This window comes from Spea bombifrons, chromosome 9, assembly GCF_027358695.1.
Source record: "Spea bombifrons isolate aSpeBom1 chromosome 9, aSpeBom1.2.pri, whole genome shotgun sequence".
NCBI lineage: Eukaryota > Metazoa > Chordata > Amphibia > Anura > Pelobatidae > Spea > Spea bombifrons.
The window spans coordinates 27,773,650-27,911,725 of record NC_071095.1 but is presented as its reverse complement, the minus strand read 5'-3'; the positions used below and the strand labels follow the sequence as shown (position 1 = coordinate 27,911,725).

The window sequence follows — 138,076 nt, the reverse complement described above, 5'->3', positions numbered from 1 at the left end:
CAGAACACGCAACCAAATTCTCTACACAGCTATATCAGCTGAAGCAGGCTGAACATTGGCTCAATCAGATCCATTGCATATCGACCAATTCCTTATTCATTTGAATCACCGGAGTTGTGGTTCTTTCTAACAGCTCGGTTTGGGACAAAATCTTTATTCAGATGTATCTCTGCCTAACTACACAGGGTAATCTTCACAGAGATGTAAGTAAAACATTACAGTTTGATGATGATTTACTTAAAATATAGACACCGAATACAAATTCCCAGCTGTGACACAATGACAAGGTGAAAACAAAACCAAAACGGCCTCTTACACAGTTACCAAAGCAACATTCTGTGCTGGGACTGCAGTCCAGTGTCGTGAACACATGAAACACACGGGCTACCAGACCTGGCCTAAGTCACGCTACTCCTTACCTGTTAGTTTAAGCTGCTCCTTGGTCAGTGAGCACAAAAACATTTAAAAGGGCTCTTTATAATTAGTGGGTTTTTTTGTAATCTGCATCCACGCACCAAGTTAATTGTCTGTGTGTAAACAGACACTCCTGGTGTGTGCTGATTTAAATTGAGCAGTTTGTGACCAACGAGAAGATATAATACATGTGGGAGGACAAAAAGTGCTGGCAGCTACAGGCAGGAGGGACGGGGTCTGTGACCTAGAGATCATTTAGCATAATAATGATCTGAAATGCCAGCTGTGCTTTCCGTCCAACGAGTTGGATGGAAATTAAAAGCAAAGGCTGAATAAACTCGTTGCCAATGGAATGTAACATTGTACAGTAACACGGGAATCCATTGTCTGCATTTACTGATCCAGGGCCAGCTTCTCTGCCCTCAGATCATAAAAATGTATTCTATTCCAAACACCGCTACGCCCATTGAATTACTAGGTTTGTCCTGAAATATTTGCTTGCAGAAGTTGAGTGTGGCTTCAAGAGAGGTGCGTCTATTCCAAAACCCACAGTATCTGTTTATTCATCATAGAGCTCTAAATGACTCTAGGAGGAATAACTTATCCGGGTACCCAATCTTTGGACTAAGTAAGAGCCAGGTATTCTTGAGATGTTCCCACCGTTCCTCAACAGTATCTTGCTTGTTATTGACGTCCCCCGGAAACGAGCAAAGTCATAGCCACAATCTAGAAAACCATTTGGAATCCAAAATCAAAGGAAAACAATTTACACAAAGTGAATGCTAAAACACTTATCACTATGGGCCACTCAACTCAACATCCCTTCAAGACTGATTTAGGGGGAAATGATGTACTATTACTAATTTATGAAAAGGTTGTCTTGAATATAAGCTGTCACAGAGCAATTCACTTCTTAATTTATATCGTGTTTCCAGCTTGATACAAAACATTAAACCTTATTTGATCCCTCATGTTAATTAATATTCAGGAGAGTTTGATCATGTTCTCATGCATTTTTAATTCCCTTTCTTCTTGTAAATTAGTTGGACAATGGCCTCATTATACCAGCATGTGGCAAGCTAAGATGCCCATTCTGGTTGAGGTACAGATTTCAAGCCAGACCCCCCTCCTGTTGGCCATACAAAGCATGCTTGGAGGACACCAGGAGATTAATGTCTTTTACATCACGTTTCATCTGATGAAAATATGATCCGAAATGCCACTTTTCTGACTCCTCTGACACTTTCCTCTCTGTAGACAATAATAAGCAGCATCCAACAACACAAAATACATGTAACTAGCAGAATGCACCTCTGACATTAAAAAGCCCATCGTTTGACATGTAATTGGAGCGCAAAGGCACTAGAAACCTGGCTGACTTTTGGGTGCCCAGTCTGTGTGTCCGAGTGTGGCTGAAATGTGGGAAGAATACGCTGTGCGAAAGGGCAGCGTCCTCTCTTAGGGCAGAATAGGTTCTTCGTCTTGTAGGACCGCACATTGTGTAATCTTGACTATGCATTATGAAGGACACCACAGTCTGTTAAGGCTTCATGTCTATGGGGACAGCTTTGTTTAGCAAATAGGGCTATTTATTATTATTATTATTATTATTGTGAGCAATGTATGTTCTCTAGGCTATGTGGACACAACCAACCTCCCCCCACAGCTCAAACCTGATGATGATTAAGAGTAAAGCCTATTCCTTTTTTTTATTGTTACTTAACAAATCCAGTGAGAATTGTAAAATTGGTGTCTACTTATAATCAGGACAAGTTGTCTTATAAAACAAGGTTTTCTGTGATGACGTTTGGGGCCTCATTCCAATTACTGTCCTGAATTAATGTTATTGTAGACTTACAGCATGCACACTTTCTTCCCATATACAGAAAGCCTGCAGAAATGACCCGTCACAAGAACTCTACTTCGTCCTGAATTATAAAGGAGGTCAGATCATCATACAATCAGCAGTGCTGCAAGTTGACTGGTAAGCCCCACATTTATATCTATATGAATAACTGCAAAGAGCAGGTCCCTCTTCACCACAGAGCAAAGGGGGCAAACATATCTGCCCATGGCCCAGACATCCTCAGCAGCCCATAAGCAGTTCCCTCTTTCCCCACTTATTGTCTTTAAATCCCCTGGCTGCTCCCTGCGTGTCAAATCGAGACTCCTGGCAGAGAAACTGCAGAGACTGTCTGCTGGATGCCCCCTTTGTGTTTAATTGTCTGTGGTGGTTGTGTATTTCTTAGCTAGGATTGTCGCAATAAAGAGAAATAATTTGTACCTAAACAGCCATACGTGTGTATATATATATGTATTTCTGCATGCATATTGAACATTAAAACCGACAATAACACACATTGGAAAAGTGCAGAAACTGGTTACAAAATGAAGAAGGGGAATGGAACACGTTAGTTGTTGAATTTTCTTGCATGTCTCAGACGTGATATGATATCATTACACAAACGTATATCAGGATGATACCAGATGCTTTCTGACGAAATCCATTCATAGACACTTTAGGCCAAGAAAAGAGTTCTTTACAGTAAGAGCAATATATGAAATTCGCTACCCACAGACTTTATACTATTACATTTAATAAATGCCTTTAATTACTAGGTTATTAGCACATGATTACTTGGTACTCATTGATCCGCTAAGGAATCAGAGGCCAATTTTGATGCAGGAGTGAGGTTCTCCCCTTTTTGAGGCACAATTAGAAGTCGAGCCAATGTGAGTTTTTTTGCCTTCTTCCTGACCAAACACTGAGGCTAAACCTACATTATTACATTACTGAGAGAAGAGGGTCCTGCTCTTGCAACTTTACAATCTATGGGTGTGATGTCAAATTAATTTATTTTTACGAAATGAGATCTGCCTGTAAACGAAAACAAAAATGTACTTGGGTACTCCAACATGCTTGAAAAACAGAATGCAGAGGGTTGCCCTCACTGGATCGTTTTCCAGTTGCACCAAAGTTTTCTGTGGAGTACTCCAAGGGTCTGTTTTTATTTATAAATGATCTGGAACAGGTAAATGACATCTTAAAAACAAAATGTATGCTGTGACTCGTCAGGGGATCCTTTGAAAACAACGCCAGGACCTGCTCAAGGTACGTGGAAACACTTTATGCACAATAATGTTTTTACAGTTAATATGTGGAATACACACTTTATGCACAATAATGTTTTTACAGTTAATATGTGGAATACACACTTTATGCACAATAATGTTTTTACAGTTAATATGTGGAATACACACTTTATGCACAATAATGTTTTTACGGTTACTATGTGGAATCCACTGCCAAATGAAGGGTTCCTTTTTGGAGGAATTGGTTAATAATTTCAAAACTGATTGTATTCCTTTCTTGCAAACACATAGATCCAGGGAAAATCTAATCTCTTTTGAGGTCTAGAAGTATGGTTGTACTCCTTTGGGTGGCTATATGTAACATGCGGCGCTGTACTAAGCTGGGGACGTGCCAAAGTAGTCTTGTATACTTTCAAACATTTCGAAGTCTTGCAATATATATTCACTGATCAGCCATGACATCATGACCACTGACAGGTGAAAAACACTGATAATGTTGTTATTGTGGCACCTGTCAGCAGGTGGGATTTATTAGGTTTTGGTTGCTGTACCTCTCTTTGAGTTCTATACCCAAACTGACATTCCTCTCCCACCAGTTGAATGTTGCTAACTTCTATTAATGAGAGCCGGTGAACACGCTCTCTGTAATTCTGTACGTGCGTTGTAACTGCTGCAAATACACAGGCGATTATTGCTGGAATTAATTACATGTGCCATGGATGTGTGTGTGGATATGTGTACATATTTAATATATCTTTCATGGGAAAGACTGGGTAATTTTGAAGCTGGTGACATCCAACATAATGATCCTACTGTAACCTGTAACGCTAACTACAAAGCAAAGCATAGAAAACCCAAAGCAGAAGACACAGAAAGAACCAAATTACCCAGATGCCATCTGTGTGTTTACGAGTAAAGAAAAAAGCCCAAACCTCATTCTTTTTCCCAAATTGTTACATTCAGGGCATTTCCCTCCTGTCATACCTGCTCTGCATTCCAGCCTCAAGCCGCACATGCAGGGGAGTAATTTGGAGGTGGCAGCTCAATACGCCGGCAGTCAGACCCCAGCCCTGTGTGGGTGCAGCAGTGAGGCAGGACAGTGGTGCATTCCCTGCCAGCCCTTGCTTATCTTACCTGTTGATGGAGAACTTAGGTATTCCCATGCCCTTCTTGCAGCCTTTTTAATAACCAGCTGCAGTCTTCTCTCAGAGTCCCTTGTTTCAGATGTAGAACTGGAGATGTTGCCCCTCCATCTGTCAGTATCGTGCTCCGACTAGACGTCTCCCCACCTGCATTTTTTCTTTTGGGCTGCTCTTGGTGTTTTGGTTGCCCCTAGCAACGGGTACCTATAGTAACCCAATGGTTATACATCTGCAGTTAATTTAAGGGAACCAGTGAATGCTGACACCCGAAAGAGGTTCTTATGCCTCCCACTCCTCCTCCTCCTCTTAGACCTGCTTGTTTAATCCCTTCAGCTGAGATTGGCTGCACAAAATATTAATGCTTTACAACAGAGATGTGTAAATGAATGGAGTGCCTGGTCACGTACAGAGCTACTACAGAATAATTGCCTTTTATTGATATACATCATGGTGAGAATCAATTTAATAGGAAGGGGTGTATTAAGAAGGAGGTTAGTCAAGCCTCAGGGGGCCAAAATGAATTAAACAGACGGCAACTTGCTGAACAAGGGTAAATTTTCCCGAGGACTTGGTGGTGCAGCTAAGCAGAGGGGCATAAACCTGTTGTTGGTCACTGCAGCTTGGTGCAGTTTTTACAAATTATAGCTGGGGTATTTATGCAGCAATGTGAGAAGGTAGAGAAATGTGTCCTGTTGGTATGAAAAACAGAATTAACCCTTATATTGCAACGTTAGGGATTTATATAAAATTGAAAATGTATGTATGTAATATATATTGTCTTAGGCTCTATAACAGTGTTGGGAGGAAGCTTGTTGGTAAACAAGGTAGCACCTACTTTTTAACCCCTTCGTGACAAAGGCTGATTTTACTTTTTGTACCCTTCGTGACAATGGCCGTTTTAACATTTCTGCGCTGCTCGTGTTTAGCTGTAATTTTCTTCTTTCCCGTTTACTGAACCCACACACATTATATATTGTTTTTTTTCAGGACAAGAAGGGCTTTCTTTAGATGACATTGTTTAGATTGTATCATATAATTTACTATTAAAAAAAGTATAAAATATGGTGAAAAATTTTGAAAAAAATGACTGTTTCTAACTTTTAGTTGAAAAATCTTTTACTCATCTATAAAAGGTAATGAAAAAACCTGCTAAATAGATTCTACTATTTGTCCTGAGTTTAGAAATACCCAATGTTTTTATGTTTTTTTTGCTTTTTTCTACACATTATATGGCAATAAGTACAGGTAGCGTTTTACTATTTCAAAGCCATTTTTTCCAAATCTGGTAATTCTTCCGCCCATGTGCCATTTCGGGTATCTTTGAAGCCGGCCAATGCAATTTACCCCATCAAGTCATATATTGTTGAAAGCTAGACAGCCCAGGGGAGCGGTCACAGTCCATCCAAAGGTAAGTGTTTGGTGTCGCTGGATGCCTCCTGATTGAGGCATTCCAGCGACACCATTTACAATGTATGGCGGTTGTTGACGCCCCGGGGAGGGGCCAGACATTTAAAGACGTGCCGGTTCTGGCACATCATTTGTTGTAAACGACTTGTTTTTCCGTGCCGTGCCAGAACCAGCAATTGTCATTAAGGGGTTAATTCTGTCCAGCTTCTTACTCAGAGGCTTGGAAGCCTCTACTTTTTTCCGTTTTGTTTTTAAACTAGGATCTCATGTTGATTTTCTGGGACACCCATCTTATCAACACATTCAGTGTATATGTCGATGTATTGATCTTATTTTAGAACTCTATTCGAGAATACGCATACCAGAAGTGTCAAAGCATTATATTATCCCATTTTATTTAAAAACATATACACTCACTGGCCACTTTATTAGGTACACCTGTTCAATTGCTTGTTAACACAAATAGATAAACAGCCAATCACATGGCAGCAACCCATTGCACTGCAATTTGACATGTAGATGTGGTCAAGACAAATTGCTGAACTTCAAGTGACTTTGAACGTGGCATGGTTGGAGTAGACCGGGTGCCACTCCTGTCAGCTAAGAACAGGGAACGGAGGCTACAATTCAAACAGACCAAAATTGAACAATGGAAGACTGGAAGAACGCTGCCTGGTCTGATGAATCTTGATTCCAGTTTTTCGCTTCATTCAGCATCTATGAATAGAGGAGTGCGCTCCCGCAGTAGTCAGGACGTCGTTGGCGCTGTAACGTCACGGCAGCCATCTGTGCATGGACGCAGGACTATCTCATGGATATTAAGGAGGCATACTAAAGGGACATTTTATAATTTTTTACCTGCCCACTAATTTGCCTAGAGGGATATTTAAACTTTAAAAAAGGTGTGATGTCTATCATTGCCTGTGGTAGTGCCTTTGTACTATCATAGGCTTTCAAATATGGATCCCGCAGATTTGGCAAGAAAGTCCTCAAGACAGGATAGACAAGCTCAGGCCCTGGCTACACATGCATCACAACTTCAATCCTTGGAATGGAAGGTAGATGATGTTGCTGACTTCTAAGAACTGTGTCCACCAGCAAGTCACCAGCAGTCTCTCAAGGAACTTTGCTTGATTTATCTTCATCCAGTATTGTATTAAATATCTTAGCTAAAGCACTCAAAATCCCTTTTGCCAGGCAAATGTGTAAATGATCCACAAGAGTGTAGAGGCTTTCTGAATGAATGCGCCTTATGTTTATTATTCATTTATTAAAAGGAGAAGCTTTAGCTTGGGCCTCACCACTTGACACAGGCACATTTATTGCATTAATCTGCAAAATCCAATTTAATGGAAATTCAACAAGGGATGGGAACTGTGGCCCAGTATCCCATTGAATGCCACACATTGGCCTACAAAACGTATTGGAATGCCAGTGCTTTGGGAGCCATCTTTCGTAGGGATTTTAAAGAATCACTGAAAATGCCCTTACCTATTGTGACCTACCTCATGATCTAGAGAATTTGATTGCCATTTGTCTACGTTTGTAGCTAGAGGTCAGGAAAGAAGGTTAGAACGGGACAGAGAACAAGACAGAAGGTCACGTCCGCTTCAGCCTCCTGTACATCCATCTACTGTTACACCTAACCCAAACTGGTTACTTAAACAGGATGTAAGGATCAGAAGATCAGTCTGATTGGTCAACAGTTTTGCGCTTAGAAGAATGGTCATGCAACGGCTTATATTATGCGTCTTCACAGATATCTCAGTTTAAGGAAGTTCGTGAATATGAAGCTTCCTTATGGCCTCAGCAGTCGGTTACCACGGAGGATCTAGGTTCTGGAGCCCAATTTCAAGTATTGCAAAAACAATTAAGAAATACCAAAACAAAAGAAAGGGGCAAATAAATAAAGAGGACTTTTACTAGTCCCGGGAGATTGTCTGGCTTTGCACATTCAACAAAGTGCTAGAAGTTTTGGACCAAAATATAGTGGTCTCTTCAACAGTAAAGCAAGAATCAACAAGGTCCCCTATTCTCTAATTTGGAAATTATTGCGCATCAATAATGCATTTCATATACCTATGGTTTTGAACTGATACTCCACCACTATACGAGCGCCTAATCCTATAATGTTTGAAGGTGAAGAAGAGTATGAAGTGAAGACTAGAAAGAAGCAGTGTAGACTACACTATTTTATTTGATTGCCATTTGTCTACGTTTGTAGCTAGAGGTCAGGAAAGAAGGTTAGAACGGGACAGAGAACAAGACAGAAGGTCACGTCCGCTTCAGCCTCCTGTACATCCATCTACTGTTACACCTACCTAAACTACCCTATCTGTTGCTGGACAAACTGGTTACTTAAACAGGATGTAAGGATCAGAAGATCAGTCTGATTGATCAACAGTTTTGCGCTTAGAAGGATGGTCATGCAACGGCTTATATTTTGAATCTTTACAGATGTCTCAGTTTAAGGAAGTTCATGAATATGAAGCTTCCTTATGGCCTCAGCAGTCGGTTACCACGGAGGATCTAGGTTCTGGAGCCCAATTTCAAGTATTACAAGATCATTGGACATCTGTTGCGAAAACAATTAAGAAATACCAAAACAAAAGAAAGGGGCAAATAAATAAAGAGGGCTTTTACTAGTCCCAGGAGATTATGTCTGGCTTTGCACATTCAACAAACTGCTAGAAGTTTTGGACCAAAATATAGTGGTCTCTTCAACAGTAAAGCAAGAATCAACAAGGTCCCCTATTCTCTTCTTTGGAAATCATTGCGCATCAATAATGCATTTCATATACCTATGGTTTTGAACTGATACTCCACCACTATACGAGCGCCTAATCCTATAATGTTTGAAGGTGAAGAAGAGTATGAAGTGAATTTTATTTGTCGGAAAGGATATGGTCCGGAGAAGATTTTGTGGGTTGTCATGGATGTTCATGAACCTGCCAAGATTCACCCCTTCCATCAGTGATTTTCCACAGAAACCAGCTCCAGGATGGCTCTTGTAAACTTGAGAGTACTGTTATTGTAGCGGGGTCCAAATGGCTGAGCGAGCAGGGGAGGTACAGTCCTCACTCTCGGTCCCCTACTCGTCTCGATTACAGGCGCCCTGTCAGACATCCTCGTATCAGCTTCGTTCAACCTTTCCCATTTTAGATTCTCTGCCAATCGCGGAAGCGCCATGGTGTCATAATCTCATGCATATTAAAGGGACTAAACGCCTAACCCTTGCGAATTTGGTGTCTTCTTGGTTCTTGACTTTGGCCTGCCTCCTGACCACCGGTTATTTCTGTCTCTTCTGATCTTTGCTAGTGTGCCCCATCTGCGCTTTCTGTACGTGGATGTTCTGTGTTTGGCCTCTAGAGGGCGTCCATTGTCATTTACTGCATTGAGGATCCACACCTGTGTCAGCCAGTGGGCTACGGTGTTTTTGAAAATGTGTTTTTGATCTGATACCAGTAATAACAAAAGTTGTTTTTTCATGTATACAAAAGTCAAAGGGCGCAGGACCCCTGGTGGCTTATTATCAACAAATATATTCAACAAATCTTATATTTAACCTATGAAGGTGAAATACTGGGAACACCCGTAACAGAGAGGCTTACTATTATGCACCCCAAATATTATTCCCAATTGCTCATAGCTTTTTTTAATTTAGCTATGCACCTAAAGCTGATGGTTCACCTCTACGTGCAACATCATCACACAAAAAAACTTGATTGCCTGCATTGGTCACAAAACCTTTAAAATGTTGTCTTAAATTACTTCATAATTCCCTCAATATTTTAGTCCTCCTCTCGATTTGACAGTAAAGTGGACCCCTGAAAATTGTACGTCCTGGGTGTCTGTCCAGTTAACCCTGTGAATTAAAGAGACATACAGCAATGCTACAGACATATCCCCAGTGGGTCTGTAGGGTTCTTTAGAGCAACCATAAAAAGGACATCCTAGGGGCAACTTTGATGATTTGGTGAGGGGGTGGTTTTCAAGACCAGACATATTGATTTAACAATCCATTGTAAGCAATAATTTCTGAGCTCCTTCATCAGAGAACTTTGGAAATTAGCCTGCTGTTCATTCATCGTCCAGCAGATGTCCTCCCAGGATTACACATGGAAAAAGAAGATGCTAAAATGAGCCCATACCGAAGAAGGAGATCGAACGCCTTCGCAGCAGAGAGGCAAGATTGTCTTAGTCCTTTTGGAAAAGGTCCACAGTAATAAGATTGGTCAGGTTCTCCCGTTACAGAAATGCTCTCCACATTCAGCAATCAGTTAAATATACTTTATCTGCAGTCAACGCGCACAAGGTTATTTAAAGATCGCAGCCCGATTCACTACAAAAAGCAGCTCGGAGCTACTACATTGATTTGAAAATACTGAGAGCCAAATTTATCAAGTGCTCTCAATCAGTGCAGAGTTTAGATACAGGCTGGCAGTAGAGCCGTTTCAGGTTTTTCCTGGCAACGCTATGGAAATGCTTACATCTTTTTTTAAGTTCAACTACAAATTCCACCTTTTTTAAATTTTGTTCCCAAGAGGATTGGAATTAAAAATGTTGCTGAAATATGTCACTCACAATATCCTCGAGAGTACTCTCTCGGTTGCGTTCCTTTGCAGAAATGGGATTGGTATCGAATAGTTCATGAGCTTTGAAAACACTGGGAACAAACGATTGCGACGGCAAATAAGAACCAGTCGGCTCCTTCAGGCTGTCTGTTCCTGTCTAAAAGGCATAAATGTTCATCCAATTTTTCATTCTATTCTCATTTTTTTTTATCTCCGCGGTGTCCATATGCGGCTGAATTAAAATGCCTGCGATAATTATATCTGCTAATTATATCAGATTTTATGGACCAACAGCAGAAATAAATTCTGAGATCTAATCTAATTTTTGTCAAGGAAATCCTGCGTTGTGTTTGGCATTTGCACAAAACCCCCAAGCCTCTGTAATAATTGTATAGATTTGATCTCTTGGTTCTGCTTCATGATCTGTCATTCAATCTAGGTGCCATTTTATTATCACATCATTACGCTATCCATCAAGCCTTTCAGCTCATGAATCGCTTATCATCCACTTCATGTTCACGCTTCTCTCCATTACTTATTTACATAACCATTGGTGAAGTATTTTTTAGTGAAAATTACAAAATGTTAAGTTATATCTTTAAAAAGAAATAAAAAAAATAACGGATGTGTGTATATGTATACATACACATACACGCATAGATATATTACATTTCCTGTTTTACTCTTGCTTGGAAGCATGTTTTTGGAGCTCTGTCCAGCCCGAAGCCCCATAGTGAAATGGTAGTTTCCGGCAAGGCCCATTATTGTAATTGGAAGGTCTTCATTGTGAAGAGTGAATTGTTGGGAGCCCCTTTCAGTGTCAGAACCACTTGAGTTCCCCGTAGAAGGAATTGTAACCATTGTATAGGTGAAACAAAGAAGAATGCTAGCCAACGGGCTCAAAATCCTCCAAAATTGTCGACTTTACTTACTAGGTCAAGAGAGCCCAGCTCTGCTTACATGCAGAGGTCTGTCTTGGCTCATGCCATGTAACTGGCCTCCTTGGCCACCTAAATGCCATTGTTACATTAATGAGTTCTTTTGTGTCACCGCTGGGCAGGTTGGACCCGTAAGTCCGACTGCTGGTTATCCATGGCTGTACCAGTCGTCATCTGGTTGTGTATTTCGTAAAACATCCCGCAAATAAACAAGAAGCGCACACTCTTTAATCAAAGACATTTTCCAAATGGCTCTTATTATGGATGGGTCTGTTTCATGCAAATGATACAAGCTGTTCTAAGCATGCAGGAAATTGGACAGCAGCATTAGGAATAATAAATGATGTATGGAAAGTGCTTAGCAGTCATGCCTGTAAATCAGGCAGGTCCGTAAAGAGGTATTTAATATTTATTAATCCCCGTAGATAAATCATGCTGAGCCGGCAGCTTGTTATGCCTCCTATAATTTGCACCCTGATCAATGTGCGGCTTCTGAAATTCATTTTTTTTCTTCTTGCATGCGCTTATTTAGAACAGATGCAGAATAAATGAGTTTATCTTATTCTGTCCAACAAACTCCGGACATTTGGCAACCAGAAATGTTAGACTTCAGATAATGTCACAGAGTTTAAAGCAGATGCAATGCATGTGACTGTGCTAAAAAAAAATGAGGTTTATTCAATAAACTGACTTTATTCAAGTCTGATGAAAACATTCCCTAACTCTGCATTGTGCATGCTCTCCTCGTAACGTAAATGTAAAGCTCATCTTCAACTAAATAAAATGATTAACCTCATAACAGATAAATATTAGCCACAGTAAAATAATCCAGAGAAATATAAATTATTTTAAATAATTCTACAAAAACAAGCTAAAACAAGTAAAAGAGGTTTACCATTTTATAGTAATAACATTATTATTAAAGTCTAATTGCAACAAATATATAATAACTGCCTTCATTATACAAATTGTTTATTGTATGTAAATAAAAATGGAAATATAGATAAGAAATAATATGCAAATAAAGTGGACCGAGGGGTCACCTGTGCCTTGTGTTATCGTGGCAATTTCTAATAATAAGGCTTTCCCACATAATCATAGTAGGAGAATTAAATCCCTTGTCTTCAGCTTCTTTCCATTTTCTATTTTAGCTGGTGGTACAAATATGATTAATACTTTTAATTACCTAGAGGATACTCATGCATTTAGTGTGATCTGTGCAGGCTGGATCATTAGTTTCTGTTCTGACCACATGAAAGTGGCGGATGAATTTCAAGGAAATCGTATCTGATAATGGAATTTAAAAATGCATGGACAACTGGCTCAGGGGAAACTGTGACATTAAGAGGAGAACAAAGAGATGTGAAAAAAAATACCGATTGACAGGGTGGTATGTTGTGCGCCGCACATACAGTTTGTGTAATGTCAATGCTCCTCTGTTTGCTTATGGAACCCAGCAACACGTGGCTGCTCCACAGCTTCCTTGTCCCACTGTGCTCCTTGACCTTTAGATATCTTTTCAAGGTCAGTTCACAATGGCACAAATAATGTGGATTAATAAATGTATGAACATAAAAAACCCATCAGGTGGGTTTCTTATTGACACTTTAGGTATATACACTGTTACATAGGTCTATACAGTCTATAGAAATATAATAGCGAGGATTTAGGAAAGTGACAGGTTTCCTTCAGGGAGAATGTGAGGCTTTTTATGCTGTAAATTGTCACTGGGTTTACATGTGCAGTGAAGGATTTTGGCTGTAATAGCAAGTTGCAGTTGATAGGCCTGTCACAGAGGTACTCGGCCCGATTTATTGTCGGGCTTTGTTGATATATCATTATTCTTCTGCCTGTAGAGTTTTCAGTTATCCTAGTGGAACTGATTTGGCTGCAAGATAAAAATTTGAGTAAGCGATCCCAGCATTCAGAACGAATTACATCAGCGCAACACATGTTAGCGAGATTAGACCTTTTCACCAGCACTGTATGTGTTACTGTTGTTTATGTCCGTGTTCGGCTACCCACACCTGTTCACTACTAACGTGTGTCACAGTCCACAGCGGTGGCAGGTGGAACCAGATAATGCCAACCAGTGTCATTTTACTAAGCAAAGTTGTTCTATAAATGCCACAATATTATTTCAACTTTCCGGCCTCTAATCCTGAGCCTCCAGGAGGGTAACACAAGCTTATACCAGCCAGCCGTACAAATGCAAGATATGAGATACAGAGTCTGCCCACCTCGATGAGGTATAACAAAAATAATGTAACGCAAGCGGGTTCTTAATTCACCGCTGGCTTTTATGGAAGAAGAAAAACATGCAATTTGGAAGCAGCACTAAAATTATCAGAACAAAGATATATTTTATAGTGTGGAACAGCGAAAACACAGCTCTTGGCCATTTCAGTACGTTTTAAAATTAAATTGAACTCTAAAAACAAAGCTTTCATTATTCAATGCATTATAAATAATCGCTTTCAGCGACCTAAGAACGTGTAACTTTTTTTCTTTTTATCTACAAAATCTTTGACGCTTTAAAAAAAAAAACCTACATTTTTCCCTAAATGCACAGAAAGATCTATATGCCCATACAATACCAGGAACGAATAGGGACAAGTCGGCGTCTGTAGTGAATACATCCCTGTGTCTTACTCTCAAAGAATAATCTTTAGCCAGTTTATGGGGGGAGAGAGAGAGGCAATCTGCGCTTTGTTGGACAGTTCTAGCTTCCTTGTCCAAATATTAAGGCTTTTATACAACGTTGGGTCATTTCCACCTGGATTTCCCTGCAATCCAGCTCTAAACTAGTGGTGTTTTCCTATTAACCATCCGGCGCCTTCTCATCTTATATACCCTTATCTTTGGAGACCAATCTAATGTTTTTATTGCACCAGCTAAATGATGTTTACATAACCGTGTACTTGAAATTGAAGGGGTCCAATTTGCATTTTTATGACTTACTCAATTTGATCTGCTCGAGTGTGTATGTATGCAAGCATATGTAAGTATGTCGTACGTTCTATTAAACTGTAGCATTTCCCTCATGAAATCATCTGGATCATCTTATCGTCCCGACTGCAAAATCAATTGTGGCCCTTGGTCGAGACCATATGGAAGTAAAGAGGCACTAGGCATTCTCTTGATCTTTGTCCAAGTGGGACATCTTTAAGTTGCCCAATTGTGTTAATTTCATGAATATGTTCACAAAACAACTGTTCCTCGTTAATATCGCTTGGGCTGCTGGAGAAGAGACGATGCGGGAAAATGCGATAATTGAGTTATGGGTGAATGTGAGAACAATGCATTTGGTTAAAAAGCAGTTGGAGTTATTTGTGTTTTTGATGTAATGGGACCTGTTCATCCAGGAGTATTTGGCACAGGCTTACAGTTACAGGAGACATCCTGTCTGAAAATGGCTACATTTTTGAGCTTTTGGCAGATTCTGGAAGATAATAACCATGGATCATCTGCGTCAAGGGCCAGATTCCGAAAGGTGAATGGGCACATTTTGGGTGTGGATGGCCAGATTCTTAGGGTTAGAATGTGGAATATTCTCAGGTTGAAGGGCCAGATTCTCAAGGTGATTGGACCAGTTCTAGAAGTAATGTGAACTTAAGGCTAATTGATGATGTGGCATTCTGTGTTCCAAATGTGCTGAAGTTATCAACTTGTGAGCTTCAATCGTCTGCCAAATTTGTCTTTGATCCTTCCCAATCATTCTTGATCCAAGTGCATTGTGTAATTTTGAGGTTGGAAAAAAATAGAAACTAATGTTATAAAAGCAGGCCTCCAACCGGCTTGATTTTCGAAAAAAATAAAATCTAAACTTAACAAATGAAGGTTGTCAAACCTCACAAAGTGTATGGAGCCATTAAGGAGTCCCCCTACTTTTGGACTTAGAAATTAAAGAACACCACATATGTATCGCTTACAGTTCCACATTTTTCCAGGAATATAAAGTTGATCTGATGAGCGGTGTTTCTGTGAGACCCACATTAAAACACTGGAAACATGGAAAAAATAACAACTAATAATGAATGTTATGTGCCTTATATAAAGTTTTTTTTTTTTAATTAAAAAGGGTTTTTCATGTTTTCAGTACCTCTCATTAGAAGTTTAGGCATTACAGTCAAAGCTGTTACGTTTGTGCCTTTTCTGTTGTGTTTCTTTTTACTCTGGTATAAAAAAAAGCAAATACAAACATTATTTATTTAATATATTTTTATTTTTTTTTAAATGTTTTACAAATTTTACATTCAGGGTCATTTTAATTATTATTTTCTTACAAAAAAGCTACCACTGGCTAACCTCTCAAAGGCAATTAACCAAGAACTTGTGACGTCCCACAAAATATGCGCACGGTCCAAGCGAATGCAATGGGTCATACGAGATGGGATGACTTGACCTCATGGTACATTGAACAGTTGGGAAGCCGTATTGAATACAAGAATTCTTTAAAACACATTATTAGAGACGCCTTCATACGTTTTGTACTTCATGGAACTAATACTTCACACAATATTTTGTCTGGCTAGAACTCAACCATTCCACAGCCCTGGCATACTAGGCTTAAGTACAATGTCCAAAAGCATTCTTCAGTGTGATTTATAGCTGCATGTAACACACAAGACAGTTTTGGGAAACAGTAGCACTTGGTGTCAGTTTAATCAACGTGTCTGTGAAATTCACATCCTGCGCTGTTGGTGGACCCAGGCCGAGAAAGGACAGACGAGTTGTTATTATTTAGGAAATGTATGCGTACAAAACTGTAGCCCCTTCTAGTTACCCAAAGATATGTCTAAAGTGAGATGTGGATGGTGGGTAGAAACCATCCCACATATATATATATATATAGAGAGAGAGAGAGAGAGAGAGAGAGAGAAATAACACTGTTTTGTCATTTATATGCTAAGAACATCAATGGTGTAGTTAAATGTTGGTACATGGACACCCCTCCCTCTATATATTTACCAATTTTAATAAGATTTGTAGATTTTTTTTTTATTTCGAAGGTTTTACAAGTCTATTCACTAGCTCATCAGAGTGCAGTGAAAGTGTTGAGTGCCTGTTGATTTTAATTAGGTCTCTGTTCTGGAACTCACTTTGGGGGAACTCACTGAACAAAGTACCCAAGTTAGACAGACGGATAAAAGTTTTTCCTTGGGATACCTTTACCATTGTTGAATATACCTCTTGCAAATCAGTTTATATTCATTTGAAGCCATGATGTAAATTCCGCTATCATTTATTAGTATGATCTTTACCCCTGGGCACAGATCCTGGATATACTGATTTTTTTATAGGTCCGTAGCTGCTCTTTCTAAGCTCTTTTCTTTTTTTTAAAAACCAAGGAGCCAACGTGAGTACAGCAATACAGTGTATCATTTCCACCTGTGAAAACACATCAACCTCATACTGGAAAATAAAATAAAAAAATCACACATCACCCAGAATTTTATATATGTCTGTAACAGACACATAGAAGGCAATCTCCAGCAGGTGTATACAAGTTCCGTACAGTCCTCCAGACAAAAGCACCCTTGAAGAAACACCCAATGAAAAAGATGAACACACATTTGTGTTTAAACAATGACACTGTTCGTAAGACTAGACTGAATTAAGGCACACATGTACACAGACTATCCACTGGGCTAACTGCTTTCAGTTGGGGTACAGCTGTTAGATGAGCTCCTTGAAGAAGATGCATCTCTTGGGTCAGTCCTCTCGCGCCATGCTATATCCACCTGGTTAAGCACACAGTGCTCATAGTCTGGCAGTTTTTTACGCAAAATTTTGGAGTAATTCACAGTCAATGACCCAATGCAAAGAATAGCCTTAATGAAACAGGACACTGGGATACAGTGAGATACATCAAGGTGATGGATGTTATGGTGGTCACGGTCTAGTCTTCCAATTATTTTGTTTTTTTTTAAATCTATACAATTTTAGTAATATTAATAGCAGTAAGTGTCTTGCCCCTACACAGTAGGGTTACATCATCCTCCTTTTATATGGAGTTATATCGTGAAATATATATATCTATATATATACAAGTATGTATATATAAAATAATTTACACTTATCTATTCCGCTTGAGATATCCTTTCATGTTTTTCAACCGCACAATGAAATGGTTTACTTCGGCTCAGGGATACAGATAATTCAAGTCCATCAGCACCATCCCTTTTAGTCCAAAGCTCCCTTATCCTCGCCCAGTGTCCACCTATCAATGGAAGGGGGTTTGCGTAAACCTCTTGGCACATGAAAATACTACATTTCATTGGATATCAGTGAGAGCATGTCATATACATTCAGAAGAGGTTTAAACGTGATAAGGAAAAAGGACCTTGCCAGTGGTGTCATCCAATCTCTAAATGTCACTGGTTGCCATGTGTCAGCATCATGGCAGTTCATAGGGTTTTTTTTTTAGTGGTATACTTCTTCATGCAGATCCTCTCTCTACCTCAGTCCTTGGACAATCATAGTGCACGGCTTGATTGTTGGATACTGTGGTCTAGGTGAGAGCATTTCAAAACAAAAAGGCAAAACATTGCTTCACATTGCTTCACTTCATCTGAAATAGTCTAGTGTGCTCAAGTTGGTGGAGCAGTTTTAATACTTAAACTGATTTCCATCCTTCACAGGTGAGGATGGCAAAAATACTGCATTGGATGCCATATCGGGCCTAAGGGATAGAGTCCTTTTCACCATGTTTCTCTGCATAGGTGTTTGTTCAGTGTAGCTGTGCTGTCGAGAAAGGTATACGCTGTGGCCTTCCATCGTTACTGGAGTACCAGTAGAATGCATCCTTGTTAGAAGTGGAGGTGGTGGTTGCCTATTACCTTGTCCCAAGCTGTGTTGTCTGGAAAGCATTGGTCCACCTGGGCCTAGGTTCATGAGTTTATGTCCAGAAGACAAAGAGTGCCTCTGAGATCTCGACTGTTTCTCCATGCAGGACTGGGGTGACACGTCAGGAGGGATGTCCAGTCTCCGTGGTAGACTGTCCCTTGGAAGTGTGGAGGAGCTGTAATAAGGTGCACTTTCTGTGTCAGGGATTTTTGGTTGAACTCTGTTAACGAATGACATGGGTGAATGAGGGCTGACCGCATGTTGGCTAAGGGCCATCATGCTGGATATTTTCCTTGGTGACCCACTAGGTTCTGGTAGATGTTTAAGTAGTTCGTCTAGGGTTGTCATCTCACCCACTTTTGGAAGATAGCATTGAGAATGCCGAATGAGAGCCCTTTCAGAGTTAGGTATCTTCTTTTCATCTCCGTATGGAGAAAGAGGTTGGTCATACCCATGAATACTGCTTGGGAGCACCACAGTGCTAGGGAACTGGAAAACCTGTGAATTTGATACAGGGAAATGAAAGACAGGACTCTTCCCTTGGATTTCTTTTGCATTGTTACAGTTCTGATTCCGTTCCCATTGGTTCTTAAAAGCTTTCAGATTCTTCAAAGGTAGCTCCGGTGTAGATTCAGGCGTGGGAAGCCCAGATAGTTCTGGATGTTCCTTCCCTCCTGTTTTGCTTGTTTCTGCTTTTTGCTCCTTTTCTCCATGCAACAGTGTTGTGTAAAGCTTTGGAGATGTAGCTTCCATCATTCCCTCCTTTGACTGATTGTCTAAGAGTCCATTCATCTTTGCCAGGCTTCTCAAAGAGAGGGGGCGTTGTAGACTAGATTCAGGATCTTTACTGATGTGTTTGTTCTTCTGAAACATGTGATTGCAATAGCAAGAGACAAAGAGCCCAGAGAATATAGCCCCAACCACAAAGGCCACGAAGACACAGCCAATGAGAAATGTGAAGTGGACACTCTTGGTAGCCTCCTTCCTGTCGGCTTCCTGACGGACACCTGGACAATAGAATACACAAACAGAACTTACTAAGAACGTTGCATTTAAACAGATCCTCTTTAAAAAAAAAACAAAAAAAGATTTTTTTATTTTTTTTATCTCAATCTAAAACATAAACTCTTCAATACAAACCTATAATGTATAATATAATATCTGGCGTATAACTGCATTCCGTTCTGTGATTGTATAACTGTACTTAAACAAGAAATCTCCAATGAAGGATATCATAATATGACAATTTTATTAATGTCACCATATAAGGAAAGAAGCTGCAGAACTGCTTAAGATTCAGTCAACAATAAACACGCAAACAAACGAATGCATGTGTATAGATATAGTGCCAAACAAACTAGAGCTGAAACAACGAATCGATAAAATCGATAATAATCGATAACGGAAATCATCGATAACGATTTCCGTTATCGATTAATCGAGTGATCAATTCGTTGTTGGAGCACTCGGCTCCTTTTACTTACCTCCGCGAGCGTTCCCCGCTTCTGCTACACGCTCTGCAGTCTCCGCCTTCTTTTAGCTACGTGACGGATGTGACGCGTTCCGGAGGTAAGTATTCTTCATGTCTATGTGCACGGATCGCACAGAGCCACTCGCACAGAGCGATTCGCTCTGTGCGAGTGGCTCCACTCGCACAGAGCGGTTCGCTCTGTGCGAGTGGCTCCATTCGCACAGAGCGGTTCGCTCTGTGCGAGTGGCTCCATTCGCACAGAGCGGTTCGCTCTGTGCGAGTGGCTCCATTCGCACAGAGCGGTTCGCTCTGTGCGAGTGGCTCCATTCGCACAGAGCGGTTCGTGAGTGTGGGTGCAGGGCAGAGTGGGGGTGGGGGTGCAGGGCAGAGTGGGGGTGGGGGTGCAGGGCAGAGTGGGGGTGGGGGGTGCAGGGCAGGAGACTGGGTGCAGGGCAGAGTGGGGGTGGGGATGCAGGGTGTGAGTGTGGGTGCAGAGCAGAGTGGGAGACTGGGTGCAGGGCAGAGTGGGGGTGGGGATGCAGGGCAGGGTGTGAGTGTGGGTGCAGGGCAGAGTGGGTGCAGGGCAGAGTGTGAGTGTGGGGGCAGGGCAGAATGTGGGGGCAGGGCTGGGTGCAGGGCAGAGTTAGAGACTGGGTGCAGGGGCACAGTGCAAAGTGCTGGGTGCAAAGTGCCAGTGCTGGGTGCAAAGTGCCAGGGCTGGGTGCAAAGTGCTGGGTGCAAAGTGCCAGGGCTGGGTGCAAAGTGCAAAGTGCTGGTGCAAAGTGCTGAATGCTGGGTGCAAAGTGCTGGATGCAAAGTGCCAGGGCTGGGGCAAAGTGCTGGGTGCAAAGTGCTGGGTGCAAAGTGCCAGGGCTGGGTGCAAAGTGCTGGGTGCAAAGTGCTGGGTGCAAAGTGCAAAGTGCTGGGGCAAAGTTTCTTGAACAGTAATAGTCCACCTCTTTTCAGAATGTTTGGGGTTATTTTGTTTCATAAATATTGTGTTTGGGTTCTTGTACTTTGAAAATATTGTTTTTTATTACATCATAACAAAATAAGAATGTTAATGTAAATTTTAAGTTGTTTTTTAACATCCAGTTCATTAAATTCTTTTAAATAAACGAAAAATTTGCATATTGTTTTTTTTTATCCGATTAATCGATTAATCGAAAAAATAATCGGCCGATTAATCGATTATTAAAATAATCGTTAGTTGCAGCCCTAAAACAAACCATATATTATATATCTAATTCCACATAAAAACTTTTCAACCCCAAAGAGGTGTCTCACTTAAGAAACAACCATAAAAAATAGATATATATTTTAAGTCCCTATTTTAATGACCCTTGAAATCTTAACCCTTGAAGACGGAAATTCAGACGCTGATTTCTGCTGCTAATATATATATAAAAACATGTAAGAAAATCCTTTGATTACACTGTGAGGCTCTCAAAACCCTGGAATTTTTTGGGTTAACAATTGTGTTAAAAATCAGGCTAAATCTGTTTTACGGTGTCTGCTAAGGCTTGTTTGCTAAATCTATATTATAAAGCTTTGAAAGCATGCATGTTATTTGTGTGTGTAGGCGATATAATATTTTTCGCCCCGAGGCACTAAGTCTTTAATTCAGTTGTAATCACAGAGCGGCGATGGTCTATTTACCAATTTGTATGCATATATCCAACTCCAGCCCATTATTAGAATGAGTCATTTGACTTGTACGTTCTGTAGTATCCGGTGCGGTAGTGAAAGGCAGACCTGTCATGTAACCTGCGTGATATGCTATTAATACCTCCGCTTAATAACCACAAATGTAGGTAGTCGTTAATTAAACAAAAAGCTCTGCCATTAGACAATTAGAAGGTCATCTAGTAGAAATGCGCAAAACCCTTACTGTAAGCGCTTGTCTCCCTTAACACACGGAGCCGAGGATGGAAATTGCCATTTACCTTGGCATACTAGATCTGAAAAGGCTTTATTGTTGCATGTAGCTCGCTGAGCGGACATTGCAGAATGGCGTCTACGGGTTAGAGCCCTTACACAAGCTATGTATATATATATATGCTAATATTCTTGAAAGACATTCAGTTGCCTCTCTGTGTTTCTGTAGACTTACTTGTTTTGGAAGCTTTGATGTCATTTTGTGTTCTTGTTTTATATTAGGCACGGTGATCTCTTTTTTTCCGTCAACTGTTGGGTCGCCTGATTTTGCCATAGCACAGAGGGATATTTAAAAAGCCCTGCCGTCACTATGTGTATAAAGAATCTGCCACTCAGCCTGACGAGTAGTTCTCCAGGCATTGTGATTTAAGCTAATACAACTTTTCTGTATCCCAAAAGGCTGCCTACCGCGTGCCGGGCCCCAGGCCCCGAGACAGCTTAATTCAAACCGGCAAACATTCATTTGAGAGCCGTGCGCTGTTAATGCCATGAAAAGCATAAGCCAATCAAATATGAGTGTGCGCAGCTGCGGTACGGTAATGAGCTGCCTGCTTCAAAGACGGGCCAGCAGGTACAGTAATCACACACACTGATATAAGGCTATTACAATTACACACGCGCACTACAACCAGCACTCACGGGGTACGTCTAATCTTTGCACGCCTGGCTTTAGAAAAGCTTCTGAAATCCTTCCCTGCACTTTCAACAATTTCCTCTCTGGGAGCTGTAAGGAAATTGGTTTTCTTTTCATCTCTCCCTCTCTTTTCCCAGTTTTAACCCTATGAGTGCCTCTGTGAGAAGACCCTTCCAGGCAATGTACTTTAGCCGTGACCTTAAACACCTAAAGCTTGCCATTTTCCTACATCCACCTAGAGATAGATCAGGGTCACCATGAACTGGACCCCCACCCTGCCTCTGGCTATTATTGCTCTGCACTTAACCACCATTCACAGTGGAAACTTTTGCAATTAATAATAATGCTCACTTTTGAGTGCGGCCTTGATAGTCATGGACCCTTAACTGCTGTTGTGTCATTTTGCAGCTTCCAGCATGCTAATCCAACTTCTAGTGACTTGCTGACCAGTCCTGTTTGTAGGTATCTAATCGTCTGGGTTCTCTTGTAAACAATGAGACAGACATCCAGTGACTTTTTTATGTCTCTTATTAATCCTATATTATACGTCAGAACTGTAAATTTACAAATAGCACATGCTTGATTTCCAAGGATCCAAGAGCATGAGATCCTAAACTCCTCCAGTCTAGGTCAATCACCTGTGCATTTTAAGGTAGATGCCTGTTAGGTGTATCTTCTTTCCTGAAGCCAGGAGACTGAAGTAAGGTCTTTTTTTTCTGTTGCAGATTATTATTCTAGACATTAATAATCTGTTACAGATTATTAATGCCTAGAAAGTGTCAGGGTGGATAAATTGCGGCGCTGTTTTCTGCTACCAAGAGATACTCTTGAGCACATAGTCACCGGGTGAAGAATGTCCATCTTTAGAAATTACTAGTGGCTTTAACAACGTCCCACTCTAGAAACAGGAACCTGATGACTGTGCTGTGCTCAAATCTACCTTGTCATGCTTCTTAACATTAATGGCCTCATTAAGGTGTTCAGATTCTACTGGCGTTTACCTAAAGTCATCTGATAGAAACGACTTTCGAATTCTCACTTGCATCAGGAAAGAACTTTGAAGTTAGAAACATTTCAGGGGTTGCTAGTTATATAACAGTGACCTAAAAAGTTGTCTGTTTGTGATATATATATATATATATATATATATATATATATATATATATGTAGCTGTGTTATTTATAACCAATTTATGTAGTCATCCACAAACAGCCTACAAAGAAGACAAACAGGTTGCAAAACAAACAAAATTATCACATGTAATGAGTGCAATGGAATACTACGCACACTCCATGCTGTCTCCCCACCAGCACGGGAATACTTCACTAGTTTAGAGTGAAGGGAGCAGATGTTATGCCGAGGATCAGTGGAGCAGAGGCTAGATTAACCATAGCTGCACAGCCGGCTCTAGACATAGCAAGCTAAATGGGAGTTAATTTAAATCAAGAGTCTTGGACTTTCAACCAATGAATGGCCTCTCTTACCCTGGGTTTTAAGAGTATACCAGGCAGAAAGTTGGTAGTAACCGTCTGATGTCACACCTGGTGGGGTATAGCCAAGCCCCACTGAAGTCACTTCCCCGAGGGAGGCAACACTTTCAATGATGATGTCACTGCTGGGCGGGGCTTTCCCTGAATTACCAGCGACAAATAAAACATCATGAAACAGAGAGACAGGCAACAGAATCAACAGTGTCAAGGTACAGTTCATTGGGGGGAGTGGGTTAGGTGGGTACAAATCTGTCTTCATCGTAGGTATCGCTAGAGCTTAGGTATCTCCCCAGAGTGTATAACCCATTGTTACTAAAGACCTTTTTAGATTATTATTATATGTATCATATACATTTTGTATTTAGTTTGATATGTTTGAGGACCCCTCCATTTCCACAATATCCGTGGCCATTGTAGCTTTTAGCTAGCTAAATTTGTTTAACAAAACTGCCAGTAGCTTGTAGTTTTTGTTTGTTAATTTGTGTACATGTATTGGAGATATTTAATGTAAAGTTTGAACTCCTGGAAGTTTGACGGAACTAGCATTATCTTTCCACCAATCAACAACTTATTAACACGGGAGCGATAACTTCATGGGGAAAAATCCCAATGTGACATGAGGTATTAAAAGCTGATGGCAACCAATAGAAAGCTCCTTTGTCACCACAACACAACATAGGGTATTGACATATCATGTCTGTTGTATTTGGAGTGAAAAACAGCTGCTATTTAGTACTCTGGGAACATGACAATGTTCTATTTCAATAATGTTCTGAGCCGCAAGTAAAATTATAACTTCTATTGATCTGTGGAAGTGAGCCTTGAAAAGCCGATATTATAAATATTCCTCAATAGGCTGGACGTGGAACAGTAAATACCAACAGCTCACAATTGCACTTCTCAGTGCCATCATTATATATAACAACGAGGCAAAACATTATTGATTTTGTTCTTTAGTTTTGTGAATAATTTTTTTTGGGTTAAATAAATTATATTCTTCAAGTCTTTTTGTAAGAGTAATTGGGTGGATGGATATACACTTTAGAGTCCGTTTAGCTGAATTTCAATGGCAATATAATTTTACTCTCCTTGATGGCGCCGTGTTGTGTGTGTTTGTATATATATATATATATATATATATATATATATATATATATATATATATATATATATATATTCATTCCTGTAGAATTGAGTCGTTCATAACTCAGACGGATACAATGCTTCTAATAATACCTGCCAATCATGGAAAGAAGGCAGAACTACAACCCTCAGGGAAAAGTTGGCATGACCTGGGAGGCACATTGGGTCTTCACATATAGCCACGAGGGGTAACAACAGCTGTCTCGTTCAACACAAATGTGAATTGTAGGACAACGTCTGACTACACCTTGTGTACAATGATAGACCGGCCGGTGTTATCAAGGATAATCCTCATCCATACATACATACATATTCTGTGAGGCTATTGGAAGTGGTTGGAGCAAGAAGTGCTTGCATTCGGAGATATGCAGATATCCCTTGAATTATTACTCATTCTGCTATCTGCATAGATATCAGGTGTGCAAAGCACAATCCCCTTGTCTCTTTCGCCATGGTCATAACACACAGGGATTATGCTCAAGCGTGTACTACCGGGATGGTAAGATTGAGACTCCACAGCTGGTCTTTGGAACACAACCTCCATCATGCGCCTACAGAACTGTCAGCCATGGACCAATCATCCAAACTCTAGCGAAGGACAAGAACTAGTATAATATATAATCTAATCCTACATGAAAAAGAAAGCCATGCCTTCACGTCTTCACTTAGATGACTGGTGAATCGACCAAGCTCTCACCACTGAATCAGAACCAGAGATGGATCAGAAATGCGTAGTTGGACCTCGGATAGGTGAACCATAGACATTTTATCAATGGGAAAAGGCTCTGGAAACCCCAATTATGTGTCTTTTTTCTTACTACCATCAGACACTTTCATATCTCTCCTACTCTTCCTAAGTACTAATTTCCACAGACGGGCATTAACAGATAATGTGAAAATGTTAGTGTTGAGAGGGAATTAAGATGAGAGGGAATGTCACAAAGTTAGCTTTCTGAAAGTTTCGGCACCTCATTAAGTTATTTCAGAATAAATATTGGAACACAAAGTCGGCGAGAAGATATCTGGAGCTCACGGCAGAAAAGCGGTCCTAAACTAGTACATCCCTGTGATTATACCCTCTGCTAAAGTTATAATAATTGTAGGCAGAATCATACCGAATCACTTCCACTGCTTGTAAGTAAGCATTAGCTAATGAATTTATTTTTCAGATATATGAGAGACCCTTTATTGGATTCCTCAAAATAAGGTGGTTCAGCGTTTCGGTGTCAACCAAACAAACCTTTCCATTAACTAGGCTGTTTTAAGTCATCCTCCAAATATCACTGTATCCGATATTATTTTAAGAGAAACATTTGTTTTGAATTTATTTTAAAGAAAATACATTAGAGCAATAGCTGAACTGTAGTGCCACCACTGATATGCAAGCGCTAGTCCTTTCGCTGTGTGGTTAATAAGCATTAACCACAAAATGCAATATTGATAATAATTTGCTATGTTGCCCTGTAAGCCTGGCCGGTTACCTATCCCCGCAAATAAAGTAGTGTGAGTGAAGGAGTAGTTAATACCTTTTTCAAAGAAGAAGCTGGGAACCTTTTGATCGGAAAAGAAATAAGAAGGAAGAGGTGGGGAAGGAGCAAAACTTACCGTAAGCAGAGTCACTTTCACCTCCTGTGCTTCCCGAAGCTGTTACAACATCTATAAAATATGAAAAGAAGCGGGCAGTCGTCAGGGCATTATACTGAAATTCTTTTATAACATTTCTAACACAAAGGAGATATGGCAGGTAACTCCATCATTTTGGGACAATGGGCTCCTTTCTTCTAGTTACTCATCTGGTGAGAAAACTCACGGCAAAAGAGCTTTGAGGTACCCAAACCTGCAATAACTAGATTATTAAATCTCTCATTTTGGCCGCCGCATTATGGCTTATTGCTATGAATTAGTGATGGTAAACATTTAGAAAGGGGAGAATGGTTTAATGAGTAAATGTAAATTTAGAAGAGGATAAGACTCATAAGAGAAACGAACTGTTTTCAGTTCTCATGTTGCATGGGTTGTTCATTGAACGTAGTAATAATAAGCGTGATTGTGGTTCCAATAGTGGAGTATGCTTTGTAGAGTTGTGTAAGCCAGTTAAATCCAGTGTAATCGTACAAAATGTACCATGATAGACAATCCCCTACTGTACTGAGCGCATGACCCCAGCTACTCAGGAGATTGTCTAATTACCCGACTCCACCAGATGAGACACATCACACGAAACATCCTCCACGGCACTTAGGGGAAAGACAGAAATAAAGCAGTTTTATCGCTTACATCCTGTCCTTACCAGGCTGTCATGGCCACATAATTCCACCTGGCTAATCACAGGTCAGCCAGACAGAAATATCAGACAAATGTAACAGAAGCCAGGGCATTACTTTGTGAGGCATTGTAAAAAATGGCTAAAAGGTTACAGCGCTTTTGAATTAATATTTTTGATTACGGTGGCCGTTCTGTGTTCTACAAGTTGTTCTATGTCCTGTCTGCTAAATGAAGAAAGGTGTCTAGACGTTACTGACCTTGGCAGCTGCCCCAGTGCTTGGACTGCTCCACATCCTGCTCATATCCGGTCCTAGAAAGAGCACACGGTAGTTTTAACAACAACAGAAGCCTCCTCTGTCTAAAAGGATAGGGGTTACATGCATCTATCCATAACCCTATAACAAATTATGCTAAACCTAGCAAACTGAGTGCAGTTACTGTTCCACCAATTTTTAAGTATTTAGCTTCATTATTCATATTGCTATGAAATATTATTCACATGTTGGGTATTTTAATTAGTACAGAAGGGACATTACCTGATGTCTCTCTTGTAGCTCATGCAGCTTCCGGATTTCAGCCACACACAATATGGATCTCTAGAGGCCAGACAGCTCCTGTGAAATATTAAGATACGGAATCACAATAAGAAAAGGTGATTTATGTTTGCCACAGATATTAAAGGAACAGTAAAGCCTGATAATGTTATATTACAAAAACAGGACTGGTATAGGCGTGTTCTTTGTGCAAACTGAATTCATGAAATTATAAAGTAAAGAAATAGTAACAAAATTCTTGCTACAGTCATTCACTCTTTCTGTGAGACAAAAAGCTGGTTCCTTTTCATTACAGCAGTCCGCTTGCGCTAATGTTACTGCAGAGAATCGACAGGCCTCTTACCACAGATAATCAAGTAAGAAAGAGCAGCTATTTGTATTTGATAAAATAAAAAATGGTAACTAGTTTCCCTCAATCGTTAAGAGGATTCCACTGTGGTCCCAGAAGAATAAACCATCTTCCTTCACCATGGCCGTGTCCCCAGTACCGATGGAAGCCTGCCGATTTGCCGCGACCTGCCGTTGGCATGCACACATAGCTCAGCACGCTCCCATGCTTTCTTCTCTTTCTTTTTGCAGTGTTCCCGAGGCTCCCTGACTGTGTTGAATCTGGCACGCTAAGATGTGTTGCATAAAAGCAGCCTGATTAGAATTTCCTGGCTCCCCTCTCGCCAATTAGAAAGTTGGTGGGCAACCTGGGTCCCCTTGATCCAGTGTAAAAATGTATTGTCTGACTTTTAATGTGGCTGACTTTGTAGTGGGGTATTCAAGCTGCTGTATTATGCCGTTGGGGGGTCTGTGTGTGCGGCTCTTGTCGTCAATGAGCATGCGGAGAATGAATGAGTCTCTGTGCATTAAAAGTAGCTTTGTTCTCGAGATCCTCGCATGTGATGTGAGTTTATTAATGAGATTATTATTGAGCTGGGTAGGTTAGCTAAGAACAGATTTTTTTAAACTTATTCCAAACCTAGTAGGGAATCACAGATTTGAAGAAAAAGGAAAAATACTTCCCATTAAAGCAGATGAACTGCCAGCCTCCCCTTTTCCCTTTGACTAGTGTAGCTTGTTTGTTGCATTTTGTATACAAATGCAAGAAGCTGTTGTGTGACATAATTGTAATGCATATGCATATATATATTACTTGGAATTAGCTGTGTTTCTTCTGACAGCTCTTTGAGCATCAACTTGTTAAAGGTCAAGTTAAGATCTCTCTGGACATGTCTCTAGATATATTGGGTTTACATGTTGCTAAGCAACAGCACAAGACTAGAAAGGTGCTGATATGATACCCTGTACTCTGCAGATCTGTGAACACGTTGTCATGTGTGAATCCTAATTTAGATAATGTTTTAGGTGCAAAAACCTGGTTGATTCGAAAAATGCAGTTTCACCAGACACAAGACTGTGGAAATAATGTGGAAACTGTTTAACCTGAAGCTGTTTAGTGTTCATCCGGTTCTAAAAATATGTTAGATTTTTGGTACTTTATTTCTAAACAGGTGAGGAACATTAGGTTTCCCACGAACCTCCTACAGGTTCCGTATGTTTCACAGCGGCTCAGGGGTACTCTGATCACACAGCTTGAGAAGGCCACAAACAGAGCGTGGTTTTCACGGTCTAGCTGCAGTCCCAGAATCCTTCGGTCCTCCTTTTTCACATTGCACCTACATTAAACAACACACGTGTTTTCATTCCAAAACATGAATACCGAAGGAACTCTTAAATTAATACAAGGACCGTTTCCGTAACACTAATAGTTTCCTTAATTGCTTAGTATTTACCCTCTGATCACATCTATAACATTCCAACAGTGCATTTTATTATACTTTAAGCGCAGTGAGGATGTAAAAAGGTTTATGTACAAATGGGTGATGTAGCTATTTGTCCTCCAGTAGATATTTCACCTTTGCTGTTAGCCTGCACTGTACAACATGTTAACCTCCATGACAATAACATGACATACACAAGAGGCATATTTATCTTTTTTATAACAACATATTGTCAAGTAAAGGTTCCACACTTCTGTCTGCAAAAACCTCTGTGTAAAAATTTCTTGGCATCCAGAAGCAATTTGGCCCATGTAATCTGCCTGTCCCATGGAGACTTAACCTCTACTACTTCTGGTGGAAGGCCAGTGAATGTGTAATGCTGGTCAAGCCACAAATGGTCAGGCCTTCAGGCTCTTTTGGACTTGATTCTGGACACCTAATCATTATTACAGTAATATTAAATGGTAACTATAACAATGACATCAAACCGGTGGAATCCAAACTCACTTAGTGGGATTGTAAACATTAATTTCCTCCAGTAGAAGAGTCTCTACTGTTGAGTTTTCCTTCGTACTGGTAAGGACTTTCAAAACCTTCCCATCTTCTGAGCCTAGAAACAAGATGGTGTAATTTCCGGCGGGCCCTGCGGTGGTATCAGCAGCTATCTGGGTCAACTTAAACCTGGAAAATAAAAATTAAAAAATGAAATAAATACGTGCCTAACTAATATAACTCAGTCTCATCGTTTCTCACTGATCCCCATACATTTCACTTCTTTCTTCAGTCTGTTAAATTTCATATTTAAAGTAAACTACAGCCTTATTATCTACGTTCTGACTTCATATCAAGACACAGAATTGAGAGCATTTTGATCTGTACCGGCTGGTTGTTTTGGTGAACCAAGGTGATTCAGTGATGGATGGCACTGCCTCGTCCAACAGAGGATAAGATTTAATGAATGCCAGGGTCTCGTCTGGGAAATCATTGGATGTCTTATACGAAGCTGCTGCTCCAGCACCTGCACAGCAACCGGGTCTAGAGGAAGGAGAGAATAAGAAGGAATAAACTTCTCAAACCTCTACAGCTTTTCCTTAAAACTTAAAGGGATGTCATTTACCTAGGATTTGGTACTTTGTCTTCTGGAATTGGAGTCCAGGCAGATTCGGTGGTCTTTTGCTCCTTGAATTTCCCATTAAAGGCCTTCTCAATATCATCCATGTAGAAAGCACACACTCCGGAGCCAGTGATACTGTGTAGCACAAGGGAAAATCAAAATTCTTTTATAAAACATAATGATAAAACTCATGTGAAACCTCTGTAACCTGTGGAAAAATCAGATTATGTACATTGATGTTCCTAAACTCGATCTCCAGTATTTCTACCTGACCAGATTTTAAGGCACCGATAAGAAATATTACTTTGCCTGGATTCTCTCTGTGGGATCTAAAACGATTTATATCTCATTTAGAAGATACTTGGCTCGCAGTAGTGCTGCCCTGTAATATAATGCCCCCCTCCCCACACACCATCACCTGTGGGTTTTCTTTACAACTCCTCCTAATTTATTGCCCTTTCTTTATTGCATTTTGTCTCTCAGCACCAAAGTCAGCTATAAATCACCCCGTGAACTTTCTCAACCACCCGGTTTCAGATGCTCGCCCCCCAACTGGGCCTCACTGGTCACCTAATACATTTATAGGTTCAAGTGTTTTATTTCTTTCTCTGTTCCATGGTTATTCTTTTTGTGTGCTGGGGTAATTGGCAGTTTCATATGCACTTATTTCCCGCTGTAATTGTCTGGCTTTCCAACTTGAACATTGCAGCTGATTGGGGAATATATATCCACAAGTATAACTCTAGCGAAAATAGGCAGATATGTGAGAATGTATTAAGGTTTATTTGGATGAATTTTACTGAAGTAAAATTCTTCCTGCTTGTATGTATGCTACATACTTGACTCTATGATCTCACCTGTTGGCTTGAGTGCCAAACACCCCAATTACACCTGGACGGTTGTTGATGGTAAGGATATCGCTAACAGACTGGAGAACATCAAAGTAAAAGAAGGAGTCTCCGGGCACCGAGCAGTTGAGACGAGCTTTAAGAAACGAAGTCCAGTACCTCTCCAGAACCCGAGGGGAACCGCCCATATCGTTCTTACACACGCGGGCTACTCGAGAGAAAGTTACCTAGAAACAGGATTGATTGCGTCAGAACAGGACAGAGTATCAATTCTCTGCAATCATTCAAGTGATCTGCCATTTTGGTCATTCCACTACATGAATTCACCACACCCTACAAGGAAGCCACCAAAGGCCTTCCATCGTCTAATCAGCCAATGTGTGACGGCAGGAAGTACAGATGACCTCTTGGGCACTCCAAAGGGTTAAGCAGAGATCTATCACCCTCTGACAAACATCCCAGATAAAACAAGTAACAATTATTCTTCAGTCCCTGGAGGTTGCCCATAATGACTATCTGATTCTAAAAAACCCAGGTTGCTTATTCCTCTCATAACTCCTGAAGTGAAGAGAGCCGGCATGGCCTTTGGCCGCAGCAAGATGGTCAGATAAACTACAGCCGCCTCCGCTCAATTGCTTTTTTTCCACTTTTTTAATATATATTTTATCAGTGTCACCCAGGACCTGCCAGTGCAGTGGGAAATCATAATTTGGAATGTTATTGGTGAAAAGAGGTGTACAGATAAGGACGTTGTGATCAATCCAGTCTATCCAGCAGGTGATATGTGATTCCTGTATAACTATTTCTCCAGCTGACAATCTCCCATTTAAAAGGAGATCTTTTCGAAAAGTCTTGGTTTTGGAATTTAGAAATAAAAATACAAAAAAATGTAAAGAAGGATTAGACCCAAATGGCTTTTTTTTGTTTCTGGTCAGTCTTCCTGGCTTGTTTTGTATCACCTCTGCAGGGACGGTGTTACTGGTAAACATCTCCTTCCTTGGTTTATTCTGTTGCCAATTTAGCATTGCGTTCTGCTGTATTTCCGTTATACCCTTTATAGGATGAATTGTTCCTTACCTTCCCCAAAGTGGTATATTCCATTGATATCTCTCGGAAGAAGAAATATACGTATTGTCCAAATTCCACAGCATGGATGAAATGAGGTTCTGTAATGGTTAAAGAAGAATCCATTCATGTTTAGTTCATAGTGGACATCTGGCCTGCTAAATGAATATTCTTATCACAGCCCACCAGCCCCTGTATCACAAGTGAAAAAGACCAAAGCTTTTTACTTATGCAAAAATGGTGTAAATACACACATGTGCAAATTGATTACTGTGTTTCCCGTTTTTGACCCACGGCTACTGCTAAGCTCTGGATGGGTGATGGGGCATTTAGCATCTGAGGCGCCGGGTGATGCTCAGAGGAAATAAGGTGGAATATATCAAAATATCTTAAAAATATGCTGAACCTTCTTGAAACTGATAGTTGTGTATTTCATGCTGATTAATGTTTGGACTTTAATAAAACAAGAGAACAATCGATTAGTTTGCCAGACTCACCTCTTAACCATTTGGAGTCGTACTTTACCGTCCTGAGAACTGGACTCTTCTCTCCGGAACCTGGACTTTTTTCCCCGGGACTACGGTATATAACAGCATCGCTGGCCTGGAAATCTGCCATGGTCGCAGAGTACAGATTCCCATCTAGAGAAGAAGAATACCCAAGAATTACTGTCAGGCCCATAGGCTTTTCATCACATGGAGAGCCCACTTAGCCTCTTGAGTGTTGTACCTCTCAGTGGTCAGTTAGTAATACCCATAGTGAAGCTTACGTTTGCTTTGTTGTAGTAGGTACAATATACATTTGGCTTGCAGGAGGGCTGCACTTACCGCAGATAGTAAAGTTTCCCCTGTATGCTTGTGTGCGTGGCACTTACACACTTGGTAACATGCTGCAGGTTCTAGATGTGATGTTAAGTTGCAATTATGTCTGCTTCCTTTTTTTTGTCTGAATTGAATTGCATTTTTTGTTTTGGCAACAAGGCAGTGAAATCACATCATTAGCAACGAGACACCGGAACAGGGAATTTATCTTCATATTTCCTGTGCCTACATCCTACTGCAAGAATTATAATGGACACACTCAGGAAAATAAACACGGCCACAGACTAAGGTTTTTAAGTATCTGTGAACGAAATGCAGTCTTGCTATTGGAACGTTTCCAATATTTATTAAATTGCAGGTCTCCGAGGGATCTGTTTGCCAAATCTAATCTGCTGGCATTGCAGTTCTCAGCTGGAAAATGGGGTAAAGGCAATGCATGGGCTTTAGCTATACACTTTTAATAAATAAATAAGAAAATAGAGATGCAAAAAAACATACCTTGGGCCATAAAAAGAAAGCAGCCCTGCTTTATTTCTGCTGTTTGCTTATAATAGCCATTACAAATCAAATGTTGTTACAAGATCTGCATTCTGCATGTAAAACCACATTGAAAGTATTGGCGGTTAATGGATTGCTATAATAGCTCATTAGCAGATTAGGACATTTACATACTGGAATAAATCATTTTAGAGATTTGTAAATAATAAATCAAAACAAAAAATGGGCCTGGGAGGTCGCAAGCCGGTCCCTGCAGAAGAATAATGATCGATTTCTGGGAACAATCCATCTTTGTAGCTGAAAGGGACACTCGTCGTATTAATTGCTTTCGGGGCAGCCTAAGGCAAAGGCAAAATAGAGTACACTAGGCTGTAGCAAGCTGCTGCTGAGAGCAAGCCGGCATAATATTCAGGTTTTATTTTTTTATTTTTTTTGTTAATGTTTGTTGGCTTTGTTCATTTTGTGACGGAGCTATATGGCACCGTATTGGTAATAATAATAATCATTCGCATATGGATATAGCTTCACCAAAGAGACCAGAACTAACAAATATAAAATTTTAAAAAAATAATAAACAACTTCAAAATAATTTGCACACCTCATCGTTTGAAGAGGAAATTTGCTCAGAATGGGTAAAATGACGTATCACAGATTATTCCACATCCTGACGCCATCAATACTCATGTAACGCGGAATTTGAAAAATACGTTAAAATAAAGGATCTGTTGCTTTTGCAAACCAGGCACTGTGCAGTGAAGGATTACGAAGGATTACTGCCCAGCTCAGCACTAATCTCCATTAATTCACACTGCGTCTTTATTACTTAAAAACTTCTTTGCGTGCAAAACCTATGAGTCTAGCTTTATTTGAGCTCATCTGCTGACACAATAATGGAAACGCTGACGGTCCAGGAACCACATACTCACATGTTTTGTGGGACATGTTTAAAGGATTCTATTGAAGTATTCTGGAGAAGCAACTTTAGAGTTAGATGCCCCTTTAGTCTTAAAGAGGCACTAGAGGAACCAAAGGAGGACAATGGGTGTGGCTTGGTGATAGCTCCACCCACTGTCAGTACATTTTATACATTTACTACCCGTGCCCCACCTACAGTTTTAATAGTAAGCACCAGTAATCTTTATTCGTGGTGTTTACCTGGGCAGTACTGTGCCATCCTCTTACCTGTAAACAGTGCTACATTGGCTTGCTTTGCGTCAAAGGGACATCGTGCCTGGCCGTTAAATTCTTCTTCTTGATCCAAGGTTTTAATCTGAGGAAATTAATTCAAGAGACTATTGGCTAATATACAGACATCAGTGTGTATATTTCTTTACATTTACACTGACTAGATCCTTTCTATGCAGTCCTTCTGCTAGGTATGTGGCTGTATAGTGCTCCTTTTTGGTCATATTCTAGGACTGCCCTCTAGATTCTAGAACGTTCTAAATATTAGCTATCATAAGCTATTTCGTTGTGCATATGTGTATGTAAACAAAGAGCTGTGCCCTTTACGTACCTTGTAGATCCGACACATAGGATTGAAAGAGTTGGTACCACACGCAATGAGGGATTGGTCATTCTTGGGAACCAGCACCTTGATGTAATTGTAGCACTCGTCCTATGGGTGACAAAGACTGTGAAGGTTAAGACACCGTGGGATGTTTGCCGTGATTAAAACACTTTCTAACCTATGGAAGATAAGCATGTCAAACTACTAGTCTATTTATAACAAGATGGATTCTTTTCATGTTGGGTTTAGTATTGTTGAACAAGATGTTGCAAGTCTCCTGTCACGCTGAATCTAAAATAGAGTTGATTGTAGATTCTGTAAGTTGTTGTCAGTAGCGCCGGTGGTCAGGTTGTACAGCCTTACAGAACTTTATGGTATGCGGCAAATTCTTTGGAATTGAAACACTTTCAATTCAACGTCCAACACGACTCTCACAGCAACAAAACTGAAGTGAATACACCCAAGCAGATTCATCTCTTTACTGTACCCAGCTGTACTATGCACACCATCAGACTCTTTTAAAGGTGTCATCACTGCTACACGTGTTAGTAACACAATAAACACATGCAATGGTTTATATACAAACGATATTCACACAGACATATATTAAGTTTTATTAAGGGGTTATTATTTCTTCACTAATGGGAATGTATTCAGGAAAGTGATTTCTACACTATTGGTAATGTCATATACTCTATATTGGCATTTTGGAGATCTGAGGGAGTAGGTTCTTTATAGAATGTAAGTTTTTGAGAAATAAAATTCAGTTTCACAGCTCTAAATTTCATCAGCTTTTACTTTTCAGAGGACTGGATAAAAACATCCCTTTTATTATAATATAGTTACTCAGCAACTAAGTCTCTGTGTTCAAATGCTGTCAGAGAGAAAGCCGCGACAAAGCACTGCCAGAGTACAAATAATATAGTGACAGCAAGAGCCCAAAAGCGCAATTATCTGGTATTATGTTCACTTTTAAAATCCAATGTCCTTATTCTTGTTTTACGCTATGCTCCATTACAAAACTGAATGAGAAATATGTCTTCTCGTAGCTGGGAAAGATGTGACCAAACCAAACAAAGTATTTTGGGCAAATCTTGTGATACAAGGATCTCGTCACAGAAGATATGGCTAGATTCAGGTTTAGATGCATTGGCATCTATCAGACTCCTTCCCAAGACAATTGTGTCTTTGTATTCATGCGTATGCTGGAGGCAGCAGAGGTCACTTCATCATATTGACGTTTTGAAAGCCTTTTCACAAGAAAATCTTGGAAGACTAATTTCATTTTATATTGAACAACACCATCTTTATTCTCTCCGGGGTGAGTAAGGTTACTCAATGCCTCAATCCCCATTAATTTGAAGAATAACAAAAAAACAAAAACAAAGGGAAAATAGATATGTTTTGATGAGTTTATGGAAATTGTGTTAAGTCAACCATCAACAGTGAATCATAACGTTAGTCTTGTGTGCTATTTGGACTGATGACAAGACCTTCCAAAGGTTGTGGTCCAGTAGTTTCTTGAAGATCAACATATTGCTCTACTGAAGATACCGCAATTTATGAACTAATGTCCTCCATCCGATCTCTGTGTGGATATTGACACAGGTCGTGAATATATTTGCTGTACCCTGCTCACGGTGTCATTGCTATATGGAAGTGGCTACTGTTCCACGTCGCTGTTAGACTGCACACATAGGGCTGTGAACACATCCATCACAAACAATTTTCCTTTAAATGGGTGGGCCATTCAAAGTAAATTTTGTATAATGCTCTCCAGCAACATCATGATGGACAACACAGTTTTCTGTTAAATAAGCCTTATTGAAGCAAAGAGAGAAAGCATGGGTTACCAAGGACATCATGGAAAATGCATCGTAAAGAAGGGACTGGCTGAGGATCATATAAAAGAGACCATTTTGGTGTCCAGCTAATTGGCCAGGGTGCACTATTTTAGGAAACAGGATAATGTCTAATTTATAGGAAATGGCTTGAAGATAAATTATTAATGTGGTCTTAGGGCCAAACCAAGAATGTGCAAGAATCCACTGAACTTTCAGTACCATAATAAGATCAGAGTGTTCTAGAAGTGATCTACAGGCTGTAATGAACTGTTTCTGAGGAGCCACATTTCTTTTGTCACTATTATGAGGCTGATGGCACACCAGCGGCTTGGATTCATGGTGTAACAATGGCTCTGATGGCATCACATATATAACACACTGACTACTGCTTGCCCAGTTACACTCTTCCTGCACACAGAAAATCCTTGGCTGTTTGTTTTCTGCGACACCTTCACAAATAACTTTTCTCTCTGAGCAGACTGGATGCTACATTTTAGAAATTCATGTTCTGAGTACCCAAAGCGTCACAGTTGGACTGCTGTCCATTGAAAAGGGTCACAGTGCTTTTAACTCAGTAATGATATACAGTGCCTTTGGAAGTGCAGCCCTGCCGAGTTGTGAGAGATTTATATAAAAAAAAATATGTGGTGTTTTGAAACAGACATTTCAAAAGCAAACAGTTCAGGCTAAATAGTGTACTGCTCTCTCCTCTGTATGTGGGAGTCATCATACTGCCAGAATGTTATGTCCCTAGAAAATCATTTGCACGCTTTAATTTTCCTTTATGAATGACATCCCCATTACAATTAACAACTGATGAACATGACATTTCTCGCTTTTGCCAACCACAGGCAAAATATATAATAAATGTTGTTTGGAGATACCGAGTTTCCCTACAGGGATTCGAGTTCCCAGAGATGCCAAAAGTTTTGCCTCCTAATTAATCTCCTTGAGTTCAACAACACTTTAACGTTACTGGATGGTTAGGCTGCTTAATACCGGCATGTTTTTGTGGATTGTAGACAAATTGGAAGACCTCAATAATGTGCAATTCTTTCTTTATCCCAGAATCTAGTCTGAATAATTTAGGCATCCCACCAGAAACAAAGGACCATGCTACACTGTGCGACTTCATAAACCCTGCAAATGGGTTAACATTGGAATCATTTATTCAGCTGGGGACCTTTCCAGGATTTTCGTAGACTTCGCAGGGGAGAAGACTAGGTGAAATGCTTGCTTTAGATCTAAACTCTAATCAGGGTTGCGGTTTTCCAGCATACGGCGTGGGAGAAGCAGCAGGCTCTGAGAAATGAAGAGGGAAAGCAGACTTCGGTGCTTAGCTCAGCAAGAGCCATGCTCCGTTGGGTACAATCACACAGCAGCGTCGAGCTTGAAAGGACAGGTCACCTGGTGCCGAGCTCCACAACCATGCTCTTCTTAATTAAAGACGAATTCTAATTAGCGATGAAGTTAATTTTATTGTCCCGCGGCCAGCAGCCGGAAATTTCTCATTTAGAAGGTTTTACTTTCTAATAGCAACAAAGGCCTTAAGCGAGAATGAGAATGTGATTGTTTTGGTTGTCTTTCCCTGTCTATTCCATTGCCTGGAAGATAAGTTCATCTCCATCTATTGTGTGAGATACATCAGTAATCCATCCTTCTCTTGTCTGGAGACAGCCACATTCAGTATTCATCACCAGAAGAGACAAATAGCTCGCTTCCTCAACACCCAGTCACACACGTGCCATCGATAAAAAAAACAGAAGCGGAAAACACACACGAGCTGCGCCCTACGCTTTGTGGCATTCTACCCCACCACCGAATTTGAAAGCTTGTCCATCTGTGTTCTAATACAAAGCAGAGAATGGGTTTTTGGTTGAAAAGTAATAGTTAACCCTTTTAGTGCAATAGCTAAGCAGAATATAATGCGTTAGACACATTTTTATGCCACGTAGAGAGTAAAGGGTCAGTGTCTGAATATGAAGTTAGTAGTCACTTACCCGCTGTTTGCCTTTAATCGCACAGTTGTCCATGTCTTGTGTCTTCCATGTTATGTACTGAAACAATGAAAGCAGCATGAGTCTGGAATAGAGGACGGTCCTCTCCCAACCCCATCACACCCTACTATGGTTTTCAATTGCAAGCGATGCACTTTGTTAAACAAAAGTGTTCAGGTCCTGTGCTGCAGGAATGCTAATAGGATTTCTTATTATGAACAAACTATTGACATAATTCCTCTGCTTTGTCCTCCTTTTGTCGGGTTGTGCTATGATATCATGATCTACATTTTTGTATAAACAAGAATAGCTTTGTGATCTGAGCCTCTAACTTTATGATGAATTTGTGCAAATATATGCAGCAATGGCCTGCGTCTGTCCTCAAAGACTATAATTTCTTCTTACACCTGCATTGCAAATCAATTCTTTGCTTGTCTGGAGCGATCAGTACAGGATATTAACTTAAAGATACATAAGCTTTTGGTCAATGATAACAATATTACAATTTGCCCACCAGAATGGCAGTGCAAAGCATTGTGGGTCAGTTGTCAAAACAGATCCAACTGTTGTTAGTGGCTCTGTTGTGAAGTAATGCATATCAGTAAATCAGAAAGACAAAAAACATTATCTTACTCTATCGGTGGAAAAGGTGTCTTTTGCTCTTCGCAGATCAATGGCGTACACGTGATCTCTAACAGAAACATACAGGTATTAGATGCAGAAAGTGTCCAATATTTTGCACACACAGGAAGTGATGTCATTGCAATATAGTGGCTCGAGTACTACCAGAGCTAAATGTATGCTTGTATTAAAAATACAATTTTATTGACTTCCATAATTTTATGATAAAACATTACCTTGCTGCAATGAACAAGGTCTGATTAAGCTTAACCATCTTCTGGAAGTCCAGGCCAAGATGGACAGTATCATCATCACTAGACAACCCACGGAACCATGGATAAGACAAGGTGCCTGTAGAAAATCACAGGATTGGTCTTTACTCTTACAGTCCTACTTTCTTCTAGATCACATGCAGGAAGATAAATGTTTGTTGGTTACGAGTGAGGAATGTCATTGTCAAGAGGAGTTAAATATGTCATATTAGGTTATATCCCCACAGGAGACTAGAAAAAGAACCAAAGAGAACTCATCTACCCGATTTGTATTTGCAAAATCATCTAATTAACAACAAGAATATGTTCTAGATCTGACGGAGACCCTTGAAGACATTTACTTACTCGGTGCATCAATGATCCTGAGTGGTGTTAGGTCTTTGGGAAATACCAGTGCTGATGACAGAAGACAACCAGATAGGAGAAGAGCCACAGCTTGAAGCACGTGGAACATTCTTGTGCCTTCTGATTTTGTCAGGAAGTTGCTGAGCAATGTCGGGATCCTAGGAAATGTTCATTCTGCTCCCGGAGACCCTGTACCCAGAAGACAAGATAGAAACCTTTAGAACATAGCAATATCACGCTGATAGATTGTGATGGTGCAGTGGTGCCTGAAAGTTCTCAAGCTCGGAAGGAGCCACATTTAACAGCATCGTTTATATCTAAACGAAAACCTTGTGTCGGTTTTAATTTCACACAGCATAATTCTGTCTCCATGGGATTTTAATGCAATGGACCTTTTGATCCTCAGTGCTGGGAAACCAAGAGTTTGATTAATAGGAATGTTGATACAATCTGATATAATGTCTAGCGAGCCTGTTACATGCAAAATATATTTATTGCCATGAAGACATACAAGTTATTATCTGGTACATCTCCCCCTCTCTGTTTTCCAATCACACTTGAGTGGCCGAGTCTCTCCAGTGCATCATTGGATACAAACAAGATACATTTATCTGCTTTGGAAACTCAGGGTTGACAACCAACACTTATTTCATTTTGCATCTATAAAGGACACATCTCGTTAGTTGGCAGCAGCACCCGTGTTAATTACAGGGATCATTTGACAGCGTAACTCTGCCCTTCCATCAGCTCCCTTTTATTGGTCTGCAGCATGCCTTAAAGGGGAAGCACCAATAAAATAAATTGTGCTGCAAATATAACGAAACTATATAAATCAAGAAAAATAATATACAGAAGAATGTAGATTGTCAAAATGCATGTGAAATCCCTACAGCTTGAAGGTGGTTTATTTACCATCGACTGATTTAAGAGTTTACACACAAACGAATTAAATGTGCAGCATTCCTAAACACAGAATATAGTGAAAACATACGCGGCCCAATCACATGTTGTTCATAATGTGGTCCCAATAAAAGGATAATATGGGGCATTTTACCTGCAAGGTTGCATTTGAGGGGTGCATCAATCATATAGAGAAAACACACTTTAGGATTCTTGCAAACATGCGTATGTGCTTCCATACACAATTTGGAGAAATAAATTATATAACACAAAAAATCTATGTTTTCCTCTGTTCTAGAAGCCACTTAGGCTTCCGCAAACGAGAACAAATGATAGGAATGATAGCCCTGTAAAATACTAAAGTACATTAGCAATTCTTTTCTGTTTTTTTTTTTACTGTAATTTGCTGAAATTCTGGCCACCTCCTCACCCAGCAGGAATTTAAAGGGGTTTTACACAGAATTAGACTGGTAAAGTTGGCGCATGCCTGGTCAGCGTAAAAGCAAAACCTGGCACCAAAGAGGTTCTCGCAGTGTGAAAAGCCTCAGCACATGGGCAACACAGGTTGCAATGAATGCATGAACAGGAGAGTGAGAAAATAGCTCCCAATTACTTCCAAGCCGATGAAAGCAAATGTATAGCAAATGAACCCTAAAAGCATGGCTAGTAAACAGCAGGCAGAGGAGTGCCTCCCCAGGATACTAATTTGAGGCCATTTCCAGGGCCAAAATTGAAGTAAAATTGTTCTTCAGAATTTGCAGGAGATGTGAGAGTGGTGTCTTATTTTTTTCCAAAGTTACCGAGTGGCTGTAATTAATTGGATAAGCACAGTGGGATGTGGGCTATTTAGGCGGTGTGCGGCTTTAATAAACAGCTGTGAATCCATTATTTTAGGCGGTTACGTGTGTCTGCCGGATGATGCACAGAGCAGAGACCTATAGATGGATAAAGCACGGGATGGGCTGTTACATGTCACTTGTGTAGCTGGCTTTGTGCTTGTCCGGGTTTGCAGTCAGACCGCTCAACATCTGCAGCAGGGGACTCATTTGTGTGACTGCTGCCATTTTACCAGACTAACAGTTTCAGTCCCTGGACCCCAGATTTATGGGTACACATTGCAACAAAATGTATTAAATCTAATTACATCAAAATAGAAGATAAAGCTTTTGTGTCAAATGCATTTTCTTGCCTCTCTCGGCAACATAGAAGACACACAAAAAAAACCAAAATGCCGCTGTTCACACCTATTACTGTTTGGTTACATATTGCTCCTGATTTGAGCTGTGTGCTCCCTGTAGAGTGGGGCGATGAAATACATTTGTAACAGTGTATCTTGGATGGGCATTGCCGTGTGCAGAAGAAATAAACACATGTATTCAACGTGCCACGTGAACAGCTGCTCTGGTGTGCGGTTACTGTCTCATACCATGTACTTGGCTGGTGGAAAACAGAACATTTGTGCTGTCAGGGATAATAAACCATGACGTCATCAGCCTGACCTGATTTGCAAATTAATTAACGCACATCACAACCACATCAATAAGCTTTCTTTGAATCGTCGGAACGTGTAAATTATTTCGATTTTTTTTTTTTTAACCCTGTTAAAACCCTTTTTTAACACAAGGCTGGTATGTATTATTGCCAAAATAATGCTTTGGACAGTGGCATACACTGATTTCAAACATTTATTATTAGATGCAAAAGTGCGACACAAACTTTTGGATTTCTTGGTTTATACAGGAATTTTTATAGCTTTTAGACCCCGAGGAAAATAAAAACAAGGAAATTAAAGCAATCTATCTGTTCTGCCAACTTGATAAGAGTCTGTTATTATATTGTGACATCCCGTGTATTCACAAATTCCATGACAGTAGAGAGATCAGAAGCTACAGCATCACACTAAATGGTTTAAGTGACAGAAGACATGATTAGAAGTAGCAAAGTGTTTACAGAAAATGCCACACATACACAGACTGTAAGCCGAAAGCAATGTCCTCCTTCTCTCCCCTTCCCAGAGAAAGAGTTTAAATTGAGTTGACGGGGAAAGCCCAACAGAGCGTCTTGCTTGGATAAACTCTCCATTACATTACAAAGCCTCAGCATGTTCTGCTTCGGTGGCTACTAGGATTTCATTACCTGCTCTCTGTGTCTCTGGGTGCATGTTACACGCCGTCCCCTACCCTTGTCAGGGGTTCTCTGTGCAAGCAAAAGGAAGCAAGCCCTGCATAGGCAGACTGGAAAAAGGACCAATTCGATTCTGGACAATCGCATATAAACCTTGATGACACCAGCAAATAGAGAAATGCTTATTGATCACACTCAATAAACGTGCTAGGTCCTTGCATGAATGTATATGGGATCGACGCTGAAATGGGAATTGACTAGACATATTTTCCAGTATTATAATAGTGTTACCTTTTTGGCATAATAACAATATTTGTTATTGTGGCTGATTTTTATTCAGATAAATAAACTTACTTGGGTCTTATCCTGTGCTTTTCTGGTAAAAAACAAAATGTTGTGGTCTTGGTGACTCCTTGTTTGTGTCTGTTCAGGAAGGACTAGGCAAGCTTTGCTATTAAGAATTCAACTCGGTAGCTTTGGAGTGCAAGCTTTTTAGTCAGCATTAGCTCTGTTCTTCAGTTTCTGACACTATTATATTTGTTACAGATTATGTTACAAAATAAAGTCAGAGAGAAATATGCATTTAAAATGTCCTTCGTAAAGATGAGAAGTTGGTTATGCAAGGTATTATGATATAGGTGGTATGAACTCCTTATTGTGGTTAAGTTCTAACCAGTTCCCCAGTGGTTCCTTGTCAGCAATATAACTCTGATTTTATGGTTCCCATCTTTTCCTGCCACATGCAGGATTCCTGACGTCTTGCAGATGACTCTTTAATCTGTCCAATGAAAACCATTGTTATGGCCTTAAGTGTTATGTGGTCTTGGGATGCAGCCAGTTGACTAAACATTCCTACGTCCACTTCAACATTTTTCCCAAACCGTTCTTAGTAGACTCTGAGAACAGTCCAAAGATGAAGGTTCCCACAGCATTTTTCTGACGAGAAGGGGCAGGGAGAAAGGTTGGCCTTGTAGTGGCTTAGTCACAGTGGAGCTCATATTCTCACGCTCTTTTCCCTTTGGATAGCTAGAGGACATGGAGGGGGCTGGGGGTGCATAATTTTCCAACACAATTTCCTTCATATGCAAAACAAAAGTATATTTATACTCTCTGCATCAAACTTATAGAAAAAAAAAAACCTTTTCATAAAGCTGTTTGATGTGGAGGTGGAAACGTTTAATCTATGAAATGAAATTATTTAGGCAATGCTGGTGTCATGACTTCACCAGGACTCAAGACATGATTTCCATATGACTGGTGCTCATCCTTAGCCTTTTTTCCATAGCTCGGCCTCAGCTCCGGTAACCATTCCTCTGCAAGCCTGGATATGTTTGTCAATTCTCCTCAGATGTGTCTGGGCAGGTGTTGAGCCTGCTGGACCTTCTGAACCACCTGGGTATCAAGTGGCTACTTCTGGCAGAAGACCCTGCTGACCTGGCGTCTGTGTTCCAAACCTCGGTATGATTACAGAATAATCTGGACCATAATGGAGACCGCTGGATCAGATTCTGCATTAGCCCAGCAGGTTGCATTTAATGCAAGAACTGTGCAGGCCCAGGCACAAACCATTGAAGTGTTAAAAGATCAGGCAGCTGAGCTACAAAATGAAGTTCATACCATGCGTAATGAATCTACCAGCTACAGTGCACATGATGTTGAGGTGGCTTCTGCCTCTGCCAGAAAAGTTTGGAGGTGGCTGCCGAAAATTCAAGCTGCATTTCATGATGTTACCTAACAGATATCCATCAGAAAGAAAGAAGGTGTTATTCACTTTTATTCCTATAAAGATGAAGCCCCAGCCTGGGGCTCCCATTTACTGGAACAGGACAGTCCTGTCTTGGAAAATGTAATAAACCTTATTGATGCCGTCAGCCTAAGTTTTGATGAGCCCAATCGCTGTGCTAGTGCAGAAGCCACTCTCCTTAACTTACATTAAGGAAGGCCCTCTGTGGCTGAATATGTTGCTGAATTCAGGCAGTGGATTGTTTATACTACTTGGAACCCATGAGCCCAGATGTTCCATTGGCTTGTGTTGACCTTCCAGATTCCTTTGTTGATTCCTTTGTGCCCTTGGCTATCATTATCAATCAGAGACTCTTAGAAAGAAGATTGGAAAGAGCTCTTTTAAATCAAGTGCTACTCCTGGTTTCCATCCAGGAGTTTCTGCTCAGACACCACAAGTATCTGCTGACTCTGATCCAGAGGCTATTCGGGTAGATCTAATAGGAAGGCCACTATCCACTGAAGAAAAACAGCATATACATAGGTACTTACAAATGTCAGAGTGTTATTCTATTAATTACCCAATCGAGCCTAAAAGAACAATAGCTATGACTGCTGAAGGTGCACAGATCCAACTTCAGACTTGACGGATTATTTGCGTTTTAAAGTCACCCGCTTTGTATTCCGGATCATCTGACTACCCTTACCACCCTTTTTCTCCAGCCACTCAGCTCTGCTGTTATAGCTAGGGCAGATAGCTGCTTTAAACTGAGGAGCTCAATCACCTGAGTGGCTTCTTCTGGCAGAAGACCTGGCTGATCTGCCTGCTTAACATCAGTAACATTATAGCTTAGTTGTCACTCTTAAATATTGTAAAGAGACATTGTATCAATTACAGAAACATCTGGCGCTGACAGGAGGTCTCATCCTTTTAGATAATGTGTGAATGAACCATAGGTGTATACAATTTGATGAATCTCACAACAAGCTGGTTAATGCAATTGTCAGACATTTCTACTTCCAGTTGCTTCTCACGTTCATATGGTCTTTAACGGAAGACCTCATCTTTTCAAGTAATCCTTGGCCTTCAACATTTTTATAATCTCATGTTCTTAATTGAAAGACAAAGGTTCCTGCCTCTAAGAGATGGGTGATGTGATGGGGAGACCTGTGAGCCTGGGCTTTCACCGCTTGAAGTTAATCAAGAAAAGCACAACATTCCTTTCCAAGATCCCAGCCTCTTAACATACTCATGGAATGGTTGAAGATTACGGTTTGTGCAGAGACTTTAGAACGGTAATTCGTGGAAAAGACGAGGATGAAGAAACTCCAATCTGGGATTCAAACTGAACATCCATCAACTTTTACTAACCTATAGCATGCACTGGTTTATGGAAGTTTTTGTCCAACAGTGGTGGGAGTTCTTCTTTCAGTAGATGTCCCCACATAAGTTATTCTCTTGATGGTGTACTTCATCTACCCTGTGGTAACATATCTTTTATTTTTCTAATACAATACACCCAGTCACTTGTCTCCCCCTGCTCTTTTTTCTTTGATGTCACATTTCTTCATGAGCTGGGTCACTTCCCTCTTATTTGTCATTGTGTTTTTCCTTTTCGATCCCTCCTGATTTTACAATCATTTCTTCAACACTAGTTTTATCTCTTCTCAGTTTATTCTTCACTTAGCAAAGACTTGCTTGTGCTTTTTTTCTCGGCTAATTATAACCCCAATTTACTTTCGATCCTTCCAGTGCAGTTTGACGTCAAGGATCAGTATTTGTCATGGCACCATTCTGTTCATTCTTAATTTCTTACTAGTTGGATATTTTTTGCTACCACTGATAGCTTAGGCACATATGTCTGTTGTTGGTCAGGAGAAAAATGAAAGAATGGCTGTGCAATCCTTCTAGGGAATGGCAATGCAATCCTGTATTTAGGGGCCACAATAATTTCTGAGTTTTTAGGATTCCCAAAATCAACCTTGTTTTATATAATATCTTAAGAACCTTTCCTGGCCCTCAAGGGCTGGAACTTGATTTCTTTATGTCTGAGGGAGAGAAAAGGAACTCATCCAGGGCTTTAAAAGTTGACATTTCTACCCAAACTCTTCCATATCGTACAATAACTATGCAACTCGCTGTATGCGATGTCTGTGATCTCGAGTCCCTGATGATTGATCTCATGTTATTTTGGTAACGGAAAAAAGTAAATCTGTGTTTCAGATTAACATTGGCAAAGAAAACCGTCACCAAGGCATAAGGGAACTTGTTCCAGCAGCTTCCCAATGTACCGCAAAAATACATCCATGATAAATGAAAGCTGCTTATCCAGGGAAGTCTGAACGTTGGGAGATGTGCACCGAGCTGCAGACCCAAACCATTTACCCCATGGTATGCCAGGTGGACAGTGGTCACAAAAATCTAAAGGCTAATCTTCTGTAACTTAGTCCGTCAGATGGTGTTCTTCATTATCTATGTGCTGCTGACATCAGGCGCTTATCCAAGAAGAAGAAAAAATGCACAGCACCAATCTCATTATTGAGCTTAATTCCTATTTCATTAACAGAACGTTACATGGCAGGTCATTGTGAGACAATTTAATTTCTCCTCCTTTCTCTGACACTTTTTATATTGAGTCTATAAATAAAGCAGCCTCTGGAGACAGTTTTAAAACGCGTGTGTGACTTTAGTGCACCATTCCTATAAGTACTTGAAATAATCCATGATGTATGTGTAGCATAATCACATATAGCTGCATAATCCCACTGTATACTGACCTACTCTAAATGCACAGCTACAGAAATGTATAAACAAGCCTATGATAAAAATAGCCTGTTAATCCCTCTCTTCTCTCTCCCCCGCCACTTCTGCTTCTAATGCGTGCTTGGATCTCTCATACTGTGCGCTGAAAGGCATCTTAGCACCATACTTCAGCTTCTTCTACCCACTAGCTTGTTCTGTGCCAGTCTGAGACAGATAAGCCCCAGGGTGGGACCCCTACAGTTGGAAAGGACCCCCTGCTGATGTACAGGCAAGCAGGCTGTCTAATGTTGCCTCCAAGCTGCATGCGTCTTGTCAAACACAGATCCTGGAGACTGGGTACTCATCCCTTTAAAGACCATATGTAGTCTGCTTAATCCATGCACCACTGTAGGCCGTTTTTGGGGTCTACAGACATTTCAGCGTAGTCTTATCTTGCCTAAGTCTGTATCAGTGTTACGAAGCTTCTAGGATTACAGAAGTCCTTATGGGTCGGATTTCTCTCCAATCCATATACAACAAAAGGAAACATCAGAATAGGTCGACGCTGTTTGAAAAAAAGTGTACATCATAAAAAAACTAAAGCATTAAAACATTATGAGTGATTGAAAGAAGGAGAAAAATCCTTTTTCCAATACCTGTTAGACAGACGAAGGCTCAGCACTTCAAATATTGAGGTATTTTAATGGCCACTGCTTGTGTGTGGACATTAAAATACCTCACAGTTTAAAGTGCCGAGCCTTCGTCTGTCTTATAGGCATTAAGGGTCTTGGTGGAGACCTGCGAATCGTAGCTGCTGCTGACCACTGCTGTCATTGTTATCTTTCTCCAATGCCTGAGACGTTTGATGGCCAACCACGTGTTAATAGCCGAATATCCCAATGCTTAGCGAATGAAAACCAAAGGAACCGTATGAACCACAAATACCCAGGCAAGCTCCCAACGACGCATATTAAGATAAAGAAAATGTAAGCTTTCAGCTGAAAAAACAAATGCCCCTTTTCCCGATCAAGTTTCTCAGAAAATGGCATCTCAATAAACCGATAACTGATGGTTACTAGGAACTCGGCAGATCTCTCCCGGCAAACTCTTAATCTTGCAAGAGGGAAATGTAGTTTCACATGATTTATTGCCAAGTTCTGAAATGTAGCTTAAGGATCAAACACAACAAACAAATCCCTCTCCTCACAGTGCTGTAATTTCTAATTAATTCCCCTCCAGGCCGGCAAGGGTTATTGACTGTTGATGAACAGCCGAAAATATCCCATAAAGCAGACAGGCAGAGGCTTGGGTGTAAAGTACACATGACATTAATCTACCAATTTACAGCAAAATCCCCAGGGAAAAAGGATTACTCATAAGACTAATGGCAGCTAATAGGGGCAGGAAGTGACACGGCCGAATAGGCCGCCTGCAGCGCTAACCACGACACACAGGTTGATGAAAAACACAACTCATTTTGAGAATTGCCCGTTCTGTTTCCGTTGATAGGTAGCAGGATGCTTTACTGTATGTTGTGAACAGAGAAGCCCTCATAAAGGTCTCTCATCCTCTATGACGTGCACTCGATTGTCACCGTTAAACTGAGGTTTAGGTGGTAGTGTGGTGCTTTAACGCTCTATTTAGACATCTTATAGACCACATGTGGCCAATTATACATTACGTCTGCCCTGCCATCCCAAGAAGAGGTTCCTAGGAGAACCTGCGGCTAATATATATGTTTACCTATTTTATGGAAATAAAGCATTTTTCTGCATTTTATAGAAAAAAATAACTAGCGTAACAAGGTCACATCCTTGTAGCGTGATTGCAGAACGCAGTTCTCCAAACAGGCTATATCTGACACGAAATGCACGGAGACTTATATCCACTTATTTGTCAGTTTGCCCTTTCATTATTGTAGCAGTTAAGGGAATACTCTGTGCTTATGTTATCCATAAAATGTCATAACCGTTTTATTCAGCAAAAAAAAAAGCTATCGTAAGGAAGCCGTGGGAATAAACCAAAATTCATGTGAGCTGCTTTGGATAGCTGTGTATAACAGGCTTCATTAACATGATAAAGTGTATGATTTAAAAATATGATATTTTTATGCACAAAATAGCGTTTGCCTAAAAAACATAATCACAATGCATACGTACCTCCTAGGCTGGCCACTTGGTTAATCTGTATTTAGCTCTGTAATACAATGATTTTTGGGCTTTGCTGATAATTGGTTTGCGGCCATGGCAATCAACCAAAAAGACAACCTAAGATCTGAGGTAACAGAGCAACATCATATTTGCTGGTGAATTGTTAATGGGAAATCCAACCCTGACTTTGGTACAAGACTAGTATTTATTTTAACATGTCAGATTCTTCCCCGGAGCTGGAGTTTGTTATTTACTGAATTAAGTCAGAGTGCCTTTAAAATAAATATCTGGGTTTAAGGACATTACTATATTGTTTGTTGCTTGAGGTTCTTATAATTTTTATATAAAGAATACACCATTATTAAAGAAATGCAAAGAAATACGTGGTGACGCTCAAAAACCATGTTTGAGATCCAGGTAGGAGAGAGGGATACGTAGTCCTTATCTCCTGCCATGTTCTATGTTTACCCTCGTTGGAAAGATGGGTGACTCGGCCTGCGTTTTGCTGCCTGAAGAAGTAAAGGGAAAAAACCCAAAATGACATTCTGCGAGTCTAGACGCAAAGATGTTTGCTGATCAATCACAGCAGCGTGCAAAGAATGCAGATAGAGGCTGGGCCTTCAGCAATATCCCAGATCCATCACTGCTGCGGGAAGTTTAAAGGTCAGCGTGTTTGTAATGCAAGGCACAGCAGCCACAGGAGAGAGGTAGGGGAGGGCGGACGTGATTCCCGAGCCTGCTTCCTGCAAGCCATTATCGGCTGTCACAGTCCAGGAACTCCCCAAGCATCCTCGGGCCATACAGCACCGACCTGACTATATAGAGAAGTGAGATGTTTAGGCGTAGAGCCTGCAGAGGGTGCTGCTTAATGCATGTATAGGAACAGCGATGTAGCCTGAGACGCAATGTAGCTCGGCCGACTCTACTGTCCATTTCCTAGCAGATGAAAAATGCTGCATCCATCTGTGCAGCAAGGATTTCAGATGAGTCTTGGGGTCAGGGCTGTGTCCGCGTTGGAGAGACATTGTAGCTGAACTAGTAGCATAGTGTGTTATAAGCGAAAGCCTTATTTTTTAACCTTGAACAGTTCCATCTTCCCTGTGTGTATCAGGCACCAGTATCTCATTTAAAACATGCATTCATTATCTTAAAACATTCATCACATGCTCTAATTAAAAGTAGGCTGTTATTATAAGAGACGGTCTCCTGATTTCACTGCTCTTGTCAGAATTCTTAGTTCCCGCTTGGGGGCCAAAAGGAAAAACAATTACCCATACAAGCATTTGGCATGAGATCAAACGCCTCTAAAATATTGAATTAACCGTGTTTTTCTGATTCATGGAACCGGCTCTGTCCTGGTTGGACAGTTCAGGGACTTTGATAAGAGTGGAAACAGCCCAAGGTAGACGCAAATGTGGCGTCGCGGTTTGGCGGGCAGGTGTGCTCCTTAACCCCTGTGTCTATTTCTGGCGAGTACTCTCCCCCCACACACCTGTTACAAATTGGTTAATTTCAATAATTATGCTCAGCTGCGCACTAATATTCTCATTTGCTTGTTAAGGTTCACAAGACTATGGCTGGCGTCTACAGCACTTGCGGCTAACGCTGTCGTTCCCGGGCAAATTGGAGCAAAGACTAAGGTTTCTGGAGAGTAACATCCATACATCACAGAGGTCAAGAGACTAGTTTAAAGGCTCAACTGAATACCAAACGTGGAAAGGCTTTAGCTTTCATTATACAGCTAAGAACATTTGAATAAAAACTCTTGAAAGGGATGTAAAAAGCCCAAAACCATGTATCAAGGCCATCTCACCATAAACATAGTCACTAGATGATTATGTACATATATCATGATGCTAGACTAAATGGGGAGAATGCTTCCTATCTGCTGCCAATTATAATGTCTAAAACTAGAGGGTCAGAGATTTAGATGGAATGTAAGGAAGTTTTGCTTTAGTGGTAAATAAAAGGAACAGCCTCCTATCAGAAGTGGTAGAGGGTAATACAGTGAGGGGATTTAAACATGCACAGGATGGACATACGGCTCCTGAATCTAAGACGAGACCAACGACTGATTAAGGTTTGAGTCTTTACAAAAGGAAAAACGGGCCGAATAGACAGGCCAGATGGTTCTCATCTGCCGCCAAATCCTATGTTTCTGTTTCTACGTTATAAATTGAAAGTCATGTAAATTCAGTTTTTATTTTTTTTTGCTTTACTTAGTAGGCTTTTATGAACATTTCAGTTTTCCATAAATTCATAGATACTGTTGGTTTAAATAACTAGTAACTACTTTCCTTTGCAAATATTAAGGGCCCATTTAGAATATCAATAATGGGTTCAATTTAATTTATAAAGCCATTTCCTGCTATTTGTTTCTATACACATTATCCGGGCTTTTAGGGCTGTAGAACCCTGCGATACCCTCATACCCAGCAAACATTCTGACCTCCTACAAAAGAGGGGCACAAAGAGGGATTTGGGACTAAAGGAAGTAGTAGCAGAACTAAATAAGGATACTTGGAAGGTATGGTTTAGGCACCACACACTGGAGACAACATCCTGAGAACATACAGAAATATATACAAAATGATATTACAAATGGGCGAATGAACGCCTCTGATTTATCTCCATTCTCTTCTTTCCATGCCCACGCATGCCCTGTCCCTCATCATACCCTGTCCCTCATCATGCCCTGTCAGTCACCCCAGCAGAAGTAGTCATGTCCCTGCAGTTAGCGTCAAATATGAAAGCAGCTCCCTGTGTCCTGTTCTCCCCCTCACACTCAAGGAGAGGCACAATAGCAAACGTGAAATTCCTGAAAACTGTGAACCTACCAAATGCTAACATCAACCACTCCCCCCCCCCCCGGGCACATTATAGGCAAGTAAATTCATGTGGGGTGAATTTGTCACCTTACAGACCATTACATTCACTTACACAGCATGATGAACAGCCTATATGTGGCATTGGCATTTTTAACCTTTCAGTTTAAAAAAAATTAAAATAATACATTTGCACTAACATTATGTTTCTTGTGCTTAGAGCATCATTTTACCCAGCATGTACCTAACATGCCCATTTATTTTACACATTTTAAATAATTGTACCCATTTATAACAAATGCAGGACTCAGGAAATGAAAATAGTGGAACCTTCTTTATGCCTCTTTATAAACATTAATTAACATTTAAATAAAGAGTAGAAAGGTGTTACTAGAAATATAGAAAGTGCCAGGTTTTGACTCCTGAAGGTTCCTCTAAGCGTGGTTTGTCCCCCGAAAAGCAGTCAGGAGGCAGAATCCAGCGTATAAACAAACTGAAGAAGGGTAAAAAATCTGTCAGGCTTTTATATAAGGGTCACAATAGTCTTTGGAAGGCTGATGCCTACGCAAGCAGAAGTCTGGAGGAAAAAACATTTGTCATTGACAAACTCTCCCTGTTTTCCTTCCTGAGTTTCTGGCTTTCCTGCCGTGGCAGGTACCACTTGTATCCTCAGCGGGAATATTCTGCGGCTGCACTTCCATTCTCTCGGCTTATGGCAACACCCAAAGCATCTCTCTGCAAGCAGGAGGGGAGGGTGGACATTTAGGAAGCAGGATAATACATGGAAAGGGAACTGGAGAAGCTACAGCACCCAGGGCCTCGGGGGGCCTCAGGAGGTCGGAATGTTTGCTGGATATGAGGGTATCACAGGGTTCTACAGCCCTAAAAGCCCCGATAATGTGTATAGAAACAGCAATACAGAGTACATTGAATAAATAAAATATATTCTTCTTCTAAATGTAACTTATAAATAACTTGATAGCCAGTAGGCTTCAGAGTCTAGATAACGCCCCATCCCCTGACAAAGTTTCTAACCGTACTCCCTAAAATAAACGCGTCACTGCTGGATCACTTAAATGTCGGGAGATAAGTCTGTGTGTTCCACATACTTCTAGTTATCAGATCGAACAAGCGGCCATGCTGCTGCCTGTTCTCTTTCTGTATTTACGACTAGTATCGCTATCCGTCACTTTTGCAATAATAAGGCATTTTGACAGCCAACAATTAAGATGTGCCCGGGTAGAATTTTCAACCCCCGTCCCGAAGGCACGCTGCGGTTTATAGCGTCATTACAACGGTTCCCTGCCGCAAAACTGAAAAATCTTTTTTACTGTAGTCTTGTGGCTTATGTAAAAAAAAATAAAAAGCCTACAAAATCAATACAGCGGTAAGTGAGTAATGGGATATTAGTCCTGATACACAGCGGTTGAAGGATGCAGGCACTCGGCTAGAAGATGAACTCGGCGATCCAGCGAATGGTTACGATTTTGCCTTTTGGCAGCGCATCAAACTCATTGCAGGTTACAGACAAAGAGGTAACAGATAATCTATATAAATAAATGTAGCACAGACAGCAGGTATTGTATTTATCTGAAAGCGTAATAATACTAATAGTATCCAGGCTGCAGCCGAGGTCGGTGGCTGAAGGCAGCCGGGCAGCCATACTGTCATAAGGGCTGATAAGCTGCAAACGCTGCAGATTTGGATACAGAGATTATTAAAAGATATAAGAAAACCTCAACTACGCCAGAATCATCTTCTAATAGGTCTAATAAAATTCCAGTGGATGGTGGAGTTTTACTTCAGTCCCCTGAATTTACTGCCCAAACTCCGCCATTTATGTGAGCTGTGGTAAAGAGGTAGTCATCCATAAACTGTGATCAGCCGTCAAACAGATGAGGAAAAAGGTACTAGAAAGAGGAACATTTTACGTCCTAAATGTGTTTCCTGCCCTTTTTGGTGAGATTGCTTCTGGATGTTTCCAGGTCGCACGGGCGAACACAATGTCATAGATGAGTTGCCACCGATGATCTCTGAAACTGTCCATCAATTGTGGTGGTTGCCACGGTGACAGAACACAAGTGGCATGCGACAAGCTTATACCTGAAGCGGCAATGCATTGTACTGGGGTGAATAGAGTCCAGAAGGGTGACAATGGTAAACTGTAATAAGAGAAGGGCTTCATTGTGCTGCTGAGTGTCATTTACCTTTGATTTCAAAAGCAGGAGCAAATTGGAGCCTCGTTTATTATCTGATTCACTGGGTGCAGTGGTTATTAAAAACACATTCACTATCAACTCTCTGGTTCCAATGAAAAGACCTGATGACAATGGGACTAAACAACTAGCCTAAACATTTCCCACAATGCCCTCTGTTAAGGATTGCAATTGATGACTTTAGTATTGTAAATTGTAGCGATGTGGTATCTGTCTGCTGCTCCCAACCTAACCCCAGAATCCTAAAACCTGTAAATTTTACGATTCTTCAACTATGAATGAGCGGCTTTACTGAATTGCCCTTTTTTTGTTTAAAAAATGTACTTTGATTTCAAGAGCGGAAGCATTTTCTGTCTGTTCTGCTGGGATCATGTACCTCAGAATTGAGTTGATCTCCCCTTTCCTATTGGCTACTCAGTTACACGTTAATATGTTTATGATCGTTACAAGAAAAAAGAGATGAGTTCCCAGGGCCATAATACGTGAAAGCTAACGTATCTTATTAGAAAATGCTTGAAACACTTTCAGGTTTTAAGATTTAAAGAACGATAATAAACACTTTCAGTAGGTAAGTAGGAGATTATACCGGAACGTGGCATCACGTGGAAGCTGGTGCTCAGAGAAGCAGCTAATGTGCAACTCCGCAGGACACCTCAGCGAGAATTGCTGTCACGTCTTGCTGATTTGGACTCTATATTACAATCTCCATCATCATTTGTCTTGTAGATTTTTCTCTTTAATGTCAGTGGTTTGCATATAAATCCTTTTTTCTTGCGCGCAATGATAATTTCCTTGGAAAAAAAGGTTTGAACGAGAACTAGTTAATGACCATTGTGACTCAACCGCTTACATTTATCATCTGTAATGAATCTATATCATATTGCACCATAGAAAGATACAAGTTGCATTTGACCACATCGCTTTCCCTACGTTTTTAAAGTCAGAAAGGAAAGAGCAATGTGTAGTGCTATCGCGGCACATAATTATCTCATCTGAAGAAGACTTTATGACTGTACGCTCATTAGTCTACCACACCCCAACATCTGTAGGCCCCATATTCACCATGGTAACAGATCTCCTTTTATACCCCCAACCCCTTTCCACTTGACACTGTCTGCAGGGCTATAATGAGTGAAATATGGAGGGGGCCCCGCCTCGTACCTCCCAAGCTCCAGGTGATGCTTTCTAACCTTGTCAAGGAGTGGGGGGAAGGAGACTGGCAGACGTAAGGTGCTAAGATGAATGAACCCTGCCAGCCTCCTGTTCCCGAAGCCTAATGAGAATTTCAAATTAAATAATGCAAGTATATTCATCAAACGCAGCCAGCTTGTGACACCCACCACAAGGCTTTCTCCAAGATGTCCACACGCTTCAGTTTCTTTTTAACCACATCACTTTGTAAAAACTAAGCATAGATAAAGATCCCGAGTTGTTTTACGTAACACGTATTACTTGCTTGTAAAGCTGTATTTAATCATAAAACAGTTAAATTCAGCAGATTAGGTTGAATGAGAATTTTAACCTGAAAGGCGTTTCTGCCATGAGATGAGACTCAACACAGCCGCTTGACGTGAAATGGTTTTCTCTTCGGTTCTGGAGAGAACCTTTATTAGGCTATCATATTAAACAAATTAATATGAAGTGAAGCTCTTGTAAACAAGAGAATGCGTGTCCTCACAAGATTTTCTCTTCTATTGTTCCATCCTAATAACCAACCAGGCAAATAAGTGTGTAAACATGGGAAAGAAGCTCTAAATGGGGAAACAAAACCCTGGTTGGTGCTTTCAAAACACTGCAGCGAACCTTTTGAGCAATGCCATGCAGAAAAATAAGGGGATTTCAGTGAGGAGGATTGTATAAAGTGAGGAACAGTTTGCTTGGAGCGCCTTGGCCTGTCCCAGGACTTACATTGCTGCATTTTGGTGAATGCCTACATGTGTTGATATAGACTTTGCATCTGTAGTAATGTCACTACTATATTTTACAGTTAGTCTCCCTCCTGTAAAAACAAATAGATTCTACCCTTTAGTTGGCATCTTATCTCAGCTTCCTTTTTTTACTTTATGGGGCCCAAAAACTGAAAGAACAAAATACTTATTTCACTTCACATCTGTTTACTAAACTAGCCACTAAACTAATTTTTAGCGCTTAAAATAAAATGTCTAAAGTGTTAAACCCCGATTATAAATAAAATGAGAGAGAATTTCAGTTGTTACCAGTAGATCGAACATCTTCTTTGAAATGGACTCTCACCAAATCAAGTTTCTATTTGAAACAAATTCTCCTAGCTGTGAATGTGCGCTCCCGTCCAGCAACTTAATGTGAAGATTTAAGGAAAGAAAAAAGCTTCAATTAATATGAAATCAAATAAGAAACAATCGTTCTTGCCTTAGGGCAGCTCTCCTGAAATCAAATTATTTCTTCTTCGAGACAAAAAAAAATCCTACAAAGCTTTAGGGAATGTAATAAAAGCTATATTCCCACCGGGACGAAAGGCATCAGCAGGCGAAGGGCTCGTAGCGCCATAACAAAGGGAAATGTTAAGAATATTAAGAGGAACGGACCCTGTGCCTCTGAAAGAGCACTGGATGCAAACTACATCCTTCTTTTTTTGTATGGATTTATTACTTAAAGTCCTGATGACTTTAAAAATAAACACAAGAAAAGCAAGAAAGATAAATAGAGATGTCAAAGAAAATGTAACAGGGTTCTGGACCACAAAATTACTTGTTAATGGTTACGTTCTGTTAACACGGACTGAGAACTGTGTTTTACAATGATTGCTTTTACTTCAAAAGTTGTTCTTGGAGCTGAAGTTCCTTTTCTTAGCTTTAGCCATCCAGACGGCGAAGGGTGGCAAGCTTATGTCCCTTTTTGTGCTACTCAAATGAGTATTTTAAGTTCTTAAGGGTCAAAGCTCTTAACGGACCCTTTTGTGTGTTTGACAACGTGCAGGTAGTTAAAATACTCCTGTACTAGATTACTGTCATCCTATATGATGCATTCAACAGCTGACATATCATAGAACTATTAACCCTTAATGCTGACATTCAGTTATGTCCTAGATGTAAAACGAAGAGAAAAACCAATGCCATCTCTTAAGCCTTAATTACAATGCACAGGACCCCAGCCAAATAACTGGGCCATCACCCATATGAGACCACTATATGGCTGTGACAGCTGTCACCAGCCATCTACAATCTGATGATTATATATGGAATGGGATCTGAAGGAACGTGCTATATCCGATGAAGCATCTCTACGAAGGAAGCCTTTTGTTCTTTAGAATTCCATACACATGGCACAAGCCTTAGGCTACCTTTGCGAAGAAAATTTGCTATCTTGATGTGTTCTTCATGATTCTCCGCACTGTATTATTTTAATATGAATCACAAATAATTGCTGCTCCCGTAGTAGTGACTTGCTAATGGTAGCAACCAAATGATTCTAGCCATTGTGATACAGACCATGAAGTGTCAGGAAGTAAAGGTATTCTGAATGAAGGCACCTATATTCAAGGAAAGGATAATATGGCTGACCCTGAGGACCTAACTATTTAACCTGATATTGGAGGAAATCCCTAAAATTATGGAATCTGTCACTTTATAAAGACAGCTCTGACCCTGGATTCCTCTCCATCACGGATGTCGGTTAGAATTACAGAAAATTATTTTTAAGTAACAGTGAAACTATTTGGAGACTTGAATGAAATGGGACACTGTATATGTTTTCCCTTAACACAAATGCGGATAGCTTGTGCAGTTTTAAGGACACATCGATGAACCAAAGCGTAAATATGATGAAATATAGAGACAATTAAAAAAGCATTGACTTTAACCCTCTGGCTATCCGTAATGGAGTTATAATGAGCTCCCCGTCCCAGGGGTGCCATTATTTCTGCCATGCTGTGAGTATGTGCAGTCTGTTAACGAAATATACGACTTTTACAATACATGGGGGGTTGTTGCCATTCATTTACATCAACACACAAGAATAGGAAAGAAGATTACTACAGGAACAAGACAAAAGACCCATTTGAAAAATGGAAAGCTGATTGTGGCTTCATGGATAATACATCCAGTAGGGCTGTTACCACATAAGTCTTATTGCTATGTTCTTTGGAAAGTTATGTAGACATCCCTTGGCTTTTTATTGAAGCAGGAACAACCTACAGCCGGCCCTCAAACTGGCTGAAAGCTTTTAGTACTAGTCTAGACTGTGATCTAGTTCTGTGGTCTCCTGCAAGTCTCTTGGACAACCAAAGCCCAGCATAGAACCATAATAGTTCTACTGCAGCTGAGGTCATATCAGATACCTAACCTTTTCTTGATCTACATCAAGCTTTTCTTGGTCTTATGTGGAATAACATATCATTTTAAGGGCCTCTAGAAAAGACCTAGGTTGTTTCCGTCTTTGGCTGATGTCTGAAGTTCCATGCACCAACCACCGCGTCATGTTTTCTGAGCCTAGCTCCCCTTCTTCCTGCTTCCCACTAACAAACCGCACGTTAGCCTCATCGTTTGAGATTGGTGCACGGGGTGGGTTGGGAGGAGGTTCCTTTGGAGAGGGGGCATCGGTTGGCACACAAGGCCTTATTGGACTGGAGTACATCTCCAGGGCCATTTGTGTGGTTGCAGACAGCATCTGATGGAAATGTAACAAGCTGAGCAGCTCCTTAGACAGGGCTCATTGAGCAGAGGCTTTCATCGAATTGGCTGCTGGGAAGAGAGCCGCACTCTGCAAATGAATGGAGCACATAATTCTAAAATATAACTAGCAGACTCATTATTCTTCAGCGTGAGTGGCCAGATGAGCAGGAACCAATAAGTACACATTTAGACAAAAACCAGCTTGCGAATATACGTGTACATAGACAGCAGACAATCAGGTATAAAGCATACATAAGTACACGTACATATGTACACACGCCAGGAAACTTTCATAGTTTGCCCATTCGCATCCGGATTTTCACCCTAGTCTTGGTGAATGGGCAGATTCTTAGTGCTTACTCATTCTTATTCTACAGCAATGTAATGATAGCTGAACATTGCAATTGGTGCTTTTCTCGCAGCTATATCACAGCTAAAATCCCTGCCTAAATACAGGAGACTTCATTCTGAATCTCCTGACAAGTCATGATTTTCATAAGGACCGTTATTAGAACCATTTGGTTGCCAACTTTTGATGCTTACTACAATAGAGTATTTGTGATGTGCTTTTAATGGGTTAATGTTTCCAGCATCTCAGGCTCTATGTGTTTAAGAAAGCTTAGTCAGTGGGTATGGAATCATTAACCACCATATAGAATGAATACCAAAGCAAATGTGTTCAGGAATAGAAAAGACCATTTTCCTGAATGTTTTACACAAACAGAGGAGCGGCATAAAGAAAACAGAGCTGTCTTATGCAAAACTGCACACACATTAATGTGTATAGAAAGAGCAGGAAATGGGTTTATAAATTGAATTGTGTAGATAAAATACATTCTCCTTCTTCTAAATGCCCTAATCAGTTACATAAATAGCCATCAAAAGCCCTTCCCATAACACTACTTCTAACCACACACCCTAAACAGAAAGTGCCCATTTCTTTGTCCTATTTAGATGCTGGGGAGTATAAATTAAGGCCAACAGGGGGTTGTATCGAGGCTGTGTATATTGCTGTAAATTCCCAGGTGCATGGATGAGGTTCTCCATTCGGTACATTGCCTAGAGCCCAACTTAGCATTATTTTCACTGTCATGCAGGTCATCGTGGGGATTGCAGGCCCCGTTCCACTCGAGGTCCAGAGCTTGTCTCTTTGCCTTGTTTGTTAACACAGAATGCTCTGTATCAGTAACGCAGGCCTATGTCAAACGTCAAACTCCCACACAGATCTGTCACGCTCCGCTCCAGCCCCCATGCAGCCAAGATTGCACTATTAATAATTGAATTCTGCACCCATTTGTGTACACTGGAAACTCGATGGGCAGAGAGAGATTAAATGCCCCGCTGTCAGGTGCCAGAGGTGGCCACCCTTTCACCTTGTGCACTGAAGACAGAATCAGTGAAGCAAAATCACGTTTATTTAGGACAGTCTCAAGGCAATATCAGACATATTCCTGTATCAATTACTTAATATTCATTTTGTGGCTTCTAGTACATTTGGCTATCACCTCCTCTTCCCCGAGCTCTGCTCATAACAATGTCTCTGAACTTCATAATTACATCCTCTGCTGTATCTTAAAGCCACAGTTTGGACAAGAAAAACATACCTCGGGAATTGGCAGTTGTTCAGGGAGTGTCTTTTAGAGGTGTTGGGATACAAGAGCCATCTTTAACACAATCTTTGTGAAAGTGTTAATGTATTTTTAATCTTTACCCAGTATCTTTAGTGTGCCCGTAGCAGAATAACACTAGTTTACCATCTGCCACAGCAGCAGTGATCTTATGGATCTGCATGATTATCCCTCCACATTAACTTATTCCTCCTCTCTTGTTAAGTTGCTGATTGTAGTTTATCGCTTCGGACAGCTTTTTTAAGAGAAGTGGGGAAAGGAGGTAATTTCAGACGTTCTTTCAGGCCACTAAAAGATTATCATTGGTTTGGTGTCCATGAGGCTTCCATAATATTTACTGAACTTGACACCAGGTCAAGTAATAATCAGAGATTACAGTGGTAAAACCTAAGGACCCAGCAGTTCCCAGGAACTGACATACTGGCCAGTAGCATATTTTTGCACAAATATTGGTATCATCATCTGTATTCTGCTAATGTTCCTTTTAATGTTTCGGTCGATTAGACCCAGTGAGCCGCGGAGCATAATGTCATCTTCTTGTTACCAGGGTTATTTGGCTCTTCTAGCCCCACTCTGTCTTGCACACCCGTAGAGTCTGATTTTATTGCTTGTTTTATTAGATGTTTGGTGTTTCTCGTTGTACAGCTGTGTGGATTTCAGGACCCACACATACACCTGCCTCCATGCTCAGAAAAGGGATTTGGTTCCCGAGTTTAATCAAAACCTAGACATTGCCTGGCAGCTTCTGGTGACATGCAGTGAATATACTTGGGGGTTATCCTCTTACAGGTAATTACTGGACTGCTTTTAAGGTCAAAGGAGTGTTTCATTTGCTATTTGCTCCTCTAATTCTCTAGTCTCTGAGTTTGGATACAAGGCAAGAGAAGAGCTATATTAGTGAAAGCTTTAGGAAGATTTGGAATTCTGTTGACTCTTTAGACACAAAAACCCCAGAGTTGGGTGTTGAGTCACAAATGCTAAATTATATATTGCAGCACAAGTCCATCTTAGAAAAAGACCCATTATAAACATACAAACCTGCCGCTCCTCACATCCACCCACCAGTTTCTCATTTTCAAGGCTATAAAAAGCCCTCATTAAATGTGACTAGTGCTTTTATTGAATTGTTCTCTGTTTCCCTTTCTCTGCCTTTTTATCTCTACGTGACAGGTTATCTTTTATAAGCGTAGCCCGGCGCTGCACATCTCATCCCACCCCGCGGATCTCCAACAATCTTTGAACAAATATGTGTTTTCTCCTGCGAGTAACAAGAAAAAGGCCTAAATTAGGAATTCAGACAAGGGAAACAAAGGGAGGCATCGTGTTTGTCGTTCATCAGAGTGTATTGTTGGTCTATTTTAGACAGAAATGTGTTGGAACAAACCCCCGACCCCTCTGAATGTTTGCAGCATTTATTGGTATGAATTACATGTATCTCTCCAGCAGAGCAACATTATGCAAAGTGTACAGAGGGTGTTCAGGATTGTTACAGGAGTTTGCTTCAGACCCTCTGCAGAACTCGGTGGAACGCTCAGTATTCTATGGAAATATTATTTATTGAATGTGATTCGTGCTTGTGGTGCTGGAAGTGTTAAGCAGTATTGTACAGTTGCACGCATTTTAAAGGATTAGCTTTAAGATTGAGGCTTTTGACCTTCAAATGCCCCTTCCTGTTAAAACATTGGGGTGGGGTAGCATTGGGCATCGTGGGAACCTGGAGGTTGCCCACAGCTCTGCCAAGGACGTTTAATCTCCTGCTTATCATGGGATGCCTTACCTTGTTTTCCATCTGGCAATTGCAAGACAGAATGAGACAGTTGTGTCTGGACTGTGCTTTTATCAGCTCCTTGCAGTCACCCGCTTGTCTCTTTCTTCTGTGCCTCAGTGCTATGGCCTTGCAGTGACAGGCTAGTTTAGCTGTCACGCTGATAAAATGCAGGAAAGCACTCTGTCTCCCCAAACGATTGCCCAGTTTAATCATAACCACAGGAGGGGATTAGGGGCACTGACCTTAAAGTGCAATCCCTCTGTTTCCCAAAAAACAATCAGACCGGTAACAGCGCAGAAACTGGTGTCTTCTGTATGAAAAATAAATTATCTTCAGCTCCACAGCTTTAAGCCTAAACTTGACTAAAACTCCTACCACACTTAGCATGCATTGCTTTACCCGTTTTATTTTTATGTATATCTAACATCATCCCTACCCTCCATTTAAATGTTTTTTACCTCCTGTTGCATCTAAAGGCACATTTTAAATAGTATATGCGTAGTACGCACGGGACTCCCTCATCCTCCAGTGCTGAACTCAATTCTAAAACTATAGACATTGTGTTTTTTCAACATCTTACATGACATCCAGCGATGGGAAGACCCAGTCAAAGGGCAGCCCATTTTCCATGCCCCCATGAAATATGGGAAAAAAACAAAAACAGAGCTCTCCAGCCCAGATGGATTAGAAGGTTTAATTGATCACATGTGCTGCCTTTGCTAAAACCTTTCGATAACCCCCAATTCTTCGCTAGTCGTGGGAGAGGATTCAGTTCCGACCTTTGCTTCCCAACTAGCTGGTTCCTGTGAACAAACAAACTGATCCCAGATTAAATGCTTGATCCAGACGGATTGCCGAAAGACCCTGGAAGTGGCATTCTCAACACACTGAACCGTAACAATTTGTATTTCGCTCTCTTCGCAATATACTAACTAATAAGCAACAGGCTAATAAACTTTTGCTCTAATTTTTTTTATTGCTTTTAATTACTAACGTGAATAATTTTAACGCCAGCTAGTAAAAGGTTTCATATCAATAATATGCAGTGTTTCACAGCATGTAGATTTATAGCCCAAACCCCAGAATTAACACCAACTAAGAGTGTGCACTAAATAGAGGAAACAGACAAAAAATAATTAGATTTTGCCTGAGCTTTGCATTTTTCAAAGCAATTTATGGCTATTTAATATTTCTCTCTAAATTTTTAACTGTCAGCTTATGTATGTTATTGCACAAACGTCTTCAGGAGCAATTACATGCAAACCATGTCTTTAACGGTTTACAGGGGCATGACTGTCTAAGTGACACGCAGACCGACATACCCGACTAGACTGCGCCGTTAATAATCTGGTACAAACAAATTTGTAGCAAACACACAGCTCTTTGTGTGATCTTTAAGACATAAGGCTGGGACGTGACGGTAAATTGACATCACTTAAGCCTCCTGACTCGCATTCTGTGAGCGATACACAGACCTTTTATATTCCTCATAACTGTATCAAGTCAAAACTTGCACAGAATGCAAAAGTGTTGATCAGTTACTAATAAGTGGCAGTGTTATCATCATGTGTGGATGAGTTTAGAAGAAAACCGATCCCAGCCTATCCATTCCGTCCAGTCTGTCATTGCAATGGAGAACCATGTCTTTTTAAAATTCTAGTATATTCTGATTAAAACTCCAAGGAACCCACAATCACAGACCTTTATATAATGACATCTTAACCATTTTAAAGATCAATGTGACAGACATGGGATTGTCGTTAGGCCGCGATCGAATGAGTCTCGGACAATGAGTTTTCAGACAAGAATGGATATGTTGAGATTATGCGTCTGTTAAATTTTAACTGGAACAATCTATTATTTTGTTTATTAGACAAATCTAAAGCCGTTATCTGACACTCTTTTATGTCCATTGTCCTTAGGTAAATATCGAAACAATAAAAGAGCTAATGTGCTAAAGTTTTACTCAGGAGGCCATACCGTTACTTTTGGGGCTCCTTGTACTTCTTTATGTTGTAGATAGTTCTTAATCACTTTGGCTGTATGTTTGGGGTTGTTGTCGTGATGCAGAATATATTATGGGCCAATCAGATGGATACGCATCTGCCTGTTCTTCTCAGCATTAAGGAGACCAGCATTGGTGAACTTTTGCACAGTACTGTATATCCTCTCTTTGTCTGACTGTGTGGATTCACTGTCCTTCACCCTTATGTCATCAGAATCCTATTGTGTCTCCTGGGTTTGAGACAATCTCATCTCTCACAGCCTCTATTCATCTGCCGCCCTGCAAAAATTTAGTTTGGGGTTTCTTCCACTTGACCGCGCAGGTCAATCTTCCAGATAAAAAGGGACGGCAGACAATGGCCTACATTTATAATGCATTACAAGTAATTCTATGCTTGTTCCAATCACTGAGCTTAACCAGGATGTCGAAACATCCCCCATGACCAACGTCTCTGTGATCTGCACACAGCAGGGGCTGCTCATTTTGTAAGTCATAATAATATCTGTTTCATATGCTCCAATGTACAGGGGAGAAGGATAACCAATAAGGTGGCGGAGACACTGTATAAAACCACCACTTTTAAAATCATACTAATTCCCACGTGTAAAAGGTATATTACTGCCAGAAAAGCATAGCATCAAATATCCTCTAGTGAGAAAGAGGATTTTAAAGAAAGTTGGCAATGTGAGAATTATAATGCATGATTTATTTCTTGTGAAATCACTTAATTGCAAGTGAATTCCACGGAGCCCCACTATATATGCTGCATGCCAGTGGTTCGCCATAACAAAGTGTGCACCCTGAGCATTTGCGTTTTACTACAAAAGTGACAGATAAAGGCTGTACCCGTCTTCCACTGCCGTGTGTGGCCTTTATTTACTCTTTGTGGCATGGACTTTCTTTCTTCATGGTAGCCTCCCTCTTGGGTACCGTAATAGACTTTCCTGCACGGTGCCTAAATGTGCTGCAAGCATCACATGGAATAAATGTCTATTTAGTTGAGATGTCTATGGAGTTGGTCGATTTTAAGGTGGACACCACACCTCCAATCAGTGTTTGCCAATATTTCTTACTACGAAACATACATGTGTGTCCTCAAAATGTTCCTCTCTTTCTCTGGCCGGTGTCACCTTCCAAAATAGCCACTAATCACAACTCTATGGGGATCTGTCTGCAGCGATGTGTTTTTCTTCTGCAAAAATGCAATTTTTCTTCTGCCATTACTTTGCAACAGAGACCAGATTTATTTTCCTGGCCGACACCACAGAATGAAACATGGTGATGTTATCTTAAGAAAGCAATAAATTACTCATTCTCGTTAGAGATAAAATGGCATGTGAACCCTTTCTATAAACAACAAGATAGCTTACATCACTGTCTCTCTGATGCTGTTTGTGTAATGATAGAGACCCCGTACAATTAAACAGAGGGGGGCAGAATGGCTGCCCAGCTGTTTAGGAATTGCCCATTCATGTCGCCTGTTTTGTTTAATTGCTTTTTTTAAAGATTTAAAGAGAAATCGCCTTTACTATCCTTTTTCATTTTAATCAATGAATGTACTGTAAACTATAATACTAGATATGAGCAGCAGTTTCAACAGAAGGGATGCAGTCTTTTAATGACCACAGGGCAGCATAATAACTCGTTAGAGAGACCCTTTATAGACATGCAGAGAGGAGAACAAATGTTACATTTCATTAAGATCACTGCAATTGTTAAGTTAAATATATGATGTTCTGGGTTGTCTCTAGCGTGATACATAGATAATATAGGTTCTTGAGTGTCTTACCGCAGAACTTGCTGGTTTAGGGTGCTTGTTCAGGTTTCCTTGTCAATAACACTCTAAGCAGACCTACAAGAAAAAAGAGAAACCGTTGAAGCTCTTTGCCTGTCTCACTTTTATCAAACAGATCCTAAAACTCTCCTTACTCTCTGCTTAAAGACGGAAACGCAAATGCCCATCATGTACTGAAGATGAGTTATGCGAATTGGGCTACAGACCTTAAGGAAGATTCTAATCTCACAAGAGATTATTTGTGAATGTCCCATATTATAAACTCTGATGACTTTCTGAACGGTCTGAAAGTATGAACCTTCAGACAACCACAAACATCTTTGTTAATTTAGTTCATCTAGTCCTGGTTGAAGTTGTGGAGAACCCAAAGATTCAGTTCTGTCAGCATAGTCATAGTTCAAAATCAACGTAAGGTCCCCCAGCTGTAAACAGACATCTTGGCTACTTGAATTAATTTATTTATCGATCGGCAGACGAGCATAAACATTAAGACACGGAACAGTTCATATATTTCTACTCACTATTCCTCTATAATACATCACCAGCCGATAAGCGCTCTGCTGGCACTGATACAACCTGGTATGGAGCCAAAACTTTGCCTCCATGATGGGCCCACTGAACAGAGGCCTGCCACAAATACTTTGACAAATGATTAGGAGACTACAGAGTCACCCAGTGCTATTAGCAGCTTACTTAGCCTGAGATATGACCATCTGCAACCAACCCCCCCCCCCCGGCTCTCTCTTGCTTCCCTCTTTGATTTCACAGTGTTATTGAGCTTGCCCTATAAAAGGTACAGCAACTGTCTACGTTTTCTTCACCCGCCGAGGTGCTAAACCAGGATGCCTGGTCCGATCACTCATATTACATTGCTATTTATCTGAAACTTTGGTTTGATCAGGGAAGGCTCACAATTATTAGATGCCGTAAGAATAGAGTCAGATATGTTCTCATTTATATTTTAAATTAACTCGAGTTTACTGACATCTTCCGATAGGGTGACATCACCTATAAACAGGCTTTTATTGTTGTCGCAGTCAGTAGCAAGAGGTGAAAGGTTAACATTCAGTCCTTGTGGCGATAATAAATGGAAACCGTATCGAAACTCAGTTACTGCATGTATTCATTTATGGAATATTCTTTTTGGCTTCAAACAACCGAGCACTGAAGTGATGGTATTTTTGGGAACGCTACTGATTCTTATTTGGAATCCTACACTTTGGAAAAATACAGACTTATCGAATAACAAAACATCTTTAAATATAACCGATTTTCACTGTCACGTTAAAAGGGGTCGGATCATCTACAAGCAAACTATTCTCGAGTTCTTGGAACATCCGCAGGGCTATTTGTGATAATCACTAGAACAAAATTGCTTATTCGAGATTAACAACTGCAAATCTCCCAATTACAGATGGCCTCGCTAAGTGTTGGCGCCAGCCGGTGCAAGACAATTTGAGTTTCACAAAAGATCTCGCGTTTCAAATATTTTCTTTTGATGCTGTGATAAGTTACTAAGACAATGAGCGTAGCGTAAAAATACATGCTGTTTATGAAAAATACACAGTCGGCCACACGCATTATCACAAATGTAAAGAAATAAGCTCTAGCTAATTTTCAAAACACAAAAACAGATCTTAGAGGAGAAGTGGAACATAAAATCTTTGAATCTGCAAGATGTAAAGAAGATTAATGAAAAGTTGTGAAGCGTACACTTAGATGCCAAAAAGCACTGCCGCTCCCCCAAATCCATCTGATTCCTTTCTACAACAGTGCAAGTATAAAACTCCAAATGGATTTCATCCTCCGTCGGACTCATCTTTCAGCTTTTATTCCAATGCTAGAATGACGAGATGTTTCAAAGGGGCAACAATTCCTGTCATTAGTAATAATAACAATAATTGGCAGAAATTTGAGGCCCAAAAGTGGGAAATGGACAAACTAAACAGATATTCGGATGGTTTGCAGAAGATGGATGTGCTTAAAAACAGCATCATTAAGAGAATCAGTTTACATCTTAATTTTCCATTTTCATATGGCTATTTTTTAATCTTGCGTATTGAAATTGCTGATTTCTGCCGGACTTCCATGACACCGTTCTCTTTATATAATAGAAACCTTCCCAATGTATATTCTGCCTTTAGAAACATCAGGTTTCAAGACTCACATAATACAATCCAGCAGATTAAAGCATATCTACCAACACTCTGAATCGTCATTTAATGCCATATTAGTATAAAAACGATTTGCTTGTGTGTTTGTCTTTCACAGCTAATAAACCGTATCATTTAAACCCAGAAAGTTCCTGGGTTCCATCTTGTGTTTGCAATGAACCAGGATGGACAATTTTCACTTGTTATGACAAGAGTGGAAATTAACAAACTAAAACTGACAGATTTAGTTAAGTCTCGATACAGAATAAAAACAGGTATTGGTTTTACACGCACGCCATTATTTTTGGCACTCAGTCCCTTCAGCTCTAATACGCACAAGCGTCAGATTTAGTGCTAGACACACCACCGTGAATGCACTCGCAGCCTCAGCTCTTCACCGAACCAAAATATATCTATACAAACACTGCTTTAACGGCAAGGTTAACCTGACTTTGTACAGTACTGTCCCTTTAACATAACCTGTATTACAGTAGTTATTTTGTAAGCCAGCTCCGGTATTGTCTGTGTTCGGTTTAACAATACAATGTACAGATTTCCTTTACAAATTAATGAAATATTGTTCTACGTTTCCTGTCACAGAGGTTGCAGATTCCTGTGTAACTTCCCCAGGCTTTTCCTTAACCCTCTATGACAATCAGCCGGCTCTCACGGGAGCAATAATTTGGTTAATATTCAGAACCTCCAACAGAATTCAATGGAACCTCAATTTTCACTGGTGATTCAACAGCTTTTAATAACAGTGCAAAATATCACAGTTTAGGTAATTCAGCCCTTAGTATTGTAAATCTATCGGACACTGGAGCAGACTGTTGTGAAGTATTTGTTTGAAGAAAATCAAAATCATATTAGCAACTGGAGAATGTAGAGTTTCAGGGAATACCCAGGAATACTAGAATGTTGAAGACACTAGAAGGAGGCCCTACGGGTGGTATTTTGGGATTACTGAATGTATCACAAAAAAAGAGCCAGTTGTATGAGCCCAGAAAGGCAGAACAGTAAGAGTTATGAACTACTCTAGGTATCGATTTTACGTACAGAATATCGGCCAATCATGTAGGACTTCAGGTGCTCCAAGTGTGCCAAGGCTCAGGGACTGTGAGCGGCATGTAGGATCTTAGACCTACAGCTATAATATTTCCATTATTATACAAAGGCCTGGAGTTTTAATGAAAAAAGGAAACTCATTACTGACCGGAACTGTTCCTCCATTCCTTACTGCCTGCCACCGCTCCAAAGTTCAAGAGCCCAAATGAATTCTCCAGCACGGCCTGCTCTTCTGGTCCCCCATCAGCTCCCCCCTTACACTTATTGTGTTTCTGTCAGAATGCTGTTCAATTCTTTTATACCTTATTGTTTTTTACAGTCGATTTTTGGCATGGTACTGACATCTCATTCCAAAGCTTCAAAGTATTTTTTTTTTAAAGTGTCTTATTATTTTCTTCTGCTGGTAGCACAAAATAAACAAGATATTTATTAACGCTTTTCCATCCAGAAAGATGTAGAACTCTTGAATCATGTTAGGATGCTTCACTTGTTTTATGTGTGACCTTGTTCAGCGCGTCAAAAAAACGAATGGTAAAATCGTCTCTTTACACATCAAAAAGGGTCAACGTGTTGGAGATCTTTCTGCTTTCTTCTTATAATGAAGACAGATATTTATGGAAGCTGGAACTCCTCCGAGACATTCTGTAAATAAGTGAGATTTGCCAGACCTCAGGATCATTATATAGACCGTTTACATTGACCAGATAGAAACGAACGTGGGATTTGCTTGACTTAAAGAAAGGCACGTTTTCTACAAAAATCCATTCTGTGGCACAACTTGACGAATCGAAGCTCAGTGTCCACTTTTAGGCTTGCATATGTAAAGAGGAATCAGAGCTCCAAAAAATCTCTCAGCTCAGGTTTTCTTCCTGTGTTCAGCAGAATCCTGCTATGTCAATAACCAGCTAGACACAGATGCCTGATAATGAATGGGGATATGTGGAAATCTGAGTTGTGTTACTCTACTGGATAGCTAGGAGTTAATGAGATAGGACCAGATTGAAAATATTTGATAACCTACCTAGATAGATGGTTTCCGATGACTTGGAGATAACATTCCAATTCTTCATCAGCAACACCATTTTCTACCATTCTGTGATACTCTAATGTCCATGTGAAAAGGACCAGCACAGGTGGGGTTACACGTATTAATGGGTCAGAGGAATGGAAGATCACACTGGAACCATTAACATCCATATCCCACTAATGGCCTATAAAGAATACCCATCAACCAGAGACCGTCAAACACATCAACGGTATGTGCGGCTCCAAGCATCACTGCATTTCCCTTGGCCCAGAGGCTAATGTAGCTCCCTCCCCACTCCAATTACATTATAATCCTATTTATTAGAGCTGGAGGGAAGAAGCTGACCATTTAATGTTTCCCTCATTTCTCCCCTGAAAATTCTAACACAATTCGCCCATAAGATGACTTCTATCTCAGACTTCTTACTTTGTGAGGCCCTGAGGGCAAAGCATTGAGCCCAGACAGCCATGGTGACAGACACTTCAATCGTCTGTGTGCTTCCAAATACGGACAAAATCCATATTCGTTCTCCCAGAAGATGCGAGGCTGTCAGTATCCTTAGCAGCTTAGTGAGGGACCAATGAAACTGTGATTTAAAATGTAGTCTTTGAAAGACTACGGTGAGTGAGAGTTAGTTTAGAAGTATGGTCCAGTCTTGTAAGTATGGGTAAAGGTCATGTGTTTAGTTCTAAAACATGTGGAGTAACAAATTCTACTTATAGAAGGGTTTTCTGGTTCCCAGAACCTTGACAACATCCAAAAGGCCAATGTTTAAAATAAATAATAGAAAATATGAAATTGAATTTTTGTGAACCAGAGAATAATCTTGTTGGGTAACCGATGCAGGGAGTGATTAATGCGCATTAGACAGAGGGGAGACGTGGAGACGAAACGGTCAAAAGTGATCTGTGGACTCAAGGCAGAGGGAACATTCAGGAATGGGTTGAAGATGGAATATGTGGAAGAGAGGGTTGAAGACGGAATATGTGGAAGAGACACAGAAAGGAACGAGAGTATATATTACTGAGATATAAGTACAGGGAAAAGTCAAATGTTACTGTAGCAGATAAATGGCCTTTCACAGAGCAGTGAGTGAGGGTCTAGTATACTCTCCCGGACACTACATTTCCCTGCAAAGCTTATTATATACCGTGTGCTATTTCTGGCTCTACACCCATATCTGAACCTGTGATTAAAATGAAAAAACACCCCAAGTCTTCTGGGAATCTCTGCAAATGCAGTGTAATTATTTTCATATGCCAGTAGTCAATTCAAAGATTGTATAACTTCCTCAAGAAATGGTATATATAAACAGAGATTTTGACTGAAGGAGCTTACAGTCTACAATGTTTGTAGAGGCAAAACCAAGGCATAATTACAGATTCTGTGTCTGTTTTAAAGACAATTGTTATGCTATTATTGTAAAAATGGAATGCGTAATAGAGCTGGAGTTTAATTATTAGAGTCTCAAAGCACAAAGACCCTCAAGGTTCCCATGAAAATGTGAAAGCCTTTGAAAGAGGAGGACAGCCATAAAATAGAACATATAGAGACCTTTCGAAAATGTACAGCTCTATCACATATCCTAGTAAGAGAAGTCTGTGCGGCTTTGTGTGAATAAGAATTTGAGCACCATCCAACCTTGGTAACCTACACTCCAGGTGACACATGCCACCCAAATTTTACATTTGGTATAACCCCATTATAAAGCGCAGCATAATGTTGTGGAGCTATACAAAGACAGTAATAAGGATAACCATATGACATTCCCAGCCGCTGGTCATTAAAACGGAGCCGGGTGGAATAGCCAAGCAGCCCCACTAAACATTACAGTGTGTCTCCTCGTAATTAAATGGAGCATTAGCAGAAGGTCAGAACCAGATGGAGATACTTTGCATCATCATAAATCACTGCTTGTTCCTTTCCTAATGCAAACTGCTGTTTTAACCCACTGACCCTACATTTCCAAACAAAGCTCGCTTAACTGTAACGTCTAACGAGGTTAGGCCTCGGTGATTAAATTTCATTTCTTGATAAAACCTGTCCCCTTTCCGCGTGTAGGGGGTTCATCGCCAGAACACTGTAACCATTAGATAAATCTCCAAAGAGGAGCCTGCCGACGTGAGCTGCATTCTGCTCCATCCAAGGGCGCAGAGGAATATTTTGCCTGCCATCGCAGAACATTCCGGCTCTCTGTCGCCCATTTGTAACCTTCAAAGCCGACTGCATGATAGGCTTTTAATTTACTGAAAGCTTGCTTGATATTCACTGCCATCTTTTCTCGTTTTCTGCTCTGACCTGTATTAGCGAGAGAGATTAATTGTAATAACTACTTTAAACCATTAGTGGGTAGCTGTGAAATTACCCACTGCCCCCACCGGTTGATCGGAGACTCTACCAAACGCAATGGGGGGGGGGGTGAAGCATGATATAATAACTTCCCTGATGAGAAGATGAGTGACCCCTCATGGCCTATATAAAATCTTTAGGCTTCTCTGCCTTATACATGAAAGCAAAGGCTGGAAAAGATTATCACGTGTTCTCTGCTTGACCCTAAATGAGAGGACCTCTTGCAGTTTAGTCCAGAAGAAACTATGTCCACCTAACCCAAACATTTCCTTTTTATTCTAGAACTGTTCTGTCTGATCCTTATAACTCAAATTCAAAAGACAAAACCAGACTTGCAGTTTTATTGGTCAGTTGGCTAAATTGCTTCGTACGACTGGTGTTCCAGCTTTACTCTTGGCTGAAACGGATCAGTGCATTAGACAAACTGAACCGGATTTTGGAGGCTCTTGAAACAGTCAGATTTGTGGCAAACCGAGTAATAAAATGTTGCCAATCTGTAATAAATGACACCTGTGTTTCTCTTATGCAGATTCCCTACAATCATTCAGGACCTATTTTTCAGATCTCTTGTGCGCTGGTGTGCTTTTATGTATCTACTTTCTAACTTGATGTATCTACTTTCAATCTTGATACAATTAAGCAACCAACGTTTTAAAACATCCTCCATTAAAACACTGCCAGCTTTTTTTCTTAACCTTTTTACATGAATAGAGAGGTGGCATGATGCCTTTTAAGCAGACAGGGCTCATTGGACCTCCAGTGGATCAGACAGCTTGGTGGGACCTGAAGAAAAACCAAGAACTGTTTTCTGTATGCAGATCAAAAACAATAAGGTGGATACTCCCTCCTGCTTGGTTCTTATAAGCAGTCCTGCTACAAAGACTTTTAATGATTCCCAGGGAGAGGAAAATCTAAAATCACAAGAAGAGATAAAATCTGAGCAGGATAGGGGAACTACACAGGGACCTACCTGTGTTCGCAATGGTGCTAAAGGGCTTTGATGTAAAGGACTATTTTGCCATGGTTTCAGGTCTGTTTGTTTCTACGGTACACTGTAATGTTTGTGTATTCTCTTCTACCCTCTTACATAGTCTCGCGTCTAAAACTGGAGTGTTTGTGGATGTAGCTTTTCCCATATATGTTAAAAACCCATCTCATGTATGTGGAGCGGGAACAGCTGTCTTAACCTCCTATGTTCAGCATCTGCATTATTATCCCACTCCATTAAGTTAGCTCCCCCTGTTTTTGAGTTGACATTAGCTGTTCAGGATCAACGAGTTGGGCTGTGATGATATGTGTCAGTATTTTGGCAGGATTCTAGAAGCTGGCTTCACAGAACCGGCAGTCTCCAAATAGTTACCTATTTCCAGAGAGCTTCTATGTATTACATATTTTCAAAAATGTATATTTTTAGAACACCTGACTAAGATTCTGCCTGTCCCAGCCTCATCTACAGCAGTTAACGCGTTCAAATCCTTCGTGACTCACTGTAGAGGATACACACATCCATAACCTATCATTTTTCCTTCACACTTTCTAAGATTAGCTTGTCAGTTGGGGAGGGGCAGACATGAGACTGTTACAAGTAGCAAGCGACACTAATGTGTAATGCACACGCTTTCATGAACGACACCTAATGAACCTGTACAGGAGCTCTCATTCAAAATACCTCACAGTGTCAGCTCATAATACAAAAATATCCAAGAGACAACCTTAAATAGGACACATTCTAAAAATCCTACTCTTCCTAATGGTTTGCAAAAGAGAATTAACTCCTTTATAACCTGGAATTTGGATGGCAAAGGAGCCAATAAAGTGTGACGTAATAACTGTTGCACTGTTCAACCATCAACCATATTAGATACTAGTATATCTTTGAGGAGTTTAAAACCATATTTAAGGTTGGGTGGGAGAATAGATTTTGACACATGTAATGAAGGAAAAGTTTGCATATTTGTGCTTTATAAATGTATCGAAAGGGTGGTTTTGGGCCACTTAACGCGGTTCTTTCATGTCCGTTACCCACGGGAAAATCTGCGGATCTGATCCATCGAGCCATTTTCGGCTAATTGGTTGCATTGTTTTATTAGCAACCAGATTGGAGAGTGTTTCCCCCTTGTGATATGAATCAGGGCTCCCAACAATGCGGTAACCACAAAGGATTGTGTTTGTTTTTGTGGACTGTGATGCCCTCAGCTTCCTCCCTCTGTCCTTTAACAAATGTGTTTTTGACGCATTCCAAAGATCAGTCTCAAATGTAACCCCCCATCTTCATAAAAAGCAGGAGATAGCACTAAGTGAGCTCGGGTCTAAATACTACTCACAACATGTTTTTACAAACATTAAAAACTCAAAATACATTGGTTTGTTGGACTAGGAGATACGAGTGGCACACTTTCACATGTGTACCTAAAAACCAGAAAACCAACGTTCCCAAATAATAAAGCCTTTGTAATAATAATAAAAAATATGAATTCAGCCGAGTGCTGCTCTCCTACAACGTTCTACGGGCCCGACTGACATAAAACTGACTCAACTGAATAACAAGATTATACCTACTGGAAGCTTTCACTGCCTGCCACGTTATATTCTGGTTTTATCCGCATTTTCCAATAATGAAAACTACTGGAATTATAATGACCTTTCTGTCCCCGCCAGCAAAACTCTACAAATTACTATTATCTGAAAATGAGCTGGTGTGAAGTCCCTTGCCAGGTCTAGATGTTGTCTTACATATGTTTATATGCATACATAACATATGTACCAAGGATTTCCCAAATGAAAACAATCAGGAAATATAGTCCAATCTATGCTTTGATTTGTTAACATTTATCTTTATCATTAATAAATTTGGAACAAAAAAAAATAATTTTCTAAAATATTCACCTATTTCAGTGTATTTAACCAAGACTATATGAAATATCTAAATAGTTTGTTGCGCAGGGCTCCAGCGTATGTTGGTGTTTTCTGAATAGACCAGTTAATAAATGGAGATTTGTATGCCTTCTTTGCCTCCACAATGAAAAGCCTCTCACATTTAGCTTGCGTGTCCAAATCCCCCAGCGCTTGTCTGACTCTAAAAAAATAAAATCCTGGATTGATCGGTTTGCGCAGAAATAATTTCTAATTTGCCAACAACTGCAGTCAATATGTCTCAGAGAGGACAGGAGGAGCAGCAGCAGAGAGAAAAACCAAATATCACGGTCTGGGAGTGTATACTGGGAGAGCACTTTAAGTAGGAAGCTAATGATATTATATGTTTGTCACAAGCAGAATGAGCCATCAATTCTAATTTATTAGGGGAAAAAAATTGATGGCAGATGAGTTGCCCTTGGTTTACCATTCCATATGTAAAAGGTGATCTCACAGCGGGAATGCTAAGGGTGGGCGCAGAGCTTTGCTTTTTTAGGAGGCATCAGAGTAGGCAAAATTTATGGCCAAATACTACCCAGTTACTGCCAGCGTCATACCCACAAAATATTCTAGTGCCTGGTTTCAGTAGCCTTATACCCTTACCCACAAAGTGAGCCTTATTGGTTATCCGTGAAAAGCAAAGTGTTGCGCTGAAAAATCTAAATTTAAACTTACGGAGTGACAATAAATTAGTTTCACCAAAAACAGCACAGAGTGTATCCCACTGAGGAAGCCTGACTGGGCGAAACGCGTCTGCGTGTCGACGTCACTACGTTGTATCCGGAAGCCGTTTTGGCTGGAGAAAATCAGAGAGACTCTGACACTCGAGGGATAGATCTTTAATGTGAGCATACCGCACTTTATTTTATACAATAAAGTCGTATACTTTACCTTTTACCTCTCCATTCGTATCCTCCTTTTCGATACGTTACCGTATGGACGGATAACCGATTGAGACGGAGGGCAGATTCTCCAGAGAAACACGATTGACGAGTACAAAGCCAGAATCTCTTGCCGTTTGTTTGACTAAGTCTGAGCAAGCTGATTTGCTGAAATTTATGTGAGTGCGGTACTACCCAGGGGGAAACACTAGATATATATTTATTTAAATACGGAAAGCACTATGATCTTTGTTTGTTTTCCATTTTTCACATGTTAATATGTTCCCGTGATACAACGGATGGATGTCCAGTTTAACAATTGAGAGACATATAAGTATTGTTTAAATTTATTTTCTGTGGGATACACTTTGTGCTGTTTTTGGTGAAACTAATTTATTGTTACTCCATAAGTTTAAGTTTATATTTTTCTGCACAACACTTCACTTTTCACTACTGTTTGTGGTATAGGGGGTTGTACCTCTAGTGTCTGCAGCAGTGTCTAGAACACTTTTTCACTATATATTTTGTTTGATCAATCGATATACATACATTTTAGCGCCTAATCATCACTTTAATTATTCTTATTGGTTATCTGCCATAAAAGAGGTGGCTTTTTTTCCCGTTTTTCCTTTATATACTGTTATTTTTACTGTTGTTAATTAATTAGTACCTGTTAATGATAACATGAATTTAACATTGTAAATGTTATACCACAGCGTCGATTTGTTGAATGAAAATGCAGTAGTTTTGATAAAGTGATGCAATTACACATTGATGCTGTCACTGGAGTTTATAGCCAATGAAAATGCTGCTGACTGTAGAATTCTGATACCCGGATATAACTCACCTAAAACATGCAAAATCTGCTCTCCCTGTGAGTCATAATCAGAATGCTCTGCTGAAATCTTACGTTTTTAGGTTTCACATAAAAAAATCCGAATACACAGAGGGACCCTTTTTTTTGTAGCGGTGTAAATAGAAGCGTAGCCGGGGACAAAGGTTTACAGAATAACGATGGATTATGAAAAACTACAGTTTCAGTATGACTTTCTGAATGCAAATCTTGCCTCTTAGGAACAGAGTAGGGTAGACATTTTTAACAATCCATGATAATAATTAGATTCGTTCACCACAATCAATTATCTTATCAAGATGAACACAAAGGTAGTTTGCCAGTCGATACAAAAGATTTGTATGTTACGCGTTATGAATTTTAAACGGAAAGCTTCTCTGAAAATCGAAATGTTTTCTACAACCCGGTGCTGCTGCCACTCCAAAAGTGGGACGCTACACATTGACACTCTTATAGCAGTCACTCGGATGTCACAGCAGCGAAGCGGAAGATACCGAGGCCAAATAGTCGTTTGACTACAAGGCATTTCTCAAATAGTTTATTCAGATAGTCTTGATGTGGGGAGCATGGGTTAAGTTGAAATGCAAAGTCCCGAACAACGGCTTCCATGAGATCGATTGCAATTTAAAGATGTCCTAATCTCCAGCTGCAGGACATTCACAGCTGGTGCTGCTATAAAACGTAAGATAAATATTTAAGATCGAGGGTTCTGGTTTTTCTTTGCTAAACAAGGCTGAGGACAAATGCGAGATGGAGATCTAGAAACTCATAGAAAAAATGTTAAGTAAATCATAGGAAAATGTCTTCTGACATAGATAAGAAAATGTAGTATATCAGTTGTCCCCAACTCTGGTCACTGAAAAACATTAGTACAGTGAGCCCCATCACACTTGTCAAACAGATCCACCAGATGATCAAAATACTACTGGCTTCCAGATTGGACACTCAGATATGATGGAAGATACAGGATATGCCTCCATAGCTATCTAGTCTATGAGATGATATGGTTATAGCTTAGTCTTCCAACATCAGATGACTTCTCAGCGATTTGGCCCGTTGTACATCTACACCATGTATTAAATTTCTGCGTCTCTCTCTGTCTCTCTCATTTGCTCTGCAGCCAACAATACAACACTTTTGTTTACTAAATGTACAGTGTTTACATCTGGGTGAGATTTCGTATCAGCAGCTCATGTAAAGAGTATTTGTAATGGGAAGGATTGTTTGGGTTTCAGGATAGAGACAGGCAGACGCTGGGACTTCAGCTAGACAAATCACCATTCTGTCTTCACAGATAGGATTGTTTCCCCCTTTCTGGCTGTGCTTGGCTCTTTCCTTAATTAGACCTGATATGACCCTCGATCTGTCCTATACTGAGTGGCTCACAGATTTGTCAGTTTTCCCAAATTCACCTTTTTTAATAATAGTCAGTAGAAAATGTTAACAGATTTCTAAATAACAACATTTTATGTCAGAATTCAATTAGTTATTAATGCAAAAATAAGAGCTTGATTGATTTGATGGTTTGATTGCACATTTTTCTGACAACGAAAAATTAAGTAAAGTGTTGCATCAAATTTCTGTATTAGTAGAGGGTATGACTACTTCTTTAAGTGATTAAAAAATACCCTAATGGTAACAAACAGAAGCCACTAATGGCTGATTGGCCTTTGTGTCCTTGGAATTGCGAGATCCCAGAGTTTCCCCTCCTGCTCTGGACCCCCACTCTCCATGAAACTCTCCATGCGCACTGTCACCTCATCAGAGCGAGCACTTAGCTAGTATGAAGTAATGGTTGGCAAGACGTGTTACTGTAGCTAACTAATGATTTTGTCAGAAAGACAATGTAATCAGGGACTTGGCCGATGTGTCCAGACCTAAGTTGTGTTTCATAGAAAGCCAATAAAGGGAAGATGGACTAAGGGAATTTCCTCGAACAGTAGAGCTCACGACTCCTCACGGGCTCCAAAGTAACATTTCATACGGAAAATTCCTTGATTATGTGTAAAGCAGACATTCTAAAGTATAAGCAGAAAGGAAGTCAATTTGTACACTAAGAGTTGCATGCTTGACTTTTTTTGTGGCCAATTGGGGGATGATCACCCAATAATAGTTTTGAGATGAAAAGATAAATCAGAAGGATAGCTATCTTGTCTGGCTTCTAGCTGGTCCAGTCGGTATTTGAAACATCTCAACGATACAGGGGTCAGGTTAACAATACTGCAGGGTCCTGCATACATGGAGAATAGAAGGGGAAGAGGTGTCGCAAAATGGACAATACCAAAATGGGTATTGGTTATACGGAAGATAATCCAAACACAACTAAATAGTGAAAACAGCCCTAAAAGTCGTGCATGCTGAAACACAATAAAAGGCAGCCCGATGAAAGAGTGTGGAGAGTGGATTACTACAACAGCTGTCCCGCAGAGGAGGAGACATTAACAGGAAAATGAGTGCATATTTTCAACTTTATATTAAATAGAGAAGAAAAGGAGTAGTCTGCCAAAAGCAATAACAGATGTGTGTTAACGGTTAAACCAGGACATGCAGAACTGAAAATCGTTACGACTCTTTAATGCATAAAATAGTTTTGGCTGGTTATCACAGTAGAGGCTGCTAGGTTTGCTGAGACAGCTCACGCTTGGGGTGATGGTCGTCTTAACAGCAGTCGCACACTACTAGTGCTGTGCTTACAATGGTGTATCGCCACAAGCGTGCACCCCATTCAAAAACACTTGTATGTTAATTCCAGAATTTACCTTTTTGGAATCTTGTGATCTCTTTTTCACAAGCGACTGCAACTGTGGATCCTCTGTCACCAGGATAAACGGAACAGCGCCTCAGTCACTGGGGTGGCCCTAACAGCCTCTCTCACTGGGGTGACGGCATTGAAGGCGGCAAGAAAGGAGCTTCCCTCAAGGTTGGAGGCAGGAATGAGCCTCTACAGGGTTGCTGGCACTAATATATGGTGTTTCTTCATTTAAGGCTCTGTCTTACTGGGTAGACAAGAGTCTTTATTCGCTGAGTATACTCTCATTACTTGAAGTGCAGTCTCACGCACCAATCCTAATGTAAATCCCTGTATCTAATCCTGTAGTTATAATACTATTATTGCAATCAACACAGAGATTTTCTCGGGGGACCATGTTTATGCATGAGCTCTTAAGAAAACACTGCTTCATAAAAAATGTAAATATTGTGAAAAAAACAATTCCTGATTTTTCATCTGCATTCTCGTAGCTTTTTATATTTTCGAACAGCGGGTAATAATATACAATATTTAAGTTGTCTCTGATATTGTTCTGGCCAGCAGAATTAGCTTTCTTTGTAGTACATATGCTTATTAATGTAACTCCCAAGTGTCCCTCTTTGGTTTGGCCAGTCCCTCTCCCCTGATGTCCCTCTTTTCTTGGTGCACAGAATGTTTGCTTGGTATCATGGTATATTATAAACTTGTGTTTTTATTATGATGCCATTTCATTACAAGTATTTATAACTCAGTTTTGATATGCAGCTTATATTTGCATATAGATTTATGACTGTATTTTGCTTGGCGACACAATTTATAAGCTTTACACCCAGCTTTCTATAGTCATTTGATGCTTTGAGAGCCCTTCCCAAGTATTAATTATTTGTACATAATGACATCATCACACATTACTCTAGGTAGACATTTCAGAATCAGTGCTAGACACAGTTGGCACATTGATAAATGTCCTCAATTTTATTACTCTGGGGGCAGTGAAGGCATCTCCCTAAGGCTGCTCTCCTGACCTTAACATATTACTGCCATTAGTGCATTTTGATCCTTCAGCACAGAGAGGTCACCATTCACTGGTCAGTGGGGGTTTCAACCCATGAGATTGAGGTTGAAGAACTCTCTAATGTTCCCTGAATGATTAATTGTTCTTCATACCAGTGGACATGACATTTCTACAAATACCCCTTTCAGAACCGGGTAATAATGGCAAACCCTGTCCCAAGGAGCTTACAGTCTAGCGGTATAATGGCAGACCCTGTCCCAAAGGAGCTTACAGTCTAGAGGTATCATTTGAGACACCAAGGAGTATAAAATGAGTGATATAATTGGAGGCCCTGCCCACATACCTATTTTACTGTTTAAAAAAATATTACAAAAATACTTGTGTGACAGAATAACAATGTTAATTAGCCGCTGATCCAGTTACCCTGGTTCTGTTCTATACATTTCAAAGTAATTACACTCCTATAATTGGTCAAATGGATGACTACGCCATCCAACTCCTTAATTCTGTTTTATTCTCACAACACACAAGCAATCAATGAAGCCAAAAAAAAGCTACTGCGGCTCCTTCAAGCCTTTTAATCCTTTCAGTTCCAAAAAGTGAAGGATGAGCATTCCCCATAATATCTTACAATCCTCTCTGGCAAAATAAATAGTTAAGTATATTTGTTGTTTTTTGCCCCCAGAGGTGCTCATTTCACCCCGGCTGTCTCTGAAACAGCTCTGCACAGGGGATAAACCACATTTCCTGCTTATTTTCTCATGGTAGAAAAAATGTATCCTTTGGGAATGTAAACAAACTGTGTGTTTTAATGTAGAATTCAGCACCCCCCCTCCAAGCTTTTAAACATTGTAATAGTCACATCCCCTCTAGGAATGACGCATCCCCCTCCGCCAGCCTCCATCAGCCTGCAGGAGTGAGGTCAGCCTCTGCTCAGGGGCTACAAGTATACAACTTTAGGCAAACCAGACTGTTAGAAAGTTTGCGCCCAGGGCCGCAGAACCGGATGTTATATACGTATGGTCACAGTACATGGTACATGTCTTTATTAATGTGTTCTAAATTCTAAATTATAACGCAGAGCAGCCAGAGCGAGATGCGCAGGGCATAGATTCCATCTCCATTGGCCAGATGGATATCTAGGAATGCTATCCACAGAGTCGGATATCCTGGTTTGCAACTGGTCAGATGGTTCTCGGAGTGGTGTGTAAGATGGCCTTTTCTCCCACTGTTTAAATCCACTAACTACTATGAAGAAGGTGGTATAGTGCAGTGGCGGGGTAGAGGTAAGCGTTTACTAATGCCATCGAAGGACAGAGCCCAGTGTACCCTGGTGGATCCTTTGGGGAGAGTTGGATAAACCGAACTGCTAAACAGCAACAATATACACCATCAGGATGAGTAAAGAATAGAGCTAATAGGTAGGATGGAGATCTTAGGCCTGTTGTTGTATGACTGCCGTTCTTCTGACATAAACGTATTCACTTTAACGGGTAGAATATTTCATTTCCGCATCATTTGCAAACTCTTTAGAATAGATCTAATAAGATTTATCGGTTCCCAGATGTGAGAAAAAGAGCTTGCAATTTAAGACAGTATTCCCTAAGACAGCTGTCAGCTGGTGAATTGCACAACTGCAGAGCCCTAAAAATGGCAGACCCCACACAGTTACCCTGCCGGAGGCCTCTAAGATTCCCAGAGCCTTAAAGTGTGAGCAACCTAGGACCTAATCCCCAAGCATGTGCAGGGAATAAAGAAAAACTTGTTTATCAAGTGACATACCCAAAGCCCTAATCTCTGGCGCACGGGGGTCACGCCTGCTCAAACACCTCTATTTGATCTGAAACAAAGGCAGGAAGACGGGGAACACAACATCACAGCACAAAAACAGCAATCTCCCACCACCGACACCGACAAGGCCTTACTGCTGTAACAAGGATTTCACCAAGAAGCGCAGCAAACAATATAAAATATTAATTAGAATGCTAATAACAATAATAATAATAGCTTACACCTATATGGACATGACCAAGACACATACACAAGTTAGGTCCCTTTAAACGTAATAACAAGAGCACTCGTAACTCATGAAGCATTCTTGGTAAATATACTGTAAATGTAGACGATTGTGATATAGTTCATTTCTACCCTGATGCCTTGGAAAACTGAACGCATGAAAGTCCACATGAGAGATATTTTATTCTATGCAAACTTTGAGAAGTGTCGAAAGAGTTACGTTTCAGAGAAATCTTACAATATAAAAAGTATTGCAGCAAACTCCAAACCTTGGCTAAAAACCTCAGCCGAGGATCTTCATGCTGTTTAGAAAGAACAAAATAATTAGTATTACTAAGAAACAGCTGCAGTTTACACTTAAAAAGTAAATCATGCTGGGCATTTGTTACGGACCAATAAGTCTTTATTGCCTAGACTCATACAACCTTCAACTGTCCCTTTATGCAGGGGCCATTGCATGTGCTATTTATTGTTGTAATGGGGAACTGGGGGGTTTACCCCATTCCTACGTGTTATCAACCATATGCAAGCCACATGTGATCTCCACCGACACACATGATTTATGAGTGTGGGGCTTTTTAAATCATACACAAAACTACTGTGTAAGTACATGGAAGGCAGGAAGGCCTGGGTGCAGAGTCTTTGCGTTCTATCCTTGCAATTAAGAGTGGAAAAATATTTTCTCAGAGATATATACGGAATTTGAACAGGACAAGCTGTTCCACTGCAACGTCACCAATAAACCAATCGTTTCAAGAAGCACATTTGCAGCATGTTATGGATGAAGTGCACCTCCTCTGGGGTGATGTCTTGACAACTAGAGGAGCTCTCAGTCAGCTGGACGCAGGGAAACAGGGGTTCATTTTTTTTGACACATCAGAGAAAGGGTTTAGTGATGTCACAATGTTTCAAAAAGGACCTGAAACCAGATCTATGGCGCCTTTATTTTTTTTTAAACTCATATGTTCCATAGTTGTTTTGGTGTGAAGGATTACATCACACAATGTTGGATTGCTAGACCCCTTCATTGGAGGATTCAAACGTAACATAATGGTAATACAAACACACAATGTATACAAGCATTAGACAACCGACACACGTTCACACATACTCACTAGCCTACCAACCACCATAAACACACACAAAAACACAAAGACACTGCTGCACAACACCGTACATTGGTTTCTTAAACAAGATCCAAACCTACATATATACATCTTCCTAAACAACCGTAGACTAAACACACCGTGTGTGCTTTCCGAAACATCCCCCGGGATGTTATGAAGAGGCGTTCTGCGGTGAAATTGCAAAATTGAAGTGGTCCCAATGGTCACTATGGCAACTGCACCATTTTTAACCCAAGTTGGTTTTTTTGTACAAAAAAACTCCATTGTGTTTGTTCCAGCGCGGAGAGACACATTGTGCCACGGCTGTTCCAGACACTCTCTGTCCCACTGTCTGTGAAGCAGACTCCGGGGAGATGTTGCCGAATCTCCTCTAGGCAGACATATGACTGCCGCATTACCCCACCGAGACACTCAGAGAAACCATTGTTACGGATCTGGGCAAGCTGACAAGAGGAAACAATGTCAACTGAAGCTCTACCAGCCAGCCAGGAAGGTCTAAAGTCAAAAATCCTTTAACTACAACAACAAAACTTTAGATCCGCGGCTCATTTTGACTCCCTGGCAATGGAGTCTTGACCAGACATTCAAAACAAAACCTGCCCTTCAATGGGTGGAATAGTTATGGGACGAGTATACTACACCGTATTCATTATTTGTAAAGGGACATTGGCTGTGTTATAATGTACTGCCTCCTAACCTCCACTGCTGATATCCCACAGACCCCTTAACAGGCCCCTCAGCCTCTGACAGCTCAAACAATGCCTGGAAATTTAGGAGCCGGTCCAGGGAATGTGATTCTTCCAAGCCCCCAGCTGTTGTAGAGAGTCATTGCGTGCATGGTCTTTAAATGCAAAGTGGGCTGCTGTCAGCACCCATGTACAGCTGGGTACGCTGACGGCGCCCCGTGCTGCCCCGTTAATCTCAGTCGTGTCTTCTCTGCCATAAATGGGGAGTAAACAGTATAAGATTAAACCTGTGGTTTGGAATTGAAAACCACAAAGTTTTGGACAAGTCGCAAGGACAGCCAACGTCTGGCAATCTGTTACAAATCTCAGCATTATCGGCATGTCGTCAGAGCATCTTGGGAGTTGAAGTCCCCAGCTACCAGAGAAGCAGAATTTGCCGTAGAGTACAGGGTCATAATAAGACCCAAAACTGAGCAGATTGCAAACTTAACTCACGACATCAGGCAACTTCTGCCACCCCTTGTCTCAAAAAAATCTATTTATCGTGAAAAATCGGGAGGTGTGAGGCACAGCAGACCTTTATATTTCAGTGACAGCTCGGACCTTCATGTCACTGTTCCTTAGGGTGACCAGATTGCTCTTTTATCTCCTGCTGCTTATGGAAGATATATATTCCACAGTGACATTTTAAAAGAGACCCCTAATGATGCAATTCACGTGTCAGTTATACATATTCCGCAAAAAACAATGTGTCTGGGGCATAAAGGATAATAATGACGCAAAAGAAAATTTCCACTGTCCTTAATCATTTAATCATTACCAGAATTCTCCTCAAAATCCCAGTGCCCTGGAGAGGTTGAGCAGAGTACATCTGCTAAACGTGTCGGGCACCTTCCCTGGCACCGGACGGTAAGGTAAATTCACATAGCTGGGATAGCATCAGCAAATCACTCTGCGTGCTAAAGTCACAGCCATGCACCCTACCACAACAGCAATACACGCAGCATACATTGCCCACTGAACCGAATGCTCTGCACATAATAGTACATCTGCTCTGCAGACCCGATCGCTGCATATATATATATATATATATATATATATGTTCCCTGAACATGTCACAGCACAGACATGAAAGCCCCTGCAGGCAGTTCAGGGGTTAAGTGACCCAGAGCCCTGATCTGAGCACAAGAAATCTGCTAGCCGCCAAATAATTATTACCGTTCAGCAGACTTGGGCCACGTCTAAAGACCCCCTAATTTAAGACTTTACAAAATAACGCATCACAAACATCTGATCATAATCCAGCACATAGTAATACTGAGTATCTCAATTTCCTTAGCGGACATGAAGTTTAATGGAGCTCATCTGCTGTAATCATTAGAAATGACACAGAGGCCAAAATTATTATAAGGGAGGTGGGTGTTTGAACTGCTGGGGGAGGTAATGGTTACAAGTTAACCTTTTAAACACTAGAGGACTTGTAACTGGTGTCCCCATTGCTCCATCAGCGGTCCTTTGGCACAAAAAGGGTTAAGCCCAGAACGCTAGAGGGGGGATTCAGAGGCCAGTTTTAGGAAAGTCAATTCCTTCCAACTGCCCCTCACTCCCTTCCAACAATGTTCCATTGAGCCAAAATGAACTGATTCTTAAATTTTTGGCTGCCAGGAGGGACTCCTTACATTGCAGCTGACAGTGAAAAGGGTTTTAAAAGGGAGCTAAAACTCAAAGAAATACACGTATGTCAAACCATCGACACGGTAAAAACAAACACCCCCCTTCCTGTACACATAGTACAGTTACCCCTAAATCTCCCCTATCACTCCATCTAAACTTGAATCCAAAACACCCTTTTTAATGCAAAAACGTCAAAGCATTAACATCCCTAACAAACATGATGACCACAGAGCTAGCAATCTATTTCTATCCTCCTGCTCCTGTATATATGTTTAAGTTACATGCAGGTTACATTGCATTATCTGATAGTAGTAATAGATTTAGCATCAGAATAGGGGGCACACTGTCGCCCCCCCCCCAAATCTAGGGATGACAGGGTGGGCTGCAGGGGATCAGAGCCTTACCTCCAGAACCAGCTGATCCTTCTAGTGAAGAAGGCACAGGAGGAGCTCAGTGGGATGCCAGTAAATGGTGTCCTAGGTGGTGGGGTAGGTTTTGGGGGGTCCTTGTTTGGCAGGGGTAAGAAAAGGGGGGTGGGTAGTGAGCCCCAGATCCCTGGGCTGTACAGTTGTAATAATTCCTCTGTGGAGTGGAGGTTGCAGAGCGTGTAGAGATTGAAGCTACAGGAAAACAATGTGAGACATGCCAACAACTCGTAAGAGTAAGCCTGCCCATGATGACTGTGTGCATCCCAGCTCCAATAACAGGCAGAGGCTCCCCCTCCAGCCAGCTGCTCCTCCTCCAGCTGTCCCTGTGCCTGTCTGTTCCACACACACACAGCACCCACCAGAACCAGTGTGCCCAGTCCATGTGACCAGCCCCACACCTGCAGTCCCCATCATGTCAGTCCACTGTCCCCAACTTGCACCCCCTTCCACTGGGAGGCATTTCCGGGTACCCCCCAAGCTGGCTGCGGATTCCCTCTTGTTTTGTCCTGTATCTTTGCACAAAGCTAAGAGTGTGATTGTATAATAGGAGACCTTGCCCCCAGAGTTTACATTCTATTGGTACAATTTAAGGGTTTGCCCCAAGAGCTTACAGTCCAGTGCTATAACGGCAGACCCTGTTGCAAGGATTTTACAATATAGTGCTGTAATTGGAGACCCTGACCCAATCTAATAGTGGAAGAATTATGTGTACGTTATAATCTGGCGGTGAAATATCCGTTTGAGAAATAATAACTATGTTCTGTTTACATTCTTTACACTGGTCTTTGTGACTCATTTCTGATACCTGTGTGCAGCTATTCAGACACTGTGGCTTGGCTGGGTGTCATCACATGCCCTGCTGCATTATTAATGAGGATTCCTTTTTATTCTGGGGTTAGAAGCTCGCCTTTGTCCCTGTGGCTGTGCCACCTTTCATGTCACACCGTTTCTTCTGTTTTGGTGAGATGACACCAGGCATGTCCCCTGTACTTGACCTCAGGACTCAGTGGTGTTTCTACAACCAAAAACCCTATAAGTAAATGAATTGAAAAGGTGTTGCGCCTAAATTTATAGACGGTCGCAGTACTACACTGCCAGCCGTGGCTTTTAACTTGGTAACTACTCCACAGCACCAGCCTTTTAACCCTTTGCATCTCTGGCTCTCTGGATCATTGATGCTGACTACTAAGTGTCAGGACCCTGCCAGCTCAGCCTGTACTGAGAAAGGCTCTGCACCCCCCTGACACCTGAGCACTTTCCATACCCCCCAGTCAGTGATAAACCCAGCTCAGGCTGTCTGGTCGCACGCGCAGGGTACTTTGTACAGGCTAATTGCATTTGGAAGGCATTGGTTAGATCGTGTCACAGCTGCTGGTGTCATCTGTCTTTGTGTCACTGTGGAAGGAGGGGAGGTAGGAGTCCCCAAGTCCTCCTCTATCAAGAACAAAGAATGCTGAACAGCTTGTGAAAGTGGCTGCCGTGCAATAGCGTGTCTTGTGTTTGTCTCAGTTAAGTTGTGAATGTGATGCCCCCCCTGCCTTTTATAATCTGGCATACAGAACAAGACTGAGATCCCTGTCAATGTATTAAAAAATCCACACAATGGCAGACATCCTTGCATAGCGTCAACACTGCACAAGATACATAACACATCACATTAACCTATGTATAAATGTCACACAGTCGACAGGCACAGGGGGGCCTCTCCAACATGGCATTCCCTGGAGAGCCTATACAAAAAAAAAGAATATTTTTTGTAAGTAGTGTTGCTAGGATGGCATTTTTAATGAACTAAGAATAAGACCAGCAATGCATTAGGTCCTTGTATAGAGCTGACTAATAGCCTTATTTCTTCCCTCAAAAACCCTGCCCTATGTCTTGGAGACAGCAATGGTTTGTTTCCAGGTCCAAACAAAGAGCCTCCAGCTTCTGCTAAGCTTTCATATTCTAAAGGCACGATTATAGGCTATGAGCATCGCTATCCCAATGTTAACCTTTTACGACGTGCGCAAGGCAGTGCTCTTTGTATGTTTACATAGGTCAGCTCTTCAGCTTTAGTTGTTGAAACTTTATAATGGGGCTCTTTCCCCATTTTCTGTTCTAATAGTTTGTTTTAAAAGGAGCATCGTTTTATTGTCCTCTGATATTACCCCCAGTGCCCAAGTTACTTAAGTTACCAAGTTGATATCGGACCATAACACGCATATTTACAGATTGTAAACCCAGCAAGGAATTGATGAATATTAAACACAAGTTTCCCAATAAATGCCAGGAGTGTTCAGTTGGTTCATTAGGTTCCTATAATTCTACAGAACATTGGATAACAGAATACAAGGAAGCTCTGTGCTTCACAAGACAACTGTCAAAGTCAGCTGACGGCTGTCTACACCAGCTGTCCACGCAGTTTATTTAGTCAGACACTGTCTGTCCAACAGGCACCCTCTTCCATCTGCTTAGATCCCCTACACATACGGTCCTTCCTCTCTTCTTGATGGTGCCTGGGTTGCTTAATGTGGAACTGATGGCTTGGTCAGAACACCAGAAGATATTGATACAGCGCAGGCTTTTCCTGTCACTCTATTCACATCTTTCCTCTCGGGAAGCTCTTGTCATATGTTTGGGTGTGTATGTGTTGTTCAGCAATATAAAGTTATCAGGTCTTAACTCAGGAAACGTCTTGTAAAACAATGAGTAGACTGAACATTTAATTATACTGTAAACTGCACCTACATTTACAAGAACCTATAGGAAACTGTACTGACTTTGTTGTGGATCATCACATATGACTTGAATAGCACTCAAATATTCACACCCTCTAATGCGTGAAAGGTAATCGAACGATATCATACAAAATATTTTAAACAAATAAGAAATGTCCTATAATGCTTCTAGTGATTACATAGCTTTTATTCAGACGTAAGGAATATTTCAATTCAAACTTATGTATTTTAAATATTTACACTTTTTATACACTCACTGGCCACTTTATTAGGTAAACCTGTTCAATTGCTTGTTAACACAAATAGCTTTTGTTAACACTATCAGCCAATCACATGGCAGCAACTCAATGCATTTAGGCATGCAGATGTAGTCAAGACAACTTGCTGAAGTTCAAACCGAGCATCAGAATGGGGAAGAAAGGGGATTTAAGTGACTTTGAACGAGGCATGGTTGTTGGTGCCAGACAGGCTGGTTGTGAGTATTTCAGAAACTGCTGATCTACTGGGATTTTCACCCAAACCATCTCTAGGGTTTACAGAGAAACGTCTGAAAAAGAGAGAATATCCAGCGAAAGGCAGTTGTGTGACGGAAATGCCTTGTTGATGTCAGAGGTCAGAGGAGAATGGGCAGACTGGTTTGAGATGACAGAAAGGTAACAGTAACTCAAATAACCACTCATTACAACCAACGTATGCAGAATACCATCTCTGAACGCACAACACGTCGAACCTTGAAGCAGATGGGCTACAGCAGCAGAAGGCCACACCGGGTGCCACTCCTGTCAGCTAAGAACAGGAAACTGAGGCTATAATTTGCACAGGCTCACCAAAATTGGACATTGGGAGACCAGAAGAACGTTGCCTGGTTTGATGAGTCTCTATTCCAGCTGCGACATTCAGATGGCCGGGTCAGACTTTGGCGTAAACGACGTGAAATGATGGATCCATCCTGCCTTGTGTAACGGTTCAGGCTGGTAGTGGTGGTGTAATGGTGTAGGGGACATTTTCTTGGCACACTTTGGGCCCCTTAGTACCAAATGAATGTTTCCAGCATCTTATAGAAAGTATGCAACGAAGAATGAACGCAGTTCTGAAGGCAAACAGGGATCCAACCCGGTACTAAGCAAGGGGTACCTAATAAAGTGTATATTGTAGAAGATATTTTTATTTCTCATATATATATATATATCACATCCAGTATATCACATCTTGTGGTCCCAAGTCTCCAATCCATGCGTGATTCTAGGACGATCCAACCCTAAGCATCAGCTGAATATATGATCTCCAAAAGCATTTTGTAAATCAGCTGCGGTGTTAACGCTTTTACAAATAGAAAGGAATTGGAATCTGACTGTTAACAATTTTTACTGCTAGCTAGGACTAGTAATGCTGGACATGGCAAAAGCAGCTTCCAAAAGAGTTGATGGGCTGGCCAGGTAAAAATCATCCGTCCTGAGCATTATTTGCGTTCACAGGAATGTTGGATTTAATTGCACAAACTGCATTATAGAAGACAAGAAAAATTAGTCTCATATGTATACATTTAGCTCAGTGCGGCTCAATGTGTGCATCTGTAAAAGCAATATTATCACAATTAGGTTACGTGCGTATTATGTGGGGATGATGTATTAGGTACTCTGTATATGACATACATATATCATCATGTCTTACAATGGGGAGCATCTGACTCGGATACAATGCATTAAGTTAATTTCCATAAATTGCATTTTTCATGAATTAGTGGGCAAATTGCGGTTAGTAGCATATGTATTTGCCATTTTTCCTTTTGTTTAGCAACAAACAAGTGGCATGACTAAAAATTTTCTTTCGCTTCAGCTTGAATAAGAAGAACTAATTGAAAACAATGGCTTCTGTAGGTAGCCTCTAACTGAAACATTAAGCCGCACCTACAGCACCATCTATAAGTAACCAAACATTTCATGTGACTTCTTGATGATTCTATACAGATCATTTGGGGCTTTTAGGGCTGTAGAACCCCGTGGTAGCCTCCTACCCAGCAAACATTCTGAGCTCCTAGAAAAAAGAGGCATCAGGAGAGGAGAGAGCGTCACGTGGATTTAGGGACCAAAGCTTGACTGGCCAAACTAAACAGGGGCACTTGGGTATATGGAGGAGAGACAAGTGGCTATACTATGCTTAGCCTCACATATTTCCTGGGTGCTATTGTATGATAAACACGTTTCTATTTGTCAATCAGTAAGTGGCAGGACTATTTACAAGCAAATTCACCGTTACATTGTCTGGAGTCTGCATCAAACTTTTCCAAAAAAAGTGTGATTCGGCATTAAGTCAGCTCATTTGAGATAATGCGTGCATGTCCGTGGATACGAATCAACCCGTGTTGAACTTTGATCCCGTCTGCTTGAGAGTCGAATGTGCTGTGTGATTTCCGAGAGACGCATTACAGTCGTTTATTTCTCTGAGGTCTGTGTCGTGTCCCTTTGACGTCATTGTTCCGTATCTCCTGGTGATGAAAAAGTGTTACCATGATGTTATCTGAGACCAACGAAGTGACTTCACTATAAAGATTATTCAAATCAATGGCTAGCCCCTCAGACATAACATCAGTAAATTACATCTTGTGACGAGCAGGGTTTGTTAAACGTTTCTTAATCAGGAAATACCAACCAATTTCAACATATAGTAAATGTGAAAGGGGATGTAATGAACAGATTTTAATATGTAAATGAGTTAAAGGTACAAGAAGAATATACATTTTAAAACTTAATGAGTCAGAAGATTAGTTGTAATGTGGAAAAGTTTTAATTCTCTGAGAGGATGGTAGATAAGTGAAACAGCTTACCAACAGAAATTGTCAAGGACAATAGTGAGGGTTAGGCCTGAGGCATAAGAAAAGGCCAAGGACCACAAAAACAGCTAGGATAATCTAGCGACATCTGGTCTGTGTTAGGATAGATCATAATTAAGCTGGTCATTGGTGTGACACCAGCCACTGAAACACATATGGAGTCCGGTCAGATGTGATTTAGTAATACGTGTAATACTTATGGAGAAGCCTGGCGTCACTTGACTGTGTAATGTCAAAATGCCATTAATCTATAAAATCACAATACTACCGTCATTGATCCCGATCCATGGAGAGTCCTGCACTTTGCTAGTGCCACACCTGTTCCACATCCAGTTAGATTAACCTAAAGGGAAAAAGGGGGTAAAATTCTTGTGGCAAATTATCCAAAGCGGGCTGGCACTTTTCTAGTGCTTTCTTTTGTAGCCTATCATGACCTCACTTACAATCTCCTCCCTCATTTTAGCCAAATTTAAAGAACTCAACTCACGGAGGACTCCTACCTAGTCTTGATATATTTCCTGCACTATGTATAGTGTAATGCCTTTCCAATGCTCAGTCATGTAGCTCTTTCATCAATGCTTAATTCAAGGGCTTTCCTTGACTGTGCAATGTCAAAATGCTATTAATCTATAATAAAGACAGAAGTATGCTGGAATTTAATGATCACATGATATGGAAAAGCACTGTAACAATTGTATTGTATATTTAACAAATAGAATCATATTAACTTACCTTCACTAAGCTTTGTAGGTCTGCCTATAGACCTGGTTGTTGATGTGCAATAATTTCACAAGCTTACTAAAATAACATTTCCAGGTCATAGCAATTAAAATTATTATATCTGCTAATTTTTAAATTAAAATAGAGAAATAAAAAATTAGCAAATGAGCCCCTAGTGTGGACTACTAGTTCCAGTACCAGTAAAACATTTGATCTACTAAAAGGAAAAGATGTCAAAGTGAAGGGATATCTATATGTCCCTGTTAAATGTCTATTACCAAATACAGCTTAACGTTTGTCTGCCCAGCAAATGAGTGCCCCAGTAGCAGTAGTTTACACCATGCCTATCTTAAAATTAACAGATGAACTGAAACATGATCTTAAAATAAATATTAAGAAATATCAAGGTACTGCCATGACTATAGATGAAAGTTTTTTATAACCCAAATAAAACAGTTCCATGAGGGATTGGGGCAAAAGGTGAGGGATTGGAGAAATGTGGTGGTAGAGGCTATTGAGAAAATTGAGAAATTAGATGAAAAGTGCAGAAGCGATAAAAAGGAGACTATAAAAAGAGGATATAATGAGAAAGGGGAGATGAGATGGGGATAGATAAAGAAAATGAAGAATTATAAAGAAAAGGGGTGTTTGTGTGTAACGGCAAGTGTGAATGTGTATATAGCTGTATGAGCAGACGTTTTTAAAGGCAGTGTATATGTGTGTGTATGAGCAGGTATTTGTAATGGCAGTGTATATGTGTGTATTGTGACAGTCTATCCATTACTGTTACTGTTTTGGGCCTAAATGAACCTTGTCTGTGCCTATACTTTATTTAAATGAGTGTGTGACTGTAGATACTGCACGAGTAGAGTGGGCATGGATCCCTGCTGGGAGGAGACTGACCAGCTGCAGAATACACCAAACTGATGGATGACACAATCCACTTGGCAATTGAGTGCTTAGCAATGCTCAATCCCCTGTTAGGACTGGATGAAGCAACAAACATGCCAGAAGACTTCCTGAGGGGCAGATAAATAGAGAGGCATCTCTTAAGGTACAGAGAGTGTAGGACCTCTTCCTCAGACGATCAGGGAGATGGGAGAAAGGTTAGTAATACGATCTCCTGTGTCTTGTGAAAGACTCACTGAAATTTGGGAGGAGGCAGAGAAAGCACTACTTTATTGGGAAGAAAATGAAGCAATGGTTCCTTCATATATAGAGCCTGAAGTTTGCCAATGCGGCTAGCGGAGGTAATGACCACCAAAATGCTATCTTTAGAAACAAATGTAAGGTAACTGACTGAAGAGGCTCTAATGGCGCGAGCGTAAGTCTCTGAAAGACCAGATTAAGATCCCAGGGAACTAACTTGCTCACAGGATGAGGTCGTATGTGGACGATGACCTTAGCAAAGCAGGTAAGGAGGGGATTTCAAGTCCCAGCAGGGCACTGATAGCTGAAATCTGGACCTTGAAAGTGGAGAGTTGAAGGCCAAGGTCGAAATCTTCCTGCAAACAGTCCAAAATCAACCTTGGGAGAAGAGGAAGGGATAAAACCTCCTAAACTGCACCATGAGCAAAACTTCTTCCAGATCTTAATGTAGCTGAGGGAAGTAACCCCTTTCTTACTGTGAAGCAGCCGAAATACAGAAACAAGCCGAGGTCAGGGGCACCAGAAGAGTAGTTAAGTCCGTTTAAACAAGCCGAAGTAATAATCAGGAAATAGGAACTCATGAAACTGGAACTGCAGTGAAAATACATCAAGCAACGAGCAATAGCGAAGATGGTGTTTAAATGTTTCTGGGCTGATGACGTCATCGTGAGCATGCACAGCTGACAGCCTCCAGGGGCTAAATGCGCGCACCAGCTGGGTCAGCGTGGACGCAGCAGAGGACCGACCCGCTGGTACTCAGGTGAGTGGCTGCGGGTCGGGTTGTGACAGAAGTAGAGTCTCAGCAACTGGAACAGAGAAACCCTGAACAGAGAAGCTCTAAATCTTCCTTTCAACATTGAAGAAGGTCTGTCCGAGCAGGCAGTCTCAGGGGGATCCTGGAACCGAGGTTGATCAAGTCCATATACCAGATGCATTTTAGCCATTTTGAAGCTATCAGAATTACTAATGCACTGTTGTTCTTGATCTTCTCCAGAACGTTGGATATCAGAGGAAAAGGTGGGAAAACATAGGCGAGCCGGAAATTCCAGGTCTCAGCAAAAGCATCCACAGCCAAAGGACGGTCCTTTGGATCCTGGGAAAAGAAGATCTGGACCGAAGCATTGCGTTTGGAACCCATCAGGTCGATGTGGAAAAGTCCCCGTTGTCGGATGATGAACTTGAACGCCCCAGGATTCAGAGACCACTTACCTACCTGGACAGGAGCTCTGCTCAAGAAGTCAGTGTAATGGAACGGGCTTCCACCCAGGAGATCCTCAGAGATATGCAACGCAGAATGGGGCTCCTTGTACCCCCTTGCTTGTTGATATATGCCACTACTGACTGATTGTCGGAGCATAGCAGAATGTTCTTGCCTAACAGCAGCGGTTCCCAATGTCGCAGGGTGTTTTCCACTACAAGCAACTTCAGGCAGTTGGAAGGAACAGACGAACAGCAGGGGACCAGAGGTTTTGAACAAATTTGTCAAGATAGGTGGCTCCTCATCTTTTGATGCTTGCATCGGTGGTCAAGACTTCCTTAGTCACTGCAGCTAGGATGTTCATTTGAAGCCACTAGGTAAGGGATGCTCTTACATAAGGGAGGTAGATTACCTTGTCCAGAGCAAGAAATCTCCCGTTCCAACAATGCAAAAGAAAATTCTGAAGAATCCTCAGGTGGGCCAGCGTACCTTGTGGAGGCCATCCTGCCCAGCAGAGACATACAAGTCCTTATAGAACTCTTGATAGAAGAGAGCACCCGGCGGACAGGAGAACTAATGCTGTCTATCTTGTTAGGTGGAAAAAACTACTTCCCTGAGCGAGAATTCAGACATAGGCCCTGGAGCGTTGCTCGCTGAGAGGGAATGGTGTTTGACTTGTCCCAATTCAGAATCCAACCTAGCTCTTGCAAAGTGTTGACTACTCTTGGAAGGCGAGACTGGAGGACAGAAGCTGAACAGGCATGGATAAGTCAGTTGTCCGAAGTGAGCCGCCACTACTGCCTGGAGTTTCGTGAAGACCCTGAGAGTTGCTGACAGAGCAAGAGGAAGGACCTGAAACTGGAAATGTATTCTTGAATCCCAAGAAATGGGTATGCATAGGTACTTTTGATGAGATGAATGGATAGGAACGTGAAGATATGCATCTTTCAGGTCCATGGATACCATAACGTCGTGGACGCATAAGGTGTCCAAAGTGCATCTTATAGTTTCCTTCTTGAACGGAACTTACCAAAAGTGACTGTTTAGGAACCTAGAGCCGTTTAAGATAACAAAAGGGGCAACGATTTCTCCCTACCTGATGTAGGGCTGGAAAAACACTCTTGGAGGGGAGGGGCATTTAAGTGTTTGTGTCCTGCTCTATCTCAGGTACGGAGGAGGAGTCTATCCATAGTGTCACAGTTTATACTTTATTAGTTTTATGCCTGGATTTAATATTCTGGTAATCCCCTTGATTAATTCCCAGGTAATCCTAGGTTATTTGATTATGCCCTCCATGTCAGACTGATTTTTATATGATTAATTTATTGTACATTAAGTATTTTAACGATAACCCTATCCGACAGTGCTAGTGGCCAATACAATCATAAAATAGGAAACCAAAGGGTTACATTGTCCTGATGTTTCTAAATAAATTGGAGGGCAGACAGCAACTGATTTTTATTTTTGTCTTAATATTTTAATATTTAAAAAAGGCTGTGCATAGATTTAATTTTAGGCATGATTACATAATTTCACGGGACCCCCCTAGCCCTATTAAATAGTCTTATAAAGATACAGTCCCCTTTAACTAGTATGGTTTTTATGTTTTTATTCGCTGAATGCATTTTTAGTTAACTTCATTGTAGGTGATCATGGGAGCCAGATTATATGTATATATATATATATATATATATATATATATATATATATATATATATACCGTATTGGCTCGAATATAGGCCGCACTTTTCCCCCCACTTTAAGTCTTTAAAGTGGGGGTGCGGCCTATATTCGGGGTCTATCGCCCCACACCCGGGAGATGCAGTCCCAGGCACCGGGCAGGCAGCAGGGTTAGGATACAGATCCCCCGCAGCGGTGCAGGGGACGTGTATCCTACTCTCCGATACGCTCAGACAGCCTCCCTTGCCAGCACTTTCCACGAGGGGGGGGTGCCGGCACGGGAGGTTGTCTAAGCGCATCGTGCGGACGGTCACCGGCTGCGGCGATGCGGGTAAACAGCCTCCACTGCTGGCACGTCTGCACGATGTGCTTTAACATTCTCCCTTGCCGGGAATTCCCACGGGGGGAGTCCCGGCAAGGGAGATTGTTAAAGCACATCGTGCAGATGTCCCGGCAGCGGAGGTTGTTTACCCGCATCGCCGCAGCCGGTGACCGTCCGCACGATGCGTTTTACCTCTGCCCCCAAGACTTACCAGAGCAGACTCCCGGGTGTCTTGCGGGGCCGGCGGGGGACATCTACGCAATACGCGTATACAACTTCCGGTGCCGGCACATCTGCTGAGGCACCGGAAGTTGCATACACGTATTGCGTAGATGTCCCCCGCCGGCCCCACGGCCCCGCAAGACACCCGGGAGTCTGCTCTGGTAAGTCGGGGGGGGGCAGAGTGGCAGCATATCTCGGGGGGGGGAGGAGGAGGACAGTGGCAGCATATCTCGGGGGGAGGACAGTGGCAGCATATCTCGGGGGGGACAGTGGCAGCATATCTCGGGGGGGACAGTGGCAGCATATCTCGGGGGGGACAGTGGCAGCATATCTCGGTGGGGAGGACAGTGGCAGCATATCTCGGGGGGGACAGAGTGGCAGCATATGTCGGGGGGGGACAGTGGCAGCATATCTCGGGGGGAGGACAGTGGCAGCATATCTCGGAGGGGGAGGACAGAGTGGCAGCATATCTCGGGGGGGGGAGACAGAGTGGCAGCATGTTTTTTTGGTGCTTTTTTAAAGAAAAAAACTTTTAGGGTGTGGCCTATATACGGGGGTGGCCTATATCCGAGCCAATACGGTATGTATGTATATATATATATATATATATATATATATATATATATATATATATATATATATTTGTGTGTGTATGTGCACAGAAACCAGACAAGCCAGAAGGCTTGTTTTTCCCTCAGAAATCTCATGGTGCTTCCACAACCACAAGGGATTCTGGGTAGGCACATGCAGATAAGGTTAACACTTATCACCTTTGCCTCTATATTCACTTTATACATGGATCCCTTGAAAGTAATTGCCCGCAGTACAAGACGAGCCTTTAGACAAAACTCGGGAAGAGGTACAATAGCCAGATCACCACTCATGGACAGCTGTTTCGTTCCTTCATGGGACTCGTCAGCATGAGGTTGTGATACTGGCTTAATAGTTGAGGCGTGGGGTAGCTAAGAAATACTATTACATAAGCTATGGTGGGTAAAAGGTGATGGAAACCCTTCCACTTAAATTTAAGGGGTAATAGAAGTATTATTAAACACTCATCCACAGACACCAGACAAGCCAGAAGGCTTGTTTTTGTTAACCTTATCTGCATGTGCCTACCCAGAATCCCCCGTGGTTGTGGAAGCACCATGAGATTTCTGAGGGGAAAACAAGCCTTCTGGCTTGTCTGGTGTCTGTGGATGAGTGTTTAATAATACTTCTACTGCCCCTTAAATTTAAGTGGAAGGGTTTCCATCACCTTTTACCCACCATAACTTATGTAATGTGTGTATGTGCAGTATAGACATGTGCATTTGGGCCTGTCAATGGACTGAACACTAGAATTAATAGCCATTCATAAACAGAATTACAAATAAAGCTGGGCACTGTCTTTAGTAAGGAAATTGATAGCGCTTAAGATTCCAGCCAAAAGAAAAACTTATGAAACAAACCAAAATGATTGAAAATGACACAAAGACAGGGCTTCCGGTGAGCTTCCTAGTACCACTCTGCCCATGGATCACCATTCCTAGTATCCATTCCCCCAGTCTTGCCACCCTTGGACTTATAGTGACTAATAATCACTGGTGGACACATGACCAAGACTTAGAAAGGTTAGGTAGCAGTTCCCATCGTATACCTGCTCCCTGCCTTCCTTTGATGAATTGGTGTGTCAGGTTTTCCTTATATATTAGTTTTCGAGCAGGGTTTGGGGGATAGTCATGCGGGGAGAGATGAGGATCTCCACAGTTACAGGTTCATCACAGTCCCGTGGTTGACATTTTATTTACTTGTAGATAAACAGGGTTGTTCATCTCCTGCCCGGACAGCAGAGTTTTAGTCATTTTTTCCTTGTCTCAAAAGGCCAAAACTATTGACATTAACGTTCATATTGTCAGCAGGCCTGATAAAGTAGTCTCTGCAGAGGGAGAGAGAGTCTTGGAAAGACCTGATGAAAGTTATGCTAACCTTGGTCAGCCAGACCGTTATAATAATTCCTTACCTCAAGCATGTCCTTACCATTTTAACCCTCAACATGTGGACCCTCATTTTGTTTCATCTTTTGGGTGGATCGATAATGGGAACTTTTTAACTATGTGCCACATTGGTCTAAACTTACGTCACGCTCCACAGCTTGGATGCATTTGGATTTAAAAGCCTGATTGAAGTTTTGATTAATAAATGTGAGGGGGAAAAAAGGTCACAAATTCAGATCGATATTCCGTGTGTAGCCATTCTTCAGAATTATCTCAGATTTCCCAGAGACTGTATGACTGATATATATTTTACTCCGGAGTTTCAGACAATAGTACCGTATTGGCTCGGATATAGGCCGCCCCCGTATATAGGCCGCACCCTAAAAGTTTGGTGCTTTTCTAAAGAAAAAGTTTTTTTCTTTAAAAAAGCACCAAAAAAACATGCTGCCACTCTGTCCCCCCCCCCCGAGATATGCTGGCACTGTCCTCCCTCCCCGAGATACGCTACCACTGTCCTCCCTCCCCGAGATCCGCTGGCACTGTCCTCCCTCCCCGAGATACGCTGGCACTGTCCTCCCTCCCCGAGATACGCTGGCACTGTCCTCCCTCCCCGACATACGCTGCCACTGTCCTCCCTCCCCGAGATACGCTGGCACTGTCCTCCCTCCCTGAGATACACTGGCACTGTCCCCCCTCCCTGAGATACGCTGGCACTGTCCCCCCTCCCCGAGATACGCTGGCACTGTCCTCCCTCCCCGAGATACGCTGGCACTGTCCCCCCTCCCCGAGATACACTGGCACTGTCCCCCCTCCCCGAGATACGCTGCCACTGTCCTCCCCCCCCGAGATACCCTGGCACTGTCCCCCCTCCCCGAGATACGCTGGCACTGCCCTCCTCTGCCCCCCCCAACTTACCGGAGCAGACTCCCGGGTGTCTTGCGGGGCCGGCGGGGGACATCTACGCAATACAACTTCCGGTGCCGGCACCGGAAGTTGTATTGCGTAGATGTCCCCCGCCGACCCCGTAAGACACCCGGGAGTCTGCTCCGGTAAGTCCGGGGGGGGATGCAGAGGTAAAACGCATCCGCACGATGCGCTTAGACAACCTCCCGTGCCGGCACCCCCCCCGTGGGAAGCGCTGGCAGGGGAGGCTGTCTGAGCGTATCGGGGAGTAGGATGCAGGTCCCCTGCACCGCTGCGGGGGATCTGTATCCTTACCCCGCTGCCTGCCCGGCGCCTGGGACTGCATGTCCCGGGCGTCGGGCGCTAGACCCCGAATATAGGCCGCACCCCCACTTTAAAGTCTTAAAGTGGGGGAAAAAAGTGCGGCCTATATTCGAGCCAATACGGTATATGTAACATACAAGCTTCAGGGCAAAACATTTTTTTTAAATACTGTATTTGCTCGATTATAAGACGAGGTTTTTTCAGAGCAAATGCTCTGAAAAATACCCCTCATCTTATAATCGAGGTCGTCTTCTAATCAGACCTCGATTAGGTTGCCAGGCTGCTTACCGGTGCTTTGGTCGCGAGCAGCGTCTCTTCTTCTAGCTTCAGGAGAACAGGAAGCTAGTAGAGTGTCACATAACTCTGCCTCCCCCCTCCTTCCTCTGGAGGTGGGGCCAGAGAAGTTGCTTGCACAGCCGGGCCCCTGCAGAAGTCTTCGAGTGGGAGATCTGCAGTTCAGGTAAGGGGGTGTGGGGTTGGGGGTTTGAGCGTGTGTGTGTGTGTATGTGTGATTAATGGAATGAATGAGTATTTAAATGTTTGTGAATGAGTGTGTGTATGATAGCATGGATGTGTAAGGTGGGGGGTGGTGGTAGCATGGCATAGGGAGGCTGTACTCACACTCATATCATCCCCAGGTTCCAGCATGTACTGGCTGCCTTGGCTTAATATGAGTGTGATTGCTGTTAGCAGTTTATATATATATATATACCTCCAGAAATGCCTTTTAACCCCCTATATGCCACTCTGCCCCATGATATGCCTTTTTAACCCCCTATATGCCACTCTGGCATATAGAGGGTTAAAAGGCACATCATGGGGCAGAGTGGCAAATAGAGGGTATAAGGCATTTCTGGGGGCAGAGTGGCAACCCTGGGGGCAGATGTGCATAACTGGGGGGGGGCAGGTTGGCAAATAAAAGGAAATAAAAAATATATATATATATTTCTCAATCATAGCTTTTATTTGATATGAAAAATTGTTTACATGCATTAATATTTACTAGTAAGACTTTTTTTTCTATAGGGTAGTCTTATATTCAGGCTTCTTGTTTTTTTCCTAAATTCATATTTAGATTTTGGGGGGTCGTCTTATAATCAGGGTCGAGCAAATACGGTACTTAAAGGGGTACTCAAGGTGTCACTTTAATGCATGTGATAGCTAAGAGCGTCCTTTAATTTTTTATTGTGCGTCTCTACATTGGGGGATCCTGCAGCTCACCAGCTATTTTCCCTGCAGGAGACGGATTCATTTTTTTGCCATATGCTTACCACCAGCAAGCGCTCTGGGCTTCTCATTGAGTGACATGTATTGTTCTTCTCTGACACTCCAAGGGTTAAATATTTTCATTATCTTCAAAAAATAAAAAACAGTCTGTTCTGTTTTTTGGCCAGGCTGGCTTCTCACCAGTCTTGATTTTATTAGGGTTTGATTGATGTGTTTGTTTTTCCAGTGAGTCCAAATTATTATTACTTTTTTAACTTTATGTAAAACCAGTTTTGCCTCTTTCATGAAAATGAACACTAAGTGTTCACACCCAAGGGTTATTCTTGGTGCACATATTAGGAGTATTCATCTCTCAGCTTGGGAATTTTCTAGACTTGCTGCCTCCTGTTATACCAAAAAAGACCCAAATAAGATCACAAGAATGTATTACGGTGTTGGGCATATAGGAACAGGAAAAGTCATAAGCGTAAGGACCCAAGAGGTTTTTTAACCTGAAGCCAAGAGCCAACCTTTTCTCTTGCCCAGGAAAGGCGTCCTTGTTTACATAGTAATGACAGCTAGCTGCTCTCATTATGTATCCATAGTGCTCTAGGTGCATCTTCTACACACCTTTTGCTAACTCAGTTTAAGACTTTAAAGCCAGTTTAGTTTGATTCCAAAGGAAGCAGTGGGTGGATGTAACAGGAATGAAGTTACGAGAGGTGGTAAGGTGACAGCTGGGTGACACATTTCCTTCCGGAATGTTGACACACTCCTGCCACGTGCTCCCAGGCTAGGGTCAGAGGTGTGTAATTGTCTCTAATTACAAGGAAATGATTGCTGCCTCATTAACCTGCCAGGAAAAAGGCGAGGCCCTGTCTGAGGAGGTGAATTCCTCCCATTCTCTGGGTCATTGAGAGACATTCCCAAATCAGGTTTGCTTGGTTTAATGGCAATCCTAAGTGATTACTGGCAAGGAGCGCTGACCCACCTGGAGCACCCAAGCAAGACTCAGGTCACGAGTTTGGCTTACTGCCTACAATTCAGCCTCAGGCTATTGGCACAGGTACTTCTGGTTGTATAACTGTAGTGTTTATTACGTACTGAAAGCTGCCAATTAACTACAGTCATGTCAAATGGTTTATATTCTAAGCTTGATAAAGAGGGCATCAAACCTTGGCGACTTACCTAACTGAGCAGGACTCCTTAGGGGAAACTGTTGTGACCATTTTGATTACAAGAAAAACATAGTAGTCTATTTAGGTTATTTCTAGAACATAACTTTAAGTTTTGGAGTTCTGGATGCTTGTTGCTTATTGTATAAACCGATAATGCCCTCTATGGAAGCTACCTTCAAGGAGAGTGGCAATTTAATATTTCTATGTACTATAGTGCTACTTCACTGTAGCGTACATTTTGTAAATAGAGCTGTGTAATTGTGTCTTAGATTTTTAGACTCTTATTAAATCCATTGCTTGTGTTAAACAGGGAAACACTTACTCCCCTAAAACTCAAGGTGGAAACATTTCATCTGCAGAGAGGAGCGTATGTCTGAATTGACGTAACATTGGGAGAATGGGCTACCTGGGTGGTTCAAGAGCATTTCGATGGTTCATCAGACACAGAATAATCATATCATTAAACTTACCTCTAGCTAATGAGGCAGAAAGAGATTTCTGCTACATGCATTTACCCTAGCACAGAGAGACGATGACAGTTTCAAATGACAATGACGTTCTAATGACACCTTTTCCCATTTACTCACGTAAATGGTGGGGAGGTCTTAATAGAAGGTATTTTTAGCCTGTGTTTGTAACAGTGAACGCTCAGGAAGAATGGGATTAGAAAAGGCCGCGGAGAACAGTGTGGATTTATAAATCTCTCCCAGCAGGCTCTGCCGAGTTTCCAAGCAGGAACAAATAGGTTGGTCAACTGTAGCATTAGAGGCTTTGTTAGCCACCAATACAGGTAATGGTTTGTGAATTAACTCGATCGGTGCAAGGACACACTGTATCTAATCTGTAATCAGAAATGGATTAAGATTGCACTACAGTATGAATAGGTGTATTCAGGGGTCCAAATAGCATTCGCCGTTATTCATCTCCCATCCCAGCCAGAAGCCCTTGGCAGTAGATCGGTTTGATTTTTGGCTAGTCCAGTAAAAGCCATTGACTTTTGGCTAAAGGAAGTCAAAGAGCAGAATGATGCAAGCCAGACCCGACCTGACTCCGAGAACCTGATTAAGACATCTCTCTCCAGATCCTGCTTGTCTAGAAGGATGTTGGTAGGCCTCATAACTGTAGAAGAAGGACTTGATTAACCGGCTTCTGTTTCACACCCACCATTCAAACCAGGTCTCTCCTACTTTGTCTGCCCCATTTTGCCCTATATTTCCCTTGATAAAGAAGCCATAGGTACCTGCTTGTAATACCTTCCTATTGTGAGCCCTGTATTTCAGTAGTAAGATTAAAGATATTCATGAAATGGAAACATTGTCTTTCTTATATACTCCTTTAGTTGCATATGCCAGCTGTAACATTTGCAATGCTTCTAAATTTGTCTGTATCAGTGGTGTTGTTGTGTCATTCAGCATAATAGATATAAGTGATATATAAATAAAAGATTATATTAATAATTCATGTTCTGGGCTGGTAGCGCATGTGCCTGGAACAAAAACCATATTGGTAGGTGTAAGGCTGAGAGGATTTGTAAGACAAAGAACTCATATAGATTTTTGATGAACAAAAATCCTACAGCATTTACCATGGAATGAAATGAAACAACAATTTAGCAGTAATTCTTCTGGTACACTGATAAAATATTAAAATGCTCTATCTCTCTACATTTCCACAATTAGAGATTCACATGGACCTCGTTAATACTAGTGGTGTTCTTGGCTGTATACGGTAGTTAGATGTAGGTACGGTTCAGATTTGAGGAGATGTAAAGTTGTACTGTGTTCAAAAGACAACAAAAGCCATTTGTGTTGACCAAAGGGACTGAAAGGTGCAGGAGAGAGTGAAATAGTGTGAGAGGTGGTTGATAGTTGTCTTCCGGTTGCTCTGATTTAGATTTTCATCAGGTTTCCTTAGAACCACCAGACTTTTATTTGTAGATTGCAGTTCCAAACAAGGCCACATGGAGTACCTATGCACACTCGGCATTGTAACCTAACTTAATCCTCTCTGTGATTCTTCAAGTCATGGCTGTTGTTTTTTTTTTGCCAAAATAGAGCTGGATAGAGGTGCCATTGGCCTTGGATAGACTATCCTAATAGACCTCACATCATCACATCCTCTAAGATTTCAAATGACCAAAGAGTTATACTCTTGCTTTAGGAGTTGTGGTTAGAGGTATGGTTTGGGGAAGTGCTTTCTTGAGACCTATTATTGGACTTTGTGCCCTTCTGATAGCTGTGTATGGAATTAGGCATTTAAAATAATAGTGATGTATTTTATTTAAACAATTTTCTGTAGTTTATAAAGCTGTTTCCTGCTGTTTCTATACACATTATCGGGGCTTTTAGGGCTGTAGAAACCCTTGATACTCTCTTACCCAGCAAACATTCTGAACTCCTAAAAAGACACAGTATAGCAGGAAAAAGAGACGGAGAGATTTTGGGCCAAAAGTGGGAAGCTGGGTGAATACCATTATAACACTGTGGCCCATCTTCACCAAACCATGGGTTCCTTGGCCTCAGAGGACGATGCTTACTTTCCCACTACCTGTACAGTTAAAAGCCCTGAAATCAAAGGACCCGAATATATTACTTCAGCTGTGGGAAGGCCAGAGTTGGCTTGAGCAGATGTTTTATATTTCTATCTTCTGTCGCGTTTGAAGATTATTTTCCGCCGCGGCACTGCAACTGAAACCATATAATATTCAGTTATAAAATGTCATTTTATCTGCGGATTAAATAGGTTGTCTACATCTGTAAACAGCTGAATGTTTTACTGCAAATATACGCCAATTTCCAATATATCATGTCTGCTTGCAGTGACGGATGTCAAAATATTACCTTTTTTTTTTCAATTACCTTGCCGCAACATAAGCTCGTACAGCTATGAATAAAACTCCAAACGAGAGCAAAATTAGGAAAAAATGCAGCTTATATATAAAACCGGGAAAGAGCCTTCTGTAATGTACGCTGATGTACGGTATGCTCTAAATCCGTGGTTTAGCTGGTAACTACCCCTGATTTTTTTCAGATTTAATCTTATAGGACGTACCATCTGTAGAGAGACTCTTAGAATGGTAATAATCACTCTCTTCTGGTGCCTATTATCTCCTCTGAAGCATTTAGGGGATGGACAAATATTTTTATTGTGATATTTTTCCTTCCAGTTGTATTCCCTGTTCTCAATCCTGCCCTTTACCAAAATATATAAATATATAAAGCACGGTTAGTCTGCGAGCTATATACAGATCCAGAAATATCCTACGAGAATAATTCCTTATTAGGGCAAATGGTGAATTTATTGTGGAATATCAGCAGGTTAACCCATTGTTTTCCGAAGGTACCTGCATATTTACAAGTCATGTTAACCACTTCATTGTATTTGGTGGGATAAAAAACAACATCAGAAATACATTTGTCTCAGAACAAATCATTTCTTTCACAAGCAGTATTACTAATTGAGATTTATAGATAGTTGATGTGGATTCAAGTTTCAGGCTCACACACAAGTTCCAGCTATCAACAAACAAACTTTATATGAGCAGCGTACCAGGTGAAGATGACACCACTTCTCCACAGTGATCAAAAAGAAAAGTATAACAAAATGAGGTGTACCAAATAAGATTATCCCTATGGTCACATGGAAGAGGTAAAGATTGTTTAAAAAGGCTGGGTAAAGCGACACCCCTAAAATAACCTATTCCTGTATCACCTGTCTACTTATCCCTGAAGCTTCCTATTCCTCAGATTGCCAGAGTTTGAGGAGGTCTGTGTTTATGCACTTAATATCTACTAGGACAAGAAGGAACAGCCACCCTGTCATCTCTATTCCACAGGAGCCCCGATGAAGGCCCCACATAAGTATTTCAGCTGAATTAAGGCACCGTAACAGTAATAACCTTTTCATTGCATACAAATCTGAAGATTCCAGAGGGAAATTATCAAACAAATAGAGCAATAATGAAGATCCCATTATACCTGCCACTGTTCTGCAGCTAGTCAGATGGAACTTGTGTACATGTAACGTTGACTAAAACCATAAGAACTTACTCTCTTTACTGAATAAACGCCTGCTGATTACCCCACTTAAAGATGTTTTTTTCACTGCATTTAACTCTTTCTTAATACTGCTGAATGGCCAAACTTTTGCCAGAAATAATTATTTAGTCATATAAAGTTGGCATCATTTATATTTTTAGCTGGAAACACTTTGTTATCACGTAAAAAAAATAGGCACCGATAGGTCTTGCCTGAGCAACTGGAAACAATTCCAAAACATGTGTTTTATTTAAATGTGATTAAACCTTCAGAGGAAAATAATAATGCTTTGTCTGTGTGTAACTGCACCTTTCATGTCCTAAATGCACACTATGCACCATGAGAGCTTGAAAATGATTCCCTTTAACCCGGGGTGCTACCCCATTAACCCACATACCCACAGAATCTCCTCTTTCACCAGATCCTACAAATAGGTTTGATGGTGATATCAGAGGAGATTCCCAAACTCAACTAGAGAGAACCTGACAAACCCGTGGGAGCCTACTTGATCATCCCAATCAGGTTTGCCGGAGTTGGACCAGCAACAGATTCTTCTTTTACTAAATAGTCCTACTATCCTAAAATTTCAATACAGCAAATCTCTGACCCAGGAGTGCGCTGGGAGACTCTGTTATAAGCCCTCTGATGCATGAGCCGACCAAATCACTTCACTGGTATAGGAGAATTCGATTACTCAGAAACCTTTGTGGAGAATCTAATTATTAGTTCCACATAATTTGGTTCCCAGAATTCTAATTAGATTTTTTTTTAGTATCCACGGGAACAAAAAAAGACAAAAAGAATTAATTTGTGGAGTTAAGCAGTAGCTGGCCTGGACATCCACACACCTTCTGCAGAAGATGGTTAAAATCGCCCCCTTCTATCTTTTATCATTATGTCAGATGCATTAGACATACAGGTCTCTCATTTTAGCTTATAGCATGAAATGTCTACAAGATAAATTAATCTGTCTGTGTAGAGATAAAGACAGGGACCTGAAAGGAATCTATCAGAGCAGCTTAAAGGGGCATTGTACCAGGGAAGCAAATACAGTTAAGCAAAGCATGGATGCTACAGCATGGGAAACGCTTGCAAAAACACAAAGGGTTAAATGAGCACAAGGATTGCTTATAACCAGTGTTTCTTTAAGAATAGCTAACTTGTCCCTGTTTAGCTAACTGTGGCCCCGTATTGTGAGTTGTCACATTGCAAGTACAATGTCCGTAATTTGGTACTTTTTTCCTAAAATGTCCACTTATGCTAATGTCATTTTGCTACTGTATATTATATCATAGGTCTTACCCACAAGCAGTACAACCATGAGACTTATTCAGATGGCATTCAGCTGTGTCACATGAGGAAACCAAACCCTGAGTGTTCTCATGGTGGCCAACTTGTTAAGAGTGCTGGTTCTGTACACGATAAAGCCATAGATGCACATATGGCTAGGAGTCTAAACAATATTTTGACAAACCCAGCATTAGCTTGTTCCAAATGTCAGACATGGAACACACACAAAGCCCACCATGCTTGTAGCTTTAGAAGTATTCAGTGACTTACATTCCACCGCAATGTTTCTTGAAATGGTGCAAATGGTGCAATGTCGCAAAGGATCATGTGACTTTCTAATAGTTTCCATTTCTGGACCAAAGCTTTTGCCTGGCTTTGCAGGCGAGGGACTGTATATGGCTCTGCAGGGCAGGTTGCATATGACTCTGCAGGGGAGGAGCCTGCGCAAGACCTTAAATCCCAAGACAGCATTCTTATATTCAGTGATTTAAAGTAAAATTAAAGCAATTGTGAAAAAGAAAGCAGTTTGGACAATAAAAACAAAACCAATGAAGGATGAAATAGAAATTAAATAAAGGTTAATGGATGAAAGTAAAGAAATGAAGAACTTTCAGTTTGAATGTAGTATCTGTAGGCTGCTAGGAGCTTCACGCAAAACGGGTGCCAAATCCAGAAATTAAGTGATGCTTACTGAGACTATAGTTTCTGCTGAACAGTGAGAATAATGAAGAAGGTAGCTGCTTTATTCACAAAGAAGTACCAGCTCCTCTTATCTACTATCAAATTTATGTCTTTATAATTCACCGGAACCATCAGTAAATGGAATTTTCCACGCGATGTTGAATCAGTTCTGTGGAATTCACAGTGAATGGAAATTAATAACTCTTAATGTCAAATGTATACAAAAAGCACACCAAATAATTGTACAACAAAATGTACAACTACAGCAATCTAAATATCTTGTCTTCCCAGAATTTCCAGATACATTTCTAGGCAATAAAATGGCAATTAGCCAAACCTGTATTATAGCATTATGCTCAGAGTTGCCCCTGTTTCTCTTGACCAGCCCTTCTCCGGGCCCAAACCCCTGATGCCCTTCTTTTCTAGGAGGTCAGAATGTTTACTGGGTATGAGGGTATCGCAGGGTTCTACAGCCATAAAAGCCCTGATAATGTGTATAGAAACAGCAGGAAACGGCTGAATAAATTAAACAGGGTAAATAAACCCCACTATTCTTCTTCTAAATGCCCCACTCAGAAAAATTGGTAATATGATCAAAATCAAGTGGCTCCTTCATGTGTCTTTGACCCTCAAGGAGTTAACGGTAGCGTGCCGATAAAGACAGTGACATAGTGCTGGCTGGAAAGTGGGGATCTGTCCAGAGACAGCTGCCCGTGGGTTCTGGGACAGGTCTCCGTGCTGCCAGCTGCCCCCTGCCCACAGTTGCAAACACACTTGTCCCCTGGCAGATGTCTTTGCTTCCGGCTTTAAGCTACACAAGATGTTTGAGACTGCTTGGGAACACACGCTTGTCTTAACGAGATTTATTTTCAATCTCTCCAGAAATAAAGACTGCAGTTCCTTGGTGGTTTGTCTGCATACTTCTTTAATGCAACATTTACATTGTAACAGTGTGAGGGCATCACTTCTTACCTCTGGTAGAATCATAGACCATATCCACTCGTTCACTTCTGTTTCTAAATGTTAGAATGACCAAATATTATAACAGAGTATGTGTTTAAATATGGATTTCTTTCTAGCTATCTATATATCTCTATATTTATCTATCTATCTATCTATCTATCTATCTATCTATCTATCTATATATATACTACTCACTTTACCATGACAAAAGCTACCTTTACTTCCTGTCCTCACAAGGATTCTGTGTGATTCTTAAGTTGCTGATTGTTTTATGTTTCTGACAGCCTTTGTAACAGTCAGGGAGGAGAAAGGAGAGAGTCTCAGGATGAGAAATTGATTAGATAATGGTGCTACCAATTTCTTATTCTATGATATAAATGTTTAAACTACAAGCCAATCCAATAACCTGTCTCTTTGCTGAATACAGAATATCGCCCAAATGCACCTAACATCCTTATTGTTATTGGCGGCCTTTTTTTCTTTTTTATGCCTTTAATGGGCCTTGTAACTAGTGCAGGACTCTGGAAATAAAAAATAGTGAGATTTGTGCCTATTATGAGCCTGATTACAGACAGAATAAATCTATTTTGTTAGATATCCATACAACGTAATTCTTAGCTTTGATTTTCTACTGATCGATTCTATATAATAATGACCTAAAATACAATGTATATCTAAAAGAGTGAAAATTTAGACTCACAGTAGTGTGTTTTGGTAAAGTAAAATATTATCTGGTTAGATTTGCCTCTTTAGGGCTTTTTAATAAAACATCTCTCCCGGCAGCCATACTTAGCAATGTGTTTATAATTAAATGCATTTCAGATAATTCAGTTTTTAATGCCAGCCAATTAACCAGTATTGACAATCCCTTTTGATACAATTAAATCATAATAAAAATCCAAATAAAAAGAATGCAATGTTTTCATCTAATTCTGTGTACTCTGTATTAATGTGATTTTTCTTCTTCTGTCTTTTGAGCGAACCTGTTACTATAGCGAGATCTGCGATACTTGGAATATTGCTGCAATTCTTCTACATCCTTCTCTGAGATATCATTTTTATTAGACAGTAAACTAGCTTTGCTGCAAAACTCAGAGATTAATTCTTAGCCTTATAATTTGACGAAGACAAATAGTTTTGTGTTTGGTCTTCGGTGTCTTACATAGAAGGTCAAAGAGCTGTATCTCTAATTTAAGACTAGGAATATCTTCTGATAAAGTGTTTGCACCCAGGTCCCGTCTTGTGCAATTTATAGGGAAAAAGCCACTTTAGAAGAACAACAACCTTTAATTATTTTGTACTAGAACAGAGAGATAACAAAAGATAAAGACCAACTCTGACCTCAGCATTTCCTCTCCATTTATTGTTTAAAGTCGGTGCCGATCTTGGCCTTGTCTTGGGTTTGAGGAAATGGGGAAGATTCCTGTGACCTAGGAAGCTACTTATAAAATTGGTCATCCTACCAATTGTCAAAGGTGACTTTGCAGATAATAAAAAATATACTCTAGAGCCAAGAATATAGCTAGTATATTTGTTTCCTAGTGATCCTTACTATATTGAGTTTGTCTATTGAAGAAAAAGACTCATTAGCATTTACTTTCACTAAAATTGATCATTAAGAAAGTTAAGGCCCTCTTACATGGCTCAAAAACAACAATATTTCTGCTAAGATGGCCGTAAAAGGTGAAATATATCATCACCATCTTAAAGATAAGGGCCATGAGACCTTCTGAAATTGGTCTTCGTCTGAAATTGGTCTTGGCTATGGCCCCATGGAACACCACAATATGATTGTCTCTGATCCAGGACTGTAGTGTGTCATGGGCTCACCACACATTCTACTAATTTTGAGGCTCTAATTACAACTCACCCTGCTCAAGTTTGTATTATTACACAGGGGATATGGGTATCCAAATGGCACTAAGGCTGGTGGTCTACAACAAGCTCCTATCACAAGGCATTGTGTCTCTGCTAACACAGAGGTAAAGGAACAAGAAGGAGATATCATTGATTCCCTCAGACCTATTACAGAGAGTACAGAAAGCACACTCCATGTCACATTCAGATCAGCAGTTCTCGAAACCCAAAGGTATGCCACTGCCTTGTGTAGATTGGGAGCCTTTGACAGAAACCAAGATTTTGTTTTCAACAAAGAAAAAGGAAATAGATTGTCATCTGTGATGGAATGCCATAGTAGGCCAGCACCTGAGAATTACAGAGTTACACCAACCATACTACCCTCAGCTATCTTCACAGCTATACAGGAAGGAAGTGCTAAGAGTTAAGTTACAGATTACTTTCAATGGCAAAGTGACAAAGAACAGAGGGGAGAACAGATGGGCGGATAACGAAAAAATGGCAAGAAGAAGAGAGGAACAGAAAGAGCAGAAAAGAAACAGCCCCGAAAATAGCAACATCTGAAACAAACGCCTGATTTGCAGCTTGCCTGCATTCTAATGTCTTTCTGTTTTCCAAAGCTCTGCCTGGCATTTCATGAATAGCTTATAACACTTTCCCGTCCAAGATTATTCCTGTGTTTGCGATCTGGTCGGTGCAGGTTTCCCATCCCCCTCCACAAGCTTCTCGAGAAGCAGTTTCGGCACAGCTTGTGGGGTGGAGGCTGTAAATCTATCATGCTGGCTTAGGTCCCACTTAATATGGAGTTTCTGGGCAATCCGATAAGTGAGATGTCTTCTTTTCAAGAGGTGGAGTCAGTCTAAACCAGTCTGACACTGGACAGTTTTAGCGGGCAACCAAATAGTAATCAATGTCTATTATACACTCACTGGCCACTTTACTAGGTACACCTGTTCAATTGCGTAACAGAAATAGCCAATCAGCCAATCACATGGCAGCAACTAAATGCATTTAGGCATGTAGACGTGGTCAAACCGAGCATCAGAATGGGGGATTTAAGTGACTTTGAACATTGTTGAATATTGTTGCTGACCATGTCCATCCCTTTATGACCACAGTGTACCCATCTTCTGATGGCTACTTCCAGCAGGATAATGCACCATGTCACAAAGCTCACATCATCTCAAACTGGTTGCTTAAACATGTCACCAGATCTCAATCCAATGGTGTATCTTTGGCATATGGTGGGATGGGAGATTTGCATCATGGATGTGAAGCCGCCAAATCTGTAGCAACTGCGTGATGCCATCATGTACATATGGACCAACATCTCTTAGGAATGTTTCCAGCACCTTATAGAAAATATGCCATGAAGAATGAAGGCAAAAGGGATCCAACCCGGTACTAGCAACATGTACAGATTACAGTGGCCAGTGAGTTCATATGTTGATGTTATATAGTTAAAACATTCTCTTTTGGGAATACCCATGGGATATGACATGTGCCATCCATTTCTTGTGGGTGTATATTATACACTGTATAATATATTTGTTGGCACTCTCACATTTTAAGGGGAAGTGTGTATTTCACTGCTTTTATTTGTTAAAACTACCTGTCAGTTTGAAAATAAGGTAATATTTTACCTTAGTGATCTTGGTTCTCCTCGTACACCCTTGCAAAAGCTGCTAAACCAACCAATAACAATCAGCAACTTAACAATAAGGGAGAGATAACTTAACTTAATTTGGAGGAATAGTCATGGAGATCCAACAGGAAGTTAAGCTGGTATCTCCTAAATCAGGGGTGTCCAAGTTTTTTCTGCAGTGGGCCACTTCATCAGAATTGTATACGTGCCAGGGCCGCACTCATTTTTCACTGTGAGAAAATATGGCCTTTAATAAAATATGCAGATTAAAATAAAGTAAATGATACAAAACCTTTACTTTTCCTCTCACTGATTTCTGGGCCTAGAAAGGGTTGTGACTGCAAATTCAGGATAATTAAAAATGAAATAGTTCTATTTATTCTAGGGATACACCAAAATGAAACTTCTGGACCAAAACATTCACTTAGCCAAAACCGAAAATGACCCCCCACCTTTAAAAATAATACTAAAACCTCAAATTTTTAATAAAAGTAGGTAACACACCACAATTGGACAAAAAAAATTAGCAATATGACTTGGCGTGCTAGGAATGTGATTACTAACAGCAATCACACTCCTATCATACCCAGGCAGGCAACCAGTAAATGCTGGTACCTAGGCATGATGGGACTGTGCTTGCTTTGATTGCTGTTAGCAATCATACTCCTATCATGCCAAGTCAGCCAGTACATGCTAGTACAGGGTGGCTGTAAGTGATGTGCAGATCCCATACTGCTGACAGCATCAATACACAAGGGGGGCAGCTATCTAGGTTTCAGCATGTACTGGCTGACTTGGCATGATAGGAGTGTGATTGTTAACAGCAATCACAGTCCCATCATGCCTAGGTTCCAGCACTTACACATCCAACCAGTAAATGCAGGAACCTAGGCGTGATGGGACTGTGATTGCTGTTAGCCAGACTTGGCATGATAGGAGTGTGATTGCTAACAGCACTTACACATCCATTATATCACACACACACTCATTCATTCATATACGCATTCATTCACAGATTAATTCCCTCAATCACGCATACTCATTCAAACACCCTCCCCACCCCCTTACCTGCACTGTAGCTCATCGATGCCGCTCACAGACTTCAGCAGGGGGCGCGGCCTCCCTCTGCGTTCTCTGGTACTGCACAGAGGAAGCAGGACTGGAGAAGAGTCATGTGATGTCACGTGAACTCTGCTGGGTTCCGCTTCCTCTTTGCAGTACAAAAGACCCTCCCACTGGTAAGTAGCAGGGCTCTTGTTGTAGCAGGGCTTGAGGTACGGCCCGCGTAAGATCGGTTGCCCTGGCTGCCAATCTTACGCGGGCCGCACCTGGAGGTCTCGCGGGCCGCATGTTCGACGCCCAGGTCCTAAGTGGTTTGGGTGTGTATGTGTCAAGCTTGGAGGCAGCATCTCGTGGCGTTTGGATATGGGACCCAACGGCAAGGACCAGATAAAGGTACAGAAAGACCGGAATGTCTGAACGGAAGGAGTTGGCAAGCTGTAGTCAGAGACAGTTCCGAGGTCTAGGCAGGCAGCAGGTAATGAGGTCCAAAGGAGAGCCGAGGCCTAGTAACTGGGAAGTCTGGTAGAAGATGGAGGGAGAAGGGCGCATGCGTGTCTGATGCTTCGGGGTTCAGAATAGAGATTATCCGGCCAGGCGGATTTGAAGAGGGGGTTCCTGCGTGGGACCTGGACGTGCCAGGTAAGTTATGACCTCGGGTGGTGCAGGCACGAGGTCCGCAACAGTATGTATAGTACAAATAGATAGGATATAGAGCACATGCCTTTAAAATCTGATCTGTACACAGTGGGAGTTAGATTCTTTTACCTGGGGCTATAACCTTTCTCTGGGGCCCGAATCCCTGCAATATTTTACATGTACTTACCCAGTTAACTGTAATAATGTATTGTGACCAATCAGTGAATTTGTGGCCCTCTTAGATCCATTATATTATATGGTTATATCAATTACTGTGAAATTGCAACAGGAGCATAGTTCTATAAAACAATATTAAAGAGACAGTAACAATAGTTTCTTGAAAAGGGAAAGAGCAGTATATATCAATTAATACAGACCTCGACCGCTGAGATTTTGTAGAAATATTTGGTGTTTTTTTAAGGCTATGTGTCCCTTATCGGTCTTTTGCTCCTGATCCTGTCTTTCTGCCATGCTCAAGTCTCGGAAATAGTGGGGATGTCAGTGAAAGGACAGAGGAAAAGGCAAGGCCTCTTTCAACTTCCTTAAACATTAAGGAGGCAAAATCACTACAAAGTAGGAGAAACTTTGACCTATGCATCCTGATAAATCTTATCTGGTTCGAACAATCTAGGCTGGGCAGGAGAAGCCCCCATAAATAATGTGTAAAACATCACGCAGTGCGTCTATTACTATATAGTGACCAGTACTATATAAACATGGATTTAAGTTCCAGATACCCCATTCTAACAAAATCAACACTGTTATGGGCAGAGCATATAGGTTAGGGTTAGAACAGAAATAGGCGCTGCATGTTTGAAAACGATGCAGGGCCTCAATGGGAAAGGGCGCAGGTTTTCTTTAATCATGTGCCAAAACAAAATACAGCTTTTCTACTGTCCACCTTATAAGCTAAGCCTAAAGGAAGATCTGAGCAACTTAACTAAATGTAAATTTAAAGACGATGGGGCACGTGGGTCCCTTTTTTGGATGAAGAATGATAACAGATTCAGGGACATGCATGAAGAGTGCAAGCTGCAGTAAAGACATCACTAAATGTGAGGTACGGGGGTGGTGTTAGCTTGTGTGATTATATGGTGTAAGGGTCTACGAGTGTTTGCTGTTAACATGGGTATTTTATGTCAACATACAGTGTTAGATTGTGTGCCAGTATTTGGTGTTAGCAAGCGTGCGTGAATTAGCATGAGTGTGTACTAGCAAATGGGGCAGTGTCATTGGTGAGCCTAGGGTTAGAGAAATGAGGGAGATGTGTATGAATGTGTAAGTGTATGTTGTTAGAGTTAGTGAATAGAGTGCATGTTAGTATAGGCCTGTGTGTTCGTTAGAAGGGGTGCCCCATATAATGACTGCACCCAGGGGCCACTATCCCTAGGCCCACCTCTGTCCAGAATGAGATGCTACGAAGGATTCTGTAAAAAAAAAAAAAAAAAACACACTGACTCTTTTACAGTGTTTACGATGTTTTCTGTTCCATGTGATTACATGACTCGTTTGTGTAAATATTACATAAACTGCCTCCCAATAAGAGAGCGTCTAAGGTAAACAGTGATTACTGACAAGTTAATCTCCGTTATCTACATGGCAGGTGGGGCCCGGGGCAAAAACCACCACAAAGCAGGGCAGACAGTGTTTAAATTGGTACTTAGGCAGTACAGTAATGAGGTGAAAGTCATCCATTAATCTACACAGTGTTATTAGGTGTTTGGGACTACGTGACAGCAGATGAGACTCATTCAGCCCATCTAGTCTGCCCATTTTTCCTGCTGTAAGAACATTAAACGTTATTTAATCCTTGCTTCATGCCAGCCTTCTTCAAAAGGTCTTATACCTCGTCTATTCATGTTTAAATTCCCTCATAGCAACAACCTGGGACACCTGGTTCTAAGACCAGACCTGACTACATGTGAGTCATACCTTCCAAGTGTCCATGTTTCATTTCAAAAGTCCCTTCTGTCATGCCTCTTTTGTAGAAGCTTGCTTAGTGTAAGTGTATTACCCTAAATGACCAAATAAAGCCCTGCCCCTTGACCATGCCACCATCCACACCCATATAAATAACAGGCTCCCTACTGTAGCAATTTGATTGACTTTGTGTGGATATTTCAAATTCATCTTCCTGGATCATTGCACAGTGAATCACCAGCTCTAAGCATTCATACTAATAAGTGCTTTGCCCTGTGTAAATGACAGCATATGTGACAGAAGGGATATATTCACGGAAAAGCTGTCTGTTAACCCCCGGATGTCTATGCTGATTGCTGTAATTTGGTGTGAACAAAACACAGCAGCTGCCTCATCGAGAGGACTTCTTTGGTTAAAGGGTTTTGCAGGAGGACAATATACTACATATTTTCGCTATTGCTAGATCGGAGGAGGTGAGGGTTCAAGTCCTTGATCATTTGCTTTGGTTATAAAAACATTATTCCTTTAATGGCTGCAGAATAAAGTCTAGGCAGCATGTCTGCCTCTGCGTATCTGTTTCACAAATGTGTAAATATTGAATGTATTTCAAAATGAGATGAACAACAAAACAACAACAATAATAAAGGATGCAGTCCATGGGGACCACATCGGTTACGTGTGAAAATCAGGGAAAACTGTACAATACCTAGCCATTCTATACAATGCCTGACTGCTACAGACTAAGTGTGAAAACTGGACATTTTAATATAAGTTTGTCTAGGTTCAAACGAATAAAAGCGAAATATTGTTATAGTTTGCTGGAAAGCATGTTGTACAAAGGACGTTGAGGAGCAGGGTATATAAAAATAAAAAAGCAGAGGCTCAGCACTCAAATGGTAAGATGAGTTTTTTCACACAGGCAACGTTTCTCTCAAGCCTCTGCTTTTTTATTTTTATATATTGAAGGGTTTGATGGTACCCTGGCTCCACCTGACAACTGAGTGCTGTATTCCAACCTTTCCATTTGAGGACCAGGGTATGACATCATAATGCTTGTCCAAACACTGGTAATTTCCCGTCCTTATTCTGCCTCGGTTACCCGTTATGGAAGTCTGACAGATTTACTTTCATTATATGCACATTGTGCATAACACGTTTATTTTTCAGAATGCATCCTTTATAATGGATACATTTCTGTTTTATCCAGTCAAGTACAGTGTATAACTCCTGCTCTGTTGTCAGAAACTTGCTACAGCTATAAATAAATGTCCCTAGGTTTTATTTTGAAAGTCTGATGATTTGACTGCAACCTTCCGAATTATGTAATAGTCATACCTGGGAACTTCTAGGCTCCGGCTACCGGGAGCCTTCCCTTGCGCGACACGGCCAGGACTACACACTGAGGTCAGCGTGAACACCCCCATTTAAAGAAAAAAATGAGCGGGGAGCGGGGCGTGTCAAGCTCCCACGACCCGGAGAACCGGAGGACCAGCGCTCACCCGGCATTCTCCGGGTCAAACCCGGAGAGTTCCCAGGTATGGTAATATTGTAATAATGGAGGGCCTTAGTTTTGTACATCTGAGACTCTTAAGCAGTTTAATTGTATTCTGCCTGGACAGTGCTGATGACTCTACTGAGCATCATTCCATGCATTTGCATAGCAGATGTGCAGAGCGGGTTGAATCTCCCCATTACCAGCTCTGTAAACCCATCTCCCCCAGGAGGAAACCATCTGCACCATCTGTCTGAGCCCCAAGATGCGTTGGCTGCCTTCTCGCCTATATGTTATTGTCTTTTAACTGGAGATAAATGTCTGGTTTGTGTCAGACTCACACTTGGCCGAGAGTATTTAATGAAATCAGTACATGGGAAATTGCATCATGCTTTGGCCCGTGGACTATACCTTGTGTCATCTTTCAGTTGTGTTTCTAACCCCAGACCCCTCTCTGTCTGAATCTTTGTTCACACACCAGCGAACAGTAAACGTAACTTTGTTCGAGAAACAGAAATGGGATGAAAATGTACAGTTTTTCCATTTTTCCATTACTAAGTTCTTGCAAATGTTGTGCGATATGCTCTGAAGTCAGCAGCGTACAAGCATTCTTTTGACTTTCAAACGGGGTTTGGATGGTTCCCCGTGGAAGAGGGAAGCACGGTAGTATTAGTAGCACAGCTGAATAAACCAAAGCAATCAAATACACACCGCTTTTCCCACACAGAGAGCTAGAGCCAAAGGCAGACTCAAACTTAGGAGACAATTATCAGATTTAGGACCACCAGAGATAAGCCACCATGTGACACTTCAGCTGCTGTGAACTACAATTCTGCTAAGCACAGCAAGCCGAGATGTCAGACCACTCGGCCAAATGTTCTCCTGTCTGACACTTTCTCTTATTGCCCATGTTTCTTGCATAACCTTGTGCAATATACACGTAGTCCACCAGCCCAAACTTTTTATTCAATGAAACATAAAAAACTGTTGAATATTTCAACCTACTTGGCACCTAACATTCATAAAGTAGCACTAACATTAAAAGGAGCTTGATCAGGAACAGTAACCTGTTAATCGTTATCGGTTATAGATAACAATTTCCATGTTTATCCATGCTTCTATGAGGATGTTCACAGATATGCCCAACTACCTCTTACCCACCATGTGGACCTTTGGTGTTTTAAATTAAACCGCACATTCAAGCATTATACGGCTTCTTGTCCAGTTGCAGAAGAGCTACTTAGTAAAAACAGCCATTAAATGCTCTCAAACTGATTGGTAAAGTGGATAATCAAGAGAACAGTATGAAATTTAGAGGCAGGATCGCAGGACATCAAACGGAAGTCTGATTGCTAGTCCAAGGCAAGAAAGTAAAGTATGTTCAGCTAGTGATACCTTTCAGTGGACCAGAGTGATAACTATACATAAGTAGAGTACAGAGAGACCCTCAAGTGTGCGGAACATTGCGAGATGAACCCAAAGGATTTGTAACATAATGTCTAATCCATAATCCTAACAATTATGTCTTAAATCTTTATGCATTTTATAAAAAAGCATCCACAGAAGGTATGTTTATTGAGAAAACAAAGCTTAGCATTCATACATTCAGTAAACTTTTTGAAGACCGGAAACAAACTTTTCTGTTTTTCTTTCTTCTATGGATCTAATAAAGAACTTGGGTTGTTTCCTTGACTACGTGACCTTGTTTCAGCCACCCTGAAAGAAAAAACAAAATAAGAAAATATAATGTATATGGGTTTTCAACCTAGAAGAAAGCAAGCAGGCAAGTCCCTGGAGGAGAGATGAGACAGAGAAGCTCCTGATCTATCCTGGATTCTGATTGTGTCACTGTCTCACTTTGAGTTTACTTGACCCATAAACCGAGTGGATAATTAAGTTATTATATGGTAGGCCAGGAACAACACATAGTATGGCAAGCCTGGAAGAATCAACCCGAGCCTCAACTTTCTGGACGGTTTATCTGGACAGACACATTTTTATTTAAAGAGAAAACAGCACCCTGATATATGGCTATTTGCAGTGCCTTGTCTGAGGGCTATCCAGCCACACTTTATCCATAATATAAACAATAGCTAACTTCAAATTCTGCATTTGATCAATCAGCTTGGGTATATTATGTTGTATTTAAGGACCACTCGACCCAAATATGTTCTATAAAAATCTACAACCAAGCAAATAATCATCTCTTGTTCCAACTGCTAGTGCACCAAAAGAATACCAAAGAATTTACATTTATTAAATTATATTGTTAGACCTAGACTGGAAAGCGCCCCATATTCACCCGATTGCTGGCTGGATATGCCCAGTTGCACGCTATGGGAGCATCAAAACGTTACATTCGGCCTGTCATATCCACCTGTCAGCTACACTTATGTCATTATGTGGCGGGAAGTCCACTCATATATAATATTTTGACTTGCAGACCGTATTTATTAGTGGAAAGTTGGCACAAGAGACAGTTCCACTTTTTTTTGAGAGGACTTTCCAGATTTGTGGAGTATATTCTGATTTTAATATACAACAGCCTCAATCGTATTTGTGGTCTTCTGACCAGCTGTGACCATCCCAGATCATTAGAAGCACACAATCCCATTAAAATGTTCCGTCCTCAGCATAAGAGGTTGCATGATGATTGCTACAGTGTACTTAGGTTCATGTGGACATCACTAAATCAGGGCTGTGGCTGTAGCACTGTTCTCTGCAGTCACTTAAATTACTGCTTTGTGGGTAATAGACGTTTTCAGACTTTTGTATCTTTGTTGGATTGTCAGGCATGTTTTGAGGCCCAGTCACAAACCAGAAGGCAGCGGTTCTCCTCCTGACAGATACACAAATAGCTTTTGAGCCCTTATCTCTCAGCTTTCAGCAGTGTGGTCCACCTTTTATTTACAACCGATGATGTGCTTTGAGTGTACAAAATGAAAATAGAAGTCACAGCCTATGTGGGGCCCCAGGAGCCACTGCTAATCAGGAGACGTGAAGTCAATAGTGTGAAGGTCATTAGATAACATTCAGTTCCTGTATCTGTCCCAGGAGATACCAGCCAATTGACCATTGACATTAGCAAATTATTTTAGTATTCACGTTCCATGCGGACAACCCAGATGTAATAAAACAGTAATTAAAACTAATTCTAAGCAGGAATGATTATGATTACCATTTAAGTTACCATTTAATCATCCTGCTCAAGACTTTTCTGTCATACACCTGACCTTGGTCCCTGTGAGTCCAGCTCCACTATAAAATAATTTAAGAACATTTCAAAAGCTACTAATTGAGTAGTCGCTCAAGAAGATCACCCCACGATATTGTTTATTGACCGAACGTCAACACATTTTAAGCGTACTTGGTTTTACAGAGCCTTTGGGGCTTGGTGAACAAACAGCATTGTGATAAATCTCATGGCATCCTGAGACGGTGACGATGGAACACCAGGAGGATTTATTTACATGCAATATTTTGTGGCGTGTAACAGACACATGCAGATTTCAAGTGGTAGAGGAAGCTTTCATTTCGCCAGCGGCTCCGACTTCCAGCTGAGCCCCTTTTTGGTTCCCCTGTGTTCCAGTGAGGGAGGTTTATGTCTCTGCATGCTCAGGAGATGAAAGATACATTAAAGACACGCACAGGATCACTGTGAACCATCTCATCCCTTCCTCCCACCTACTGCGGACTTTATTACAAATAGCTGTTGTCTTGTGCAGAGTGTTAAGTGGCCTCATAGATGAATTGCACATTTGCTGTCATTGTTAGGAAGCCGAAGAGGAGGAGAATTTCAAAAGCGGGTGTTTGTTTAGCTTGTAGATAGCCAGTACAATACATGGTTATCACCTAAGTACTTCAGAGAATCCCCATCTTTCTTACCACTAGGGTTTGTTGCTGATTTTTTTTCTGGGGGTGTCTTGATGCTTTTCAGGACCGTTCTGACATTTATATTGTATGCTGATGGCTGTATGGTCTTGTGGCATTGTTTAGAGAATACAGAGGTATAATACAGACCTGACTGATCCTGCAGAGTGCACCACACCTCTAAATGCTGTTTTGGGTTGATCAAATAAATCTTTTGAAACTAATTATACTAAGGGGATCTGCTCAGATATTGCTCTGCTCTGTGATATTGTTTCAGCATAAAATAATGTGGAGTTCTGAAACATGACATCATATCCTGGTACTGAACAGGTAGAAGCAGTGATCTTCTGCAGCTTGGTACATTGGAAAGTGGAGGCATTGTCAGGCCTGGAGCAACAGCACCATAAATAGGGCACTGGTCTTCAAGGCTTCTTAAAGTACTTTGGAAAATACATTATACCTAAACCAAAGACAGCGGAAAAAAATTGCAAATACCTTTAAAAAAAAAAAAAAAAGAAGCCAATTATAACAATTCCGCTTCTTGAATCGGAAAAGCTTAAGATAATGTCTGGTGCAGAAAAAACTAATTTTTTTTCCCTTGATTTTCTGCTTTGGTTGCATGAAATCGCAGGTGGGTGTAAAGTACATGTCTTCCATTTCATGCAGGTTATAAGCAGTTGAGGCTCATGTCACGGGTAAAGCTTTTCTTGCTGTAAGGAGGGGCAAGTGGAGTGTCAAGCCACAGAAACCTACCTACACTAAATTCCCATGGGTCGAAAGCAGACCCATGAAAATAAGATCCTGGCTCAATTTCGTTACATTGTTTAACCCTCCAGGAAGGTGCCAAGAGTGGTTGTTCTCCTATATGCTAAAAAGGTTAAAGATAAAAAAAGACCTTAAAAATATGGTTAGTAAAACAGTGCATGATATAAACACCACATCGATACGCAGAATTGTGTATTTTGTTGAGCTTCAAAAAATAATTAGAACATGACACTCATCCTCGGTAAAACGCAAGTGAAATCAATTTATACTAGACGGGGGAGGAAAACACATTTCCTGTCGTCTTGTATAAAGGGAGGATTTTCTGGATTTACAAAGTATATCTCATGGAGATTATTTTAAAATTAAAATGTTGGGTCGTAGAAAATAACGGATCAATTTCCGTTGTAATTGTTCTGTTAATTTTGCTCATCTGCAGTCTCCTGGCTGCAGATGCATGTTTACCAAAAAAATGTAAAAAGTCATATTTGTGCAAAACTAATGCTTTGGCGCAGTGGGTATTTTTTGCGGAACATCGGCAAAAAACATTCGGAAACATTTTAGCTTTTCCTTTCCTTTTATATAAATCCTCAATGCAATTACATACCAATCTCTGCCAATGTGTCTCTCCATTCTTGTAAAAGCTACAAATTTTAGGCAAAGTGCCATAAACCCACTTTCTGACAATTGACTGTTATTGAAGGACAGGTTTGTCAAGGGCAACTCTTCCGGCGACGTGTGTAGCTTTGTTTGTACAGGGCCAACCGCCATATGGGGTTTGTAGTGAGTTAACATGTGTCTTGTTATAGTTCAGGGTTAATTACTAGATTTCTTAGTTCTGCTCTACATCAGGTAATGAATACCTCTGTATGGCTATACATATAGCTTTGATATTCCAGAGGGGTAAGAGGGGGTAGCTATCTATGGCCTAATATCCTTAAGGGCAAGTAGGGAGAACTCCCATTATTCCCAGGTATTGTCATACTGTACGCTCACTAGGGTGACCACATTTTATTTCTGCCATTCAGTGACACATTATGAAGCCCATGAGATCACACACACAGATGTGTGTGTGTGTATATATATATATATATATATATATGTTAGACATGCGTTTTTAACTAATATGTACTTTTCTCTTTGAAGTAAAGACCATGATTGAAATATGATTTCAAAATAACAGCTCAACTGGCAGTTTCTTTAATATTAACCCCTGCTGCCGATATATATAAATATTTGCCCCTGCTGACGATATTTATTAATATTAGCCCCTACTGTCAATAAATATAAACATTAGACCCTGCTGCCAAACCATTTTATATTGAAAAAAATTGGACCCTACGCAAGCATTTCCTTGGGCCGCACTCCACGCTTCATAGCATGCAATCACTCCCTCTGCTCCTGCACCACAAAATAAGTATAGTTCAATTAAACAACAATTAAAACAGCACTTGCATGAATAGATCAACTGATTAAGACATACAAACCTACATAACTACATATATAAATAATGTATGGAAACACAGCATAGCAGGGATAGATCAACACGTTAACAAACAAACCCAGCTTTGCATGTATAGATCAATTGAAATTCACATATGAACCCAGCACTGAAGGCATAGAATCAGACAAACACATCCTGTATTTGCAGGTATACAATAATAATGTATGGAAACATAGCATTGCAGGTATAGATCAACAGAACACACAAGCCCAGCACTGCAGTTATAGATCAACTGGAAATCACATGTAAACTCAGCACTGATGGTACAGATCAAGAAACAGCACTGCAGAACTCAGCAATAAAGGTATAGATAAAAACCCCTAAATTACAGGCATAGATCACAGGTTATAGAGCCCAAAGCCAGCCCTGGTGTGCACACTGCCCACTTAGAACCTGACCAGCACCCAGATAACACACATAAGACTTGCCATCTTTGTCCCCAAACAGCCCAGCATGAGTCAACTTTGTCCTCAAACACTCTGTCCTATGCTGTCTTTGTCCCATAAGCACCCTGCCTGCGCCATCTTGGTCCCCAAGGCTCAAGCACCCTGCTTGTGCCATCTTGGTCCCCAAGGCTCAAGCACCCTGCTTGTGCCATCTTTGCCTTTCCACAAATCAATTATACATGTACGATACACTTTTACATTCACTCACTAATTCACACTTTCATTCACATAATTTATTCACATGAATATTTATTCTCTCCCTTATTCAGATAATTCATCTACACACTAATTAATACTCTCCCTCATTCAGACAATTCATCCACACATTAATTCATTAATTCTCTCCCTCATTCACACAATGTATCCACAATGTATCCATAAATGTAATTCATTTATTCTCTCACTCAATCTCACTTGTTTATTTCAATATTTACTACCCTCTCCCTCACTATCTACCCCCTCCCTCCTTACTATCTACCCCCCACCCTCCTTACTATCTACCCCCCTCTCCCTCCCTTCTCATAATGTACCCCCTCATAATCTACCCCTCTCTCCCTCCCTTCTCATTATCTACCCACCTCTCCCTCTCTTCTCATTGTGTACCCTTTCACCCCTTTGTAGTTCACTTACCTTCCAGAAGTCCTGCGGTGAGAGCGTGAGGCCTCTGTCTCCCTGCTCTGCCGCGGTGCGCGCTGCTTCACTGCATGACATGCCGGCACCGCAGGAAGCCTCACGGAGGAGACTGAGGGGCGCCGAGCGGTTGCTGAAACTTAATGAGTGACTGGTAATCGGCGCCCCTCTCACTCCTCCGCGTTTAAAAAAAAAAAAAAAAAAAGATGGCAAAGAATGCAGGCTGAGGCTGCCCGGGTCCCGGGCAATCTGGGACGTGTGGTCACCCTATGTCTCACGTCAAATTTGTCATTTGTCATAATGTGTTCACTTTACCCAACAGTGCACCATTACTGCATTAAATTAATATGTTATTAAAGATTGCCGTTTAATATTTATCTTGTTGTGTAATTAGTTCAGCTTCATAGGCAGACATCCTAACCAGTCTCCACGTGCCCAGATCGTTCCTGAATCTTAAAATGTGTTTTATTAACGTGGAATCCCTTAATGAAACATTGACGGAGCTCCTGGGTGGAGTCAATTTCAGCTTTGACCGCTCCATAGTCTCCCAACACCCAACAGCACCTCGGATCAGCATAGTTTAAAGATGACCCTTGGAATGCAGGTACCATATGCGAAAAATGGCACTGCAGTTGACTGATAAAACTGTGCTTTCATTATTTATTGGCATCTTTGCTCCCATTTAGTACATGGGCAGGAGTGTCCTTGGTAATATGATACATTTTCAGATTGCAGACATTCGCAATGGGTTAACCTCTCTCTTTAAACATAATTCTGCCATTCATTATTCCTTTATCTGTGTCCCCAGCCTCCATATGTAAGGATGTGCTAATCCCCAGTTTATACCTAATGCCGGCTAATCACAGTCATTGGGCTGACAGCTCTTATCTACACATTCTGCTCTCCCCTGCCATAGCCATAACCCTAACAACACAGCCTAAAGTGTCCCTCATTGGTAATTTTAAATGTAAGGGATATTTCCCAAGTTCTTTATTGTTTCCATTGCCTAACTTCTGAATAGCCTTTCCAACAAATCCACGTCTTTTTAAAAGCACGGGAGTGAATAGGGTTGGTAGTCTATTAAGGACCACCTAATACTGCTAATCTACTCATTTCCCTCAATACTTTAAAAATCCTATAACATCTATCTGAAATTCCATCTACTACCTATCTGTATTCCTGATGCAGTCAGAGTTTGCCAGACAAGCATTACAGAATCTTATTTTATGAAATAAAATGACAACCTGTACTAATCATTAAAGAAAATTTTAATCTATTATTCCCATCTACGTGATCTCTCGCTCCTGGCTTTGTGAACTGCCGTCTTAGACTGGGTTAACTCTTACAGTTCCAATGCAGATCATTCTTTCAGTTCCATTACCTGAGCAATGGACTGTTTAACATCAGAGCCCATAGCTCACACTAAGTATGGTTCATGATAATAAGATGTTTTTTGGGCCGGTGCCTGTGTACATGTTACACACACAAAGCAGAGCTTTCCAGCTAAAAAATGAAATCAAGACAAAATTAACTATTTAAGTGAAAAGGATTGCATCCACTTTCCTTCCTAAGAAATACCACAGGCTCCAGCTCACGGAATGACACACAGGACCCCTTTTGCAGTGAAAGTACATATTGTTCCGCAGAGCAGACGGTGTAGGGAACTGCGATAATTGAACAGCTGTGTCACCTTGGGGTTTATTCAATTTTGCTCCAGGCCTCAGTGGGAGAGGAGGGGGCAGACTGGTGGGAGGTAGAAATAAGTTTCCTTAGAAGAGAAGGAATATGAAAGGAGTCAGACATACGGAGGTTTGAATGGAAAAAATGAAGAAGACCTAAGCCAAGCCAACCTTACACCTTCACCACATCAAGCATCAGGGTACCGAGGCACCATATCGATAAACAGGGCACTAGGTTTTAGCATATCAATGGGTGAACCATACCCGGAATCAGACTGTCAGGGTTCACAATTTCAACATATCAAGAAAGTACATCTGGAGCTAGAGTAAAGAGTTAACAGTAACCCAATCGTGTTGGGGACGTTGAAGCCCCTCGAGGCTAAACAACACATACTGATTGCACTGGGTTCCGGTAGAAAATATAGCACCCAGCAAGATTGCATACAAGCCTCAAAAATAGGTATTTTACGTATTATTGATATAACGTAAGCAAAAACATTGCAGATTCGGGCATGCATTGCACTGCCAGATGAAACCGTAGCCAGGGGCTCTGCTAGAGGCCCCCAGCACCGACAGTATATGTGAGAATGTTTATTATACTCTATTTATAGACCCACAGATTACTGCCAACTCTATACACCGCTGCAGGAGTCAGGCATCTCTGTAATATCAGGAAAATAATGTTTGGAACTGAGAGTATATAAAATGCTAATAATGTAATGTAAAAGAATAATGGATTTTTTTTACATGGGGAATATACAAGAAATAAAGATGTTCATCCATATATTTTCTTGCTTGGGCACTGTGAGCCTTGGATGATGCAATAAGAATAAGTACAGTGTACTCTACATAGAAATACAGTATACAAATATTTTATATATATATTTATATATATATGTGGTTGCTAACCTATGACCTACTAGCTAACTATTTGTCGTCTAAGCTTAGAGAGGTCACTCTGCACCTAGGGTACGATGTAAGGAATATGTCTCAGGAACTACTTCTTAAGAGCCTGTAGAGGGAGGCAAATGAGTTTCATGGTAGACCTGCTGGTCTCCAATATACACCACCCATTTCAACCACTTTCAGAGATGCTTTGTAAGTAGCTCTGATTAAATAGGACCTCTTTTTTGCTCTTTCAGAGAAGGTTTCTCCCACAAGAGCATGCTTTGTGGTATGCAAGTTATCATGACATCATCATTATGACATAGTAAAAGATTTCCTCTCCAAAGAAAAGTGTTGTATTGACTACTGTTTTAATTGTTGTAGTGACCACTTTTAATAATTCATGGATATCCTTCATGGCATCATCAGCAAGGATACTAATGGTTTTCTGCAGTAGGTACAAAGCTTTGCAAGGTACTAGTGATGGCATCACACGTAAGCAACAAAAAACTGATTTTTTTTCCGCAGCATGTGCACATCTGGAAATTTGAGTATCAGTTGCCCTCAGTCTTGCATCGGGTACGTAAAGAAGTGTTGTTGGCTCTACATTATGTGACAGTGGCAGATGCATTGTGTATTCATTTTCAAGTGTATCCTGCTGAATAATGTCTGTCCATACATACTGTTTCTCCATTCGTAAATTAAATACATATGTACGTTTTAATAATCCACAACAGCCTAGGGATTCATTACAATAAAATTAAGGGGCTTAGCCAAAGTTTTGTTTTGTTATTCTGGGTTTAATTTAAAGCTTCCAAGCCAAATAAAACAGAAAATGTATTTAAAATCTTAAATGTAGCCCAAAGGATTGGATTTCAGGCTGGTTTAAAGGCAATCATAACAATTTCCGTAACATAACTCTAATAAATAAAATAATGAAAATAAACTTGGAACCATAAACCTTAACTATAACTAAGCCACAAGGTTTGGCAGCGTTTACCATGCCAGAAGCAGGTACTTCGACCACAGCTGCATAATCGGAATTGTGCTCACCCATAACCAATAGTTATTAATGTCTAACAATATACATTTCTAAAGCGTATGTAAATATAAAACATGTATAAAATAAAACTCAAAATGTTCAAAACATTTTCAGAAATCTCAGCCATCTACCTTCTGGGACTTATCGTCTAAAGGTTAACTCTTGTAATTGATTTCCAAATTCCAAAGGGCGAATAATCTATAAAAATGGAATCCTTAAATCTTCACGTAGTTGTCTTACTAGGTAGACACTGGATCCAGACGAAAGAGCATTATTCCAGCAAAGTACAAATGAAATCAGCCAAATGAAACACACCTTTGGAGTTACCTATAAAATATGGAACACCAGTAGGACATACAATGAAACCCTGGGATGTACCAAAAGGTACTTGTTTTTTTAATTGGCTCCACTTTAAGAATTGGTATATGTTGATTTTTTTTTGCTGGACATCTAGTGCTTACAAAAAAAGCAATTACTGACATAAACATGTAATTTGTCTTATTATTTCCCCTACCAAGAAATCCCCAAACCTTTCTTCTGTACTCTAGAAATTCACTAACTCTAATTCGTTCCATTTTTGTTTCTGAAGACTAATTTCGACCTATCAAAGTTGCAATTAATTGAAAGCACTCAGCCATGGTATCTGCTCTTTTCATATCTGGATAAAGCTGCCTTATATATTTAATATCTTTACAAATGTGTTCCTGATCTGCCTGAACCATGGCAATCCAAAATCAATATATTTAATTAATAGGATTATAGATAGGGAATTCTGGGAAATTGGGAGGATTAAAGGACAGATTTAGAAGTTAACTGAAACATTAATCTGACTTTCTCCAAGTAAAACATTTATATCTATGTATACTGCTCAAACATTTTTTTTATAAAAATATGTCTGTTTGCCATGGGTGGGGAGGTGGTAGAGTGAAAATGTGTGATTAGACATTTAGGTTTGTGGTCAAATTCAGTTAGGGTATCCTAAAATCTTGGGTACAATAGACATTAATTTATTATATAAATGTTTACTTAACTACATTTTACATATACTATATATATATATTAGATGTTGAGAAACCATGTCAATCTGAGGACAAATGGGCTACTGGAACAAACCATACATGGTCAAGACAAGAGAACCTGGAGTTGATGGAATTCTACTACCACAGCAGATTGAATGAAAGGGGGTAAATGAAGTGTATGAACTATGAATGGATAGAAGACCTGCATCCACACTAAGTGAGAAACAGCTAGTTACCCAATGTTTCAACATAGTTAAGAGGAAGATACTCTTACAACTAGTGATTGATCAGCTGCATCATACAACCCAGATGCAAGGAGACCCAGAAGAACAAGAAACTGTGCATCTGACACTAGAAGCTGGAATTTTGCTACCACCCCTGCAATTACAGAGCAAAAACAACAGCTGAGATGAGGCATGAGACTGTGGATAAACTAGCAACAGTCAACCTTCAAGAGCAATTACCAAGGCTCAGTGGAGAAGGGCCATCACCTAGTATGTTAGAAGATGCCAATAGATGCCTCACAACCTTCCATACTTCCACCATAACTCAGACCAATGAACTGATATATGCTACAGGTGATGTAATCCTGAAAATGCTTGGCTAAATATTCAGGAAGGACAAGAGAACATACCCTCCATGAAAAATGAGATTAGAAACCAAGATCAAGACAAGCCGAAGACAAGTTAGCCAGTCGTAGAACTACAGAAGAGTGTGAAGTTTAAGAACAAGACTCACCTTCTTGAAAATACAAGGGCCTAACTCCATCTGAAGAGACTCCTAAACAAAGGCTCACAGCGCTGGCTATCAGGCTAAGGAGATAACTAGAGAAGCAGAGGCCAAAAAGAAAAAGGCTCTGTTCTCCAGAGAAGCATTAAAGGTGTACTCCCAATTGCGGTGCAACAATACAATAACAGCAGAACCACCAGCAGAAGAAGCTGAGCGGCACTGGAAGGAGATGTGGGAGAAAGAAAAAACACATAACACCAATGCAAAGTCGCTGCAGGACCTAAGAGCAGACTACAACAATCTTCCAGAATAGGAACCAGTCACTATAATAGTAGAAGACATCCAACAGTGAGTGAATAACATGAAGAGTTGAACAGCATCTGGCCCAGACACGGTCCACACTTACTGGCTGAAGAAACTGACAGCGTTTCACACCCGCCTGGCAGCACAGATCAACTAACTTCTAGCAACAGGCTGCCACCCAGCCTGGCTAACAAAAGGTAGGACAGAACTGATCATGAAAGACCCTCAGAACAACATCCTCCAACTATTGTCCAATAATCTTCCTCCCCACAGCATGAAAAATCTTATCAGGCATCATAGCCACCAAGCTACAGGACCACATGGGCCAGTACATAAGCACAACTCAGAAGAGCATTGGGAACACCAGAGGCTCCAAGCATCAGTTGCTCATAGACAGAGCAGTCGTCCAACACTCAAAGTACCAACCTGAGCACAGCCTGGATTGACTACAGGAAAGCCTACGATTCTACAAAATCAACAGGGCACTAAGGCCCTTCCTCAAGAACTCAGTGGGAATATGGAAGATAATACTGGAAGCCAACTTAAGACAGCTAGCATCAAGTGCAGCATATATCAACGTAATGCACTATCCTCACTGCTGTTCTACATAGGCTTGAACCCCCTCAGCCAGTGAATCACAAGGACTGGGTACGTGTATAATTTAAAGAGGGGAACCACCATCAGCCACCTGCTCTACATGAATGACATCGAGCTGTATGCCAAAAGCAAACAAGACATTGACTTGCTGATCCACCTGACAGATTTACAGTGAAAATAATAGGATTTCATTCGGACTAGAGAACTGCGGCCAGATTGTAATAAAAAGAGGGAAGGTACTTAAGACCAATGGGCACATAGCAGACATACAGACTAGCTTCAAGTACCTTGGTATCCAGCAGTCACATAGGAAGAATTATGAGAAGGCAAGGAAGACATTAAGATCCAAGTACCACCAAGGATAAGACAGATCCTGAAAAGCCAGCTCAATGGGAAGGAGAAGATCCATGTCATCAACACATATGGCCCACCAGTTATCAGATATCCTGCTGGCATAGTGAGCTGGCCAAACTAGCACATGGAGCCTGCCGACATGAAGACTTGAAAGCTCCTCACAATGTACCCAGGTTTCCACGCCAACTCCAACACCCAGAGACTGTACACCAGCTGGAAAGAAGATGTGCTAGGTCTAGTAAGTATCAAAACCACTGTCCTGGACGAAAACCAAGAGCACCTGGAAGTACATCAGTAAGGTGGCACTCAGTAAGAGATTACCTGAACCAGCAACAGGTATAGAAGGATGATGAAGTATAGAAAGTACCATGTCAAGGCATGATCCTGCATAGGATGTACCATCGACAAATAACTGAAGTGGCTGACATTGGAAAAAACCACCAGTGGCTGGACAGGGCTGGACTCAAAGACGCCACTTAGGTACTGATAATAGTAGCACAAGAGCAGGCACTAAGTACCAGATCCATAGAGGAAGGTGCCTACCTCATCAGACGGGACCCAATGTGCAGGCTATGTACAAAGGCTTCAGAGACAGTCCACCACATGGTGACGGGGTGTAAGATACAAAGAATGGCACAACCAAGTAGCTTGTATTGTGTACAAGAACATCTGCACAGCGTATGGGCTAAACCCTCCCAAGTCAAAATGGGAGATTTTCTTTAGAAAGGAGAGTCCTTATCTAGGATATGTGAATAAAGCTGGGCTCGTGGCAGTGATGGTGTATAAGCACATACCGGAACCAGTCGATTCTAAAGATCTAGGTTTTGCCCAGGCCATGAGGCTATAGGGTCACAACATAAGGGAACACTTATATTTCCTGTCTTGTGGCTCAACAATGGCACAGTTTACACCTAATGAAAAAAAAATATTATTAATATTAATTAATATTAATATTATTATGCTAATTGAAATGGAGGGGGTTTGGTCTCAAAGAAAATCAGATTAGCTTTTAAGCATGTTTGACTATTTTGACATTGAACCTCAGCAACCGCAAAATGGAGCAGATGGTTAATTTGCACAAATCCATGGACAGAAAAGCTGATGGATCTTCTGTCACATAGGTTTGAGGGTGAAGAATGATTCTATAGCATTTACCCATACATTTTTATTTACTATTACAGCTTTAATATAGGCACCTAATTCATTCACATTATTCATCTAGACCTTTACAAATTCAACCATTTCCTGGCTTCAGAATTTCAATACTTGTCTGCCCATAACCATCTTCTTTTATGACCACATCGTGTTGGCCAGAGCATGAATGGCTCTTCCAAAAATGGCTATGACAAGTATAGCTTCTTACAGTTTCTTTCTCTAAAATATCTATTTTTAATAAAGAAAAAAGCCTAACACAAGTTATTCTGTTCATGAGCAGACAAGCAAGTGCCTTTTCAATAATACGCTGCCTGTTTGGCACAATGATAAACAGGTGTGAAGTGGCATACTCCAAAATAATTATAGAACAAAGAAATATAGAGTAATAGTTAATTTTGCATTAGAGAAAGAAACAATCGACCGTGGATTTTTATTTTACCGCACTGCAGGTCCCCAAAGATACCCTTGTTTTTCTCGCTTGCAGAAACTGCAGAAGAACATGTGCCAGCTTCCTATCTTTCTTCCTTCTGGGGTCACATAAGGGTAAACCTGATTGCAAGGACAGACATGTCTTCATAATGAATAGACACTATTCTAGAGAACTTGAGCTCATATTCTAAAGAAACAGATAAGCATGTGTTAAATAGTAGAGTGTTGCACTATGGTGGTTATAGTCAGAGGTGAGTGAATCAGTTTGTTGCAAATTGATTATTTTAAAATTGCCAAAAAATATATGAGAAGTGGTAGTGTTCCATGAAATTACTTTGACATAAATAGATACATTTTCCTGACAAGTAATCATTTCAGAGAACATTTAATAATAATTTTTTGTAGATCTTCTGGGGTGGAAACTGCCCCAATCAAGGCTTGAGGAGTCTTAACATTCTTACATATTTGACCTTACAGATGATATTGAGGAAGCTGTTAAGGTTTAAGAAAGACCAATTTCAGTTTAAACATTCAAAGGTTGTGTTTTTTACGGGAAGGGCAGTTAAGATAGGGATTCCAGACTATTTTGGAAGGTTCTGATTATTTCCCCTCTGGGTGAAGCAAGTTTCACGGTACATGAAGCCTCCCATCCTTACCCCCTCATTCGGAAATATGGGTGTTGCTATTGGTTGTGAATTCACTTTGATGTCAGGTCAACCAGTAGGGAGCTGAGCTTACGAGCTGTTGGGGCTTTGGTGCACTGAAACAGAGAACATTATCAGCCATCCAGATCATGGGAGTAGGGTTATTTATAAATTCTACTTCTAGATATTCAGAAGCTAATATTTTGTACAAAAGAAAAAAGATGTGAGACAGTTCTAACAAAATATATTTTTTTAGAATTCAAGATTAAGGCCCCTTCATTCAAGGCAGCTTTGTTCACTTGGCTCTGATCGTGGTGTAAACATCCACATGTTAAGCGAATTCCTGAGTTAACTTCACGTACCCCTTCTACTGACCCTTTTCATATTCATGAAAAGGGTTTTTTGCAGATAATTTATTGCAAATACCGCATGAACATCCTGCGGGTGTTTCAAAGTTTTTGGGCACAAAGAAACATGAAACACTTTATCATTTAAACAAATGTTTCATGCGGTTAGTACATTATTCATAGAAGAGATGTCTCACAAGAAAACAGCAACATTGACTCAAGGTACTTGAAGTATTTGTAAACAGTTCTAAAAGCAGGATAACACAGGGATTACTAAATAGACACTGGCATGGATACAGGGAGGTCATCTTCTTTACCTGTAACTTATAAAAAGAGGCATTTTTGTATTATTTTTCAGTCCCTATTTGAAGTTGGTGTGAATGGGACTTTTAATAAGCCAATATATTAAGTTGCAAATGTTTCAGCATGAAAATGATTATAAGAGTGGCTGCAATTTTCTTAAAATAAGAAAAACATGGCGTATATCTTCGACCAGTATATTTGTCCATCATTCTTATTTGTGCGTGTCGACCCGGCATGTAAGACGCATGTCCGTCAATGTGTCTATAATCTTGGAAACTCTTTTTGAAAATCTTTTTCTTACTTTCCCATTAAATTGGGTGTCTCTCACACTCTCTTCCCTGCCAATCAGTATATCTGCGTTACTCTTTTGTATATGTTTGTACCTTCTCATTCACATTTAAAAAGCCAAAATTTCCACTGAGTTGTCCTTGCTGCACATGGCTGTACAAGTCAAAAGTCCAAAGCTAATCCACACACCCTACATTAAAGGTTATTTCTCTTTGATGTGTTTTCAGATTCATTTTTCTTAAAGTATTGGACATTTCGGTACAGAGGTGAAACGCTTACTCGTGGGTGTGTGAGGTGTGGAGTTTGAAAAAATTGTCGGCCATGAGAATGTTTGCTTCTCACTGTTCCAGTAATGAATTCTGCTGTATAACTTTGTCAGGACAGCGCCTTAAAGAATTGATGCTTTAAGTTTGTAGTGAAAAAATAGTAATGCTGGGTCACGCAAGAGCTTTGCCTTGAGGACATAAGTCATTATATATGCTTGTAACACTTAGTTTGCTTGTGACCTGCCCCACTGCTGATGCTCCCATTTATTGAGACTCACTGTCTATCCTTACGTATTACCGTTCACTTAACCTCACAACTGCAGTTATTCAGACTCTTTTTACAGACAAGGGAAGACAAGTTTAATGTTTCCATGTCTAAGCTCAGTGTGGACTAGAGCCCTGCGCGGGACTGCTTTTTTAATCCCACTCCCGCTGTTTTGAATCCCGCTCCCGCAATGTGGGTGTTCCGCTCCTGCCCGCACCCGCCACATTTGTGGCCAATCCTGCCCGCTCCCGCCGCATTTGTGGCCAATCACGCCTACCTCCTTACCTGATTTCCCACGCAGTCCCGCAAGGCTGCCCTCGAGTTGTTCCCTCACAGCGTCTCTCCTCTTGCTCCGCCCAGGAACAAGGCGGAGTCACGGGAAGTGATGTCACATCACGTGACTACGCCTTGTTCATGGGCGGAGCAAGGTAGGAGACACTGTAATGGAGCAGTGAGAAGGCATCCTTGCGG

The 138,076-nt window shown here is 41.0% G+C and overlaps 2 protein-coding genes across 3 annotated transcripts in view; both read right to left on the bottom strand.

Annotated features, from left to right (window-relative positions):
* Positions 1 to 4,784, bottom strand: part of LOC128504635 (cortexin-3-like) — an 8,010-nt gene extending 3,226 nt beyond the window's left edge. The window contains exon 1 of the mRNA XM_053474763.1: positions 4,642 to 4,784. The gene's annotated coding sequence lies outside the window, so the exon portion shown is untranslated. The remainder of the gene's footprint in view (positions 1 to 4,641) is intronic.
* A 12,112-nt stretch (positions 4,785 to 16,896) lies between these two features.
* SEMA6C (semaphorin 6C) lies at positions 16,897 to 88,316 on the bottom strand. 2 transcript variants are annotated; one of them, XM_053474753.1, is made up of 20 exons: positions 88,054 to 88,316; positions 67,136 to 67,198; positions 40,617 to 40,805; positions 40,236 to 40,350; positions 40,012 to 40,069; positions 39,382 to 39,438; positions 35,544 to 35,645; positions 35,210 to 35,297; positions 33,206 to 33,349; positions 32,721 to 32,809; positions 31,653 to 31,870; positions 30,799 to 30,930; positions 30,561 to 30,716; positions 30,189 to 30,362; positions 29,439 to 29,576; positions 27,895 to 27,972; positions 27,616 to 27,668; positions 26,699 to 26,749; positions 23,945 to 24,091; positions 16,897 to 19,424 (listed from the first exon to the last, which is right to left on the bottom strand). In XM_053474753.1, the coding sequence occupies exons 3-20, from the start codon at positions 40,723 to 40,725 to the stop codon at positions 18,181 to 18,183; spliced, it is 3,153 nt and encodes a 1,050-aa protein (XP_053330728.1). In that variant the 5' UTR covers positions 40,726 to 40,805; positions 67,136 to 67,198; positions 88,054 to 88,316; the 3' UTR covers positions 16,897 to 18,180. The 2 variants fall into 2 exon arrangements, with proteins under 2 accessions (XP_053330728.1, XP_053330729.1); XM_053474754.1 differs by lacking the exon at positions 23,945 to 24,091.
* Positions 88,317 to 138,076: the final 49,760 nt, after the last annotated feature.

Coding starts and splice junctions, on each gene's coding strand:
- SEMA6C (XM_053474753.1), bottom strand. CDS start 40,725: ATGTTCCACGTGCTTCAAGCTGTGGCTCTTCTCCTATCTGGTTGTCTT. Junction 30,717..30,798: donor GACAAAGTACCAAATCCTAG/GTAAATGACATC, acceptor TCCTTCCTCTAG/ACCCGGTTGCTGTGCAGGTG. Junction 30,363..30,560: donor TTCACCAAAACAACCAGCCG/GTACAGATCAAA, acceptor TTTATTTTCCAG/GTTTAAGTTGACCCAGATAG.